The sequence below is a fragment of the Euleptes europaea genome, chromosome 5 (assembly GCF_029931775.1).
Source record: "Euleptes europaea isolate rEulEur1 chromosome 5, rEulEur1.hap1, whole genome shotgun sequence".
Classification (NCBI taxonomy): domain Eukaryota; kingdom Metazoa; phylum Chordata; class Lepidosauria; order Squamata; family Sphaerodactylidae; genus Euleptes; species Euleptes europaea.
This window is the reverse complement of record NC_079316.1, coordinates 71,519,686-71,641,581: the sequence shown is the minus strand read 5'-3', so window position 1 is coordinate 71,641,581 and position 121,896 is coordinate 71,519,686. Positions and strand designations below refer to the sequence as shown.

Here is a 121,896-nt window from a genome sequence, read left to right as displayed (position 1 = left end):
GACCACATCTGGCACCGACATCTGCGAAGCCAAGGTGGATGGTCTGGGAGAAGGCTGACATCGATGCCGGGATTCCCGGGCAGAAGGCGAACGTATGCCATACTCAGGAGCAGGATACGGCGGGCAACACGACCCGCGTTAATGGTGGTGGTGTGCCCATGGACCATACGGGGCAGGAACGGGGGCATCTCCCGCAGCAAGCCCCAACTCAGGCAACGGAACCTCCAGCGCCTCGTCCTCCAATGACAAAAAGCAAGTGTCGACCCTCCGAGGAGAGCGCGCAGCGCCCGGATCCGACGACCGGCGTTGAGGAGACCTCGGAGTCGCCCGCTTCTCCGAAGCCTTCTCCTTAGCGGGACCCGGTTCGGTCATAGGGATGGAAACCACCGAAGTAGCCTTGGGTCTGGAAGGTTGGGTGGATTTATCCAGGGCCTTAAGCGTTTTTCCCCCAGAGGGAGGCCTTCAGCCGAGAGGCCCGCTCTTGCCTGGCCTTGGTAGTAAACAGGCTACAGGCCTTACACGTAGATGGAATATGGCCCTCACCAAGACAAAACAGGCAATCATGCTCATCGCTCTGAGCCATCTTGGAGCCGCACGCACGACACTTTTTGAAGAGAGCCATATCAATTTTAGAAATTTTTGCCTCATCGAGTTTTGAAGAAAACTCACAAAGCTCAATTTCACGTCCTAACTCCATGGCGGCAGAGAAAGAACTGAGGGAAAAGCTCTGCCCCTCCCCCTCGTCACGTGTCCCTTTGGGCAGGAAGAGCCGTTGGGCTCGGAGACCCGAAGCGAGGGGGGCTGAGCGCTCTTAAAGAGCTATACCTCGCTAAAAGTTTGCTAGAAGATCTCTGCGGCTGGCCTGCGCAAGCGCAGTTCCCATGTGTGCCTGCACAGAAGCCATGACGATGAACAGGTATTTCCCTCTCTTAAGCTATGTTACAGTGTTTAGAATCAAAATGAGAACAGAACAGAGAATCTTAATATTGCTGTTAGCACACACGCTGCATTGATTTACAACACTGTCTTAACTGCTTTTCTCACAGGTTAAGCTGAGCAGGGAGGACAAAATATAGGTAGTGGAAAAAACACAAATGGTCTTTCACAGGAAATGAACCTGTCCCATCTACCTGTAAAGGACAGAAGTCAGCAGCCACCAACACATCCACTGATGGAAACTGACTGCATTACTGGTTATGTTTGGATGTTCACTTGTTTCCCACACTACAGCAATAGTACCTTGAGGGTCTCTCTCTTTTTAGAAAAACAGCAATGACACAAACCTTCTCACATTAGTTTAGTGGTGTTTCATGCTGTTTTGTCTTCCATGTACCAAGGAAGAGGACAGCAATAAAAGTCGGGACTCAAGAATACACGTCACTGTGATATTACAATCTGTTAATGTTATGACTGGATCTTACTAGAAGAATGAGGTTCCCATTGTGGAAAAGCCTCACAGGATGCAGCTTTGTGGTTACAAGTTTCTTATAACTGTGTAAACTGCCACAGAAATTATAGTTAACAGGAAAATCTATTATACTTTATACAGGTAAAAGCAGGGACTGGATAAGGTCTTGATACATCACATTGATTCAGGGATGATACAGTAACAATACTCAGTGTTTTCATTCACTATTTAGGCCTGCAGTTATTGCAGAAGGTTCAGCCATGCAAATATACCTGGTGTATATGTTAAGTGTCATCAAGTCGCTTCTGACTCATGGCAACCCAATGAATCAATGTCCTCCAAAACGTCCTCTCTTTAACAGTCTTGTTCAGGTCTTGCAAACTGAGGACTGTGGCTTCCTTTATAAGGTCAATACATCTCTTGTTGAGTCTTCCTCTTTTCCTGCTGCCTTCAACTTTTCCCAGCAAATATACCTACAATGCTGTATTTTATTCATTGAGTTGGCATGAATCAAAAGATGATTTGAGAACTGTTGATTTGTTAGCTTGAAGCCACACACTTATTATCAGGCCCCGTTGGACTATGTACAGACATTGTTATCGCTAAAAATTTAACTTTGTAAAAGATGCATACCAAATTACACAATGGTATATTGCTTGCACACAGGAAAGAATGAAATAGGCAAGGTGATTACCAATGAATGTTCAGTGGAAAGTGTTACAATCTTCTGGCTTTTACCCTCAAATGTATTTGCACACTTGGGTTCTGAAGGAGGAACACGACACACCACTAACCAAATGCTAATATATATATTTTAATAACTCTTCAAAATACAACTTTGTTTATTCACAGTTTCAGTTCTGGAAAAGGTAGTGGCAAGATAAAAAGGAGGCCGTTTTTTGTTCTAGGATAATGTCTGAATTAAGTGTTACGCTGAAGTGAAAAGGCACATTTGGAGGAATATAATTGGTACTATAATGGTTTGCATATATAAAATAGAATTGCTTGATGGTTTTCATTAATACTACTGGTAGATGCCTTCAGTGGAGGATTTGCTTTACAAACTGTTTACAAAAGCAGCAAAATGAAGCCTTAACAGATTTAGTGTTAACAAAACCACTCTATGAAACACTAAAACCAACTGTACATTTTTTACACCTATATTAAGTGTTTAACACTTTAAATATAAAAACTTCTGTTTTTCCAGCTGTGCCATTTAAATATGCAATATAAATTAAAAACAGCGTATAGAACAAAATCATAAATCCCTTCTGGAGCAAGGCACTGATTCAACTTCTGCGACGTAGCACTGTTCAGTTTTAGGTCACTGAATACCCAGATTTTTGCCTTCACTGCCCTGGGTTAACTGTTCCAGTAAGTTCAAAATGACTTCTATTCTTTCTAGCAGAGTCAGGTTTTTGTTAGCCACTGATCGCAAGAGAAGTGAGTAAACGTACTTATTGGCCTTGAGAACGTCTTCCTCTTCAATGTTACCTCTGGGGAGGGGGAAAAAAAAGATTAACAGGACCTCTGCAAATTACTCCAGGCATTTTACACCACCCCTTGTCAGTCAGGTCCAACAGTTCTACTCCTTTACCAATCGCTACTTGAAAATGTTTTTAAAAATGGAGGAAATAAAGGGGAAATGAAGCTGAACACCAATCCTCCTTTACATTGCAGCAGAACCCAAAAATAACTGACTTTATGGTAGGAGGTTGCTTGGCTTGCAATTTTTCAAAATTTTGTGATTGGTCCCAGTACTCCACAGAATTCACTTTCAGAATGGCCTCGGCCCTCCATAGCAGCCGTTTCGTGGGTGGTGCTCATTCCTTTTCTCAAAATTCTAAAAGTGCTCACCAGCTCAATAAGATTGGGACCCCTGCCATAACCAGTGCAAATGTGGGCCAGCTTCTCTGCATCTATGCCAATACATTTTGGTAGCATCTTACATTTGTCACAAAAGTAATTTGCCAGAGGGACTCACTATGTAGAACTGTCTCCCTTTTGCTAAGTGAGGAGTCTTGCTTCATTGAAGGAAAGCTTGCTTACTTAGATCCTAAATCTCCAACTCCATATTTTATTAATTTGCATTCATAGCAATTACATGAAAAATTAAATATAAATATAAATTTTCTATCTGATATGTATTTATTGCAGATTAAGAATGAAGCTTCACTACATATAGAACTACACTTGTAGAGTTTATGGATAAGTGCTTTGTTGTCTTCTATGTAAGCTAGAAAAGACTCAGAAAAAAATTCAATATTTTCCATGAGGAAGACTGCCATACTACGACAACCAGATTAACCCATAGAATTACACATACACACACCATAAGAAAACATGCCAAGCAAGCATTAGATTTATGGTGTCCACTGACCAACACAGAACAGTTGGCAGTTTTTTTCAGCAGTACAAGAAATATTCCAAGAAAGCAAGCAGCAATTAAATTTTTAACATTTGGTAAAGTGACCTGACAGCTTCATTTATTACCCATACTAACTTGTCAATCAAGATGTACTAATGAATTTAAATAAGAATATCCAGGAGGAGGCATTTAGAGTTTTAAAACTGTTTTTGTAGCCAGATTCCACTTGGGTGTTATATAGAGAGAAATACTATTTTGTTCATTTTAAGCTATGGTTTATTCATTGCTGTTCTACTGAAGGAATGCAACATTATAATAAATACTAGCTAAGACTGTATTCTGATAGCCAAGCGCCCTACTTAAATCTGAGATGAGATAAAGTAATGTAACAAACTCATCCCCATAAGATTGCTCCCTTGTTCAGGGTTCTCAGTTAAAATCTATGAAGCCATCTGTGCTACTGAATCCTATGCTCTAGTAGTGGTGCAAACATAATTCAGGGTCTGACAACCCTTGTTACCCATCTCTGCATCTTTGACCTTTCTGTACAGAATGGCCAAGCGACGGCATCGGGAGCTCCCAGGGGAGCTGGAAGTCAGCTTTGCAATGTTAAATTACATTTTCTATGCCGACAAGTACTATCTTCTCTACAGCTTTCATGTTCTTTCTACTTTTCAAAATCTCTTGCCCTACTATGTTCGTGCCTCTTTTAACAAACTGTCTCCAACCTATAGTCAATTCATACATGCGGCAGTCAAGTTACTTGAATGACCCACAGCAGACATCATTTTAGAATCCTGCTCCAGCCAGTTATATTCCAACGGAGAATTGTTAGTTTGCTGATTATTACATGTCTTATTTTACTGTCCAAAATATGCCACAGCCAGGGAGAAATTTCTCGCAAAGTGGCTACTAAAGTACTCAGCTACCTCAGACATTCACAAACTAAAGTTACTTTTAAGTGGCTGTAGCAACAATTGCACAGTTGATGTGTTTATATTTAGTTTTGCTGTTATTTCTATTTCTTAAATACTTTCGATGTATGCCTAATGGGCTATTAAACCTTAATAAAGTAGAAGTACAATTTTAGAATCATCTCACCTACTTTGCTTTTAAAGCAGGCCAGCCCACACAGGCTGCCAACCACCAAATGCTGAGTAATGGGAGTGATAGGAAATGAAGTGATGGAATAACCAGCCCCCTACACTGGGTTAACTTAGCCCCAAAGCCTTTTGAAATTAAAACAAAGCAGTACCTGGCAACCCCAGCCTTATGGTATCAAGTCACAATTTGCGTAAACTTACACAAAACCACCACTGGCGACCATGTACAGAGAGTCAGTCCTATCCCCCATCATTAGCAAGACTGAAACTACTACGGTGACGCTGCTGGCACATAAAAGCACAGTGCAAAGGCATCGCAGTCATTTGAGCAGCGGCCCGAGTTTCAAGCTGAAGGAAGAACCCCGGCGCAATCTGTCAGCGGCCTCTGTGGCAGCAGGTGGAGCTAAGCAGGGGCATGCCAAATATACGATCCCGCTATAGCACCAGTTACAACGACGTGCTTACAACAGCTTTATGCTTTCAATTTGAAATGTTTTAAAAAGCTGCAAAGTACATACAGAGTCTTTAAAGACAATTGTGTGTGTGCTACGTGCTGTTAAGTCGCTTCCAACTTATGGAAACCCTGTGAATTAATGTTCTCCAAAATGTCCTATCATTAATAGGCTTGCTCAGGTCTTGCAGACTGAGGGCCATGGCTTCCTTTATAGCGTCAATCAGGGTGGATAAAAATCAATGATTAAAAAAAAAAATCAGATTTTTTTCTTTTGCAGTGGTGAAGTGCTTAAGAGACTCTAATCTGGGGAACTGGGTTTGATTCCCCACTCCTCCACATGAACGGTGGACTCTAACCTGGTGAACTGGGTTGGTTTCCCCACTCCTACACATGAAGCCTGCTGGGTGACCTTGGGTTAGTCACAGTTCTCTCTGAGCTCTCTCAGCCCCACCTACTTCACAAGGTGTCTGTTGTGAGGAGAGGAAGGGAAGGAGATTGTAAGCCAGTCTGAGACTCCTTGGGGTATAAAAACCAACTCTTCGTCTTCTTGATTCAAATCAGATGTTTTTGCTTTAAATTGAATTTTTAAAAATAAAATGCTTTTTGAGGAAAAATCTAAAGATCGTTTTCTATTTAAGAGATGCTATCGTCCAAAGATTATTCATCATGAAATAAGAATTAGTTTTTAATTATCTAGCATATTTATGCAATGTTTAATTTTTTTGGTAAATGAATTCCATTAATCCATTCACAGTTTCATGCTCTTCCAGAGGGTTTCTATAAGATTATTTTGGGCACTTTTTCTATCTAGAAGATATTATCACAGATGCTTGGTTTTGCAGTTCTCAAAACTGTGAATTTGTCTTTGCAGAGATAATATGCCCCTTCTTCACAGCAAAAATGTTACAAAATAAACAGAGAAAAAGGTCTTAATCCCATTGTTCCTTTGCAAATCTAGGTACACAGAATCAACCCCTTACCCCTTAAGTGCTAAACTGCAAGAAGTTCAATGAATTGAAGATTGTTCAGAGTGGAATAGATCTGCACAAGGAGCTAGGTGTGAGGAGGGAGGGGCAAGCAATAAAAATGAAAGTGAAACCTTTTGAGCAGAACACCCCACAAATCTTGGAATCCTTGTGGGTATAGCCTGAGGTTTATATTTTTCTCTCCCTGAAGAAGAAAAACTATAATGGCAGGAGCAATAAAAGAGTGTAGAAAACCATGACTCAAATTTAGTCTTACTGAGTAGTAATTTAAATCGTGATTTAAATCAAATCCACTTTGGCGTCAATCCATCTCATGTTGGTAGTGATTAAAACAGAAGAATAGGAATTGTAAGTAAATATTCTGGTAAGTAAATATTCTGGCATGCGATTCTCAGCTTCTCTAAGCCTGTATTATATACACTACTACAGCACTGTAACAGCTAGTGGTGCTAATGGATTAGCAAGAAATTAGTTAGAAAGAAGCTAAATTTTGGTACTCTGTATTTATATTGCCACCTTGTGGAGAATTAAAAATCTAGTGCAACAACTAAAGACAAAACTGGAAGCACTGCAACTTCTCTGCTGCTATTCCATCCTGCTATTCTGTATTACTCCCCCCTTAAGCTGTTCAGCAGGAGGGCTAGTAGTTGCTAGACTTCCAAACATACATCAGCGCAGGCATCCAAAGCCTGAAGGTGACTATTCTCCTTGCACAGTACATGACTGGCATTCCGAGTTTCTCTTTCCCCCTCAAATTTTCTAACACGGAAGCCCAAATCCAGCAGATCTTTTGGCTCTTCCATTTAGACGCATTAGCCTAACAAAATCCAAATGCTGAAGGATGTGCCAGATGTGTCACGCTGGATCTAGTATTCCAGCTCTAACAAAGAACAGCACTCACAGCAACAATATGTACTGTTTCCAACCTTCCCTCCAATGAGGTTGCCATTAAGTACAGGGGAACAGAGCCTGCTTGCGCACACTGACATACACCCGACACCTTTCTTGCAGCAACCTCAGTCTTAATCTGAATGCTCCATATCTCAGCAGAACCTGTGATATCATCATTTGCGTGCATATGCATAAACATATGAAGGAGACCTTTTTCCTTCATTCTCTCAGCAGGATCTGAGTAAGTATGCCAATGATCATGGTAACAAGCAAGATAAAAAAACTTGTTTTTCAGAAGGTTGGAGACCTTTTTATGAGTTTTGGTAGAAAGAGCTGCATTTGACTGTCAATTTGTTTAATTGCACAACTCTCCTGTAGTTTTGTAAGGTAGTGATTTTGATATTAATTTCAAGATCATAAACAATAGCATTTTGGTGGCGGTTATATGTTCTTTGTGAAATGTGTATGTACACTTAGGATTAAATGAATAAACATAAACATGTATTCATAGTAATTTAAATGAATGATGTATGGTCCACTTCTGCATTTTAAGTAAATACAAATAAGTGATGCAAACCTATATATAAGGGAGGCTGGGCAGCAAAATGAAAGAATATCTTTCTAGAGAAACCCACCAATATGCGAGCACTTACGTGGGGTAATCATGCCACAAAAAAAGACTACACTATGAACTGACACTTACCCCATTTTCTTTTTTGTTGATGTAAGCAGCTTAATGGACTGGAGGAGGAGAAAGGACAATCGAGACTCAAATATACTAAGGAGCTTTGATACTTCTTCCTTGTTAAGGCTAACAAAAGAATTTTCAGTTGATACTTTCTCAGCATTGCTTTTGCCATCTTCAAGTCCCTGAAAACAGGACATTTGTGAAAATGGTTACTAAATCTAGATAGAATATCACAAATTAATACATAATGAACACTGGTTTCAGAACAAAAATGTAATTTCATAAAACAAAATAATCTATAATTAGGGTTGCTAGTTCCAGGTTGGGAAATACATGGAGATTTTTGGGGCGGAGCCTGAGGAGGGCAGGGTTTGGGGAGGGGAGGGACTTCAATGCCATAGAGTCTAATTGCCAAAGCAGCCATTTTTCTGCAGGTGAACTGATCTCTATCAGCTGGTGATCAGTTGTAATAGCCGGAGATCTCCAGCTAGTACTGGGAGGTTCGCAACCCTAGCTATAGTGGAGTTACCAACTATACAAATACCAATTTGACATTTCTTTCTGAACACACAGTAGCCAGATGTCAGCAACCATGCAACACTGCAGAACCATGCTTTCTAATTACCTGCTCACATTCACCAATCAGTTCCTTTCTCATTAAATGAAAAACAGAATGGGTCTGTATCATTATATCCAAGGCCCCGTGCAAAGTCTTCAACTTTCCACTACTACTATTCTGACCTAAAATTAGGATCAGAAAGAAACGAGCGTTAAAACACGTCATACTTACTATCACCCTGTCCAAAAATAGAGAATTTAAAAAACCAGGAATTTTCTTTTTAACATAAAATAGATGCAAGCTTTCACCAAAGCAACAGCAAATTTCGATGTATCCTAGGCAATCACTGATCAGTGTTTGCTTGGTTTCCCCCCCTCCCAAAGAACTTGGATCATAGTTATTCTTGTCATAGCAACTGTCCCACTTACTTGCCATCTGAAATTCTGCAAATGCTACTCTTTCCAGCTGTACACGCAACAACTCACACGGTGCATCCTTCAGGAGCTGGAAAAACTTCACAGATTTACCATAATGAAGGTCAACCAGTAGTCTGTGTTGTTTCCGCTGATGTTCATCGCCAACCTTTAAGGGAGAAAAATCCTTTTTGTTGTTGTTTTGAAGTTCATTCAGAAGAATTCAAAAGCATAACCCCACACTGTCCTGTGCTCGCTACAGAGTTGCTTAAATGTTTACCGAAAATAGGTGCTCAAAATAAAGCATATGGTACGGGACTTTCTTTATGACTGTTTGAAAGGCGAATTCTTTAACAGATTGCTATTAAATATGTGCAGGCTCCCACTGGAGTGGTCCCATCATCCTGGCAGCGTGCTGTGAAATTACATTTTCTTCTTATCCAAATTCACAGTTCAAGGAAAAGCTCTCCCCCTACAGCATTTTTCAGACAGTCATTTTAACCATGCAACGAACACAAAAGTTTGGATGCAAACAGCAGGGCATTAATGGAAGGGATCTTCGTCAAAAGCCCACTGCAGCTCCCTGTGCTTCCCAATCACCTGGAGAAGGACCTTCGGATTGAAGAGCAAAGGATCTACAGCGAAAGGTAGGGACTGATGGCCCTCACACCCTTCCAAGCACTTGCGCAAAGAAAGCAAGATTTTATGCAATGGAGAAAGGAGACCCTACTGATTTTTCCCTTCCCACTGTGCCACACATTCCCTAACTCTCAGGAGAAACTTTGAGGAACCAGATGGGATCCCGGCAGGAAGAGAAGATCAGCAATGATCGTTTCTGCAAACTCCCTTTGTGGCTTTGGACCCAAGCTAAAGTTTTCATTCACTCGTTGCTCAGGATCCAGATTATCCTTCAAGACAGAGCTTCTGTTACTAGGGTAACACATGGTACCAACACTGAAACTGCAGCATTCTTTCACTAGAAAATGACATGTTTCCTGCACACCCCTGGTTGTTATTATCAACTGTGAAAGCAACACTGGCCCCTGCTCCATACTGAATGTGGCTTCACTCAGCACAAGCAACAATTCTCACACTCATTCCACAGCCCTGCAGTTTTGCAAACCATTCCAGCATTCTCTGTGGCTCTGTACACTTCCAATATACCACTTGCTATTGTGTTCTTTTAGCACTCAAGGGGGGGGGGGAAGACAACTACCTTACCCTGAGCAACCCTTTTTTCAGGTACCCTTCCTTGATTCTTCAAAAAAATTCTTTGCAAGCTGTGCCCTCCCCAGAAAATCCAAAATCGCTACATACAAAAAGGGGATTTTTAAAAAGCAGAATAGTCCCCTCCGGAGATGTGGGGTAGAGAATTTTCTGGTGCTTCATTTTTTATGCTGAAACTTTTTCATTTCTATACATTCACTATTTCATAAAGTGAATGATGAATAGATGCCCCTGCCAATACAGTATTAGGTAGGGGCCGTGGCTCAGTGGTAGAGCAACTGCTTGGCATGCAGTGGGTCCCAGGTTCAATCCCTGGCATGTCCAGTTAAAGGGACTAGGCAAGTAGGTGATGTGAAAGATCTCTGCCTGAGACCCTGGAGAGCTGCTGCCAGTCTGAGTAGACAATGCTGACTTTGATGGACCAAGGGTCTGATTCAGTATAAGGCAGCATGGCTGTTTCAGCCTTTACAATGTTTTCCAGGTGATTTTGCTTAGGAACCATGATAGAAAGGCACAAAGTGTCTCTAAGGACATACCTGGTTTCTCAAACAGCTGTGATACATGGAAGCCAGCCTGTGGTGAATAGTAGCCGCCCGGTACTGGCAAAGGGGTTGTCGTGCAGACACGGTATCCACATCACAGTATTTCAAAGATTTCATCATTGACTCGCGAACTTCCTTTTCTATCTAAAACACAACACACCAAGAACAACCTGTCAAAATTATAATATCAAAACCAATTGATTTCAGAAATAATCTCCTTACTTCTGCAGTCAAGTTAATCAAACCTGGAAGAGGTCAACTAAAGTCATCATGCCTGGCTTACAATGGCAAAACAAGTAATCATATCATGCCTGTCCCTTTAAAGTTTCCATTTTTAGACAGTACCAGAACGATATTTATGCATGAGTGGCTTAATAAAACTTCAGGCTTCAATCAGGCCTTTTGTGACATTTTAATACTAATACTAATAATTTTACTAGAAATAATAATAATTTTAATATTACTAGTAATACTAATAATTTTACTAGAAATCCCAAAATAAAAATTGGTTACCTGCTCCTGAGCCTTTCTGGATAATGGAGCATAGTCTTGCAACAGAGTTGCCATAGTAAAATACGTAGTAGACAGTTCCCAGTTGACAGAATCCCAGACGGCTGAATGGACTTCTCTTTTTCCCAGTGATCTTAAGGCCTTCAGATAATAGTCAACAGCCTAAAAATATGATCAGTGCACAGCAAAGAAGTTATTAAAAGTGAATATTACTATTACAAACCTAAGTGGTTCAATGCCAATTGTTGGTTTTGAACAATGGTCATTGTAAAAAGCCAAACAGCACACTCCCCATTATTGAACTGTTGTCTGTTAACCTCTCTTAAAAGCAAGTTTAAGGAAACATCTGTACGGCTCGCCTATGATGTGTGTTTAAGTTAGCCACTGAACTCAAATGCCTACAAACTTAAGACCCAAAGACATGGTCTTTCTAGAATTTCACATGAAGAACTAAACAAGCACCACTGCAAGCAGTACATGTCCACTAACCATTGTCTCAAACTCATAATGTTCCACCATTTCCATTTGCTTTTGGCCAGGGTACACTACTAAAGCTACACTGGTCACTCCAGTTGATTATCTTCATCAAGAGATCACAGGAGCAGCAAGATAGTTTGTTCTCCTAGATCCCTCATTACCTTTAGACACCATCAACTATGGTATCTTTCTGGAGTTACTAGCTAAGATAGGAGGTGGAGGAACCATGCTACTGCAATTCGACTCCTACCTCATCATAGGAGTTGATCCTTGAGAGACTTTCATTCTCCTAGATGGGAGCTCACCCTTGGGGGGGCCTCCCCCCATCCAAGGATATACCTTCTCCCAAGTGGTTTTTAAACATTTATATGAAGTCACTTGGAGAGAGTGGAGATTTTGAGCAGCTTTGTCTTTATACCTCTTGTATGAGGTAAGTAATGGACTGGATCAAGACGAATGAACTGAACATCCCGGCAAAATGGAGTCCCCCTCACAGTGAGTAATCAACTGGAACGTCAGTTGCACCTGTTCCTGGTTCAGTCAGATCAAGCCACAGTGATCCATGCCATTGTCACATCTAGATTAGACTATTACAATGAGCTCGACTTGGGGCTACCTACCCCTGAAGAACATTTGGAAGTTGCAACTAGTGCAGAATGCTGCAGTGATTTTGTCAGTTTCAGGTGATTTCCCATACATATCACTTCCTACAACTGAAGGGCTTAGCTTTAAGCATGTGCACTGATAACCTCCAGATTGAGCTACTATTCTGTCATCTATAGAGAGCTGTCCTTGAAGATGGTTTGGAAGATACAATTGGTTCAAAATGTAGCAGCCAGGCTCATTTCTAGTGTTGGTACAACAGTTTTTTTTTGGGGGGGGGGGGTTGGTTGTACTGGGCCAATTTGCTTTAAGGCTAAAGTACAGTGCTCCAATTATCTTTAATGCCCCTTATGCCATTAGTCCAGTATATTTAAAGGCAGTATCTTTCCCTTGTATCTCCTCCCACTCCCTGAAATCTTCAGGGGACAGTGTGGTAGTTCCAACTAATATTAGGGCGGGGGCACTTGACAGCATGCATTCTGAGACATGTTCCTAGGCTTTGGAAACCGTTGCCCACTGCCAGCTATAAGATTCAGGATCTCATAGGGGGTTAAAAACAAACATAACATTGAAGACATTTTGCTTCTTGAGCAACGGATTCCATTGTTCAAACGCCTGTCAAATGTATAAAATATATAAAATAATCATGGAATCATAGAGTTGGAAGGGACCACCAGGGTCATCTAGTCCAACCCCCTTCCCAATGCAGGAAACTAACAACTACCTCTTCCCCCAACATCCCCAGTGACCCCAACCCTCCCCCCACCATGCAGGATCCCACAATCAAAGCACTTGCCAGATGGCCATCCAGCCTCTGTTTAAAGGAGCTGGGTATGTTTAGCCTGGAGAGGAAAAGACTGAGAGGGGATATGATAACCATGTTCAAGTACTTGAAGGGCTGTCATATAGAGGAGGGTGCCGAGTTGTTTTCTGTTGCTCAAGAAGGTCGGACCAGAACCAACGGGTTGAAATTAAATCAAAAGAGTTTCCGTCTAGACATTAGGAAGAATTTTCTAACAGTTAGAGCGATTCCTCAGTGGAACAGGCTTCCTCGGGAGGTGGTAAGCTCTCCTTCCCTGGAGGTTTTTAAGAAGAGGTTAGGTGGCCATCTGTCAGCAATGCTGATTCTGTGACCTTAGGCAGATGATGAGAGGGAGGGCATCTTTGCCATCTTCTGGTCACTAGGGGTGTAGAGGGGGGAGGTAGTTGAGAATTTCCTGCATTGTACAGGGGGTTGGACTTGATGGCCCTGGTGGTCCCTTCCAACTCTATGATTCTAAAGATCTTCAATGACGGAGACTCCACCACCCTCCGAGGCAGTGCATTCCACCATCGAACCGCCCTCACCGTCAGGAAGTTCTTCCTAATGTTTAGGTTGAATCGCTTTTCTATTAGTTTAAATCCATTACTCCGTGTCTTCGTCTCTGGAGCAACAGAGAACAAGCTAGTTCCCTCATCAACATGACATCCCTTCAAATATTTAAACATGGCTATCATGTCTCCCCTCAACCTTCTCTTCTCCAAACTAAACAAACCCAACTCCCTAAGTCTCTCCTCATAGCGCATGGATTCCAGACCTTTGACCATTCTGGTCGCCCTCCTCAGGACAAGCTCCAACTTGTCAACAACCTTCTTAAATTGTGGAGCCCAAAACTGGACACAGTATTCCAAGTGAGGTCTGACCAATGCAGAATACAGTGGTAGTATTACGTCCCTTGATCTAGACACAATACTCCTATTGATGCAGCCCAGAATTGCACTGGCCTTCTTAGCCATCATATCACATTGTTGACTCATGTTCAGTTTGTGGTCCACTAAGACTCCCAGATCTTTTTCACATGTACTGTTGTGAAGCCAGCTCTCTCCCATCCTGTACCTGTGCCTTATGTTGTTTCTGCCTAGGTGAAGAAGCTTACACTTCTCCCTACCGAAATCCATTTTATTACTTAAATTACCAAGCTCTCCAGTCTATCAAGGGCATTCTGAACTCTGACCCTACCCTCTGGGGTATTAACTACCCCTCCTAACTTGGTGTCATCTGCAAATTTGATTAGCATGCTCTCTATCCCATCATCCAAGTCATTTATAAAAATATTAAATAGTACTGGTCCCAGGACAGACCCCTGTGGCACCCCACTGGTCACTCCTCTGAAATAAATACACCTGAAACCACCTGGTTGGCTCCTCCTATATTTTCCTATAGCTGTCCCTGATGCTAAGGCTGCAGTCCAAAGAACATTCACTTCACTGAACTCTGAGGCTGAATTTGTTCAGATGCTCTTTCTAACAGTCCATTTGCTCCAGCTGACCACTTTCATGAACATTTACCGTATTTTTCACTCCGTAACACGCACTTTTTTCCTCCTGAAAAGTGCGGGGAAATGTCTGTGCGTGTTATGGAGCGAATGTGCGCACAGAGCCGGCTGGGCGCGCTGGAATGACGCGAGCCGGCTCTGTGTGCCCCGTTCCAGCCGCCCAGCCGGCTCTGTGCGCTCCCAGCTGGGAGGCGGGCGGGACGCACAGAGCCGGCTGGGCACACTGGAACAGCGAGCCGGCTTTTGTGGGCGGGGCGCACAGAGCCAGCTCGCGTCGTTCCAGCGCGAGCCGGCTTTCCCCGCCCCGATGGCCAGCTGGGGGGGGGGGCGTGTTATGGTCAGGTGCGTGCTATGGAGCGAAAAATACGGTACTCAAGCAAACTGTGTAACATCAAGGATACAAAGTCCCCGCAGTGCTTTATGTGAGTCTCTGTAGGGATGTGGAAATCCCTGCTCATAAAAGCCACTTGGACTTCTGTGAGTGTCCTTCTCTATTAATACACTGCTTCCACAATCAGACTGCTTGTGTAAACAGTTATCTGTTCATATAAGGCACCACACAACCACCTGAACTGGCTTTTTACTTCTGATGTAATGATATTTAGGGTCAGGTAAGGAATTATCCATCCCTATTCTAGTAAAGAACAGATGCTAAAAAAAATGTAACTGCTACTTTTAAAACAAAATTTTGCAAGTCTGAAAAAAAATCATAGTCTAAATTTGAGACAGAACCCCATAATATATATTTTAAAAAAATTCAACATATAACCCGTCCAAATAATTGTGTACCTCTTTCCTATGCTTAGGTAGAAATTATTACACAGGCCTATTCTATCCAGGAAAAGTTTACCTTGTAATAATAAAAGTTCATAATAAAAGTTTACCTTGTTATAATAAAGGGCCTCTTCAGGGGAAAATTCTCTTTTAAAATCTCCCCCAGAAGCACAATGGGCATGAGCACAAATCCGCATCAATCTTCCCATGTTACATAAAAGAAGAGCAGCATTGGTAGCATCATCAATGGATTCAAAGTTTTGAATCCCTTTCTCAAAACAAGAGAAGCTTTTCTTCCACAGCTGCTGTTCGGCTGAAGATACCGTTTTGCTCTCTAGAATAGAATGGAAGGAATGAGAGGCCAGTTTCATTCAAGGCTGGAGCATATTTTTGTTCTACCTTTTCTGCAGGGTCTGTCCAACATGCTGCGAGAATGCTGCTAGCCACACTTCCGATACAAATGGGGAAGACGTGAACAAAACTCAGATCTCAGTTTTCTAAATTGTTGTGATGGAAGAGGCATCGAATCCTTGCCTTGCATTCTAATATTCATGCTCGACAACAAATGCCAAACCCCACTAAAGGCCAGTGGAGAGTAGCGAAGCCTGTTACTTGACCAAGACTGTGTAAGGCTGCACCTTCCTTCCCCCAGCTTCTCCACTCTCAAGTGTAAATTCCTTTGCCACAGTAAACTGCTATATAAGCAATGCCATTAATTGTAGTAGGTACTAATCAGGGCTCCATTTTTAACCAGGATTTGAAATCAGCCTGGCATTCAAGAGAACTACCATGGAAGGCAAATGAAATCCCCCCCCCAGCTTATCTTCAGTCTCTTCATCACCACCAGTGTGGTGTAGTAGTTAAGAGCAGTGGTTTGGAGCAGTGGACTCTTATTCGGAGAGCCGGGTTTGATTCCCCACTCCTCCACATGAGCGGCGGATGCTAACCTGGTGAACTGGGTTCGTTTCCCCCTCCTCCACATGAAGCCAGCTGGGTGACCTTGGGCTAGTCACAGTTCTATTAAGAGCAGTCAGCCCCACCTACCTCACAGGGTATCTGTTGTGGGAGGGGAATGTGCTTGTAAGCCGGTTTGATTCTGCCTTAAGTAGTAGTCGGTTTTTATATGCCGACTCTTCTTCATTCAGTGATGGAACATTCATAAGAACATAAGAAAAGCCATGCTGGATCAGTCCAAGGCCCATCAACTCCAGCAGTCTGTTCACACAGTGACCATCCAGGTGCCTCTAGGAAGCCCACCAACAAGACGACTGCAGCAGCATTAACCTGCCTATATTACATAGCACCTAATATATTAGGCATTCTCTATTCTTTACAATGCAAATACCATCTGCAGTATGTTTACTTAATCCGGCATGTGCTACATGCATATTGCAATGTTTGTGTTATCTTTTCTGATAATTAAACTCCCATATTTAAAACGAATTCAGTGCTGATTTTTAAAAAAACATAAATACTTACCTACTCTTTCAGTCTGTAAAGCAGCAGCTTGGTTCATGTAAAATACTCCAATTTCATTTCGAACATTACCGGTCCTCTTCATTACCTGTATATATTGTTCTGGATTGTGTTGTTTTAAGTTACTAAAAAGCAAGATTTCATTAGCTGCCTCATAACATTTGCAGCTAATTGAAAGTTGGCATTCCACATCTGTTGACAAGTCAGTAGCCCAAGAAAATACTAGAAAATAAAGTTAAGACACCACATTATTCATGAGTTGTGGCCAAACTGCAAAAAAAGAAGGGTATCAGAAGCAGTTTGACAATGACTACTGAAGCCATTTCCTATTTTTCTACAAGCTTGGGGGAATTCCCAGGTACGCCGATATGAAACGTCAAAAAAGACCACCACACTTGGGATTAGAAAACCCTCAAAATCAAGTCTGCTTCTTTAAGAACAGCAAACTACTAAGATCTCAGAAGACTACACTTGGCAGCCATTTGGGGGTTGCTAGGCCAGCAGCAATTCATTTGGCAGGCTTGAAATGCCACATTACAGGGAATACAACAGTGCCAATGAGGAAGGGCAGAAAGGCCTACTCCACAAGAAGAGTCCTTAGGATCCAACACATCAAGCCATCCAAATAAATAAAAAGATATCTGTAAAAAGTAAAAAGAAATCTGTAAAAAGTAAGTATCACATGAGGCCCATATGAATGATTACAGTGCAACAGCTATTTGTCTTTTTTATTTGCTGTATTTAGACAAGGGAAAAACTTCTGTTTCAAGAATGTCACATTCTTCCAGGCACTGAACTGCATTTGTTGCTCAGACAATCCAATTCCCTCCCCAACTAAATGGATCATTTTGATTTGGACTGCTGCCTGGAATGTTGTTATGCAGGTGTCACAGTTACCTATCAGAAAGTGTCAACTAACAGTGAGACAGAACTCTCCCTGTCAACCATGACATATTGCGACTCTCAACACCAGTACTCAGCTTGCAAGAAGGGACTTGCCCAGTGTTCAAGTAGCTACCCATCTATAGAACAATTCTGCCAATAAGGCTTAAGCTAAAAATGCAGCTAAGAATGAAAACAGGTTTCTATGAACTATTATACTTCAACTCTTACTTAAGTCCCTCTTCACAGGTTCAGCATGACACATTTTTTGCACATATGACAATTCCCCCTGTCTACCCTTCATTTGTTACAGGCAGATGGGATCGTGCCATTTCTGGAACTTGCAAGAGTATCTTCCCCCTCCCTACACAAGAAATCAGCAAGGGGATGCTCAAACCAACTTTATAGGTATCACACTATCTTCTGCCCCAAGACCATTATCGTACCTTGACAACTGGATTCTCTATGAAGGCTATGCAGTATTTCCTGATCTTCTTTTGTTTGATAGTTGTACTCTTCAAGATAGGCAACTCTGTTGTTTGCGTTCTGAGCCAGCATGAGTTGGATATCACCACAAAGACTTAAACACTGGCAAAGAAACAGGAGTACTTCAGAAAGCAGGTTCGTGCTGAGGCAGCAATATGTATCTAGTTAGGGGAAAGTAAGAAAGGAAACTAGTGAACAGGGAGAGCCGCAATGCCATTTCGCCACACAAAGAAAAGATGTTTTCACATAGTATCTTCTCAAATATCAAAGAATCATGCTTTTATCTCTGACTCTAAGCCCAACTTCAAACTTGTTGACTTGGGTTCCAAGAAAGCTGAAACCTTCAGTATTAACTGCATATACAGCAACATCTAGATTCTAGGCCTAAACTACTCTCAAGCCCACACCCCTTTGTACTATGCATTACCAAGCATATATATTTACAGTCTCCTTAATGGCTCTCTCAAGATGCTAAGAATGCACAGGGACTGTATTGGTAGTTTGCGTGGATGACAGGATTTAAAGGACACAAGAACCAACAAGAAATTATGGTACACAAACACGGTTAATGCCACGCAGTGAATACTGTCGTGCTGATTAAACTTTCTACTGTTAGTAGAGTTCTACTGTTAGGACAGAGTTCTACTGTTAGTAGAGAACATTTAATTTGAAAAACATGGTCAGTTTTTTTTTAAAAAAGGCATCCTTCAATATTACTTTTTTTATATCCTACCCATGCTTGTCAAACTGGTTGGTCTTTAAAATGAGACACATCATTCATACCGCTCGTCATTAATGGGCCAACCCTCAAAAGCTTTCTAGTTACTTATTAAATCTGTTTGCAATGCAATTTTGCTGTACAAAACTGAACAGATGTAATCTAATCCAGAACCCTGCTCAAAGGAAGAAAACACTCCCTGGTCAAAACAACATTTAAACACCCCCTCCCATCTCAACTAAAGTGGAGATGACAACAGATTCAACCCTATACGTCTAGAACCAAATTTTAAAAAAATTCCAACAACTTACCATGACACTGCAGAGCTAGTTTTATGTACCGTAATGCTCGCCCATATTTTTGTAGACTCACAGCAGCATCAGAGAGAACACAGTAAGCTTTTGATGATTTCAAAATCAGTTGAAGTTTCATTTTGTGCTGCCATGAACCTGGAATCATTCCTGACTGACTAGCACGTTTAACTTCCCGAAATAACCCCACTGTAATTAAAACAAAACAGTTCATTATTACCTTTGTAGTTAAATTTAGCCCACAGTAAAATTTTCCTGCAATAATCTGAATTTATGAAACAGTTTTACATGAAGGACTGCCAGCTAGTGTACACGTCTTACCAATGCAAATAAAATAATATATATATATATATATATATATAGAGAGAGAGAGAGAGAGAGAGAGAGAGAGAGATAGATATATAGATAGATATATAGATATATATATAGATATATATGTTTTTTAAAAAATGAATACAGCTTTCTTGGTTCCTCCCTCTCATGGCACACCAAAAGACCCCCTGCAATCCTGCTTCTGAGGGAGAGTAGACCCCCCCCCCAAGAACAAGACTTCTGGGGCATTCAACACTGCTGTGGGAGGGGGAGCTCAGAAAATTGTATACCAAAAGAAAAATCCTTGATTCCATGGAAAAACGCCAATTGATCCGAGCCTACGTGTCCAAGATTGGTTTTATGTCTCAGTATGTTTGAACTTATAATTACTGAAAGACTAAAATAAATGTTGCTTTTAAGTGAAAAGAATGATTTGCCAATAAATTATTTAGAGGATCAAAACAATGTATCAGTAGCCTTAACTGAAAGGTTCATTTGCACAACAGTTTAACTTACTTTTGTCTAAAAACAAAGCCATCTGTTTCTCAAGGCATTCAGGACCAACACTTGTTGATTCATCCTCATACTTTAATGGAATAGGGGTACTGGGATCAGCTGCAGGAAGATCACTTTCCTTCTTGATGCTACTGTCAACTGATTTTAAGCCCTGTAGAAAAAGCTTCTCAATCACTATTTGTACTTTGAAGCAGATATAAATACAGTGTGCTGATTTGCTGCAAAGCTACACCCAGCGTACAAAAAGATTCATTTCATAGACCTACCTCAAGAACGTAGCTGAGTACCAGTCTGCATCGTTCTTCAGTGTCATGACAAACAGGAAATGCACAGCTAGGCTAAACAGAAAAGATAAAATGCAGTCCCAGTGAATCAATGGCATTCAACAGAAACTCTTTTTAATGGTTTCCAATGAGACCACACTATCCTTATGCATTCCCTAAAATATGCCTAAGGGTGATAAAGGCTTATACCTTCAACATTATCAGGGTATGACTGAAAGCATTTAAAAATGCACAATTCTGCACCACAAGTAGTTTTATGCCAACCCGCTGCATTTCACATGGTTTGAAACCTAATCTCTCCCAGAATGCCAAACCTGAAGAACAGTCTTCCACAGGGGTTCCCAACATGGTGCCCATGGGTGCCATGGTGCCCGCTGACACCTTTTCTGGTGCCCACCAAGTGTTTTTAGGAAGTGGGTGGGGCTAAGTAGGGCTTTTGCCCAGCAAGGCTTCTGATTTCACAAAACTCTGTGGCCAGAGAGCTTCAATAATTATTTATCTAAAACATTTCTAGGCTGGCCTTTCTACCCAATTCAGAGTCTCCAAGGGCACAAACATTTAAAACTTCTCAAACATTAAAAAGCATTTAAAATACAAATTATATATATATTTAACACAATTAAATAAAACCTAATATAACCACAAAAAATACAAACACATACAAACAAATAGGGCGAAGCACTAATAGGAGTTAGTGAAGCAGCGCCAAACAAAACAAAACAAGTCTTCACCCACTGATGGAAGACAACAGAGGGAAACTGACGGATCTCCCTTAGGAGGGAGTTCCAAAGTTTTGGTGCCACAATCAAGGCCCTTTCTCAAGTTACCACCTGTTCCAGGTAGCTGTGTCAGCCCAAGAAAAATCTGAACACAGAATTTAATAACTTATCAGCCAAACCAAAATGACACAAACAATTGTGCGATCTCTCAAATTCTCCAAAACAACACAAACAATTGTGCGATCTCTCACATGATCTGAAGCCTGTTTGGAGCAGACAAATGGCCTCAAGCACCATCTCCCCTTCTATATTTTGTTAAAGAGCCACTGTTAATTACCTGTTTGTGTCATCTTTGTTACTCTTAAAATATATTACTTGGATTTTGTTACATGATATTGAATTGTATTTTCTTCTATTTTTCTTTCTGTATAGTTTTTAATATTTGTTCCAGAATTTATAATACTGTAATTTTGTTTACGTAGGAGAAGTTTCTATTCTTTAAAGTTTTCATCCTGCCCTTCCTCCAAATAACTTAGGGGTAGGGTACATCATTCTCTCCTCCTCAGTTTTATCCTCATAAGAGCCTTGTGAGGAAGGTTATGTTGAGAGGGAATTCTTGTAACTGCATATTATGAGTCCAAACTCCTGTTGCAGAAAAATGGAAGACACATTTTCCTTCATGCTCAATATCTTGGTGCTGGGGGATTTCTCACTAAAGGCTGTCATCATTTAGACAAGCCACCACGTTACTATAAAAAACTGCTCCCACTCTGCTGAGCCAATACCACACATACTGGGTCATCTTACACGTATTTGATGAGTAGATTTGTATTTTTCAGGTACAGACAATTCCCCAACAGATTTGATTACGGCAACTGCCTTGTTGTCATCAGGAGGATCTGAGCTGGTGCTGTAGGATCCGTTTTCATCACTATCAGGCATTTCTTCTTCTTCTTCACTGTAGCTTTCATCAGAATTACCATTCAAGGGGAACTCGCCAGCCTCATCTTTTTTAGGCTCATCCAGCTGGAATAGTTCTGAGAGCATGTAATTTGCTGAAGCAATAATCTTAGCAGAAAAGAAAGAAAAGGTGAATTCAAGTCAGCTCCTGACAATGGAGATCGCTTTTTAATGAAGCTGAAAGCCCAGCATTTAAAGTGTTAACAAACTTGATCTGTCGTTCCCACATTATCTGACAGATGTCATTATAATACTGTAATAACTGTATTAGGAGAGAATTCTTACCTGTGGATGTCTACCCTTGTCCAATAACTTCACACAATTAAGGAGTAATGTTCTGATAGTACCGTAATGTTTCCTGTTTTGGTTTTTCTTCAGCATCATATTGCAAGCAACTCTAAGAAACAGAGCAATCTTTCGTATAACCAGTACAACATTGGTTGAAACAGCATTATGTTTTTCATAGATGGAAAACTGACTCTCTCTCTCTGATTACTGGAATAGGACTAATCCCTATGAAAAAGGCAAGAAGATCAATCTGCTAAGGCTTTCTCAAAGGACTGCATGGCTAAAGGGTGCCATTGGAACTGACCAATATCATTGGGTATTGCATTAAGAAAAGAATAGAAAATAAAAGGATGCAATACGCTTTTCACAATACCACTTTTAAAGGCCTTTTCTTCGTATTTTATTATTTCAAGGCAACATTTAATAGTTAAATCTATTTTTTTATTTCAAATGTGTTAATGTCTAAATAAACATGAAAATGTAAATACTGATGTCAAGTAAATCTTGATTTGATTATGAAGAGGCTCTTTTCTTATATGTAGTTGTGACAATCTGATGTCTGCTAATTAAAGTAACAGTTTAATTGGATGTACCTGACAGTGTAAAATTTCATCTTTGAATGGGAATCAAAGAAGTGTTGCTTATAGTTCTGGAGTGCAATTTCATAGGAGTATCATCTCCTAAGGTCCATGACTCCACTGAGTTTTTTCTAAGCTGCAGTATCTTATAATGGCATTTCCCAGCCTTCTATGTCAAACCACTCTCAGGTTTGAATTTAAATGAGAACCAGTATTAAAAGATTTATATCACATCCGTATCAACATGAACAGCTACTGAGCTGAGAGTTTTTAAACCACATACAAGATCACTTGCAGCACAATCCTACACAGAATTATTCATTTAAGTCCACTGAAATCAGTGACCTTAGACTGGCGTAAGCGCATAGGATTGCACTGGGAGGAATACATTTAGGCTAAAAATTCTCAGCTTTAAGCTATCTGAATGGAGAACAGAAACAGCAGCTGACCGCTTACTGTAGGAAAACGTATTTAGTAGAAAAATGAAAGAAAAAAATTAGTTCCCATATTTTGTAACCCCTTTGAGGTCAGCTATACACATAAGGATTACATGTCCCACCTCTACCATTAATGTAGTTTTTTTCCTAGAACAAAAATCACAAAAAAAAAAATCACAAAATCACACAAGGTTGGAAGAGACCAGAAGGGCCATCCAGTCCAACCCCCTGCCATGCAGGATCCCACAATCAAAGAACTCTTGACAGATGGCCATCCAACCTCTGCTTAAAGACCCCCAAAGACGGAGACTCCACACCCCCACCCCGAGGCAGGGCATTCCACCGTCGAACCGCCCTCACTGTCAGAAAGTTCTTCCTAATGTTTACGTGGATTGCTTTTCTCTTAGTTTAAATCCATTACTCCGTATCCTAGTCTCTGAAGCAACAGAGAACAAGCTAGTTCCCTCATTAACATGGCATCCCTTCAAATATTTAAACATGGCTATCATGTCACCCCTTAATCTTCTCTTCTCCAGACTAAACAAACCCAACTCCTTAAGTCTCTCCTCATAAGGTATAGATTCCAGACCTCAAGATTCTCTCAACACAAACGAGTCAGAACTGCCCCGACAGGCCATAGAACGAAGTGCCAGGAACCACCACTAGGTCCCGTTCTGCACAATATTGTGTCCTGCTACACTGGAAAAAAGGTTACGTGGTAGCTATTAGGCTTCACTTTAGCATAACTACAATGACACTGACAGCTGCTACCATTTACCATCCCAAAATACAGCAAGAGGAGAAAGAGCCTTGAATTACTTATCGTGAAGGCTCCTTCTGCCCTGAGGTATGGAGGGCGTCTTCAGCTCGGGTTATTTCCTTTCTCCTTGTCAGGGAAGGCAGGAACAAAAACTCTATGGTTTTACTGTCTCCCGGGGAAAATGACCCCCCTCCTTCCTCACAGCTCCAATTGTTTTAGAGCTTAAGTAGGAAAGACAGGAGAGCCTTTGGCAGAGAGACATTTGTAAGAAACAATAACAAGCTAGCTCTTAGGAACTGAGCTTTCTTTGTACTAAACTTAGTTTGAATAACAGAGAAAACTCCCCTGTGAAAGGGGAGAGACAACCCCCCTGTAAAATCTGAACCTTGGGGAAAAAACTGATCCAGAGTGACTGAATTGGGTCGAAGACCCACTGTCCGTTCCCTGTTTTTTCTGTTTTTGTTTTTGTGTGTGAAGGTACCATCGGGAGGGTAAGACGCCTTCTGTACCTCAGAGCAGAAGGAGCCTTCACGGTAAGTAATTCAAGGCTCTTTCTCTCTCTGAGGGAGGAGGGTGTCTTCAGCTTGGGACGTACCAGAGCTACCTGAAGACTAGGGTGGGATCGATTAGGTTTCCTGCACCGTCTGTAGGACACTTCTACCGAAGTTGGTTGAATCTGCGGCCAGCAGATCCACCCTGTAGTGTCTTGTAAATGTAGAAACTGACGACCATGTCGCCGCGTTGCATATCTGTTCTACGGATACTCTGCGGTTGAAGGCCGCTGAGGTGGCCGCGCTCCTAACGGAGTGAGCCGTGATGTTGCCTGGAACAGGTAGACCTGTTGCCTTGTAGGCATGGGCAATACAGCGTTTGATTGTGGCGCTGATAGCCACCCTAGACATAGCTTTTCCCTTATTAGGAGCCATCAGGGTAATGAGTAATGAGTCGGAGACCCTAAGATGTTGAGTGCGCCCGAGATAAATTCTAATGCCTCTTTTAACGTCTAGGGAGTGCCACTCCTTCTCTGTAGGAGCAGTAGGCCTAGGGACGAAGGTGGGAAGGACGATCTCCTGCTCCCAGTGAAAACAAGTGTTGACTTTCAGGAGAAATGGGGGGTTGGTATGGAGGATCACCCTATTCTTATGGAATACGCATAAGTCGGGTCTAGCCGATAGGGCGCCCAATTCTGACATCCTTCTAGCGGAAGTTATGGCTGTTAAAAATATTGTCTTCATGAGAAGCCATTTTAAGTCGACCTCGCAAAGGGGCTCAAATGGTGGCTTGGTAAGGCCCCTGAGGACTGTCCTGAGGTTCCAGGTAGGAAAGTGATGCACCACTGCCGGGGAGGTGGATGCGACTCCCCGGAGGAAAGCCTTAATGTGCGGGTGCTTACTTAAGGCAAAACCGGACACCTGTGGAACCAGGGTGGCGATGGCTACCAATTGACGCCGCATAGTAGCTGTCTTGAGACCCAATTTTCTTCCTCCCTGTAGAAAGGAAAGGATGTCCACCACCCTGGGTTTAAGTGGGTTTACCGCAGAGCGGGCACACCAAGATGCGAAGGCCTTCCAGGTAACTCCATAGATGCGAAGAGTAGATGGTCGTCTGGACGCCAGGATGGTGCTGACGATGTCCAAATTGTACCCGAGGTTTAGTAGCCTTCGCCTTTCAATGGCCATACGGTCAATCGATACCATCCCAGGTCCAGGTGACAAATGGGGCCCTGGAGGAGTAGATCGTGTCGGTCCGGCAGGAGCCAATGTGGGCTGAAGGACATCTCTCTCAGTGCTGGGTACCATGGATACCTTGGCCAGTCTGGAGCCACTACAGGACCGTCGCCCTGAGGAGGTGAATGCGCCTGAGTAATTAGAGGCAAGGGAGGGAAGGCATACAGGAGGCCCTGAGGCCATGGTGGTATCAGGGCATCTATCTCCTCCGCCCCCGGTTGTTGGTACCTCGAAAAGAACCTCAGAAGTTGATTGTTTGAGGAGGTCGCAAATAGGTCCACCAACAGGTTGCCGAACGTGAGGCAGATCTGTTCGAATACTGATGGATTGAGGGACCACTCGGTCTCATCTAGGTGTCTGCAGCTCAACCAGTCTGCTTGGACGTTCAGTACTCCCTGTATGTGCTCGGCCGTTATTGAGGCGAGATGGGCCTCCGCCCAGTTGAGGACTAGAGAAGCCTGCTTGTGTAGATTGGAAGACCGTGAGCAGCCCTGTTTGTTGATGTGAGCCTTGGTGGCCACATTGTCCATCCTGATCAGCAGGTGACAGTTGGTAAGCTGTGAGGCGAAGTGCATGAGGGCCTTCAGGACGGCCGCGATCTCCAGGAAGTTGATGCTTTTTCCTCTCTCTTTTGGACCCCACGTTCATTGAGCCTGTTGGTTCTTGAACATGGCTCCCCAACCCGTTAGGCTCGTGTCCGTGAATAACTGGACCGGTGGATCGTGGAGGAATACGAGGCCCTTTGAGAGATTGCGTGGGTTGATCCACCATTTTAGGCTTATGCGCAGAGGTGCAGACAGGAGTAGAGACTTGTTCTTTTTTCGAATGATGTCCTGTTGGTGAGGGAGAAGGAATCACTGGAGTGTCCGTGCGTGAAATCGCACCCATGGAACCGTTGGGATGCAGGTGACCATGTGACCCTGCAGCTTGACCAGGGTCATGAGTCGAGAGGTGGATGCAGTTGCGTTCTTGTTGGTCATGTTGGCTATGGATGAGACTTTCTCCAGAGGGAGAATGAGGGAACAGGAGAGGGTGTCTACGATCACCCCCAGATGGGCGAGCCTCTGGGATGGTGTGAGGTGGCTCTTTTCCCAGTTGATCAGAAATCCGTGCGATTGAAGGAGATTGATCACTAGTTGTGTGTGGGTCAGACTGAGTTCTCTTCATGGTGCGCATATAGGAATGTCGTCCAGGTACGGGTGTACCTGGACTCCCTGTTGTCGAGCGGCTGCAATGAGGGTCACTAAGATCTTGGTAAATACCCTGGGGCAGAAGTCAGGACGAAGGTAGAGCTCTGAATTGATAGTGTCTGTTCTGGACCATGAATCTCAGGAAGCGTCGGTGACTGGGGTGGATCAAGACGTGTAAGTAGGCCTCGGTGAGGTCCACTGATGTCAGAAACGCTCGTGGTCTCAGAGCCTCGGAGACCGACCTGAGCATTTCCCTCCTGAACCGTCTGTATATGATGTATTTGTTGACGAACTGGAGGTCCAGGATGGATCTCCGGTCCCCGTTTCGTTTGGGAACCGTGAAGAACACGGAGTAGACCCCGGAGAAGTGTTGTGAGGTTTCTAAGGGTTCGATGGCCTGAATGTCCAGCAAATGCTGGACAGCTGCTTCCGTGCGTATAAGCTTGTCTCCGCTGAGGGAGCATGGTTGTGCAATGACTTTGTCGGATGGGGTGTGGTGGAACTCTAAGAGGTATCCTTGGGTGACTACCTGCATCACCCATCAGTCCTCTTTGAATGCTTCCCACCTGGTCATAAACTGGCACAGGCGGCCCCCCACTGGGAATGCTTTGATGTCACTGCTTGGTCTGGCGTGAGCCGCCACCTCACCTGTCGGGGTTGGCCTGAGAGAAGCGTGAGCCTCTAAAGGCCCTACCTCCCCGCCTGTAGGAGCCCCTATTCGAATTCCATGAGCCTCTCCTCTGGTCACTCCGAAATATCTGGAGGGTGTGGGAGGAACGAAAGGAATGAGACGACAAGCCTTTTTGGTCTCTACGAAAGCTCTTAGGGAGGGCCTTTTTCTTGTCGCGTGTCTGTATGAGGATGGTATCTAATTGATCCCCAAAACGTTTGCCACCCTGGTATGGCAAACCCATGAGATCTGTCTTAGAGTGTGTGTCGGCCTGCCAGGGACGGAGCCATAGGGCTCGTCTGGCAGCCATCTGCGTGGCCATGGCGCGAGCAGAAAAGGACAGGCTATCTAGAGTGGAATCCACTAGGAATGTTACTGCTTTGAGACTCTGGAGTCGCCCTCGAGGGCCTTTCTATTGTCCTCCGGAATGAGTTGTTGAAGTTTGTGGGCCCACACAATTGCGGCCCTGGACATCAGTGCGGAAGTTATGGATGCCCCAGCTGCCGAGGCGGATGCCTCAAAGGCCCTCTTTAGCGCCAGCTCGGCCTTTCTATCCAAGGGGTCCCTGATGGAACCCACACCATCTCTGGCGACTAAATCAAAGGAATGTAAGGGGCCTCCACCACTGGGATTTGCAGTAGCTGGGTGGTAGGCTTGGCCAGATTGTAAAACTTCTTGGACACAGCAGAGGCCTGTTTACTTGCCAGGGGCTTTTCCCATTCTGACATGATTATGGAAGTAAAGTAATCAGGAACTGGGATAGTCCTGGTTGGTATAGAGTGCCTATGAAAAAATTCCTTGGAGCCCTTAAGGTTCTCTGTTTCAGTGGTTTGGGTTTCAGACAGGTCTAGGGCTGCTAAGGATTTGGCTAGAAGGGAGGGAAAGTCCTCCTGCGAGAACAGCCTAAGCTGCTTCTCCTCCACGGTGGGGAGGTCCTCTTCAGATGAAAACTCACCCTCCTCATGTGCCCCCTCAGAGTCGGAGGAGTCAGGGGACAAGGTAGCCTGAGAGTGTCTGGGAGATGAGGCAACCTGAGGGGACTTTGCGTGACCTGAATGCTTCTCCCGTATGTGGGATTCCCCATGATAGTGGCTGGAGCCCCCCAGGGGATCTTGAGAGGTGGACAGGTTGTGCACTGAATGAGCCGGTGAGGCCTGCATGGCCAGTAGGCCCTCCAAAAGCACGCTTCTAAATAAATCAGTAAGCTCTGAACGCAGAGCTGATAGCCCCCCTTCGGCCGAAGCCAACGCGCACGGCTGTACGTTACCGCCCGGGTTCATAGCAGGCGAGGTCGTCTGTCCTCCGGGGGTAGATGGTTGAAGGGCTGCATGTCCTCCAGGAGGGGGAAGGAATTGCGGAGGCGCTGTTAAAGAGGGGCTAGGAGCCATGCCACAATGCCCTGGCGTCCGGCTAGGAGCCGCACCGCTTGTATCAGAGCCTGAGGAAGGAAGCGAGAGGAAGCGCCACGCCAGGAGCCGCGCCGCGAGGAGCCGTTCCGGTGGGTCCCGGCGCCCGGCCATGCTGAGAGAAGGGACCACCCCGCTGGGTCCCAGCGCCCGGTTAGAAGCCGCGCCGATCTTAACCCTCTCGGCTACCGAGGTGATGGGGGCGGTTGTGGCCGTCCGGCTAGAAGCCGTGCCATGCTTGCGGGAGCTCCTGGCTTTTTTAGATGTTCCCTTATCCTTAGAAGGTGCAGTCTTGCGCTTGACTGGTTTGACCAGTGACTGACCGGGGCTATGGGCTTGGAGGCTGCTAGAAGCCGCTTCCCAGCTTGGACCAGCGTCCGTAAGGAGGCCCGGGTCCAAATCCGTAGGCGAAATAAACTCGTCGCCTGTTGATTCCGCCATGTTTTTTAGGCGGGAATCAAGAAAAACTGCCTGGCAATAGCCAAGGCATGGGAGCCAACAAAGGGATAAGGGAAAACGACAGAAACACCTATTAACTCCACTAATATACTACGCTAACAGTAATCTAAGTCTAAACATAGAAAAATTCTAAATTTCTTAGCTGAAAAATCAATTAGCAACAGAACGCTGCAGAAGCTGCTTCCCTGGTCAAAGGCAGGAAAAGAACTGGAGCTGTGAGGAAGGAGGGGGGTCATTTTCCCCGGGAGACAGTAAAATTTTGTTCCTGCCTTCCCTGACAAGGAGAAAGGAAATAACCTAAGCTGAAGACACCCTCCTCCCTCAGAGCGAGAAATCTCCTTGCACCAGAACTGTAAGCCCTGCACCCAAACCCAGGGTCCATCACTGCTTAATTGTAATGTATAGGTCTGAACTGGCATTCTCATGTTAACCACTGCTGGACCATCTCCTTCTCCTACATACTGAACTCAGTAGGTCACACTTACTTATAAAGAAGAATTGCCACAGGCATGGTGAAAGGGTTCTGGTATTTATCTTCTGTTTCTTCACAGAGAGTGGTGAGGTCATATAGCTTTACTATGTCACTTCCACTTGCTGGGGGAAAAAGAAGTTATTCTATCAGTCTAACAAAACGATAGGTCCTAAACATCCTACATAAGACCACTAGCATTTTTGGATACATCAGCATGATCAGACAGGAAGAAAGCAGAGGGGCGTGGGTAGGCCCAGTACTCCAGGCTTTCCAAGTCCCTCCTCCTACTATGACACCCTTTGCCTGGAGAAAAAAAATCTGGAGGTGTGAGGAAGCAATGAACGTGAATGAATCATGCCTTCTTCCCAACCTGGCCCATCCATTTTCACCCATTCATGCTCGTCCTGCACAAGCTGGGCCACCTGATTTGCTGTCCTGAGACTAGTGGAGCAGGGGCCAAGGCAGCAGCAGACTGCAGAGGAGGCTGCCACTACATGCTGAGCCAAGTGTGGAGGAAGGATGGCCTATGCATTGCCAGGTGCCCCAACTGTCAGAAGCCACTGGAGGGAGGAGATGCAGCATAAGAACATAAGAAAAGCCATGCTGGATCAGACAAAGGCCCACCAAGTCCAGCAGTCTGTTCACACAGTGGCCAGCCAGGTGCCTCTAGGAAGCCCACAAACAAGACGACTGCGGCAGCATTGTCCTGCCTGTGTTCCATAGCACCTAATATAACAGGCATGCTCCTCTGATACTAGAGAGAGTATGCATCATGACTAGTATTCCTTTTTTACTAGTAGCCATGGATAGCCCTATCCTCTATGAACATGTCCACTCCCCTCTTAAAGCCTTCCAAGCTGGCAGCCATCACCACATTCTGGGGCAGGGAGTTCCACAATTTAACTATGCAGCATCCTCCTTCCCTGTGCACTGTCTGCAATCCACAGGCCCAGCCCATTCACCTAATGATGACCCCTTTGCATGGAGACACTTACCCTTGAATAGCCAATATGTATGCCCTTCTTTGGTGCAGTTAGACTTCAAAAAAGATAAAATGTTTTGAGCAATATCTTTTATTACTTTTGTAGAGAAATTAGAGTTTTCCAAATTGGGTATATCTTCTGTCTTAATCATTTCATATTTCTGCAACAATAAGAAAAATCCAGCTTTGCTAAAATGAAGACCTATGCACTGCCATAGGTGCCTTTTACACATCAAAGTATATTGCTACCTGATGCACTTAAGATTTTTATTACTAATATGTATACTAAGTACTAAGTATTTGTAGCATTGCAGAGTATGGATGTTTTTAATTGTATGAACACATATAGCAATGTTCAGTTTCTATACAGTAACACAGGGTCCCAAGAGAGATGCCATTAGGGTGCTAAGGAATTCTTTAAGACCCTGACTTGCCCATTATTACAAATCATTGTATTTCAGTAACCAAGTACAAAAAAGTGATCAGAATTACGAGTCAAAAGCTTACCTGGACAATTCCATTGACATGGAAACACATTACAAGTTCTGGCACATTGCAGATCAAGTTGTCCAGCCAATAGTCAATGCCTGTCAGCACATTAATGGGCTTATTATTATCCCTACAACAAAAAATATTTCCAATATTATTTTGATTATAGGAATAGAACTTTTTAAGACACAAAGAACCCCCCCTTGTTCCCCCAATTAAGCCTCAATTTTACAGAATGGACAAGTTATATAAACCGGTAGGCTGAAAGCTAAGAAGGATAGACATATGGAGGCTGGAAAGATCTACAACAGGTAGAAAACCCATGGTTTTTGAGTATGAGCTGCTTTCCACAATACAGATTCCAGGAAATTATAGAAAGGACTTAAAAGTGTGAACAAAAACCACTTAGCATGCATGGAAGGAAAATCTAAGGCTACATTTCAACAACTGGCATATTAGGAGAAAGAACTGTCTCCAGGTGAGGTGTGTTAAGGTCCAAGAAGAGAGAGAGTCAGACTGTACAGTACTGGCTTTACCAGCTTGGAGAAACAATAAATACTGTGCATACCTACATATTGCTCTATACACCATTCTTCTCTTTCATAGCACCTTTTCTAAATAGCTAGAAATTCACCTGAGACGCAAGCTCACAGCAGGGTATCTTCCTCCTCCAAATATAGGCATATTTGATCCAACCAACATGTGAATATCTTCAAATGTCCACAGGATGTTCCGAACGAAGTCGTTTTTAAGACCCTTTACATTTGAAAGAGATTTGACACATTTGTAAATCATGCATCTCTTTAAAAAGAAGAGTGCGACACAGCCGGCAGATATGAAAGAAAGCAAAAGGCAAGAAAAGCAAATAAAGTTTGACGCATGAAAACTATGCTACACATTCACAGAGGCCACAAAGCAATTGATAGAATTGATTTCCCCCCCACCTCGGAGCCGCACTATAGATCAGATTGAGTAAGGGGATTAAACTTCTTGGCTTGGTTGCCACATAAAACCATACCTGACTGCTTTCCCCGTCACTGAACAAAGTAGCTAGGTTTTGTTCTTTGGGGGCTGAGGCCACATGCCCCACTACATATGAAGGTTCAAGAGGCACACTTCCCTGTGAAAAGCACAAGGATATTAAAAAGCGATTCTACTGCAGACATTAAATGCCAGTTTAAATAAACTACATACTCTGCAAATCTGAACAGTAATCACTTGTGCATTGAACACATATACCTCTGCAAGCTTTTTTCGAGATGTGCATTATTTTTTTCCTTAACCCACCACTATTTACAAACATTACAATTGCAAAATAAGGTCTTTCAAGTCTTCTGCAACTACAGAATCCAGAAGCACCCGAATTCTGAAAATAGTTTCCTGTTAAATTCTGTAAGGTTAGCAATTTGATTATTTAGGAGATTTTATTTTGTACTGCTTATCCTAAAAAGGACGGGTATCACAAGCAGTGGCAGCACACTCATCCCTTTACCAGCTTCAGAACTTCAGCTTGGCAATACTGTATCTGTGGAACAACAGGAATTAAAGTATACAGCAATTCATCCTTGCGATTTCTTTATGCTATCTACAAGTTACCTAGAACTAGTAAATACCAATTTTCATGTAGGTTCACAGCTAAACTCTAAAATCATCTAATTTCTGAACAAAGACTTTTTTTCCCCCGTAATGAAGTTGGTCTGTCCAGAGAAGAATACAGGTTGAGTATCCCTTATCCGGACACACGATATTTGGACTGATCTGGAAAACAGAACTTTTGAGCGGGCACGTAGGCGTTACTCACAGGCCCACTGATGGTTCAATGTACACAAAATTATTTAAAATATTGTCTAAAATTACATTCAGGCTATGTGTATAAAGTATATATAAAACATAAATGAATTTTGTGTTTAGATTTGGGTTCCATCCCCAAGATATCTCATTATGTATATGCAACAATTCCAAAATATTCCCAAATATGGAAAGATCCAAAATACAGACCATTTCCCCCAGCAGTCTGGGTAAGGAATACTCAACCTTTATTATGTAAATCCCAACTACAAATACAGCAGCTAAGCAGTTTTTAGTTTCAGCAAACTAGTGGAATATTGTATGAAAAGAAAAACACATTTAACAGCATTATGCATTCTTCAAGTAACCCCTTGCAGTTATAAAGGAAGTCTCTACTTTCACTTAGCTAACTTCTCATTCTCACTACAGTGTACCTGGTCTCTTAGACTGAGCAGTAGACAATATAACAGGGGGGTAGAGCTCTCTTAGCAGGCATTTATTTAGTTTTGGTGATATATGGAAAACACATGTGATGCACTTTCTATTCAGAGTTCATATAAACTACCAGAAACAAAGAAAAGGAGGTAACAAGAACTGACAAATTAATGGTTTGGACAGACCTGAAAACAACCAGGGGGCAATGAGCTACAACAGCTTTGTTAAATAGGGGCTTGGCAAGGAACATAAAGGAAAAGACACCCATTAGCCTGCGAATTAATTCCAGAAGGCACAAAAAAAACGGGAAATTCAGAGATACTGTAGAGCTTTAAGTCCAAAGTTAAACAAGATTGGAGTAGAAAAATCACTTCAGACTTAAGGAAAGAGGTTAAATAGATCAGTGATGAAACAGAAAGGTTTGCCAGAACTATGATCTTGTATAACCAGGTCTGTTTAGAACAAGACATCAAGATGTGTCCTGAATATTTCAAAGAACTTCCTTCTTCTCTTAAGAGTCCATGTTTTGCTTGCCTTCTGTTATAATTTTGTTTTCTATGTGAACAGAAGGTAATTCATCATTCAGGAGTTATGCAGATTCAAAATGTTTTGAAATACTTTAGAACCAAATCATAAATTAAACATCAGTATTGAGAATTATATCAGCACTGCCCTGTCAAAATATCGGCTGCTGATGAAAAACTAAAACAATAGTGCATCTATTCAAACAAAACCTAAGTATATTTCATGAAAATCTCCACATTGCAGATGGGGAGAGATGTGAAAAATCATGCCATATCTAAGGTTACCTTGTTTGTGGCAAAGGAGAATTATTGACCAAGAACCCCACATTTCATTTCATTTTCTTAGTCACTTCGCTCTACCATATCAAGCAATTCAGCGCTTTCCTCTTTCTAGCACGTCACCACATTTGTTAGCACATTAAGTAAAATGTTGACCACATTAACCTGATCAGAAGCACCAGCATCTTCAGACAATGAGGAAGGCATTTCAAAGGGGGCCGGCCAAGAAACTCTTCCAGCGTCATCCGCTTCATCTTCAGCTGTCTCTTCTTCAGGCTGTTCTTCAGGGTTAGGAACAGGCTGAGCAGCTCCATCACCATTAATGCTGACAAAGTAGACACCGAAATTTTAGTCAGAATCCTTCCCCAAATCCTACAATTTAATGTGCTGAATATTAGCTCTTTCTTAACTACTGAACTGGTTAACAGCTGCAACTCTCTTCAGAACTTATTTTCCAACACACGCTACAATTCCCAGAAGCAGACTCCTGGTATGTATACTCGAGAGCAGAGCTTTTAGCCCCCCCAAAAGCCTTGTCACCGGGACTCTTGCAATATTCGCCTTAAAGTCCGATTATTGTACAACTAGGTTAATCCACTGGTGATCTTTCAGTTGCTGATTCAGACATCACATTTAACCATGGTTAAGAAAAGATGTACATGAGCCTAGTTTGTTAACAGGTTTGTGCATAGGCCTCCCTCCTCTTTCTTATACCAAGTATCCCCACCTAGAGTCACAGTTAAACATGAATTCTAGTTACCCATGATCTACAAAAACATATGTCACAGGTAACCAGAGTTAATGTTTTACTGCAATTCTTGGCATGAAAAAAGGGAAGCAAATGTACGCAAGATTTGGTACACAAAAGTCGTCTTGTTTGCGGCTTCCCAGAGGCACCTGGTTGGCCACTGTGTGAACAGACTGCTGGACTTGTTGGGCCTTGGTCTGATCCAGAAGGGCCTTTCTTATGTTCTTAAGATCAGCAGCAAGTCAGGTTTCTACACCTTTCCGTAACTACAGTTACATGTGACGTCACAAAGCAGTCAGAAAGAAGTCAATATGTTTATCTGTGATTACTTTCTCTCCCATTCAATATCACACAAGTAGTATCCAGAACAGAAAGCTAAATCCTTGCACTCTAATGCCATCAGTTCTATGGTTTTATGATTAATTATACAGGTCCTCCTTGACCCAGTAATCTTCAAGAACAAAAACAGGCTATACACATACATGACGGTGCGATCATTTCCCCCCTGCATAAAATCACTACCATCATCTTGGAGCACAGTGACTACCTGCTTCAGAGGTAACAGGGGAAGGAGGGAAAGAACATTATCTCCAGGGCTTATGAACAGATGATCAGCGCTGTTGAAAAGCAACAATCACATGCTCAATGGGATGTACACCGTGTTGGAACACCCAGATGCTTCCCATACACACCTTTCTGCTTATACAGGATCCAATACTGCCCCCAATATATTTGTGCTTTCTTCCATATTTACCTTTCCACTCATTAAGATCCAGCAGTGAAACTGTTTTAGTTATTACATCTGTTCGAACACATGAAACTGCCTTTTACTGAATCAGACCACTGGTCCATCAAAATCAGTACTGTCTATTCAGACCGGCAGCGACTCTCCAGGGTCTCAGGCAGAGGTTTTTCACATTACCTACTTGACTAGTCCCTTTAACTGGAGATGCCAGGGATTGAACCTGAGACCTACATGCCAAGCAGATGATCTACCGCTGAGCCACGGCCTCTCCCCAAACAACAAACAACACAGCTAATCAGCCTGCCTCTTCTGCTGCAAAGCACAACATGAGGTTAAGCCAAACTTTCCAGCCCCAGTAGTCATCCCTTAGGAGAATAACAATAATGTAACAAAAATAAATCATCTTATAATGCCAGCATTTCTAAAGTACTTATGTTGAGTATTGTGCTCAGGATCCAAAGCACTGCTTATCAAATTGTTGTTGTTTTTATCTCCCTACAAAAAACATACTGCCACTGAAGATCAGGGGGGTTCCCTCTTTGGAACAGCAGTTCATGACACACAAAGAGGGTGTATTTGTGTAAGCACACAGGCACATGGAGCTTCTCTGCATTAATGCCAATATTGAAGAGTGTCAAATTCCAGAAGGATTGCCATGTCAGTCATTTATATCCCCCTTACAGTGAAGGTGGGTGGATCCTGAGGCACTTTAAAGGTTTTAAACCATGTTTTCTCCCTTTGGGTGCAGATTTATGTATTTCTCAAAGATAAAGTAGAAGACTGACTAATATTACTTCAATGTAATAGACTAGAACTTACGTAAAAATCACAAAATACCTGTAATACAGAAATTTGGAAAGTATAGCTTTCTGGTACCAGTGTTCTTTGCTTTTCTTCTTTCTTTGCCATTTCTGATCTATTAGTCTCTGGTAGAATTCTTTTAACCATGTCCAATCTCCAGTCTGTATTATAAATAAGCATGCAATTAATATTATAAGAATGAAGTGCTTTAGTTTAAGATACTAAATGACCTGGACTGCACATGAAGTCATTTTATACCTGTTTCAACTGTTACACTTTTATAACTTGAACACTTAACACAATAAATTGTTTTAATATGTAATCAAACACACTCCTGACAACAACTATAGCTTACATTCTATCTTAAGCAAACTGTTCATAAACCAAATTAAAACAATGAATGCTATTTAACAGAATATCTAGCCAAGATGTACCTAGCACAGTTATTGTAGCAAACCTCCTCAGCAAAACATGTCATGTGTCTCAAAACTAATGTCCTTGAGAATAAAGACCACACACATGGAACAAAAATACCCCATGACCAAAAGACATTATTTCAACAAATTTATCACCTGTGATGACCTCATAAAGAGTTCTTGAATATCTAGGTCATCCAATAAAAGCGTTCTCCCAATCCGATGTACAGCCATACTGACATGTGATTTGCTGTAAGGAATCTTAAGCAGCTTTTTAATGTTCTGTAGAGTGAGAAAGAGAGCAAGACCTTTCAGTCTGTTTTAGAAGCTTAAGTGTGATTTCAACACAAATGTTCAACGTGGGTCAAACTGAATTGTAATTCTAAACAGGAGTCACTTTTAAGAGGACCAACATTTTGATTTGAGTATCCCAACAGTCCCAGACCACTGTTCTAACCATTTCATCATATGATGTTAAAGTATGGTGAAAGAAGCTCTGTGATGCTTTGCAGCAATGTCTGAATTTACAAAAACCATGGTTTGTAATCAACAAACAAATCAGAACCAGAAAACATGATCAACTGGTTCTTGTAGGATATCCGGGCTGTGTGACCATAGTCTTGGTATTTTCTTTCCTGACGTTTCGCCAGCAGCTGTGGCAGGCATCTTCAGGGGAGTAACACTGAAGGACAGTGTCTCTCAGTGTTACTCCTCTGAAGATGCCTGCCACAACTGCTGGCGAAACGTCAAGAAAGAAATACCAAGACCACGGTCACACAGCCCAGATAACCTACAAGAACCGATGAACTCTGACCGTGAAAGCCTTCAACAATATTATGATCAACTGGGTTTGCAAGTCAGATCTGATTTCTGTCTGAACCGACAAACTGAAATTATGGCACCAGAAGCTACTGAACCTAGAGTGCTAAGCAAACAAAAAATGACAGCACACAAACACACTAAACGATAGTTTGCCTGATCCAAATTTCAGAAATACACAAACAACTTAAAACCTATTATTACAGTATGATGCCCATTCATACCCTTGAGCAATATGTAAAAACTTTTGCTGTATAGAATTTACTGTATCAAACCCTGTGCATTGTTTTAGATTTTGCTTATCTGTTCAACTAGATAGAAAACACTCCAATGTTCTTTAAAGTACAATATAATACCTAAATATTATCTCACAGAAATATATGGCAAACACATTTATTGAGCATGGCTGCTTTCACAGGTAAAACTGACTAATAAAAATAAAATACAGTTCTCAAATTCATTTCATCATGGCTGTTCAGCAAGAAGCCTTCTTAAAATAAGATCAATGAAATAAAACAGATCAAAACTAATTACAATCAGTTATACCTTGCATTATTTTAGTGCAAAATATACATACCTCAGAATCAGATACGACATCCACATCATTTCCAATTGAGTCAATAAAATCATACGCCATACCAAAACTATTAAAAAGCACAAGTTATTTTAAGTACAACGTTCAAACAACAGTCTAGTATTTTGTTGTATGTTTTAAATATTATTAACCAATAACAGAATTCAGTAACAAGTCAAATCACCTCAACTACTCCCCCATTACATGCCAGGAAATAATAATTGAGATCAGGGCCTTTCAAGACACAGTGTTTTACCATGTTCCAATTATGCCCATTCTATATATCTACCCATAGCAAATTTTCCACATGCATTTTACCTCAGGACGTTATATGTGTAAGATTTAAAATCTTCATGAATGATTATATGGCCCTACAAATCAGCTAAATGTAAGTTTTAATGATAAACCTAAAATGTTTAAAACTAGTACAAGAATCTGATGCTTTCAGAAGGGAAAATTATTACAAAAATGTTAGAAATATGTTAAGTCCTGTGACAACCCTACCATGTTTCCATAAAATCTATTATTTCATTATCTGCCTTATATCAAATATGGATACTTTTCCTATGAGTTCACACACCCTCCCCTTCTGAAACTAAGCAACTGCAAGTGGAATGAAAACATATTCTTCCTCCATTTATCCATCTCTAATTCTCTCTTCTACTTTATGTCAAATTTCAGACTGTAAACTCCTCAGGCAGGAACTTCTGCTCTCCCCTTCTGAACCATGAACACTGATAGTAGTACATAAACAATATCAGTGGGATAAACAAGATTCATAATATATACCTGGAAAATGGTTTGCTTTTCTTGCTGTTGCCAAGAATAGTTGCCCCTGCTGGTCCCAACTTGGCACTTTCACGTAACCAGTTCGCAGGGGGCAGTTTCAGGTCAGTCTTCTCTTGGAGACGGGCAAATGCAGCTTGTGGTGGAGCAGATGAATATTTTACTACAGCACTGCTCTTTACTTCACTGCCTCCAAGAAATAGGATAGATCCCTAGTTCGCATAAAACAATGAAGAGTTTAATTAGTTATGTAGCTCTAATTCAATCACTCCTCATCACAGGTATCATTATACACTGCCTGAACCATAATTTCCATTCAAGTAAGAAGCCAGAAATACAGTACACTGTAACTATACCAATGTAATTTTAACACCTCAAAACTAAGTATCACCAGCTTCTTCCCAGGAGAGTACAACCAAGACATAGTACAATATGGTCTACAAGGCAGATCTCAACATCCAAGTCATTGATAACCAATTGACATTTCATAAATCTAGTACCTTCACTTGATAACCAAAGTGCACAGAACTGTGGAACAGGAACCCAGTTAGTCAAGCACATACAAACTACTGCCATGCAGACAAGGTCTTCGTTATGAATTTGCTGGGGAATTCAATCATACATCTAGTTTCAGAGGATAGTTGTGCTGGTCTGCAGTAGAACAGTTAGAGTCAAGTCCAGTAGAGCTAAGAAGCCAACAAGATTTTCAGGGGATAAGCTTTTGAGAATCAAAACTTTGACTATAGAAAGTGTATACCCTGAAAATCTTGTTGGGTCTCCATGGTGCTACTGGACTTGAATCTAACTGATCAGAAATCTACTACCAAAAGCTGAGGCCAGACTTGAAAGCTGCTACTTGTCAACAAAGATAGACACAATACATCAGATGTTCTCTATAAGAAAGCACTAATTACAGGTAGTTCGTCATCGCCTGCCTCTGTACAGCCATCCTAGTCTTCCTTGGTCTGCCATCCAAACACTAACCAGGATAGACCCTGCTTAGTTTCCAAGAGCTGATGAGATCAGGCTAGCTGGGGCTATCCATGTCAGGACCATGCATCGAGTAACTATACACAATATGCTTAACTGGCCAAAAGGAAATAGGGAAAAAAACATTTGTAACCATTTGGGTAGGTTTTCTGATGCACCCTTATTTATGGCCATGACAACAGTGAATGCAGATGCGTCCTCAAGATTATTTTGTAGCATCCAAACACATCTCTATCACTGTGGAAAAGGAAAAATAACAGCTACCAATGCATATATGAATATATTTTAAGGCATGGGTTCTCAACAAGGGTGGAATTCCCCCTGGGGGGGGGGGAGATTTACAGTTCCAGAGGGGGAATTGGGACCACTATTCAGCAAAGTGTGATATCCTGTAGATTATGTACAATCTGTAAAATTGTAGTTTGTTTTTAATTTAATCTGTGACATTCAATAAAGTTTATGACTATCTTGGGAAGGGGGGAATTATATTCTGAACAATGGTGAAAGGGGGGAAATGGAGCAAAAAAGGTTGAGAACCACTGCTTTAGGGAGTCTCCCTGTGTTGCACTAGGGGTATGGCAGAAGGAAGAGCAGAGACCTAAAAACAACCGTAGCATGCACGTGTGTATCCCTGTGAACACTGCTGTGACCACCTGATGCCAGTCATTGTATAGTGTCCCTTCCCCTCCTGTGCAGCTGGCCACAGTAAACTGGAAAAGAAGAAACATGGAGAGGACAAGAGTAAGAAAGGGGAAATTCGATAACACCACGGGGTTTACTCTCACCGTGGTGCAATTGGCCCCAGTGGCGGACTGGGTCTAAAAATATTGGTTGCCAGGAGACAAAGGGTTGCCAGGAGACCCACAACTATAAGGCTACCATCCAATTTAAATTTTTAACATATTGTCTAATGTTTAAGGGGGCCTTGATTTAATAATGTTGGGTATGACAAGAACAGGTTAATTAAAATAATATTGGGATTAGTTCCGTTAGCGAAAGTTTATACAATTTAATTTTAGATGGAAGAGGGAGAGGGGGAAGTCATTTGACTGCTAAACTAGAAATATTACTTGTGGTTTTTTTCCAATTATTATTACTATTATATTAGTCAAAAAGAGCAAGAGTCCAGTAGCACCTTAAAGACTAACAAAAATATTTTCTGGTAGGGTATGAGCTTCCGTGAGCCACAGCTCACTTCTTCTAAGGTGCTACTGGACTCTTGCCCTTTTTGACTACTGCAAACAGACTAACACGGCTACCCACTGTGAATTGCTATTATATTGTTTCTGTTGATATATCAAATGAAGAAAAATAAAAATTATTATAAAAAATGTTTAAGGGGGCCCACCTGCCAAGCTGACACAATGGCCAGTCCGCGACTGACCGGCCCTTTCCTCCAACTTCCCCACCGGCTACTGACAGCATCCGATATTGCACGAAGAGCCAGGCTGTCGCTCGACGCTTCCGTCGCGTTCCCACGTTACCCGAGTCTCTTCCGCGCAGGCTGTGTCGTGCCAGCACCCCGCACGCACCACCCGGCCCTTGACTGAGAGGCCCGGAAAAGGGTCAGAAAAGTGGGTGCAAAACTTCGTAGCCGCGGACGAAGTACCTGCTTAGGCTCCTCCCGTTCTCCCGTCAGCGAGGCCGGGCCGGGCTCCGGCGTCAGCGGGCCGCCCCCCGCAGCGCCGCTCGGTTCGGCCTCGGCGCCCCGAAAGTCCCCCATCGCCCTCCCTCGACTCTCGGCGACAACCGGAAGTAACGAACTCCGCCTGAGAGGAGGCGACCGGAAAGAGCCCGAAGCGGAGGCACGCGGGCAGGCCCCGCCCCCCCTGACTGTCGTCACTGGTTCGCTTTGGGCCTGCGTCTCTTGCCTCGCAGCGCCGGCGAGATCGCGCGAACGCTGCGGTGCTCTCGCGAGACCGGATTGGAACGGCGGAGGGCGGCAGGAGCGGAGTGTAGGGGCGGAGCCAAAATTAGGTTTCTCCCCGGATTGGCTGGGTTATGAAGCTAGAGCCCTGGGGCGGTGGGAGGCGTCACACCCGTCGCTTCAGACTATTGTGACCCCAGAGATCTCCCGGTAATGATTGGCTTCCAGACTGCCAGGGAAGGAAATTCTGCCTAGCTACAAGCCTGCTCTGTGCACTGGGTCACTGGGCTAAGAGTGTCAGAGTGAACGATCAACAAGGATAGGAGAAATTGGATAAAACTGCAACTGTCCTGAGCCGCCTTTCTGTCTGTAATACAATCAGATATGCATAACTTGATGTATCGGCATAACTTGAATTTGGATAAATATCTCTTGCCCAGTATAATCGGGACTGAGAGATTTCTGCCCATTAGGGCAGCATTAGAGTCCCATTAGAGCACTGGTTCCCAACCAGGGGTCCGCGAGAACTAAATTAAGGTCCACGAAACAAAGTTATAAACCCATAATAAATTAATATTTTCAATTAAAAGTTCTCTATTATAAAAATGTATATTCAAATATTATTCTAAGTTTAATGTTTAACAGTTATGATTAAAGTTTATTTTCAAATTCTCTGAATTTTTATTTTGAACCTTGGGGTCCCTGCACCGAACAAAAAAGTCCTAGTGGTCCCTGGTCAAAAAAAGGTTGGGAACCACTGCATTAGAGTCAGCAGCTGCAAATAAACTGTTTTCTTGATAAAGATCTTGGGTCTCCCTCTCCCCCGCGAACCCGTTTTACTGCAACACTGTTAAGTGGTGGAGTCTACCTTGGATTACTCCCGTACGTTTTATAAAAGTGCAACTAGAAAAGCATGTACAGTGAGGGAGAAACTCTACCCCTTTCTCTCTGCTTGCTGTGCTGGTTTGCTATTTGCAGGGAGCTTAACATAGAGCAGGCCAAAGTCAGTCAATCTTTATTGGGGGTGGGGGAGAGTAAAAAAACGCTATTATAAATTTAATTAATCTCACCATACGTCGTTCCTTTCAATACATTTTAAGAGTTTAAGGTTAGAATCTGAGTACATTATGCATGGGACATTATCACAGCCTGTATTTACATTGCAGAGAACAGAAACTTAGCAACAGATAGGATAGTTCTTTGATCAACCCTTGCCAATAAGATACTGAGAATGTTCTTTTTTTATCAGCCAGCATAGTATAGTGGTAAAACGTGCCAGACTACAGTCTGGGAAACCCAGGTTCAAATCCTCACTTTGCCATAGAAGCTTGCTGGGTGACCTTGGGCCAGTCACACATACTCTCAGCCTAACCTACCTCACAGGGTTGTGAGGATAAAATGGAGTCGAAAATGATGTAAGCAGCTTTTGGTCCCCACTGGGGAGAAAAGCAGGATATAAATAAAGTAAATAAATAGAGGTTCCAATATATCCAAGCATGCCTGAACATAAAATCTGCAATGGAAAAACACATGAACCAATGTTTCAATCAGGTTAGCAGACCAAGGACAAAACCTACAATTTGATGGAATGTTTTTGTATCGTCCTTCAGGTGTGCAGATGGTAGCATGTTAAATCTAGCCACCATAAATGCCTATGGCCATACCACCCTGAACAGCTAGATCTGACAGGGCCTTCAGGCTGAAGGCTGCGCTGTGGGAATGGGTGCTGATCTCCACATCCCCCCTCATGGGGATCAGAGACACCATGTCAGCCATCTTCAACCCAGTTGATTCCGCCTGTTCTGATCTTGGAACCACATTACTCTGTTCCATCTACTCCAGTATTGGAACCAACTCCATCTACTTCTTTGGTTCTGGCAACTTCAGGTTCAAAACGTAATTCCTTGTTGACTCCAACGCATACTGCCTCTGAACCACCTGCAAAAAAGCAGAAGCAGAAGGTAAAGCATAGGGAGAAGTCTAAAGACAACAAGAAGCTTAAGAAGGCCCCCACTTTGTCAGTTCCTGCATCAGATCTGGAGGTTATCCTGGTCCCTCTGAAGACGACTTCCCTTCATTTGGAGTCTCCAGAGAGGTCATTCTCAGAGACCACGCAGGAACTTCCACTGTGCAGGGTGCTAGAAGCTCAGCCTGCATGTTCAGAACAGAGAGCGGTCTCTTGACCTCAACCAGTCCAGGTGAAATCCCTTCTGTCGCTAGCACACGTCCAGGACTGAATTGAATTCTGTCAGCTGAAGCAGCTTGACCTCTCCAGTCAACCTCAAAAACCATCATCGGAACAGAGAGCTCAATTTTTTCCAACTGCTTTTTTACATAGACATCAGCATCAGTATATGTGGAACTGAAGGAGGAGGAGATGGTAGTATCCATCTACAGTTCTGAAGGACAGTCTGAAACACCACCTGATGAGAAGGTTGGGGATCCAAATTGTTTCTTCTAGCGAAGACCTACATCTCTACAAAGGACAAATTATGAGAATGGCCAAGGCCTTAGACATTGATGTGGCCACCACAGACAACAGGTACAAGGATAAGATGTTGAGCAGGCTGTACCCTGACTTTCCTGGAATTATGGCCTTCCCTATTTTGGAAGGGTTATCAGACCTGACTACACCCATTTGGAGGAAGCCACCCTCCACACCAGCTACCTCTTGTAGGGTGGAAAACCTCTACAAAATCAAACAATAGTCTTGCGAATTCCTGACGACTCATCCTCCCCTGACAAGGAGAGTCATTATCTGGATGGGATAGGAAGAAAGATATATTCTTCAACTGCCCTAAAATTTCAGAATGGCCAACTACCAAACCATCATGGGTGGTTATCACTTTTTCTCCTCATTCGGAAGCCCTTCCTGAAGACACAATGACATTGGTGCAGTTGACCCAGTCGGAAGCCATTAGACTTTCCAAACAGATCGGTACTGGCAGACATGCTGCTAATGTGTCAGCTAAGGCACTGGCATCCTCCTGAGCGCAGGAAGGCCCTGCTGGCTTCTCCCAGGCTGCAGAGAAGGCGTGGGGGGGGGCGGCGGGGGCAGCCGCGGGGCCTGCCTGAGTGCAGGAAGGCCCCGCTGGCCTCTCCCAGGCTGCAGAGAAGGCGCGGGGGGGGGGGCGCGGCAGGGGGGGCGGCGGGGCCTGCCTGAGCGCAGGAAGGCCCTGCTGGCGTCTCCCAGCCGCAGAGAAGGCGCGGGGGGGGGGGCGGCAGCGGGGGGGGGCGGCAGCGGGGGGGGGCGGCAGGGCCTGCCTGAGCACAGGAAGGCCCCGCTGGCCTCTCCCAGGCCACAGAGAAGGCGTGCGGGATGGCGGCGGCGGCGGTAAGTTCCCCCTCTCTCCCCCCTCCCCCCTCCCCTCGCCTACCGTATTGACCCGCGTATAAGCCGAGTTGGCTTTTTTCAGCCCTTTTTTTGGGCTGAAAAACTCGGCTTATACGCGAGTATATACGGTATCTGTTTTGAATCTTTCACCCTGCAGCTTCAGCAGATAACCCAAAGTTCTAGTATTAAGAGAGAGGAAGAAAAGCTTCTCCCTGTTGACTCTCTCCATACCATGCATAATTTTATAGACCTCTATCATGTCTCCCCTTAACTGCCTTCTTTCTAAGCTAAATAGCCCTAATCGTTTTAACCGCTCCTCATAGGGCAGTTGCTCTAGCCCCCTGATCATTTTGGTTGGTCTTTTCTGCACCTTCTCAAGCTCTGCAATATCCCTTTTTAGGTTTGGTGACCAGAAGTGTACAAAGTATTCCAAGTGTGGTCTCACCATAGTGCAGCTAACCACCATCAATAAAATACATTCCAGTTTACAATAAAAATACACCAAAAAATATTTTAAAACACTGTAAATAAACACAATAAAATACAATGTAAAACTCTATAAGGCCAGGAGCCTGGCAGCCACCCATCGTAGTTGGGAGAAAGGAGTGGGGGGAAAGGCAAAAGAGAAAGTACTTGCAAAGACAGTGCCGTGGCAAGCCAGTCCCAGATTGTAAATGGCGATGGAACATAACCACCGCTGCCCTCAGGCAGAATGCCCACAGGCAGAGCGTTCCACCAGGCAGGGGCCACAGCCAGGAAGGTAGGATCAGCCCCTTTACTTCCATCCCTGGCATCAGGCCTGGCTGTTTCAAGGCAGTAATCACCTGCCAATCACAAGTCCTACTAGCAAATGACCATGCCCATTTTCCTGGAACATAGGGAGTGTGCCATATTGGGGGAACAGTGCTCAGAGGAGCCACATGTGGCTTCTAAGCTATCATGTGAGTATCAATGACAGATACTATCTCAGGTTTAAGGTCTGCGTGTAGGTTATACATTACCTACACTGAATAAAGCCCACTGATTTAGGAAACACGGAGTGCAAACCATGAAGCTAGCTTCAGTTATCATCAGTCCAGGTTAGCATTAAGTTGTCCTCTAGCAGTTTGCTCCCAATGGTTAATTCAAGCTTCAATGAATGAAAGACAAGAATAAACTGTCAGCATTTTAACTGACAGGTAGCAGATGTTCAAGCTGTTTCAGCCTCCTTGGATTATGAGGAAGTAATTCTGGAAGCTCTGTGGTAAGGTTTGATTCATTCCTGTCTGGTGGAAGCTTTAGGATTGAACCTAGGATCTTCTCTATGTGAAGGAGATGCTCTATCAGTGAGCCAAAGCCTCACACAGGGTATATTCCCGCCTCACTTTTCTGCTTTTGTGAATTAGGCCTCAGAAGTCAGAGTCTACATGCTAAAATTATCACAGAATGTCTACCAGTGGGTCAGTTCTGCAACATCCTCTTTACACAAATGAATCCATTAACCAATTAGAAAACATATGTGCTGCCTCTCCAGAGAACCTGCTCAAAGTAGCTTACGAATTAAAACAAGATACAATCGTAAAACAGCATAAAATCGTTAAACTTAGCAAACTATTAAAAGCCCAGCCAGAGTATAAAAAGAGTATTACATATTTAGCAACCTAAAATGATTTTCATAAAATAGCCCTCAGGCTAGTAGCAGACTGTAAAAACAGTTTTAAAAGTTCAGCCGCTTAATTAAAGCCTGGATGAAAAGAAATGTTTTGGCCTGGTAGTGAGTGTGCTAAGCTTCCTGCACAAGCTAAAGTCAAATTTATTTACCCAGGCTTTCTGTTGATCTTTTAAAAATATGTGATTCTATTACGGTATGTTGGTTTTTCTAAATTATTTATTATTTTAATTATCTGTAAGTGCCTCTCTGCTTTTGGTGGAAAGATCAGGTTTTTGGGGTTTTTTTGCTGTCAAGTCACAGCTGACATATGGCAACTCCATAGGGTTTTCAAGGCAGGAAACTATTCAGCAGTGGTTTGCCATTGCCTGCCTCTACATAGCACCCCTGGTCTTCCTTGGTCATCTCCTGGATATCATAAATAGGCAGTCTCCACTTTAGTTGGGGGAATTAACTGAGGAGCAGAGCTAGCAAGAGGGGGTGGGTAATTGGGATCTATCATCTATGTATACCAAGATAAATCTGGGGGGAAACTGTCAAAGAGCAAGCAGTTGTACAATTTAAAAGGGTTTTATTAAAGAATAAAATAATAAAGAATATATTGGTTCTTGTAGGTTATCCGGGCTGTGTAACCGTGGTCTTGGAATTTTCTTTCCTGACGTTTCGCCAGCAACTGTGGCAGGCATCTTCAGAGGAGTAACACTGAAGGACAGTGTCTCTCAGTGTCAAGGGTGTAGAAAGAGTAATATATAGTCAGAAAGGGGTTGGGTTTGAGCTGAGTATTGTCCTGCAAAAGTATTGTCCTGTAAGTATCAAGATAATGTGCTAATGAGGGTATGGTATGTTAATATGGAACCATTGTATCCTGAAGTGATCTGTTAATGTGTGTAATCCAAAACTAATCTGTATGGCTATTGTTGAATGTTGTCTTTGTCTGGAGGTTTTTCAGGGCAGGAAGCCAAGCCTTATTCATTCTTAAACTCTCCTCTTTTCTGTTAAAGTTGTGCTGATGTTTGTGAATTTCAATGGCTTCTCTGTGCAATCTGACAAAATAGTTGGTAGAATTGTCCAGTCTTTCAGTGTCTTGGAATAAGACCCTGTGTCCTGTTTGTGTCAGTCCATGTTCAGCCACTGCTGATTTCTCAGGTTGGCCAAGTCTGCAGTATCTTTCATGTTCTTTTATCCTTGTTTGTATGCTGCGTTTTGTGGTCCCGATGTAAACTTCTCCACAGCTGCAAGGTATACGATATACTCCTGCAGAGGTGAGGGGGTCTCTTTTGTCTTTTGCTGATCGTAGCATTTGTTGTATTTTCTTGGTGGGTTTAAACACTGTTTGTAGGTTATGTTTTTTCAAAAGTTTCTCCATCCTATCAGTGACTCCTTTAATAAATGGCAAGAATACCTTTCCTATGGGAGACTGTTTTTCTTGAGTTTTCTGATTTTTGTTTGGTTCAATGGCCCTTCTGATTTCATTCTTGGAGTAGCCGTTTGCTAGCAGTGCGTGATTTAGATGGTTAGTTTCTTCCTTGAGAAACTGTGGTTCACAGATCCGTCTTGCACGGTCCATTAATGTTTTGATTATTCCTCTTTTCTGTCGGGGGTGGTGGTTGGAGTTTTTGTGTAAGTAGCGATCTGTGTGAGTTGGTTTCCGGTAGACCTTGTGACCTAACTGAAGGTTTGATTTACGGATGACAAGGGTATCAAGAAATGGGAGTTTACCCTCAATTTCCTTTTCCATGGTAAACTGAATGTTTGGATGGATATTATTAAGATGGTTTAGAAAGTCCATTAATTTTTCTTCACCATGGCTCCAAATGGTAAATGTATCATCTACGAACCTGAACCAGACTGTAGGTTTGTAAGGTGCTGATTCTAATGCTGTCTTTTCAAAATATTCCATGTAAAAGTTTGCTATTACTGGACTGAGTGGACTTCCCATAGCTACTCCATCAATCTGTTCATAAAATTCTTGATCCCATAGGAAATAACTTGTTGTCAAACAATGGTGAAATAAGGCTGTTATATCTTCTGGAAAAATCTGGTTAATCAATGAGATTGTGTCTTTAACTGGAACCTTGGTAAAGAGGGATACAACATCAAAACTGATTAATATATCCTTTGGATTGAGTCTTAACGGACTGATTTTGTTGATGAAGTGAGTTGAATCTTTGATGTAAGAAGTGGTTTTTCCAATGTGGTCCTGTAGGAGGGTGGTCAAATATTTAGCTAATTCATATGTTGGGGAACCAATGGCACTCACGATGGGTCGGAGTGGAACGGAATCCTTATGAATTTTAGGTAGTCCAGCAACTGTGGCAGGCATCTTCAGAGTAGTAACACTGAAGGACAGTGTCTCTCAGTGTCAAGGGTGTAGAAAGAGTAATATATAGTCAGAAAGGGGTTGGGTTTGAGCTGAGTATTGTCCTGCAAAAGTATTGTCCTGTAAGTATCAAGATAATGTGCTAATGAGGGTATGGTATGTTAATATGGAACCATTGTATCCTGAAGTGATCTGTTAATGTGTGTAATCCAAAACTAATCTGTATGGCTATTGTTGAATGTTGTCTTTGTCTGGAGGTTTTTCAGGGCAGGAAGCCAAGCCTTATTCATTCTTAAACTCTCCTCTTTTCTGTTAAAGTTGTGCTGATGTTTGTGAATTTCAATGGCTTCTCTGTGCAATCTGACAAAATAGTTGGTAGAATTGTCCAGTCTTTCAGTGTCTTGGAATAAGACCCTGTGTCCTGTTTGTGTCAGTCCATGTTCAGCCACTGCTGATTTCTCAGGTTGGCCAAGTCTGCAGTATCTTTCATGTTCTTTTATCCTTGTTTGTATGCTGCGTTTTGTGGTCCCGATGTAAACTTCTCCACAGCTGCAAGGTATACGATATACTCCTGCAGAGTTGCTGGCGAAACGTCAGGAAAGAAAATTCCAAGACCACGGTTACACAGCCCGGATAACCTACAAGAACCAATGAACTCTGACCGTGAAAGCCTTCGACAATATTTTGAACGCCTCTACGGGGAGGAAATATTTCAACAGACCCGGAGATTGGAAACACTTCGGAACAAGAAAGCACATCTACTTTGTTCTTTAACTTTTCTACTGCGATGCAGAGACACTGGAACCATTCCATCTTTTCTCACAAGTAAAAGAATCTTTAAAACTTCACGAGTTAACCGCATTTATGACCATCTAGAACGGGCTCTCTTACGAGAGAGAATTCACACTACCCGCAGAGAACTTGCTGCCACAGACAAGGAGTTGTTTTCCTTACATATCAATACTAGCCACAAAATGAGAAGCCATGATTGGGACAAGATTGATAATCTCACCTACAGAAAAATGGAACAGGGGTTAACCAGCCATACTTCCAGACAGAAGCAAAAGTTTAACAAATTACAGGAAAGAAGACAGAACAGTCCAAAACTTGACAACAAACGGATTATCTTCAATCTGACAGACCGACAACTCTCACCTGAAGAAACTTCCATCTTAGCTAAGGGAGGAAACTTTGCAGTCACTCCCACCCAAATTCCAGTGGAAGACATCATTGCAAATGTAGAATCTGCCATTCGTAATCTACCTGAAGAAGATGCTGAGGAAATAAGAGGAGAGACAGCAAGAATTCTACGAAAAGCAAAGCCCCCTGCTAGCAATATAACACGCAAGGAGAGAAACGCCATCAAGACCCTCAATGCAGATCCAGAAATCATTATTCTACCAGCTGACAAAGGCAATGCCACAGTGATCATGAAAACAGAAGAATACAAAAAGAAGATTGAGGAACTTCTGGACCCTGCCACATACAAAAAACTAAAACGAGATCCAACTTGCAAAATTACCAGGAAAACTAGCATTCTGATCAAGAATTCCACTCTTCATCCCGACACACACAGAAAACTATGCAAGACTGAAGCACAACCACCACGATTATATGGACTACCTAAAATTCATAAGGATTCCGTTCCACTCCGACCCATCGTGAGTGCCATTGGTTCCCCAACATATGAATTAGCTAAATATTTGACCACCCTCCTACAGGACCACATTGGAAAAACCACTTCTTACATCAAAGATTCAACTCACTTCATCAACAAAATCAGTCCGTTAAGACTCAATCCAAAGGATATATTAATCAGTTTTGATGTTGTATCCCTCTTTACCAAGGTTCCAGTTAAAGACACAATCTCATTGATTAACCAGATTTTTCCAGAAGATATAACAGCCTTATTTCACCATTGTTTGACAACAAGTTATTTCCTATGGGATCAAGAATTTTATGAACAGATTGATGGAGTAGCTATGGGAAGTCCACTCAGTCCAGTAATAGCAAACTTTTACATGGAATATTTTGAAAAGACAGCATTAGAATCAGCACCTTACAAACCTACAGTCTGGTTCAGGTTCGTAGATGATACATTTACCATTTGGAGCCATGGTGAAGAAAAATTAATGGACTTTCTAAACCATCTTAATAATATCCATCCAAACATTCAGTTTACCATGGAAAAGGAAATTGAGGGTAAACTCCCATTTCTTGATACCCTTGTCATCCGTAAATCAAACCTTCAGTTAGGTCACAAGGTCTACCGGAAACCAACTCACACAGATCGCTACTTACACAAAAACTCCAACCACCACCCCCGACAGAAAAGAGGAATAATCAAAACATTAATGGACCGTGCAAGACGGATCTGTGAACCACAGTTTCTCAAGGAAGAAACTAACCATCTAAATCACGCACTGCTAGCAAACGGCTACTCCAAGAATGAAATCAGAAGGGCCATTGAACCAAACAAAAATCAGAAAACTCAAGAAAAACAGTCTCCCATAGGAAAGGTATTCTTGCCATTTATTAAAGGAGTCACTGATAGGATGGAGAAACTTTTGAAAAAACATAACCTACAAACAGTGTTTAAACCCACCAAGAAAATACAACAAATGCTACGATCAGCAAAAGACAAAAGAGACCCCCTCACCTCTGCAGGAGTATATCGTATACCTTGCAGCTGTGGAGAAGTTTACATCGGGACCACAAAACGCAGCATACAAACAAGGATAAAAGAACATGAAAGATACTGCAGACTTGGCCAACCTGAGAAATCAGCAGTGGCTGAACATGGACTGACACAAACAGGACACAGGGTCTTATTCCAAGACACTGAAAGACTGGACAATTCTACCAACTATTTTGTCAGATTGCACAGAGAAGCCATTGAAATTCACAAACATCAGCACAACTTTAACAGAAAAGAGGAGAGTTTAAGAATGAATAAGGCTTGGCTTCCTGCCCTGAAAAACCTCCAGACAAAGACAACATTCAACAATAGCCATACAGATTAGTTTTGGATTACACACATTAACAGATCACTTCAGGATACAATGGTTCCATATTAACATACCATACCCTCATTAGCACATTATCTTGATACTTACAGGACAATACTTTTGCAGGACAATACTCAGCTCAAACCCAACCCCTTTCTGACTATATATTACTCTTTCTACACCCTTGACACTGAGAGACACTGTCCTTCAGTGTTACTCCTCTGAAGATGCCTGCCACAGTTGCTGGCGAAACGTCAGGAAAGAAAATTCCAAGACCACGGTTACACAGCCCGGATAACCTACAAGAACCAATGAACTCTGACTGTGAAAGCCTTCGACAATAAAGAATATACCTTTCACACATAAATCATGCAAGAGCTAAGAGAGAAAGGGTGGAAAGTTGGATAGAGTTCAGGGATGAGCAATATGTACCGCTCCAGAAGAGACGTCCAGAAAAAGCAGTGCTGATGAGGGAAATAGCCAGGGTTTCCGGGAGTGAAGAAAAGCAGCCCAAATACAAGTGGGGTGCACGCACAGATCCAAGAAACACACACTCTATGAATGGCCAAAGGACCAATATTTATACCCCAAAATGGGTCCTGAGGCAGTGTGGCAGGAAAGCCAGAGACATTATTGCTTTTCTGGGGTCTAAACAAAGATTGGAGAGACTTGATGAGTTGTCAGGATCCAAGAGAATGCCTGGGCTATTCTCCTGAATACTGACTGCCCAGGATGGGTGCAACTAGGGTAATTAATGGTCGGCTCGGAGCGCTGATTAATCCTGAAGGGAGGACCTCATCATGGAATAAAGTGGCACCTATGCCAGTGCGGGGGCAAACACGCTGGCACCAGGAAGCCACACCACTGTGCAGGGCTCCATCACCAGCACTGCTACGTAGGCAGTGAAATCCCAGAAGCAGGAGCCTGTGCCAGCGTGTGTGTGTGGTGGGGCTTCCCAGGAGCAGAGCTGCCTTTAGGCAGCTTCCTAAGCCCTTTGGACCCGGGAACACCCCCTCGAGCTGTGGCGTGGCTACACCACCTTTTTTGGTGGCATAGCTTCACTATTTTCAATGGGGGCATTATCCCTTTTTTAATGTTTAAACATCCTTTTATTTTCTTTGCGGCAGCTGGGAAGCTTCTGTGGAGGCAGTGTGGCTGCGCTGCTCCTGCTGCTGCCAAACTGCCCCCTCCTTTCAGCAATGGGCTGTATATCACCTTAGGGTGACACAATAAAGACTAGCCAGCCCCATTATCTAGCCAGGCAAACCTCTCAGATGTGGGAAAAGTACAGCTGTCAACTGCCTTCCTGCCTTCCTGCCCAGGCTTGACAAGATGGATCCCAACATTTTTTGAAAGGCATCAATTTTGTGCGGAGCAGTGTCTTGCTCTTATGCCAGTCTTTGGTCCTTGTACCATCCATGGCACCCCTTAGCGGGAGGAAGGGTCCAGCAACTTACATCCCATCCAAATACTAACCCTGGCTGACCCTGTTTAACTTCTGAGATCTGAAGAGATTGGGATAGCCTGGGCTGTCCAGGTCAGGGTAAGGTCAGGATAGAAAAGATTAAAATTAAAAATAAGCAATAGTTGTAAATAAAACCATGTAGATCAGGTTAGTCTCACAAAAACTTCCTACATTAGCACATTTTATATTAGCATCAACAAAGTGGTAGCATCTCTCTCATTTGAGTTTTGCAAAATAATATTACAGTGTTATTTTAGTTTATTACTTCTGCACATTCTCTTGCTAGTAATGTTGTCAAAGTAAGTTTCCAAAGATGCTGTGGAGTACTGCAGTCGTCAATTCAGAATGGCAGGCTAATTTAGTAAATAAGGGGCACATTTCATATACTAATGAAAGAATATTGTATTTTGACTTTAACTTCAAAACTGTATGCAGTATATGAAATGTAATTTCATGAAGAGCACATTGAAAATATCATCCTGTCAAAACCTGTGATAGAAAGATGTATATTTTATGGAACAGCTTTAAATATATATGGGCTTCCTGAGAGAAAATTGAAAAAAGATTGGTAAAGGTTTACATTTGTTTGAAGATCCAGCGTGTTGAAATAGCTAGTGCTAGATGTGAACATGGAAAACTGAGGTTCAAGTTGGTGCTCAGCTATGGAGTTCATTGGATGAGCTTGGGTATCACTTTTTCTCAGCAATCCAAATACCTCATTCCAATGATATCCCAGTGACATATGGGTGGGCGGGCGGAGAAATTGCTCAAAGAAATTTTACTCTGCTGGAATAACTTTAAAGTTGAAAACTCACACCAAATTGTGACTCCTCTTCGAAATGGAAGACCCTTCGTCAAATTGATTTCTGAAAAATTGGCTTTTATTTACTGAACGCTGGAATGTAAAATGTTTGTGATGCTGTATGGCTTTATATTTTTTTTATCTCATTTGGAAAAACAATCAAAATGTTACATTCCTTTAAAGGCCTATTATATATTGAGGGCTTACATGCGTGAAGGGGCTTATAAAGGGATGGCTGGTTTTCTTTAGCCAGTTAGTTGAGTTCTCTCAACTAAAACAATTTTTTTTTCCTGCTGACCTTCACATGGTTACTGCTTCACTTCTACAAGGGTAGGAACACGTTTACTTTCTAATCCTCCGCCGGGCCGAAACGGATATCCCCGGCTACTCCTTTAGAGTCAATGTGAAGCTTCTAAAAGCAAGCAAAGGCGTTCCTTCTAAAACAGGCCGAAAATGCACGGGAGGTTAGCCTTGGATGTGCCACCCTCTAGATGCACATTTTCCCCATGTGAATTCTCAAAACTTTGCATGGGGGTTATTTTTGAGTTTTGAGAATTTTGCTGGGGAAAATGTGCATTTAGAGAGCGGCAAAACCTCCCATGCGTTTTCGCCCGTTTCCCCCGCCTTTTCGTTATGTGCAGCGAGACGTCCTTAGGGCGACTTTGCAGCTGGCTCTTGGGTTCCGGAGCTCGGCGTCGAAGGAAGGATCTAGCAAAGCAGTGACCATGGCAACCAGAGCTGCCCCAGCTTCAACAGGAGGCCAGGCAGGCTGCCGAGTGGAGGAGCCTTCTCCTTTCTGGCTTCTTGGTGGAGTTCAGCCAGCACTGCAGGGGTGGTAGCCAGCTAGTAACCATGCCTAAGGGGAGGCGCGCCAACCCTAGCACCGCACGGGATGGTGTCTGGGTAAGGCGGTAGCGGTAGAGGAGCTGAGAGTTCATGGTAGTGGAAGCGTTGTCCTTCTGCGACACACCACATGCTCAATCCTGCTACTCCAAATCAATCCAGAAGAATATCCCCCTCCCCATCTTGTTTCTCCACTCAAAAGCGGCTGGGTTTATAACTAAGGTTTCCAACTTCCAGGCAATAGCTGAGATCTCCCGCTATTACAACTGATCTCCAGCCGAGATCAGTTCACCTGGAGAAAATGGCCTCTTTGGCAATTGAACTCTATGGCATTAAAGTCCCTCCCCTCCCCAAACTCCGCCCTCCCCAAACTCCACCCTCCCCTCCCCAAACTCCGCCCTCCACCCCAAAAACTTCCCACCGGTGGCAAAGAGGGGCCTGGCAACCCTACCTATATATAACTGCGCACCGAGCCCTAGATTGAAATCACTGCTGCACACATAAACATGAAAGGGAGGAAATCCTCCCTTTCATTGTTCTTATTGTAAGTATGATACAGCCATGAAAGGGGGGTTGTGCTAAATAATCGGGATGAAGTCATCCTAAATATGCGCTTTTAGAGACAGGTAGTTCAAACAGCAGATTGCTTATCGGCAGTGGGCCAGGGTCTGTAGCCATTTGATTCGGAAAACTAATTGGATTGGGGGGAGGGTGTCTGGTCTGGGTATATTTTCAAAATGCACAGTAAATACCACTCAGCATCCTTTCATAATATTCAGACTCATGAACGACTGGAACACCACCCACCACACCACCCGCCATCTTTTCAGGGAGTCCTTATTGATAGATTTTCATTTGCAACTGTAAATGATTATGGATAGGCAATCAAGAGACTATAGTTGCTTTAGATTTAGTAAAATACAGTGTGATGATTTGTTATAGGGTTATCTACTACAGTACTAATGTCAAACTAATGCAGATAAAAATGTTAATACTAGCCCATATCACACACAACCATTTCCTCTGGGGACAATGTTGTACTATGATTGTCTGGAAAGATTGTAATAGTAGATCAGAGGTACTGTCGGTATATAGAAATTCAGCAGCCACTCATTCAGAATATTTAGCAAACCTCCCATGTTGACTGTTTACATTATTAAATCCTTCATTAGCTTTATTAACAAGGTGCTTAAGTTGCATATACAAAGCGGTACTTTCCTCTGGGTGTATTTCCAGCATCTCCCCTCCCCACAGTTACAGGCTGTTCTTAATCTTTTCGTTCTTTTATACGGCCTAGTTGGTTTGCTTTTCCATTTTTTCCATTTGCCAAGAAAATGCCTCATTACCTTTGTTTCTACCAGCAATAACACAATGGACAGTAGCAGTAACTGCTATTGTCGTGACATTCTAGACTGCAGTGCACACAGATTTAGCATAAATACTTTGGTTCAGTTTGCAACTAGTAAAATCCTGATCCTGTAACATGCTGAGCATGGTCAAGCACTATCACACACACACACCCCGCCGGTCAGGGTCTTTCTAGGAAGCTATGAACACCGCATTAACATTGAAGAATTTATAAAGGCTGCTCCCACATTAATTTCTCCTGGACTATTTTCAGAATTTACCCTGCCAATTTGAACATGTTTGCTGTGTACTGTGGCATTGCTTGTGAACTCTGCCTTTTTTCATCCACTTAATTATTTTACCTGCATAGCTCATAAGCTTTGAAAGCAGGAATTATTTTCTGTTCTGCATTTGATATAGCATGGGGGAGGGGGAATCCCATCTTTCTCTACTCTGAATATTATGAAAGGATGCTGAGTGGTGTATAATCTGCATTTAAAAAATGCACCCTGAATAGAAAATGTTTGTTTCTTTTGCTTGTGAAATGAAACAGTTGTGAGAGCCGGATTCTAAATGGAGCCTCTAGGTGTTGCTGTAATACAAGTAATAAAAACAGCTCCTATCTATTAAATGTTGAGTTTTGCTTTTTAAAAATTTATCTTTATAATAACCTTTTTCATAGTTTCAGCACACTAAACTGCTGCCGATATATCCCGAATCTCTCACTGCCAGTGAGCAAAAACAGATACTAAATTTAGAAACCGTTCGTCAGATTGAAAACCGGTTGCCACTGATGTATAAACTTCGAGAGAAGGTAAGTTAATATTCATGCATGTCAAATTTTACTTTAATTAAATGATCCATTTGTAATTGTTTAACTTCTTGCTAGTGTGGTACAATGGGACCAAACTAGGTGAGGTGTTGAGAGTTCCATAAATAGGTCTTCCAATCTATTTTTACTGGTAAATATCAGATGCTGGACACCCTGATATGGACTGAGGCTTTGGTATACTGGAGGAGGATTTACTGTGTCTTTCTTAAAAAGACTGTTCAGAATCCTATTTAGGTCTGTTTGATGGAGTTTATTCCCAGGAAAGTGCTGTCAGGATTACACTGTTAATCCTTCTCCTTGGCCATTTCTTGACCTTAAATTGTTCGTGGACCTGCTATTTGCCCTACTAGGAGATATACACAGGTCACTTGGTTGTTGCCTGCATGGTTCTCCCAATGGGTAAATAGTTCCAGGGCAGTTTGAGGTTGGGCAAATTCATGGGAGTGTGTTGGAAATGGTTAATAAGTTTAGGCTTAGTAAGAAGTTGCTCTCAAGGTCAATCAACTGTGGTTTAATTGACTACTATCATCGTGTGGTATTTGTTGGGCCCACAGTAATTAAAATCCAATTTTAGCAATAGTTGAGGGGTGGAGTATGAAGTTAAATTTTGGGAGGAGGGGGGCTGCACCTCTTTTTGCATATCATCTTATTGTTTTGGTCACTGATGAAAAAAAGGCTATACAATCATTGATCAATTATAGCCTGACCTGTCTAACTGATTTGACATGGATTTATTTTCTGTTGTTTCCACTACTGAGATGTTTCTGTATGTGAGCTTGCTCCTCTGATGATGGAGTAAAACCAGGACATCTGAAAGAGCAAGGTGACATTCAGTGGTATGTGATGTCATTAAAACACCATGTGTGAGAGTTTGCTTTACTTCAGCAATTTTTGAATAACTGCAAGAGAAAGCTTTATTTCTGTTTAAAAGAAAGTGGCGGATGACTGTGGGCAGCAGCTGACTGTCTCTAATCTCTCCCTATGAGGGAGCAATCTAGCTGTGAGATTAATTAACTTGCTTAGAGGTAGCCCTACACTATTTCCTTGGTTGTATCTCATTGTTTTGTTGCAGTCCCAGAAAAGTTTCAAATATAGCTAAATTGTTAAGTAGTTCAGTTTCTGTGAATTCAGTACATAAATAATGGGAGGAGAATCTAATAAACTATGGGTGCCGAAAAGAGCCTTAGGCTTGTGTTTCTCAAACAGCAGCCCACAATGCTTTTAAAACTGAGGAGGTTTCCAAAAGTTACTTGGGATATGGTAAGGTGATTTGCAGTTCAAAAGTCAATAATCTCACTGGACACGGCCTTATACTTTTTCCTCATAATGCACAGGCCCTCTTTGAGCTCTAGAACAGCCTGGACCACTTCCAGCTTTTGAGGTCCCTAGTAATAATTCTTTTTTTAAAAAAAGACAACCCATAACAAAATAAGGTATAACATTAATATTTATAAACTTTTAAACTCTTTCAAATGGCAGTCTATATCAGTTAACAAAAATGGTAGTTTACCAAGTTATGTCTTACTTGCTTTAATTTGAAGCTCTAAGTAGAGAAAACGTGCCACATTTCAACCCGATAGGGTTGTGCATAAAAACCATCACAAATGTTTTAATTCTTTTTTTTTATTTTTCTGCAACCCTGGGGTAGGGTTGCCAGGTCCCTTTTCACCACTGGTGGGAGGTTTTTGGGGCGGAGTCCGAGGAGGGCGGGGTTTGGAGAGGGGAGGGACTTCAATGCCATAGAGTCCAATTGCCAAAGCAGCCGTTTTCTCCAGGGGAACTGATCTCTATCGGCTGGAGATCAGTTGTAATAGCAGGACATCTCCAGTTAGTACCTAGAGGCTGGCAACCCTACCCTGGGGGGGGTGCCACAGGTCTGGAGAGAAATACCCATGTCTGTACCTAGATGCATTCCCAGGGTTTTTTGATCAGCAGAAAGGGCCAGGTTCAAAGTTAGATATATGATAGAATGTCCGGGAGCTCAGAGATCAAGACTTGTCCCTAATATTTATTTTCACGTCCATCTTGTCAGGAGTAAGCTTGAGTTTATTAGTCTGCATACACTTCAAAACTGCCTCCGGGCATCGGTTCAGGGTTTTTACACCCTCTCTGAGATCATCTGGAAGTGAGAGATAGAGCTGAATGTCATCCTCGTATTGGTGACAACTTGTCTCAGATCTCCAGATATCCTCATCCAGCAGTTTCATGTAGATGTAAAAAAAAAAAAAAAAAAAACATAGGGAACAAGATAGATCCTTGTGGAACCCCACAGACCAGAAGCCAAGAGGCCAACAGTTCCCCAGCACCATCTTCTGAAACCTGCCCTCCAGGTGGGACCAGAACCACCACAGAACGGTGCCTCCCAGTTCCAGCCCAGAAAGTCAGTTTTGTAAGGCACCATGACCTATGGTATTGGAAGCCTCTGAGAGGTCCAGGAGAATCAACAGAGTTACACTGCCTCTGTCCATCTCCTGGCCAAGGTAATCCACTGGTGTAGGTCATCCACCAGGACTCCCACATTGCTGATTCTCATTGCCTCAGCCCTAATAATAAATTATACCAACTTTTCTCATGTCTTCCACATTTCTTGTATTTTATTATTATATTTTACTAGCACAATAAGTAAAGCAAAGGCAATATGTAAATGATTCTATGGATTAAAACTAAATTGATGGACAGCTGTAGGTACTTGCTCTCCAATCTACTGTAATAATCCTGTAATTCTCAGCTATCATTAAAAAAAGGACTAATTTTCTAGATGTAATTGTTTTGGAGAAAAGCCTGTTTTTCATCTGAAATAAAAGATGCCATATGAAATGGTCCCCAGATTAATTTTAAATCTCACTATTTCTAGATATATAATGATTTTAATATTATACCACAGTGATAATTTGAGTACAATATTGTCAGGTTAGTCTTCTCAGTTGACATTTCAGATTCTAACAGTTTTCTAACTTAATCTGGAATCCTTCCCCCCCCCCACAAATATACATTAAGCCTGATTCACATTGCAGACCTAAACAGAGCTACACTTTTCTATGTCCATTGAAGTGAATGAGCTTAGAAGGATGTAACTTTATTTCACTGTCAAGTTCAAAAATATATAACATCTTGAGAAAGTTCAGTTGGCATTTGTATTTATACATTCACTGTGGATCTATGTTGTTCATATTAAAGATCAGAGAGGTTCTAATGGTGGGGTTTTACAATTCTTGAACAAGCTGAAATAGTTTAAATCAACATTGTTTACCTGAAGAATTGTTCATGTTAGCTTTGTTCTCATCTGTGAGCAAACATGTTCATAGTTGAATCATAATAAAAGATAGTGTCAGATTTGAATATACTAGTCACTCACTGAATTGTCATGTGCAGCCTGATCTTATGGTCCGCATTATTTTATTTATTTATTGTAGTTCATTTACACTCCACCTTTCTCCCCAGTATGGACCCATCATTATACATCATTATACTCTATGTTGTCCTCACAACAACCCTATGAAGCTGAGAGAGTGTGACTGGCCCATGGTCACCCAATGAGCTTCCATGGCATGAGTGGGAATTCAAACCTGGGTCTTCCAGTTACTAGTCTGACACTCCTAACCACTATACCTCACAGGATCTCCACACAATTTGGCTACTACAGCATGGGTGCGCTGACATCATACTAGCATAATGTCCAAGCAAAACAATACTATGAGAATTAAGCGATAATGTAGCATCATTAAAAGCCACTTTCATAGCATTCCTTGCAACAATGCCACTATGTACATACTAACTGCACATTAATTGAAAATGTATTAGACATGCGCATAGGTGATATCAAGGTACACACATCAGACAAGGGGAGCTTTGACTCTTGGAAGCTTATACCTCAAAAATCTTGTTGGTCTCCAAGATGCTACGGGATTCGAATTTGACAGTTCTCCAAGTCCACACAGACACACAACATACAACTAGGCAGCCAGGAAGAGTGGGATAGCCTTTTACTTAGTACATCTCTGGAATAGTGGGAAGGGGGGCACCAACGGATTACTGTAGTCGCAGGATTTCTTGCAGGCAGGACTTTGAATACAGTTGCAGCTCAGATGCTGAAGTGATTAGCTTACATATCTCAATCTTGTCGGGGGGGGGATACGAGCAAAAGAAGAAACACTTTTTCATCATAGAAGTCAGCCATTTCCATAGTCTAGTGGTAACCAAAGCCTTTATGTTTGAAGGGCTTGAATTCTTCTTTCAAACAGTGCCCACATGACACTGTTTCTGGGACCATTCTAGGTCCAATCAAACCAGACTTATGCAGGGAGTTCCAGACTGAAGTTTGATGTGTAGGGATACAATGTTTTTACAATGCTTTTCTATGGAGGAGGGAGCCGAACCCTTCGGGACCCCATAAAATTAGACCCCCTGACCCAATCTTCACCAAACTTAGGGGTTTGTGCAAGGAGACTCCCTTGAAGCTACACTGAAAATTTGGGAACTCTACCTCCAAAAATGCCTCTACAGGAGCTTTGAAAAATATCACCATAGACTAAAATGGGGCTAATTTTTTTCAGTAAACCCAGAAATAAAGCCGAATACCCCTTTACCGATATGGGTATTCACCTTTTCCTGGATTCACCGAGAAAAATCGGGCCCAATAAACCCAAACCCGAAATGTACCGATTTTGTTTTGTTTTGCACAACCCTACTCAGTAGTAGTGGTATACTGCTTATGTAGTGGTAATGACAGCATTGCATAGTGCAATGGTAACCAGTATAAATCCATTATGCTGGTGTCAAGTTTTGTTCTCCCAGTATGAGGAATTTAGTAGCAATCCTGTCACCACACAGTGGGTACAATTACTGTTATGATCATGCTGCTTCATTGAGAAAAATTGCAAAGTAGCCTTGGCCTGTCAGATCATGGAAAATTTCCAAGGGAGCCTTGGGACTGGACAAATTATTCATTCTGGTTCATTCTAAATTTAGGTTTTTAATATCTCAAAACTGAGGAGTTTGCAGCAGGACCACTTGGCTCTTTTCTCCACTGTAATTCTATTGTTATAAATTAAAGCTTTTGTATTATAAGCATCCTGTTCTTAATAGGATTATTCTACTACTAAATATCTGCATGGGGGGCGGGGAGAGAAGATTTGGTTTTTACTTCAACCATAGAAAATCTTTTCCAGATTGGGTTTCCTGGGTTTTGCTTAGCTTGAGTGACTAGAAATTGGCAACTAAAAGTAATAAAATTAAACATGCGTACATATACTTGTTAAACTTGTTAAATATGTAATGTGAAATTTTATATAATATATCGCATCTTCTTAGTGGGTGGCACTGAGCTCATAAATCTCAAGTTGACTCAATTATAAGCTTCTTTTTGAAGTCCAACTTTTATTAGCTGTGGATTCAATAGTGAGTCACTTAAGGAACTTTTGATATTTGTCCAAAAAAATTATGCCCATATGCACAAGGATTTCTCTAATCTGAAAGTTCATGTAATTGTGTAGATTATTCAGAAAATTGAAATGTTCTAAGGAGTGTGAAATAAAATGTAGATAGAATCTATTTTGTACCAATATAATAATACAAATTCACATGTGGCATATGAGGATGTTTGTATGAGTGCAAAACTAGATTCTTTTGAAGATGAAAGCTATTGTTCTATTAGCCATGCACAGGAAATATCATCTTTTATTCACTTATCTTTCTAGAAACCAGTGAACACGTTTCCATTTTCAGTCCATGACAATAGAGATTGCTTACTGAATGTAGGAGGGCACTTAGATTCTGTAAGTATTGTTCTAAGTATTTTTTTTTTAATAAACTGGTTCTTGTTAGAGCCTTCTATAAAAATATTTTGGGTTGGATCCAGCTATTATTTCTGCTGATGGAAGGAGTTTCTGTCAGCAGAATAGGTTTTTCTTGTCTTCTTCACCCCTCTGTAGCCAAAAATACTCCCTGAAATGCTGCTCGTCTGTACAGGAGGCCACATAGGAACAGTATAAGGAGTGAGCCAGAGATCTGAAGCGGAAGGGGGAATTGGTTTTTGCTCTTCTCTGAGACCCCTTATATGTAGCACTCTGTAGTGTTCTGGAGTGACATGTGTTATGGTGCCTCCTTTACTTCTTTCATGTTTCCTGCTTATTTTCACTGCCACCAAAGGCTCTTGCCTTAGAATTCTTAGTTGGACCCAAAGGACAGGATGGCTTAGTTACATTTGGTGGAATGACAGAACGGTCTTAAACATAAATAGAGTGTATTTAGAAGTAAAACAGCGCAACAATTTTTGTATAGTTCATAAGCGTCACGGTTTCAGGTCAGTATATAAGCGTATTGGTTTCAGACAGGTACAATTCTTGTTTCTCTAACGTTCCTTAAATAGATCAAGACACAAAGGCTTATTTTCTCCCTTGCCACCTAGGCAACGTCCACAAATCTTAATTTCCTAAGGTTACTTAGGCTAATACTTTCCACATAGAACGTAGATGTCTCTCACACTCTGTAGCCAGCGCCTCACTCAGTATCCTCTCCCTGACACACACTGAGCAAAACTCTCCCACACAAAGCTTCTCAGAACAAACCAGTTAACTCGGCCCCTAGGGTATAGCTATCATCCAACCATAGCAACTTCAATCACCCATTCAGCCCACCTTTTTCTTACTGTAGAGGTCTACATTTTAACCCACAGCAACACACGCATAAAAACCTGACATTAAAAAACAGGAATAAAACGCTCACACAATATTTACATATCAAAACACCACACCCCTCTGCCATTAGTAGACATCTATTGCAGGATCCAACCCACTTTATCTCTTGATATTGGAAAAGAAAAGAATACAAAACTCACAACAAATGGATCTGAGTTACTGCAGCATCTGATTTGAATAGTTTAAGTCTCTGAATTTGTTCCTTTTAAATGATATAAACAAATTGTCACATATCTCTGCCCTGGTTTCTGTTTCTTGTGATGGCAGAATGTGAAGGAATCTTAAGCTTTTGTATATACAGATTATTTAACATTCAGTAGTGTCAACTGTTTGCAGAGCTTCAAACAATTTATTTGCTTAATTTTTTTTATTTAAATAGCTTATATCTTGCAATCTGCAAGCTCTTAGTGGAGAATTTAAAAGCACCAGAAATCTGTGCAACATCAGAATAATGGTAATAATTACTGGCTTTTAAGAAGTCTATAGCTATCCAGACTAACATACATCTAGAAGACAGAATTGTTATCTGATATGTATTGTACAGGTGATAAGATGACCATAATATGTATTACAGTAGAAGCTGGTACATGTTTAAAAATGTAGGATTGGGTTTAAAGATACTGTTCCAGTGGCATAATGGTGCCTATACTATATTAGCACGACAGCATTGTGTTGGTGGATTAGGGAGATGATCTTTTTTTTTGCAGATTACCCGTTTTGGCCGACCCCCAGGAATAGAATTTCAGGATGTCCCTATGGGCTATGGCAGGAGGGGGAAGGCAGCAAAGTCCCATTCCACCAGGTTTGCTGTGCTTATGGTAATTTGGATCCAACCGTTGTTTTGTTATTTCATTAGTGACATAATGGATTCCAAATTTCTCTTAGCTCCCTGATGTGTGTTTCTGCGATTGTGCATTCTTCTGCTGCAGGTAGATTAGAAAGTGGAATACTTGCTTCTTCTGCTTATAGGATAAGAATAAAATCTTCAAAAATAGATAGGCGATCACCAATATGATCTCCCAACGTTTTCTGCAGGCCCAGTAACATAGTAAAAAAAAAAAGTTATCTACCTTAAACAATAGATTCTTCCTGAAATATATTTTTTTCATTTCTTTTTAGGGGCTAGGACGAAAAAAATTTAAACGTGAGACATGTCAACACTATGGCCAGAACTTCTCCTTTTTGGCCCACGAACCCATTTTGAGCAGTACTAGCTGTCGTACCGTGTATCAAACATCGTTTGTTCCATACCCAAACATTGAACAGCCCTTTCCAGGGCGATTTCCCAAAAGCCACGTAGAGAGATCCAAAGCTTTAAATCCTGCTTCTAAGAATGATTGCACATGGCTTTCAGAATACTATACTGGTCGTAAAAAATTAATTCCTGATGATCCTGTTACAAGTACTCTCCCTGATCCTAAGGAACTACGTGATGCACAGTTGATGGAATAAATGTTCATATAAAATGGATACTGAAGCACATTCCAGTTTGAATTTGCAATAAGCTTTTTAAGTTTAGCAGATTCTACCTTGATCATTGTACCTTTTTTCCTGGAATAGAAATGACTTTAAGAACCTAAGCTGCATTACAGCAACAGGAGTTGAACAAGAATAATCACATTTATACAACCAATTTTTTTTTACAATGGACCAATGTACTTGGAAAGGACCAATGTACTTGGAAATGTACAAAGGACCAATGTACAAAGGACCAATGTACTTGGAAAAGAGGAAAGGCATTTTATGTTCGCATAAATATAAAATTGCTTGCATTTTTCCTACCTCTGGACAAGCCCCAAGATTTCCCACTGTACATATAGAGCCCTGGAGTAAGTGGAACTATTGCACACTTGCATTTGATATAGACTATGCCTCTGTCAGAACAAGATATGTTGGGGAAGATAGTATTTTCATCTTTAAAGCTAGCTCTAGGCTTGGAAGATGTGGAAAACATGTCAGTGACTGTCACCCTATCTGTGCTCTTATATATCATATCCAGCCCTTCGTTTAAGGTCCTCAGAGTGGCATCCATGGTTATTGCCTCCCTCATTTTATTGTCATCATCAATCCTGTGAGGATAAGATTTCTCCAGGGCCACCTAGTTCTGTGGGTATTTGAGCCCATGTATCTTCAGTCCTAGTCTATCTGTGCAGTTCTAAACATGTCTACTTAGAAGCAAGCCTCACTGAGTTCAATGGGACTTAATCCCTATAAAGTTTACGTAGGATTGCAGCCTATGTTGCACTGGCTCTTAGTCCTTCCCTATTCTGGCCACCTGTGAAGTTATCAAATGTATGGAACATACATTTTACATATTACACGTGTTTATTACATTGTTCCCAGATGTTTCAACTGAAATCGACCAATTGACATGTTACCTCATCTTTCACCATCAAATCACCTTTATATTATGGGCATGCCCTTTGTTCTGGAACTCTAGATCAGGGGTGTCGAACTCATTTTTTCCGAGGGCCGAATATTACATAAATGTCATTTGGCCGGGCCGGCCATGCCTCGCCAGTCCAGATCAAGAGTGAGGGGTGATGGCTGGCTCGTGGGCCAGATAAGAGCTCTCAAGGGGCCGGATCCAGCCCGCGGGCCATATGTTTGACACCCCTGCTCTAAATGTCTTAATGCAGAGCATCTCAGCTTTCTAACATTTTATATACCATATTGCCAAAGTGTTCTTTTGTGTGTGTGTGTCTGTGTGTGTGACAGTTTTGGGCCAGTAACTGTACATAGAGTCTTCTGGATTGTTATCAGTACTTCCTGACTGCAGCTGGCTGACACCCACCCACAAAGCTCCATTAATGGTCAGTGTGTTCTAAACTACAGTAGGGAAATCATTGCTTTCTGATAACCGGTTGCCAGTGTTGTGTTCTTGTACAAAAAAAAAAAAAAAAATTCCAGCTCGGCACATCTGGCTCAAAGATGCAGCTATTTTAATTAGGGGTTTTTATCTTCTAAGCTTTTTAATGGCCTGCTTCTGTTTTATGGATAGATTCTGTGCTCCTTATGTCTATCTAATGGCCTTTTTTTAATACTGTAGTTTTTAATTGTAAGCCACCTAGTGCAGGGCTCGGAGCAAGTGGTATAGAAATATTCTAAATAAATAAATAGCCCCATGCACACATGTTGATGCCTTCAGCTAAAAATCTTAAGACTAGGTTGTATCAATGGCCATAAAAGGTCAAGGTCAACCTCCCAGATATTAGCTGTTCACCACCAGTGCCCTGTGAATGTGCATTACGATATTAACAAATCAACACAATGGAAAACCATTTCAATTTGTCATAATTTATAATGAAAATAAATTTTAAAATTTAACAAAAGCCATTAATAAAGCTGATAGGAAGAAAGTAGATTCCTTTGAAATGTGGTGTTGGAGGAGAGTGTTACGGATACTGTGGATTGCCAAAAAAACCAAAATCAGTGGGTTATAATCAAGCTTGAACTGACCCTAGAAGCTAAAATGACTAAACTGGCTATCATACTTTGGTCACATTATGAGAAGACAAGAGTCACTGTAAAAGACAATCATGCTAGGAAAAGATGAAGGCAGCAGGAAAAGAGGAAGACCGAACAGGAGATGGATTGACTCTATAAAGGGAGCCACAGCCCTCAATTTGCAAGAACTGACCAAGGCTGTTAAGGATAGGACGTTTTGGAGGACATTGATTCATAGGGTCGCCATGAGTCAGAAGGGGCATTGACAACACTTAACACACACACACACACATTAATATTTGGTAATATTCCTTGCTATTGCTGGCACTGGCTTTCTGGTTTGGAGTCCATGGAGCAAAAACAGTGGGGAGGAGGAATAAAAGAGATAATTTAATGGCATGAAGGCGCCTTCCCCCCAGCTTCACTTGGTGTGGTGTCAGGGATAGGGTGCTGCTGTGGCCAGCCACGTGGGGGATCAGCGTAGTGTAACAAATGGAAAACACCTCTTCCTCCCCACCTTCCTTGGTCTCTTGGATGTATGGTGTAGTGGCTAAGAGTGATGGCTTGGAGTGGTGGACTGTGATTTGGAGTACCTGGTTCAATTCCCCGGTCCTCCACATGAGCGGCGGAGGCTAATCTGGTGAACTGGGTGGGTTTCCCCACTCCTACACATGAAGCCAGCTGGGTGACCTTGGGCTAGTCACACTCTCTCAGCCTCACCTCACAGGGTGTCTGGTGTGAGGAGAGGAAGGGAAGGTGATTGTAAGCTGGTTTGGTTCTTTCTTAAGTGGTAGAGAAAGTCGGCATATAAAAATCAACTCTTCTTTTTCTTCTCTTTCTGATTTGTCCAAGGCAGGAAACCTTGGTGCACCCTGGAAAATATTGTCCCAGGGTACCTGCATTAGTAATGCTAGGCCGCCCAGGATGACAAGGAGCATCCAAGAAACATCAAAAGTGCCAGAAGAAATGGCAGGTGGGGGTGGAGAGAGATTCTGTGTTTTGTCAAGTTTGTGTTGGTCAGCTTCCTAGTCTGTCCAGGCTACGTCAGCAGCAGCAGTCCTGTTTCTGTGTAGAGGGGGTGGGTGGGAATAGAAACAAAGCAAGCAGGATTAATAAAAAAAAGAACAAAAACAAATAATGTTTCACAATAAAAACAAACTGGAAAAAAACCTGTATGCTCCTTGTAGATACATTATTCCGGCATTACATGATAACCTACGATCAGGATCCTAATCAACTTACTGTGTTTTCATTGTTTTGTAAGGAGGGATCAAAAGCAACTGTAAATAAGGACACTATTTCACTTCTCAGTCCATTAAAAAAATCCTATCAGTACTGGGTAGAGATGCCACGTCAAAATAAGTTATTGTGCAAGATTTCAAAAATAGTTTTGTGCAGCTTATCAGCAAATGCTGAAATAATGATGATGATGATTTTATTTGAAAAAGGCCCCCCTGTTGAGATGCTTGGGGTGCCGCTACACAACATTTTGAAATGCAAAACAATTAACGACATCATTAAGCAGTAGCAAAGCCAAGAGCATGGCATCATTAAAAGAAAGTGATTTCTTGTTGCAAGGCAGGGAGAAGCAGCCTGTCTGTTGCGGAATCAAAATTTCCATAGCATTAGCCAACAATTTCATCCCCAAGCAGGTTCCAAACCAAAGTGCACGCCAATCATATAATATGTGAAGTACCCCATGCTGTTTGGCACACTCAAGAGGGCAATCTTGGTCCTCCTACAGAAGGAAGAAATGCATTCTTACTACATTTGTAATGTTTATCTGGGGTCTAATGTTACAAGTGAATGTAGTGAAGTCTACTTTGTTTATGCTTTTTACAAGCAAGGAAAGATTCTACAGTTAACTCTATCCAGCACTCTGCAATCTCGACTTTACTTATTAATGTTTCCCCATTCTGGTATATTTTAAAAAATTTGGATCCCCATTTTCCCCATGTGAACAGCTGGTAATTAATCAGATGAAAATTTGTGCTTTGAAAAGTAACCTGAGTTTGGACTTGTGGAAACTGCAAGCTCCCCCTCCTGAATTTACAGAGAAGAAGACCACAGATATTAATATAGAATATGAAGCACATACCCTGATTTCTAAAAAAGAATATACCACTGACAAGTTGAGAACATGTCACCATCACTGCTGATATAGTTCATAATAAAGCTCAGTAAAGCCTAATGATCCCCATGTGTTTCTGCTAAGAGAAGTGAAATTTTGTTACAACTCAAGACTATTCTGTAGTTTCTTCCCTATGACCCAAAAGTAATGGCTTTATAGCTATGTCCACCAACCCAAAAGACAGTTACAGCCCATTCCTGAGGTGTCAGCAGCCGGGGATGGTGGGGAGGAGGCACCGCCGCAGCGCCTCCTAACCTGTTTCCTCGCCGAAAGCTCAAAGAAAACCTTTTAAAGGCTTTTTGGTTTTTTAAATGGGGCTTTTTGCCCCATTGAAAAGAACGAGGCTGTGCCTGCTAAAAAGCAGGTGCAGCAACGCTGTTCGTCCTGGTGGCATACCCGGGGCGAAAGGGGACAGGAGGCTGCCTACAGGCAGCCACGCCCCCTGGAACGCCCACAGAACGCTGGCACGGGCCTTTACGCTGGCTGGACGCCAGCAGAATGCCCGTCCTGGTGTCCCTGGGCAGCGCTGCCACGGCAGCACCAGGAGACCGGCATCCGGGCCTTCCCGCCAACGTCTGGGCCGCTCTGCACAGTGTAAGTGGGATGGCCGCCGCCAGCCATCCACTTATGTGGGCGCAGCCCCTTTTTCGCCTCCTGAGCACTTTCGGACAAAGAGCTCAGGAATGCGCTGTTAGGTAACTAGCGAACATACATTTTCTTTTCAATCGTAGAACATTGATCTAAAAAAGTAGGTGCCTCTAGACTTATGCAGAATGCCTTTTCCCCGTCACAATAATCTCTCACATGTTTTGGAATCTGAGAGAAGACTTCCCAGACCAAGGAGTATGTCTTCAAGGCAGGTTGGATGTGTGTGGTTTAAAAAAAAAAAAAAAAATCTTAAACTGCCACAGTTTATTCTCCAGAATCTCTCACGTATGTGTAATTTATTTTAAATATCTGTACCATGTCATTAGGACAAAGTCTGTATAAAATGTGCAGGCAAAAAAGCTTTTTCTGATGAAAACGTCTAGTCCATTTCCTTAAAGTGCTTTACTATGGGAATAATGTGCTGATCCATTATAGAAATGCAATAACTTCCAAAGCAGTTACATTTTGCCATTTCCTCCCCTGTAGATTTTTTGCAATATGTTTCTAGAAATACTTTATGTGCTCTAACACAAAACAATATCTACAGCAGTAATAATAAATTAGATGCAGTGGGAATTCAAGCTTGTTGCCGTGTCCAAGGTGATATAGTGGAAATCATTCATAATGAAGAAGAGAGTAATTGTTATGCAGCATTTTTGTATTAAGCATGGCCCCAAATTATCCTGAGTATACAACAGAATGTTCTTGGGGCTCTCATACAGCCAATGTCTAATAAAATGCATGTGAATATCCCCCTATTTGCATAACTGAAGTGTCTATAAATATAAACCTTCCCTATTTTAAACTGTACCAAATCTCAATCCACTCTGAGTATGTCCTAGCTTCATCATTAATCAAAAAATACCCAAATCAATAAACATGCAAAATCAATCTCCTTGTGATTCCAGTATGCAAATATGTTACATATTGATGGATTTTTCCAGAATTTAAAATTGTTGTGTTCCCTTTCTCCCAGGAGTCACTGTGCCTTTTAATATTAATATTTGATGCACCTCTGCACAAACAGTCTAAATACAAGATCAAACACAACTAGTTTAAAACTATTTGTCAGTTGCTGCCTTGGGTCTTTTTTATGTTAACCTGGGTGACATACTATGCATGCCCTATAAGTAGTAAAACAATAAAATCTCAATCCTGTAAGTGAAAGTAGACATCCAAGCCATTTCTAACCTGTTTTATGGTTAACAATACTCAAAGGAATTGCATGGCTAGCTCTGCACCTGACTTTTAGAATTTCTAGCATAGCAGTTGGTGGACATGGGGCTTCTAATCCTTCTCTTAAGGTATATTGTCTGAAGAAGTGGTTCACTGATCTCACTAAGGGAAAGGACTGTCAGTTCCGACTTCAGGCAGCATATCAGAAATGGGGAATGAGATGTGCTAGATCTATCACACTACTGAAACATCTATATTCAGTGTAATTCTAGACCAAGTTACTTTTGAGCTCCATGGAAACAAAGGAGGCATATTTGCAAACAAATGGATTCAGGATTGGGTTGCCAACCCCCTAAGGAAGTTATGCATATCTTTATTGAGCTGCTGAGACAGCCCATGAAGACAGGCTTTGTAAACATGCTTTCACGATGAAGGCAGTATCACAGGAGTGCATATATTTGGGACTAGAGTTCCATGGACTCTAGTTCAAATGCTTCCATATAACTGGTTTGATAATTAGGGTGTTTCATAATTCCTATTGCCATATAATTTCTTTCAGTGACTTGGTCATGGAATAACATTGATACCCCCCACACGCATAAAACAGAGACTGGAAAGAACTGCCTATGGAATACCACACCTAGGGTTTCTTACCTTCCTTTCACTGCACCCCGTCCCCTCCCAAAGGTGCTGCTGAAGTTTGGGGGACTCTGAAACCAGATATGATGAGGCGCAAGCAGGTGCAGCCAGAAGGAAAAATTAACGGCATCTCCAGTTAAAGGGACTAGGCGAGTAGGTGATGTGAAAGTCCTCTGCCTGAGACCCCGGAGAGCCGCTGCCAGTCTGAGTAGACAATACTGACTTTGATGGACCGAGGGTCTGATTCAGTATAAGGCAGCTTCATGTGTTCAACAGCTCCCACCCCACACAGGTACAGAAGCACTTTCCACTAATATACGAAAATCCAGCCCATGTTGGATCCCAGCCAATTTCTTTAAACTTATTCAGATGATTTCTAGTGATTCCTTTTGAAAGCATAAGGGAATGTAAACTTGCTCCTTGTTTTTTCCCTCCTATTGCACAGTGTGATTTGTTTTTAAATAAGTGCAATGCTGAAGTCATTTAAAAAATTTAAGTCCTTTCCCCCCAATACTGTTTCCAGCATTTGCATGTGAATATGAGATACCCTGCTGTTTGATTAAACTACAAGCTTTTTTAAAGCCTATAAGAATCCAGATTCATGTGCTGTAGAGTCCTTTCCACTTGTATCACAAAGGTTGTTGTAGGAAAAAATGATAATATTCTTGGAAGTACATGACTAATGAGAATATATATAGCACTTCTGAGACAGCTCAAATGTATAATTATTGTGCGGATTTCACAGACACATAAATATAATGATCTTTGGGTAAGTAAATTGCTAGCTACCAATGAAATAAATATGGTCCCTTCAGAATTTGAAATTATTTGGTACTGTAGGTGGTGGGAAATGATTCACCTTAGCTGTTATCTCTGCAACAGTAATATAGAAATATATCTGCCAGGGCTGGAGCATTTACATTGTTCTTCATATCCTGTGGAGTTTGTCAGAAGATCTCTGGTCCCTGCTGATTTCCAACCCCTTATTTTGATAAGCCACAGCACAGCGTGAGTCAACAATGGGTTGGAGCAGCTAATATTGTTTACTGAAGTAGGCATTCTGCCCATAATATTTTTTCCAAGAAACGCTCATGTATTCAAAGGTCAGGTGGATGCTGAATTGTCTGATTAACATGATCTCATCTTTCTAAGAGTAACATGGCATACCCGCCTTGGGATAAAATTACACTGTTTTTGTTAGCCAAAAACAAGCGAAATAGCACAACTCTGTAATATACAAATCACAATAATCTATGCTTCCTGGTCAAATAAATCTTGTCCTGAGTGTGAAGTGCTTTTTAAAAAGCTTATCAGAGTTTTCACTAATCACATTGAACTACTGAAAAAAAAAGTATTCCGCTCCTGTTCACTCTGATGCCCAGCAGGATGCAAATGGTACAAAGTAGTTCTGCTGGCAGGATTTCCTAAGGCAACATCATATGCACTGGCCTCCTAAATTGCAACTGGCACTATACAAAAACCTGGTAGTAAGTCATAAAACCAGGGTCCAATAAGCATTTTCTTCAGGGCCAGGTAGAGACCTGTAACACAGTGCCTCCCATATGCACACGCACAGCCCTATTCTGTACATATAGGGTGCTTTCACATATACTGAATAATGCACTTTCAATCCACTTTCAATGCGCTTTAAAGATCGTTTGCAAGTGGATTTTGCCATTTCACACTGTAAAATCCAGCTGCAAAGTCCATTGAACGTGGATTGAAAGTGCATTATTCCGGATGTGTGAAAATGCCCATGGTCTCATGAGTCATGAAAAAATAACTTATTCCTGAAACAATACAAATAGACTACCGTATATTCCCATGTATAAGCCGACCCGCGTATAAGCCGAGGTGCCTAATTTCTCCCCAAAAATGGGGAAAAAATAGGCACCCGCGTATAAGCCGAGGGTCGGCTTATAACCCCCCCCCCCGCAGGCTTACCTGACAGGGCTCTCCAGCGGCGAGGGTCCGGCGGCGGCGCGGCCCGGGGGGGCCTGGGCAGCCTTCCTGCGGCTGCAGGAGGCTGCCCCAGGCCGCTCCCGGCGGGAGGAAGCGGCGGCGAGGCCCAGGGGGACACGGAGCAGCCTTCCTGCGGCTGCAGGAGGTTGCCCAAGGCCCCTCCCACCCGGGAAAAAGGGCGGGGGGGCCGGGGGGGCCGGGGCAGCCTTCCTGCGGCTGCAGGAGGCTGCCCAAGGCCCCTCCCGCCCGGGAAAAATGGCAGGGGGGGCAGGGCAGCCTTCCTGCGGCTGCAGGAGGCTTCCCATGGCCCCTCCCGGCCAGGAAAAATGGCGGCGGGGGCTGGGAAGGGCCGAGGCAGCCTTTCTGCAGCTGCAGGAGGCTGCCCAAGGCCCCTCCCGCCCGGGAAAAATGGCGGGGGGGGCGGGGGGGCAGCCTTCCTGCGGCTGCAGGAGGTTGCCCAAGGCCCCTCCCGCCCGGGAAAAATGGCGGGGGGGCGGGGGGGCCGGGGGGGCCGGGGCAGCCTTCCTGCGGCTGCAGGAGGCTGCCCAAGGCCCCTCCCGCCCGGGAAAAATGGCAGGGGGGGCCGGGCAGCCTTCCTGCGGCTGCAGGAGGCTTTCCACGGCCCCTCCCGGCCAGGAAAAATGACGGCGGGGGCTGGGAAGAGCCGGGGCAGCCTTCCTGCAGCTGCAGGAGGCTGCCCAAGGCCCCTCCCGCCCGGGAAAAATGGCGGGGGGGGGCGGGGGGGCAGCCTTCCTGCGGCTGCAGGAGGCTGCCCAAGGCCCCTCCCGCCCGGGAAAAATGGCGGGGGGGGGCGGGGGGGGCAGCCTTCCTGCGGCTGCAGGAGGTTGCCCAAGGCCCCTCCCATCCGGGAAAAATGGCGGGGGGGCGGGGGGGCCGGGGGGGCCGGGGCAGCCTTCCTGCGGCTGCAGGAGGCTGCCCAAGGCCCCTCCCGCCCGGGAAAAATGGCAGGGGGGGCCGGGGCAGCCTTCCTGCGGCTGCAGGAGGCTTTCCACGGCCCCTCCCGGCCAGGAAAAATGACGGCGGGGGCTGGGAAGAGCCGGGGCAGCCTTCCTGCAGCTGCAGGAGGCTGCCCAAGGCCCCTCCCGCCCGGGAAAAATGGCGGGGGGGCGGGGGGGCAGCCTTCCTGCGGCTGCAGGAGGCTGCCCAAGGCCCCTCCCGCCCGGGAAAAATGGCAGGGGGGGGGCAGGGCAGCCTTCCTGCGGCTGCAGGAGGCTTCCCATGGCCCCTCCCGGCCAGGAAAAATGGCGGCGGGGGCTGGGAAGGGCCGGGGCAGCCTTTCTGCAGCTGCAGGAGGCTGCCCAAGGCCCCTCCCGCCCGGGAAAAATGGCGGGGGGCGGGGGGCGGGGCAGCCTTCCTGCGGCTGCAGGAGGCTGTCCAAGGCCCCTCCCGCCCGGGAAAAATGGCGGCGGGGGCCGGGGGGCCGGGGCAGCCTTCCTGCAGCTGCAGGAAGCTTCCCATGGCCCCTCCCGGCCAGGAAAAATGGCGGCGGGGGCCGGGAAGGGCCGGGGCAGCCTTCCTGCGGCTGCAGGAGGCTGCCCAAGGCCCCTCCCGCCCTGGAAAAATGGCGGCTGGGGCCAGGGGGGGCCGGGGCAGCCTTCCTGCGGCTGCGGCGATGGCAGTAAGTTTCCCCCTCCCTCCTCCCTCCTCCCTCCCTCCCCCCGTATTGACCCGCGTATAAGCTGAGGCCGGCTTTTTCAGCCCATTTTTCGGGCTGAAAAACTCGGCTTATACGCGAGTATATACGGTATATCATGGTGATGGGGTTGCAGCCCAGGCCTTTGGATCTTATTTTCCCCTCCCCATGCGTAGACTCTACCTGTAGGATGTACCAATATTATTCAAGATGACCAGTTGGCAGGACAAAGAGGGAAAGTCATTCTAACAGTCCTTGCATTCAATACTTGGTCACTGAGGCTAGGAAAGAGGACTGCTAGTTGTCACGGAACTCCTGCCATCCCTGCTTTAGCAAAGTAGTTGTCTGAAGCCAGTACTGTTTGTACTCCATGGAAAATCCCTCTGAATGACCAGTAGCAAGATGTAAATCTTTCTGCTAAAGCTCTAAGCAACATGGCCTGACTTAGACCCATCAATCCTTCCTCCATACTGACTGCTGTTACAATTCCTTTAACATTTGTCTCTGAGTAGGACCTGCTCCAGAAGGCCATGTAGACAATGTAGTAAAGATTGTGCCAGATTATATACAGACTATTATTGTCAGAAAGGAAGCCACAGCCCTCAGTTTGCAAGATCTGAGCATTGATTCATAGGGTCGCCATGAGTCAGAAGCAACTTGACAGCACTTAACACACACACATTATTGTCACGGAGCCCAGTTCTGTTCAGTCCCTGAGGTCTGAGAACACTTGTTGTAAAACTGAGGAGGCATTTGAGGGGAGGGCGAGAAATCAGAGTATGGGCATGGGTGGACAAACCCAAAGCAAAACTATGCAGAAGAATGGCTTTCAATTTGGGATCAAGGCAGACTTTAAATTCATGCCAAAACTGCATCCTGAAAACGCAAGGAAATGCGGCGAGAGCAGAGTGACTACTGAAGGTCCGAAAAATCATGCATAATTCCAATGAAGTGCCGAAGTAGTCCAGGAGTGATTGGGATGCAAACTACCTGTATAAAAGGCCATTATCAGTTATTTCTTTCTAACTATCTCCTCCTAGTTTCCATGTATGAATATACCTGTCATCCCTTTCCTCCCACTCATTGTTTAAGATGGGATAGTGCCAGTCATGTCATCATATGATCAGGCTTGGAAAGATTAGACTGATGTTGATGAATGTTGATGAATAATGATTTCAGTGTTTACAGTGCAAACTGATAATTAATGTAATATTTCTTGACAACAATATCAATTTGAAGATAGGAAAAGCAACAAATGCTGCATAAAGCATATGTTCATATGATTGATAAGAGAATACACACAATTTAAAAATGGTTGGTGCAAGGAAATTTCACATTTGGGGCTTGTTAAAAAAACCTTTATTTCAGATGCTGGGCTGTAACATTTTTGATTCCTACAGTTCAATCATAGGGGGGGGGGATGCACTCCAAATGGACTCTTATCTGTCTATAAGGATTCCATGCCATGCTCAACAGAGGTGAGTGGTCAGGAGAAGGTACCTGATTTTCCATTGCTCTTTGTTGTGCTATAAAATCAAACCAAGAAAGTTGAAAGTCACAAACCCTGAGCCAAATCTAGTCATGAGCAACAAGCTGTACACAGCAACTGGTGGTACCTGATGAACACATGAAACTGCCTTATACTAGCCCCATTCATAAGTTACAGTGGACACACATACAATCCATGTACAGTGTACACTTGCTTGTTCTCTTTCTCTGTGTTGAGTAATTCTCATGTTACAGACAACCCATGCACAGCTGAATGTGTGATACCAACCCCATTTTTATCCAGGTACTGGTCCCTGGTTTCATTTGTGAAGCGAATGCACACTGGCTCTTTCTTACAAACAGCTGCACAGGCAGAATGTATGTCCATTCACTATAATGTGAACAGGGCTCCTGAGTCAGACCATTGGCCCACCAGGGTCAGCGTTGTCAACTCTGACTGGCAGCAGCTCTCTAGGATCTCAGGTTGAAGTTCTTCACCATCATCGACTACCTTTAACTGGATATGTCAGGGATTGAACCTGGGACCTTTTGTATTCACAGCTGCTGTTCTACTACTGAGCCATGGCACCCAAAGTGCACCTCTAGCCCCATAAATAGACGCAGCCAGCCAGCTAAATGGAATCCACATTCAAAGCACAACAGTTACATGTGCAGAAGACTTCTGTGTGTGAACCTCCTTTGCTGGAGTGGGAGGAGAATCTAGGCAAGCCTTTAAACATCTGATTTTTTGCACTATTTTGGAATTAATTGACCCAGTGTTATGCTATGTTACTGCATAGCTACCTTCATTCCCACATTTCTGAAAACGTATTTTTAATTTAAATCTGAAAAGGTTACTTCTTGCAACTTGCCTGTATATAACTGTAAGAGAAGACAGGATTATAACCTAAGGAGATATGTTTAGTATAAATAGCCGTATTACCTGTCACAATTAGCTCAAAGCATTTGATTCTGTGTAATTTTCTTTAATTTTGTACAACATTTGGTACTGAGTCCCAGCCCACATTAGACCTCTGCTTCCATATAAATCAAAATTTAAGACAGGAACACTATTTTAAATTAAAATAGAAACACTATTATGTCCTCTTTTCATTAATCGTCGTGCTTGGTTTACAAAAAGAAAAGAAAAGGAAAAGGAAAAGAAAAGCAATTCATGATCATCAGGTAAGTACACATGTACTTATGCCTTCACCAAATCACATGATAAGTACCTAAGTATCTAATATCCTTATTTTCCCAAGTCCACCATCTCCAAACCACACTGTAAAAATAAAAAAGAAGGGGCCAATAAGCCCAGCATTGGTGTTATTCCTAGTAAGTGAAGCATTGTAGGAACAGGATAACCTGAAATGATTCATCCTCAGCTCTCTTTCACAAACATTTTCATTATCTTCTATAGCCACATTTTGTGGCTCAGCCGAGATCAGGTTTGCCAAACCCTTAATGCAATCTGCGTAGCAATCCACGCAGTTCTAGCTATTCACGCTTTCTGGTATTCACTGAAAGGCTCAATATTTGGTAAATAGCCTAGCAACGGATAAACTGCTGTCGACGCACAGGCAGTGGCCCAAACCAAGTTAATATAATTGTCCATAATGTATTAATTACCCCACATCCTTAAAGTATATGCAGCAGATCTCTCGCTGGAGCACCGGAGCTCCAACAACAAAGTATACCGTAATCCCAGGTTTGTCTAAATTCATTAGGGCAGGATAAGCTCTGAAATCAATTTTCCGTTAAATTATTGGAAGCCTCACATCAAATGCCGCATGAGAAATGTGACTCAATAAGATCTTCCATGGACTAGGAGTAATGGTGGTACCCAGTTCCCACAAGCACTCAAGACTCCACCACTTTGCTCAGTCACCCCTGTTGAATGTTCACTGGACATGCCAACCTAAGTGCCACCATGACAGAAATAATCAACAAATAGAACAAATAGGCCTAATTTGGGCGTCTGTCTTGCAAAAGTATTGTCATTCAATTTAACACTAAGTACGATGTCTTATTTACTTACTTACTTATTTACTTTATACCATTTCTCCCCAATGAGGACCCAAAGCAGCTTATATAGTTCTCTCTCCTCCACTTTGTGGAACCTTTGTGAGAGTTCACAACAACCCTGTGAAGTGGGTTAGGCAGAGTGTGTGTGACTGGCCCCAGATCAACCAGCCAGTTTCCATGGCAGAATGGTGATATGAATCTGGACCTTCCAGATCCTAGTCCACTATGACACCCTAACCACTGACAATTCAATAAACAAGTCCACAGTGCTAAGCACATTTATGCATGAGTAAGCCCTATAAAGGAAGCCACGGCCCTCAATTTGCAAGATCTGAGCAAGGCTGTTAAGGATAGGGCACTTTGGAGGACATTGATTCATAGGGTTGCCATGAGTCAGAAGCGACTTGACAGCACTTAACATACACACAAGCCCTACTTAAAGCTATAAGACATATTTATAAGTAAACATATCCAGACTGAGCTGCAAAATATTTAATACTTTCAGCTCTTACCACTTTAAAAAGTCCTGTCATTCATATATATAACCATATTGTTCCATATGGATGTACCGAAAGGTTTATTGGGTCTGTCTTTAGCACTGTAAACATCTACAGCCAGCCTCTCAAGCTACAGTCATAGCAGGTGTCCTGAAGAGAACTGAAAAAGAGGCAACTCAGTATTGGAAGTAAGTTATAGATCTACAAGAAACCTATTAAAATGCACACAGTATATGTTCCAAAGAAACGTCTTCCAAGGACCAGTGGAATTCCAAGGAGAAAAAATGAACACACGGTAGGAAGGCCACATTCTAGAATGCGAGCTGCAATTCAGAAGAGAAACCCCCTTATGTCTGCTGTTTCTAGTCCAGAGAAATATTCTGAATAATCTATCATGCTTACAAAAGAACATCACTGGTATAAAAAGTGGCAAGCCATGAAGAATAGAGATTAAGCAGGATAATACATTCCACTTAGTAATGTTAAGCCCTCCCCCAGCTCAAGTGATAAATTCAAAGACAACCATTTTACTGAATCTAAAATAATAATAATAATAAAAATTCTTGGCAATTATATCACCCCAGATAGTTCAGACCACAGACTGGATGGTCCCCGAAACTTCTACAACTAAACATTTCTTTTCAATCACTGTAGTTGTCAGGGAAAAAAAAGAACACTTCACAAAAGTAGGGCTCTGTAACAACGAACATTTTAGATAGTCTCTCTGTGATTCTACTATGCCTATCATTTCGGTTCACCATTAATTTAGAATTAGTTTTTATGCTTCGCTGGGCAATTTGCAAGGTAATTTTCTTTTTTGTTTTCCTGGCTAGTGTGATCCACAGGCTCCTTAAATGAGAGCATTTCCATTTGATCTCAGTGGAACTAAGTATAAAAACAATGGTTTGTGGGTTTTAAAGCATAGCCAATGTCATAGAAACAATTCACGTGATCTTCTGGCTCTTGTGTGTTGGATAGGGCATAAACTTCAGGTTTCACACCACTCCAAACCTTCCAAACATGGGTTGACTGATGGCATACAATATTATGATTTGCTCTAATCAAGAATGATTTAGATCTGTGTTTTTCTGAATTCCCACTTTCAGGGAATACTTTTCACACTGGCTGGTCAGCTATAGAATGCCAGACCATCAGCCTGCATCTGGCAAAGAATTCTGGGGCATGTTGTAAAGTACACTCTCAATTTACAACATGGGTCTTTTATGCATGGGAATTTAACCTTGGGATCGACGCTTTCTTTACTCACACTTTTCTGATCTGAATTCTCAAAATCCTATGCATGGTGATTGTTTGCCCCAAAGAAATTCCTGGCGTATCAGGAGTACTGCAGAATCACCAGCAGAAATCCGGAAGCATCTGAGTCCCTGCCCCTTGAAAACACTGCTTTGTAATTGGCTGTAGTGTTCATTGTTAGAAAAACATCATCACCACCACCACCCCGTCAGCTCCCCTCTGCCCCCAGCGCCTGGCCATTTTACAACCCAAGTGCCACCAGGGAAAAAAAGCCAGTGCTGCAGCCCAGGGCTCAGCTACCCATCCCCTGCATCACGGAGCTCACAGGGAAGAGAAAGTTAAGCTAAGCTCTGGGTGGCAGCCTGCCAATTGGCTTCCCCTCCCCTGTTATCGGAGATTGTGGGGAAGCACCATGCTCAGTTACCCTTCCCCTGTGATCAACCGGGACTGGAGAGGGTGGCCAGAGAAGTAAGCAGCCACATGGCTGCTTACCTCTGCTGTATCAATGACTTCCCAGGGCTTCGTGGTGGGGATGGCTGAAGGCTGGCTGGAGGAGGAGTGGGAGGAGTGTTAGATTCTTAAGGGCTTACTGCTACCATTCAGAGGGATCGGATCGTTGATCATGGTCTATTGAAAATAAAGCTTGAGTCACACACACGCACAAAAGACACAAGACGTTTGTCTTAGTAATAAATGATCTTTACTCTAAACTCAGGGTAAGGGAAATTCACTGGGAGCAAAAAGAAATAAACTTTCTACATTCTAAGTTCCCTAACCTTGCCAGAAGCCTCTGGCATTTGCTAAGCTTACTCTCGAGTAGGCATTCTTAAACAGCAAGAAAGCCTCTCCATCCTAGCAGGCTGGCATCCAAAAGGGTAACTAACTGTACTGCTTTCACTTCCAAACAAAGGATATCGAAAGTAGTTAAACATGCAAATTGTTGTGTACGTGATAAGCAGGCACGATTGCAATGGTCACCATACTGACCACTTGGTTAATTACAATATTAACCCTTAACTGTCTGACATGTAGCAAAGCTCGCTATCTAATACCCAACAAGGAGGAAACACAAGAATGGGGGCGTGAGTAAAGAGACCTGCACTTTGGCTTATGCACAGTAATGGCAATGATTTGACCTGGGTTGATCTTGGAGAAGAACTAAGAATTGAGTTAAAAGAGCATCGGGAAGAGCCAGAGAGAGTGTGGGGTGGGCATGAGGTCAACTCTGAGGGATGAAAAATTCATACACAACTCCAAGGAACAACCGAGTCAGTCCAGGGGCGAACGTGAGTCAAAGTACACATGCATCAAAGACCACGATATCCTGGAATTTGGCTCCATTATAGTTTTACATGAATAATAAGCTTCCAAGGAACCCCAAGATTCCCTAGAATCTGTTTGAAATCCAGTGATTTAGATGACCTAATAAGCAAAAGCATGTGGTAAATCACACTGAAAAATAGTAAGCCAGAAGAAGAGTGGTTGAGTGAATCAACCCTAAGAACAGCTATGACAAGTTAAATGGGTAGCAGAACACAGGGATTTCTGTAATTTGGAGTTAATATATTTGGGCTAATTTACAGAACCTCAACAGTTGCGTTTCTTTACTAGCCCAGGAGACACCCAGCCTGTGATGAGTCAGTCAGGAGCACAAACTTCAATTCTGGCTCTCATTGCTCAGCCACATTAGAAACATTTGCTATGGTGATGCACAAAATAAAAGGGGGAAGGTTGTGTCCATAGCAGACTATTCAGATGATTCATTTGCCTTGTGCATAATGTATTCTGACTGGAAAAAGCATCAGCCAAATTATCAGCTCTTACTTTCTCCAAGCACTAGGGTATAATATTGAGTTGACAACAGTTGTAGGGGCTGAGGGGGAAGATAATTTGATCCAAACAGAATGACCACAGTGGTGAAATGTATTTTTTTAAAAAACCAAGAAGAAATATAGTCTAAATTTTTAAGTAATCCAAAAATTCATTTCTATCTACAAAGAGCTGGCACCTAGGCTCAGATAAGCCTTTTGATCCTGACTTCAAGTAGCAAGTTGTCATATCTCAGCTGTCCTGGCATTTGGTTTAGGAACAGATGGAGAATACTATCCATAATAATCTGCTTGGCCCAGAAGCAGAAACAATATCTACTGGAATCCTAAGTGGCTTGCTGGCTGAGTTCAGTAGTACAGGATTATTATTAGCATTGCTTCCTGTAGCACCACTGCCTAGTTTAGGATAATTTATTCCGCCCTGTTAGACTTCAAAGAAATATCCAGATCTATAAACCGAACATTCTGTACCATTGCTTTAACAATAAAAATAAGAATCTTTCGTTTAAATGTAACTCTAACACTTTTTTTTAGGTTCATAAGGCTTTGATTTTATATTTGAAGAACATGGGGGGGGGGGATTCTGACATGACAAAAACATAGGATTTAATTTGGCATTTTAACTTAGGCTTCCTGTTTTACATTAAGTTTAGGATGTTTGTTCAGATTCCTATCTATTTAAACTGCCATGACATAATGGCCAGCACAAAAGCCTCCTGGACCTTTCTCCCTCAGAGGTCCTCAAACTTTTTGAGCTTGTGGGCACCTTTACAATTTAGACACAGGGTGGTGGGCACAACCACGAAATGGCTGCCACAGAAGGTAGAGCCACACACACAGATAGGGTTGCCAGGTCTCTCTTTGCCACCGGTGGGAGGTTTTTGGGTTGGAGCCTGAGGAGGCCGGGGTTTGAGGAGGGAGGGACTTCAATGCCATAGAGTCCAATTGCCAAAGCGGCCATTTTCTCCAGGTGAACTGATCTCTGTCGGCTGGAGTTGTAATAGCAGGAGAACTCCAGCTAGTACCTGGAGGTTGAGGAAATAAATAGTACTAGGCTCTTGCAATGCAAACAAACTATTAATAGAAGTTTGTTTGCATTGCAAGAGCCTAGTACTATTTATTTCCTCAGCTTAGCATTTGGTACTTATGCCTGTTTCTCCAGTTTAGTACCTGGAGGTTGGCAACCCTACACATAGAGGAAGCTCAGGTGCTGGGGAGAAGAGTGTAATTTTAAAAATACCACTGGGAAAGAGGAGGGAGCGAGAATAAAACCAGCACTGATGGCAACTGCCACTGAAACAACGTTATTTTAATTTGCCTAACCAATCAACTCTTCAGGGACCAATCAGACGTCCTGCGGGGCAAGTGGCCCAACTGGCCCCACCCACTTTCCGAAAACACTCGGTAGGCACCACTTTGGGGATCCGGTTCTACTTACTTTACAAAGTCTCCAAAGCAGCCTTTTTTGATTGTTTGATTTTTTGGTTGGCCCTAGCCTGAACCTGAGGGTCTGGCTCTAACCAAATGCGTCCATTTCTGCAGCTGCCAGCTATTTCTCAAACTAAATTATCAGGTTGTGTACACCCAGTTCAGATCAGGGCTGCTGTGAATGGAAGAGAGTTTAAGCTCACCCGCCCCACTGTCCCCTGACTTGAAATGGCACAGTGAGTTGCTGTTTCCCCCACTGGGGAAACTTGGTCTACAGACAGGGGTATACAAATAGGGTTGCCAGGTGCCCGCTTGTGGCGGGCAAACCCCCGGTAAAGTGCCCCTCTGCCCGTCAACCAGCTGAGGGTCGGCGGGCAATGGTGCACGTGCAGGCCCGAGTGCCAGCCGGGAAGCCTCTCCTCTCTCTCCCCGGAGCGAGTGGGCCACCCACTGCAGACCCACGCGCCAGCGGGAACCTTCCCTCGCCTGCCCTCCCCAGGGCGAGCGAGCTGCCTGCTGCAGTCCTGCAAGCCAGGAGGCACTTCCGGTTTACAACCGGAAGGGCCATGTCAGCGCGTCCGCGCGCATGCACAACAGAAACCTCCTGTTGAAGGTAAGTGGGGACCTGGCAACCCTATATACAAACCGTACAGTGCTAGTTCAGCTTTAGGTGTGAGGAAGAAGTCATTCTCATTGCTCATAGAAATCTTTGTTTCTATACAGTTCTAGTTATGAAAGTCTTTTTGTCAGGCGGGCTGAAGGCCTAGTCATTGCATGCACAGACTGCGCATATATTGATCATGACTGTGGTATAAGGATGCTAGGCCTCCAGCTGGCAACGTGCTTTGCCTGCCACTGCTCCAAGTGGTGTAGGGAGAATTTTTTAAAAAAACCTGTTGGCAATGTGTGTGCTGTGACATCACTTCCAGGGAAAGCTATAGAGTTTCCAGTGATTCCTAGAGCTACCTGCCCTCACTTCCAGGTTTCCCCCAGAAGTGACATCACAGCACACACAATACTGTGTGCCCCCATGTGTCCATCTACCAAGCTCCCACTAGTTGCCAAGCACAGCATGGCAACCGTTCTGTGGTGCCACAGCCTCCCATGACCCTGCCTTCACACGAGGGCTGCCAGGCCTCCTGATGTGGTGGGAGACCTCCCACCAGGAACCTTTGTTGCCCACCACTGCTCTCAGCAGTGGAAGGAGAGGAAAACATTTATGCCGGTGTCATTGGTGTCATGTGTGATATAACATGATATCACAGCGCTCTAGGAATCACCATAACCTCTAGAGCGATATGACATCACTTTTGGTGTTTTCCTGGCTGTGATGCTTATGCTCCCCCATGTCCCTGCCCCCTGGCTATCAACCATTTATCCTTTTTTTGTGTGTAGCTGCAAAATTGGCTTCTTGCACATGAGCATTGGGCTTAGAACAATTTAAATTATATGTAGCCAATACTCGCAAAACCTCTGTGAACTGCTTCTCCTTACTGTCTGAAGAAATCATGCAAGTTAATTAATTTGAATATGCTCCCGGTTGTTAATGGACCAGCTCCTGTTCAAATAAGAATTGGTTATGCTATGTATTCATTGCTAATGGGTAAACTGGGTGAAAATTGCTACTTTGATTTGAGAAGTGGAGACAATTTTGTAATATCAATATGCAGCAAAATGGAAAGTCCACAGTGCAAAAGTGATTATTCTTGCTATATAATTAGGACTTAAGTTTTAAGACTTAAGGGTCATAAAAAAGATATATCTTCTTTATTCTTCCAAGTCTTATTCACCAGATAGTCTAATTATTTCTTAAGCACAATGGCAAACCATGTTAGAAATCTTATTGCACATTTAATGAAATTAAACTTCCCAAAGACAGTTTCAGATTTCCTTTTAAACCAGAAAGGGCAAACCAATTTTTAAAACAAAGGAAATCAGTCAAGTCATTTTCATTCTACCAGCAAACCCTAATATTAAGATGGGTGATCTTTTATAGTCGCTGATCTGATTCATATCTTATGACTCAGCTGGCATATGCAAATAACTTAGATGCAAGCAATCTACTTACGGGAACAGTGGGACACCTAAGAAGCTTATTCATGGATACTTCCATATATGCAAGAAACAACATCTGTGAACAGGGATTTCTGCATCACTAGTATGCCCAGTTGCAGAGGGTACCAGTGTATCTTTCTTGAACAAGCACCTCAGATGTAAGACTATTCACATGAGTAGACCACAACATAGCAGCTTTTTGAACATATCAGAGCCAATTCATAAAGCCCATGTAGAACTGGATCATTGTTCTGGAAACTTTGACTGAATACCAATACTTCATAGTCCATTGGTATTTTATCCTATTGGTTTGAAAGAGATTACCTTATCTGCGACTTGACGGCACTTTATACACACACATATGCAGATGCATGCAATATTAAACCTTTGCCCTGCTCCATATTTAGCTTGGTGGGGAGGCTGCTTAAGTCAGAGGGCTTTTTGTTATATAAATGTACCCTTTACATGACAAATCTAGATGAAACTCATTTACAGCCCATTCCTGAGCCTTTGGTGGCCAGGGACAGCATGGCTGAGGCACCGCTGCGGCACCTCCAAAGCCATTCCCCGGCCGCCGAAAGGCTTTTAAAAGCCTTTTGTTGGCTTTTTATTTTTAAATGGGGCATTCTGCTCCATTTATAACAGCGAGGCTGCGCCAGCAAAGCTGGCACAGCAACACTGTTCTCGACAATGGCGTAACTGGCCGAAAGGGGACAGGAAGCTGCCTACTGGCAGCTCTGCCCCAGGAATGCACCCCAGGATGCCAGCACAGGGCTTTGCATTGGAGGGATGCCAACAAAAGGCCCAGCCAGCGTCCCTGGACGGTGCTGCTCCTGCAGTGCCGAGAGACTGGCATCTGGGTCCCCCCGCTGGCATCCGTGCCAACCTGGCGGCTGGCAGCCATACCACTTACACCGATGCAGCCCCTTCCTGGCCTCCAAAGGACTTTCATCCTTTGAGGTCAGGAATGGGCTGTGAGCCTTTTACCACTAGGAGAGCTGAGTGTAAACATCAATATTTGCAGATGGGTAGCCATGTAAGTCTGTTGAAGCAAAACAAAATTCCAGTGGCACCATAAACACTAATAACATTTGTTTCAGTATGAGCTTTTGTGAGTACACATGAACACATGAAGCTGTCTTATACTGAATCAGACTGTTGGTCCATCAAGGTCAGTATTTTCTCCTCAGACTTGCAGTAGCTCTCCAGGGTCTCAGGCAGAGGTCTTTCACATCATCTACTGCCTGGTCCTTTTAACTGGAGTTGCTGGGGATTGCACTTGGAACCTTCTCTATGCCAAGAAGATGCTCTACCACAGAGCCATGGCTCCTCAATCTTCAGATATGTGAAGAGGAAATAGTTTTGGGAATTCTTATATGGAAAGGCACACCGATGTCTTTGTGCAGGTAGCTACTTGTCACCATCAAATCCCCTTCAGATGCCCCATCTGATAACATGGAGGTAAACAATTACATGTTCTTCTCACACTAATGTTGGCAAAGCATATTCAAAGGCATTCAGTGGAAATAAATTTACACATTTTAATAAGAGATCACACATAGAGAACCTCAAGGTGATAATGGGAAACAAGGATTCTTCTTAGTCATTTTATTAATTTATTGATAAAAGCAAGGATGACTGGGCTTCTGTTGGAAAGGCAGCATTTCTCGTGATTTGACAATGCAGCATATGGATTTGTATAATATGCAACAGTAAAAATAATTTATTTCCTTCAACATACTGACCATTTCTCTGTTCAAAATAACTCCGGAACGGTGGGTTTCCCATGTGGATAAATGCTCCTCTGCTCCTTGTGTGTGTGTGTTAAGTGCCGTCAAGTCGCTTCCGACTCATGGCGACCCTATGAATGAAAGTCCTCCAAAATGTCCTATCTTTGACAGCCCTGCTCAGATCCTGCAAATTGAAGGCCGTGGCTTCCTTTATTGAGTCAATCCATCTCTTGTTGGGTCTTCCTCTTTTCCTGCTGCCCTCAACTTTTCCTAGCATGACTGTCTTTTTCAGTGACTCTTGTCGTCTCATGACGTGACCAAAATACGATAGCCTCAGTTTAGTCATTTTAGCTTCTAGGGTCAGTTCAGGCTTGATTTGATCTATAACCCACTGATTTGTTTTTTTGGCAGTCCGCAGTATCTGTAACACTCTCCTCCAACACCACATTTCAAAGGAATCTATTTTCTTGCTATCAGCTTTCTTCACTGTCCAGCTTTCACACCCATACATACCGTGTTTCCCCGAAAATAAGACACTGTCTTATATTTATTTTTCCTCAAGAAGACACACTATGGCTTATTTTCAGGGGTCTTATTCCGAGGGAATCAGAACTGTCCTCCCTCTCGGCTCCCGTTCTCCCCTTACCACCCCCTTCCGGTCCCACCCCCAGAGGCCCAGGCACGCTGGTTGCCGGGCCTTTGAAGTGGCCGCGGGAGACTGCATCTGCTCAGCTGGGCTCCTCCTGTCTTCCCCGCCCCCAGAGGCCCGGGCAAGCTGGTTGCAGAGCCTTTGAAGCGGCTGTGGGAGACCGCCTCTGCTGAGCTGGGCTCCTCCTGGTCTTTTCCGCCCCAGCCCCGGGCGCGCTGGTTGCCGGGCCTTTGAAGCAGCCGCGGGAGACTGCATCTGCTCAGCTGGGCTCCTCCTGGTCTTCTCCACACCAGCCCCGGGGTGCCTTATTTTCGGGGTATGGCTTATATTAAGCTAATGCTTAGAAATGCTGCTACGGCTTATTTTATGGGTATGTCTTATTTTCGGGAAAACACGGTAGTAATAGGGAATACGATGGCATGAATTAATCTAGTCTTGGTGGCCAGTGACACATCCTTACACTTCAAAATATTTTCTGGCTCCTTCATGGCTGCCCTTCCCAGTCTCAATCTCCTTCTGATTTCTTGGCTGCAGTCTCCCTTTTGGTTGATGGTGGAGCCAAGGAATAGAAAGTCTTGAACAATTTCAATTTCCTCATTGTCAACCTTAAAGTCGTGTAATTCTCCTGTAGTCATTACTTTTGTTTTCTTGATGTTCAGCTGTAGTCCAGCTTTAGCACTTTCTCTTTTAACTTTTAGCAGTAGTCGTTTCAAATCTTCACTATTTTCTGCCAATAATGTAGTGTCATCAGCATATCTCAAATTATTAATGCTCCTCCCTCCAATTTTCACCCCACCTTCATCTAAATCTAAACCTGCTTTCCTAATTATATGTCCTGCATATAGATTGAAGAGATAGGGAGATAAAATACATCCTTGTCTGACACCTTTGCCAATTGGAAACCATTCCTCTGCTCCTAGAGTCCTTTTATGCAGGGATGTTTCCCTGTAATCACCCCCGCTGACTGCTTCGGGGCTTCCTTTTGATTATGTATGCCTTTTCCGACCATCAGAGGTCGCCTCACTCTCCCCACACCTATTGCCCGAATTTCCCTGATTCTGGCTAAAACAGCATCTGGGAAACACGAGCAAAACACATGGGGACAGCGAGGCAACCTCTGACGGGCAGAAAAGACATGCATAATCAAAAGGAAGCCCGGAAGCCGTCAGCAGGGGTGACCACGGGGAAACGTCCCTGCATAAAAGCTCACAGTCTTCTGAGGCTCCTTTTCATTTTCAAGTCAGAATAATATTACATGCGACTACCTATAAAATTTAGCTTGGTTCGTTGGCTCTTTAAAGACATTGTGGGAGTTAATTAGTTTTTCTGTGAGAGCCATGGCTTGTCAGATGAAAAGTTCAACAATGTGGCCTAAGAACTGCAATAAAGAGTCCTCATAATATATCATATAGAAATTGTCGATATTCAGGTGTCTCATTTCAACGCACACAATCTTTAGTAAAGCTGGGAAGGATGGCAGAATTGCCCCTTTCCTGCATGTTCATATTTTGTCTTCATCTTCCCACACCGAGGAAAGCAAAATTCTTTCCACAGAACTTATTTTTTCTGGAGACTGTTCTCTCAGCAGCCTCATATGGCCACATCTCTCATTAGGAGGAAAGGTTCCTTTCATGCATATGGATTCTATAAGAGTCACATACAGCTGTGCACTCCCAGAGCAGAGCAACCACAATATCACTGTTCAAAACCAATTACACATAGTTCCAGCGTTTGCGAAGGGGAATCATTTTAGTAGTAATATTTCCCAGACTTCCCCAGTAGGTGGGGCTGTTGTAAACTTTTGGCTGGCACTAGAGAGAGAAGGGAAGAGCGGCTGATACCCATCTGTGTTTAATGTTGTTATATCTCTTGTTTATATCAGGATTCTTTTAAAAAGTATTTTATTTCAGAGAATTAGTAAAAAAAATCATAGCAAGTTATTTCTGCTTATATCTTTTCTTTGGAAACATGGGCGCAAGGGTAGGTTCAGCTTGTGACCTTTTTGCAAGTTGCAACCATCATGGCTCAATATTCAACACAACGTTCATCTGAATCCAAACTTTTGATTTTGGAAAGAAAAAAAAGAAGACTGCTCATGCAGAATTATGCAATGCATTACCGTACTTTCCTCCTCCTTCCCTACCCACCACTTCCACATCTGATTGTTTAAAGGCACATGATTAAAAGTAATGAATAAATGTTTCACATTTTGAAATGAGACTTATGAGTAAAGCATCTCTGTCCACTATGCCAGCATCATGTATTGTTGATTGCTGAACAGGGGTGAAAATAAGCTGGCGAGGGATGGTACAGAGAACCAGCCAGGAAATAACTGACATAGTAACCCCACTGTTATCTTTAACCCCCCCTCCCCCTGAGAGTAACACTACTGGTAAGAAATTTCAGTTATTTTTTATCACTGCAGCTCAACTCTCTGGAACTGTAAAAATGTACACACGTAAATTCACACTGCTTCATAAGAATTGTTTCTCCCTGCCCCACGTCTGCAAAAATTTTATTTTCCAAACTCTTTGGCTACGAAAATGATGCCTTGGGGCACATTGAAAAGTAAAAGGAAATGCAGCCAAACTATCCTGATCAGGATAAATTTGTGCATGCACATCTTGCAAGCAAGTTATCCACTGTAGGTTATTTAAACAAGCCAACTGACCGCCCAGGCACAAGAAAATGGCTTCCAGCTGCAATGCATAAGCGACAACTGTCCCTGAAACTTTCCCTTGCCCTTTACAGCACTGATTGGCTATGCATATGACCATAAAATAGGAGAAAAGAGAATTACTACAATATTAATCTCCTGTAGGTACACTTTACTATAAATAGGCCAATTCAATATGTGTGCTTTTCATAGTCAAGTGTCCTTTAGTCAACAGGGATCTTGTTAATACCATTTTGTACTTACATGCGACATTTTCCTGAAAATCTCCATTGTATATAGATTTGATGGTAACCATTATAGAGGGCACCCAGGATGAAATGAAAACTCACGGAGAGCAAAACACTTCCTATAAACTAAAGTCTCACTGCAGTTTTTCCAGTTAGTACTTTTACTATCCACGATGCATTTCTTCCTGATATTGCAGAGATCTCTGTGAAGGTTATCTCAAACTTAATGATAATAAACGAGTCAGAAAATAACCCAAACAAAGTGAATCTTTAGAAACCTGGCTGGATCTTCAGAGCTAACAAGTACAGACAGAAAGTGTTGTCTAACCCTTTCAACCAAAAGCAACCCATAATATGTATTATCCCAGGTGATCCTTCAGAAACAAACCTCATTTCAAACTGGGCATCAATCTGAACCATGAAAATGACAGAGAATATAACATACTCAGAATGGGATTTTCTAGAGTGTAAATTGTGTGGCCGACCTTTCCTTTTATTGAAAGTCAGTGAGGGCAACAGGGGTAACAAAGAATGGTTTGCAGAAATACAAACCTTTGGTTCAGGTTAACCAGGAACAAGAGGTAGGTACCTTCACACAGCTAAAAACTGAAGAGAGAGTTGTCAAGATGACAATCTGATGGTGGAAGCCTTTGTGCAAGTACCTGAAAAAAATTGGAGGAAACATACCACTGCTGTAGGTCTTCCTTTCCACTTAATGTATTGCCACAACACTGTTTGTTGAGGTTAAAATCTCTTTTTTTTTACTCCTGTCACACTTGAGAGGATGATATTTGCTCTAGTCACCACACCTGGCAAGAGAGCTAATGGCTGACAATGGATGACCATGACCTATGTAGCTGGTGCTTGTAAACTCACCATGGGATGCCTACAGTTGTGTAAGAGCTGATTACCTGTAGCATCCAAATTTGTCTCAGTATGCTTCCATGCACCTGACCTAGGGTTGCCAGGTCCCTCTTTGCCATCAGTGGGAGGTTTTTGGGGTGGAGACTGAGGAGGGAGAGGTTTGGAGAGGGGAAGGACTTCAATGCCATAGAGCCCAATTGCCTAACCTGACCTGACTCCCTATGAGGTTGCAGTTACCTCACACTGAATTTACATGTACCAACCACAGGGAAAATGGTTGTTTGCCTGCAGCCAATGCCTGCTAGTCATTAGAGTACACTAGGAATGGTCATTGCAACTATAATCAAGTTACAGTCCTGTGCCTCTTCCGTACTAAGTTGCTTTAGCTCCTGCTTCCTGAGAATAATATTGTCCATTATGATGGAAGGAGAGACATAAAAGCCCTTACGCAGAATGATTGTTGGTTCTCATTGTAACTGAGCCAAAGACACTTGTTCAACATAGCTTTTTTGCTCAGGTTGTATGCGCCCTTCCTTCTTAATCATTAGATTAATGAACAAAGGCCATCCTCACTTCGACATGAAACTCCCACAGCCATGATTTCCTGTGTTACTTTGCTTTGGTAGGTGCAAAGCAAGACCCTATGAATCCGTACAATCTTATCTCCAACATTTGACAGTGTGGAATTGAGCTTCAGCAAAAGATGTGTGTGTGTGTGTGTGTGTGTGCGTGTGTGTGTGCGCACACACACACGCAGGGGGGGATCCTCAGTGTTAACTCACTATGTATGTGGATCATAAACTATGCTATGCATCACTGTGTGGGAAAATTCCTGACTGAGGCCTATAGCTGATCATATTACAGCCCGGAGCATGAGATTTGGTGCCTCTTATTGTCTGGCTTTGAATGGCACTAAACATAGTAAATCACAAAAAAAGTCAACTCTTTTATGTTCTTTCTTGTGGCATTATTTCTCTTTAAGCTTCTGTAGGAGGCTGTAATAGAGACAGCTTGATTAGATAAATGGAGGCCACGATACTTTGGTAGAGTTGAACACTACAGAGCATAGTCAATTTCCAATATATATTTAGAAATATTCCCTTACAATGAAATGTAGAATACAGATACTTTCTCTGACAGAAAATCACATTGCCCTTTATATTTTGAGCATCAATGTAAATGGCATAGCATAACAGCTTACCAACCTATAAATCAGCATATGCATAGTTTGAATCTGCCACGAATGCACTAGATAGCTGGGTGCAAACTGTTTTCAAAGCTTCAGCATCCCACCTCTTCTGCAAGATGAAGATAATAGTGACCTGCCTTACAAAGCTGTTCTCAAGATTGCAACATTATAATTAGGGTTTCCAGCTCTGGGTTGGGAAATACCTGGAGATTTTTGGGGCTGGGCCTGAGGAGGGCAGGGTTTGGGGAGGGGAGGGGAGGAACTTCAAGTCCAATTGCCAAAGTGGCCATTTTCTCCAGGTGAACTGATCTCTACTGGCTGCAGATAAGTTGTAATAGAAGATCTCCAGCTAGTACCTGGAGGTTGGCAACCCTAATTATAATGTATGTGAAGTGGCTTTCAGCCAATGGTTTGGGACCATTGGGTTATGGGGCCCCATCTGCTGTTCCACGAGCTGGTATACTTCTGCCATTTATTGTTACTTTTTGGAATGATCTGCTGCTGAAGTCCATGCATATAGACCAAAAGCAACACCAAAAGCTTGTCTTTCCACACACACACACCCCGACAGCAGGACAGGCAGCAGGACAGCCAATATTCCTACATCACTGGTTGTTGTAAGGATGTTTGTTATTTATCTAGATAATCTCACACTTTAGAATAAAATAATCCCAAACATTCCCACCTATGATTCTTGGAAGAAAGGTAGAATATAAAAAGTAAATAAAATGAAAGGAAATAGAGCTTACATGAACTTTTGAATAATTGTTCAAATGGTTCTTATCACCAAGTTTATAGCCAGAGTTTCCTGTAGCAACTAATGAATGAATGCTGGTGGGATCATTTTTTGTATTACTGATTCTTGTACAAGGAGCTGCATGACTGAAAATAGTCCCTGAAAATGTTCTAGTTTACTGATCTACTGTACTGTTCATAAAGCAGACAATATGGCCTAACAGTTAAGAGACATCCTTCAGCTCAGTCTTGATTTTAACAATCTGTTGATTGATTGATTTTAGAAAAAATATACTAAAATATATTAAAACAGCAAGATGTAACCAGCAATAAAAGGATATGCAAGCAACATACAATACTACAAAACTACAATAAAATTAATAAGATTTGAAAAAAGTCATAGAAATATCTATTAGGCTCAAGCACAGACACCAATATCTTATCCATGTCAGCCAAAAGCCAAACAGAAAAGGAAATGTCTTATCTCCTTTGAAGGGACAAAGAGGAAGGAGTTTTCTGCACCTTTTTCACAAGTTAATTCCAGCGTTGGTGCTACAACAGAGAAGGCCTGGGCCACTGATGTTACCTGGTGTCAAGATGGTACTTTCAGCAATATTTTCTGCCCTGATCTTAGCTGACTTATGCGTTCATATAGGGTCCTTCAGTTATACAGATTCCAGGCAATGAAGGGTTTCAAAGTTCAAGCCAGCACATAGAATCCAGCAATCAAAACAACAGGAACTAAACAAGTTTCATATGAACACACCATCCATCCCTTGACAAGTGGCAGGCAGCTGCATTCTTCACCAGTTGACTCTCCAAGTTGTCTTCAGTGACAGCCTCACATGGAGACCATTGCATTCGCCATGTCTGGAAGTCTTGCATGTTGCAGTGAGCCAGCATGGTGTAGTGGTTAAGAGTGGTGGTTTGGAGCAGTTGACTCTAATCTGGAGTACCGGATTTTATTCCACACTCCTCCACATGAGCGGCGGAGGCTAATCTGGTGAATTGGATTTGTTTCCCCACTCCTACACAAGAAGCCAGCTGGGTGACCTTGGGCTAGTCACAGTTCTATTAAGAGCTCTCTCAGCCCCACCTACCTCACAGGGTGTCTGTTGTGGGGTGGGAAAGGGATGATGATTGTAAACCAGTTTGATTCTTCCTTAAGTGGTAGAGAAAGTCGGCATATAAAAACCAACTCCTCTTCTTCTTTTAACTTGATGTATTTTAATTAATGTTTTTAATCGTATATGTTTATATTTTGTAAGCTTCCTTGGGAATTGTGGGAAAAGTGATATATAAATACAAGTGGGAACCTGCAAGGATGTGCGGGAGGCATCTCATTTCCCCCTCCTCTATTATATCCTCTCTCCCTTTCCCAAATGTCTGCATAGCCTATCCCCTTTTCCTGCTTCCTTCTGTCCTTATTGTTGCCAGGTCCAAGTTGTGAAATTCCTGGAGATTTAGGGGTGAAGACTTGGGAGGCGAAGTTTGGGGAGGGAAGCAATCTCAGCAGGGTATAATCCTATAAAGTCCACCCTCCCAAGCAGCCATTTTCTCCAGGGAAACTGATCTCTGTCATCTGGAGATCAGCTGTAATTCCAGGTGATCTCCAGCCCCCACCTGGAGGTTGGGAACCCTAGTTCACCTGGAGGAAAAGGCTGCTTTTGAAGGTGGAGTCTATGGCATCGTACCCTTCTGCGGTCCCTCCCTTCCTCAAACCCCATCCTCCCCAGGCTCCATCCCTCAAATCTCCAAGTATTTCCTAAGCTGGAGTTGGTAACCCTCTCTCTTTCCCATCCAACAGCCAACCTACCGTTATCTGCCCCTCTGTCTTCTGCTTGCCTTCTTTCTCTCCCCCCCCCCCCCGCAGCAGCCTCTACCTAAGAAAAATGTGGCCCGGGTTTGTAGTGCCAGCCAATAGGCTAGGCCCACTTGCATGGTAGGGAACCCTCAAGGACTTGTGGGGTGGTCCCTCACTTTCCCCTGTACCCCCTCCCCACAGTATTTCCTCTTTCCTTCCCCCTGGCAAGACTCTGTATCCTCTCCCCCTCCCCTGCCTCATTCTCTCCTTCTCAGCTATTCACCAACCTACCTTTTATCTACCTCCTATCTTCGGCTGTATTTATTTATTTACTTCATATATATCCCACCTTTCTCCACAGTGGGGACCAAAGCAGTTTATATTATTCTCCTGTCCTCATTTTTTAAAGAATAGAACAGCAGCAGGGGAGGGATGGAACTTATTCCCCTTGCCTCACCTGCCATTTCCTTTGCCAAACTGTCTTCCTAAGCAGCTTTTCCCCATGAGGTTTCAAATGAGTATTTTTCATCTAACATGTGCTCTTCAGTTCTATCTAGAAACCAGGTTAACGGGCCAATTTCTTATTTTATTAGTGCTGAAATACCCTTGAACCCTCTGCATGCAATGCATGAGTTCTGTCACTAAATCACTTCCCCTCTCAGCAAGTTCCTATCACAAGAGACTAGAGTCCAGCAAGTGTTTTCACCCAGCTACTGTACTGATAGATACCGAGAGACAGGAATGCTATCTTTATACTCCTCCTGACAACTGAAGTTATTACAACTGCAAGCCCCAAGATTTTCCTTGAGACCCGATGGTGTAAATTCATTCTTTCACCTGCAACAACCAACACTTAATAATACCTTGCCTTGTTAACTTGAGGCTTAATTACTACTATTAAGCAACAACTTTCCACCACTTATTATCCTCCAGCACAATATGTATGTGAAAGGTTCTGTGGTGGGATGAAATAGCAAACACATTCTGTGGCGATCCAAGCAGGTGTTTTGACGAATGAACTGTTAAGTGACTTCAGGGCAGTTGGATTCTTGGCGTACCTTCTTTCTTCTTTCATAGAAGAGAATAGCTCTGATGCCTATCAGGGAACTGGATTCTTGAAATTACAGAGGAAACAGAAGGGAAAGCCAAATCAAGCATTGTAGCTCATAATAAAAACATTAAAAAGCGAAGAGTTACAAAAAGTGTTACGTAACTCTAAGCAAGAACAATCGTATTTTGGAAATATTAACTTGTAGGAATAGGGATGATAGTTCAGCTTGTTGTTCTCTTCCCGGTACAGACTGCAACATTCGACCAGTACTGTTATATGTTATATACTTAAGTGCCATCAAGTTGCAACTGACTTATAGAAACCCCAGCAAAGGGCTTTCAAGCAAAGGTGGTTTACCATTGTCTTCCTCTGCAGAGCCTTCCTTGGTGGTTTCCCATCTATGTACCAACCCTGCTCAGCTTCTAAAATCGGTTGAGATCAGGCTATTCTATGCCACCTTCCCTCCACCAATGTATTACCTTTAATCAAAATGACATAAAAGTAACATGTCCGATAGCTATCTAGAAGAAGAAGAAGAGTTGGTTTTTATATGCTGACTTTCTCTACCACTTAAGGAAGACTCAAACTGCTTACAATCACCTTCCCTTCCCCTCCCCACAACAGACTCCCTGTGAGGTGGGTGGGGCTGAGAGAATGTGACTTGCCCAAGTTCACCCATCTGGCTTCATGTGTAGGAGTGGGAAAACAAATCCAGTTCACCAGATTAGTGTCCGCCACTCATGTGGAGGAGTGGGGAATCAAACCCGGTTCTCCAGATCAGACTCCACCGCTCCAAACCACCGCTCTTAACCACCACATCACACTGGCTCCCACATCTAGCTCTCGTCTTCATTATATTGGTGTAAGCCTACAGAATATGGCCATACATTTATCATTAGCGTAAACAGGACTGAAATTTTCCTAAAGGAAAATATAAAATATTTCTAAACATAAAGATTTGCAAAGGCAGCCAGCACGGATTCTGCCAATCAGTTTCACATGGTAACTGATGCTGTGAAGCTACAAACCCAAAAGATATGAGTTGTACTGGGTTCCATGGTGTGATATGATCTAGCTGTACATTTGTAATGCATCAAAACATGGAAACGACTTATAACTTTATCAAAAAAAGTTCCTTTCTTGTAGTTCAATGCAAATTGAATATACCCCACTCCCTATTTGTGAATCCACAAGCAGCTACAGCTATAGAAAATACTGATTTCTTAGGGCAACGGCCCTGACATCATAAAGGGGTCACTGTAAAAAAAAATACCCTGTGAGTTCTAGGAGAATAATACGATGACACATGATAGAATAAATTCTTGCAGTGTCAGTGAGTAAGGGATGGGATTGCTTATTTTGTTTCTTTTTATGGTCTCTTGATTTCACAGCCACAGGCACATAGGATGCTAGGATACTAGAAAATCTTGGCCAGTCAGCATTGATACAAACAATAAGTACTGTAGATAAATTACATCATAGTTTCACCAGAATTGGCTTGAGAGTCAAAGCTCAACAAGTATTTTTCATAGGGGGTTACCGCACTTTGTATTCCCAGCGATGTATTAAGAGTTTGAAAACGTTATAAAAAATACTGTTCGCACTTTGTTTGGCCCCTTTAGCTGTGAAGACGTCTTCCAACCATTTTTTAGCCGTGGCATCCAAAACCCCTTTTAAAGCGATGTTTTTTATAACATTTTCAAACTCTTAATACACCGCTGGGAATACATAATGCGGTAACCCCCATAGATGAGTGGGGGGATAGGTTAAGTAGATTAATGATATGGTTTTGTCATCTATGGGGGCCTCCCGACCCCTCCCTTATGATACTGAAATGTATGGGGGGCTCTGGTCGCTTGCAGGCCCTGCAGCGACACCCATGTTTTCTACGAGCCCCATCTGTTATTTTAATTGTTACATTATTTATTGTTATTATTATGTAGTTTTGTTGGGATTTTATTGTGTTTTATACTGTTTTATTGCATTTATTACATGTTGTGGGCTGCCCTGAGCCCGGCTTTGGCCAGGGAGTGAGAGCGGGATAAAAAAACGAACTAAATAAATAAATAACCTGGATAGCCCAGGCTAGCGAGATCTTGTCAGATCTTGAATCCTAAGCAGGGTCGGCCCTGGTTAGTAGTTGAATGGGAGACCACCAAGTCAGTCTAGGGGTAACTATGCAGAGGCAGGCAATGGCAAATCAGCTCTGAACGTCTCTTGCCGTGAAAAGCACCCACGGGGTCACCATAAGTCGGCTGTGACAGCACTTCCCACCACGGCCAGGTTAAGTAAAATTTTACAAGTCAAAGGCTCTTGCAGTATATATCCTGTCAAAGTTAGCACCTTCCAATATTGTACTAGGAATGCTAACTGTGCTCCCTAACGGATATAAAACTTTTTTACATTTCTTGAATGTTAACAAACGTAAAGCATATTAGCAAGTCATTTCCTCCTCCATTTGGGGAAGAGCAAACTAAAAAAGAAGCAGGTCCACAGTCAGTTCTGTTGTTTCCTCAAATGTCTAGGAGGGAGAAACACAAGAAAGCGACAGCCCATTTACACAGTGGAACAGCAGTGACCTTTAGCGCCATCATTTACCCTGCAACCACTGAAAAAATGCAAATCTAGGATAGTGGTGATGGTTCCAAGGTCACTGCTCTTCAGTGGTTGTAGTGGTGGTCAGTTTTCCATCACATGTCCAAAGCCACAAACATAGAAGGAGTGAAAGCTGCCATGAATGAGTTCATGTCTCATTTGTCTACCAGCCCAGTTCTTCTTTGGGTGGCCCACCTCAAAACATAGAGTGTTAATCAGCATGCACTGTGGCCAATTTCCCCATGCCCAATTTATCATCTCTGCTTCCGCAGTGCTTACATTTCCTAAGCAGCAGCAATTAAAACCCACGGTTGTACATAGCCTGTTTAATGTGCACAGATAATTTTTATCTAGAATCCAGCTGCATATAATGCTTCCCACTTGTAAATTAAGCATCCTAGAATGCAGATTAATGATACAGCAGGACCAATTTTGTCCTTGTATCTTTCCGAACTATTCTAAAAAGAAAATTACTTGTATGTTTTCTTTTTGAAGTACAACCTTAACATAGCATTGCCTGTGTTTGAATCTTCTACAGAATCTATTACTAATACAGGATGTTATTTGACACAATGGGCACTTTCACACATGCCAAATAATGCACTTCCAATCCACTTTAACGATCATTTGCAAGTGGGTCTTGCTGTTTCACACAGTAAAATCCAGCTGCAAAGTACATTAAAAGTGGATTGAAAGTGCATTATTCAGCATGTGTGAAAGTGCCCATAATGTATAGTGCAGTCTGCAATGAGAACAGCTAACTATGGAATTTGTTTGTTTTTGTGGTTTCTACTGCCCTCCTCAGGCTCCACCCCCCTAAACCTCCCACTGATGCTGAAGAGGGACCTGGCAACCCTAAGCATAAATGGCCATAAGATAGAGCATGTGGCCTGCTTTAAGCATTTAGGGGTCGTTTTGCAAGCCTCTGACTCAAGGAAAGCCAACTGTGACTATGTACCTGATGCTGTACAAAAATCTGCCTATAATATAATTAATTTTAATGTACTAAGCTTCCCCTTAGCCCTGACCTGGTTGGCCCAGGCTAGCCTGATCTCATCAGATCTCAGAAGTTAAGCAGGGTCAGCCCTGGTTAGTATTTGGATGGGAGACCACCAAGGAATACCAGGGTTGCTGTGCAGAGGAAGGCACTGGCAAACCACCTCTGTTAGTCTCTTGCCATGAAAACCTCAACAAAGGGGTTGCCATAAGTCGGCTGTGACTTGACGGCACTTTACACTCACACACAAGCTTTCCTTAACTTATTTCCCAGCTGCCCTTAACTTATTAAATTTGTTGGGCAGGTCCATAGAGAATATATTGCCTTTTTAGACATCATTGTTTACATTAGAAGAGATCAAACTCTAGACGTTTGCCCCATAAGAAGGACACCGATAGGAATGCACCATTGCATTATAGATCTTTCCATCCAAAACACCTAAAGGACAACTTACCATATGGGCAGTTTCTCCGATTGAAAAGAAACTCCTCCTCCCCTAATGACTATGCACAATCGGCATTGGCATTAACTAGACCTTTAAATTCCGGGGATATCCAGTTACAACTATTGAAAAAGTGAGGAGAAGGGCAGATGATTTAGATAGATCTGCTTTATTTAAGGATAAAAGTAAGCCCCACAGTGAGATTCTCACTTCGTTCTTACAACACACCTTTCTAGCCATGGGTATAAAAAAGATCATTTTTAAACATTGGCACTCAGTGAGCTCCATACCTGGGTGCTTTCAGGCTAAATCATTGGCTCAACTTCTATACAGAACAATGACTGGGCCATCACCTTCCTGTTTTATTCCTCTGGTGTGGGTACAATTGAAATTTCTGAGAGTAGCCCTTCAACTACCCCGGTGTATCAAATGCAAATTTGCATTTGGAGATGGGCATGGTTAACGTCAAAGGCTAGGGTGGGCCATGACTCCATTAACCTTTGGCTAAAGTTAAATTTCAGTCCTCAAGGCTTAACTCCCTTGATTCTTCGGGACAGTTATCAATCTATGGGGTTAAAGGCAGTCAAGACTAAGCTGGCGAGCTTGGGGTTCTCCCCTCATTCTGTCGTGGAAATGGGATATGAGCAGGCAAAACAAGGTTTAAAACAAAAGGTGTTGGATAATGAGCGGCAGGCAGACTTACAGCCCATTCCTGGGGGGATGGGATGGCTGAGCTGTTGACTGGAGGCAGAGCAGTTACACCCCCTCCAAAGGAGGATCCCCCCCCCCCGAAGCCAAATCCTTGCCCTTACCATGGAACTGCTCCATAGTGTTCCACGGGGCTATACCATCTAAAAAGGTGGCGTAACTGCAGGTAAGAGCAAAGGGGGCATTCCTGGCCTGAAGGGGCTTAGGAAGTCACCTAAAGACGCCTCCACCCCTGGAACGCACCTGAGACGACAGAGGTGCACCGTCAGGATGCCGTCAGGAGGCTGTATCGGTGTCCCAGGGCCATGCTGCCATTGCAGCACAGGGAGGCCAGTGTGTGCAGCCCAATGCTGGCGCCTGTGCCACTCCAGGCAGTGCACGTGGCCTGGACACTGGTGCAGGCCCTTGCCCACCTCCTAAATAATTTCAGCCTCCCAGCTCAGGAATGAGCTGTTAGAGGGATCACCAGCTTTCCTGGTCTTCTGAAACTTCCAGATATCTAGTTTCCCTGGCTGCTTATCTCGCCTATTTGGAGATTTTTAGTCATAGGAAAGCTTCCTCCATTGCTCGGTGTCAAGCACTCCCTTCTGCAGTTTTGGATGGGCAATAAAAAAAAAAGGTTGCAAAGGCAGACAGGCTGTGTCCCTGTGGTTTAGGGGAGACTGAAATTATGGAATATGTTTTACTTTGTTGCCCTTTATATCAAGAAGTTTGTCCTACGTTTAGTCTTCCCTTGCTTAGTAGGTATCCCGGTCAATCAGATTCAGTTTATGCTGATATGTTACTTATCGATGAAAAACCACTGGTTTCGGCATGTACTGTGAAGTTCTGTTCAGCAGTTTGTAAAATTCACCAATCGCTGACAGTTTAAACTTTTAGTCATATATTACAGAATTTTTTAGTAACCTTATTTATTATTTTACTTAAGTTGTATTTCCCTTAAATTACAAGTTAATTTATGTGTGGAAGTTAATTTAAATCACACACACACACACACACACACACATGCCTGTAATATAATTTTAGGCATTTAGAGGGGATATATATTAATTATATATTATATAATTATAGGGGATATATATGATTTTATATATCCCCTCTTTACTTTATATATATATATATATATATATATATATATATATATATATATATATATATATATATATATATATATATATATCCCCTTTTTTCCTGTTTTGAATTTTGCTGTGAACTGTGCTAGTCGATGACCATATTAATAAAGACTGATAAATAGTAATGCAGCAGACTCTAAATTGAACCAGGAGCCGGACAGTTTATAAGAACGACATGTTTCCCTTTTTAAAACTTTAGCTGGCTGGGATGCTTAGGAAAATTTATTCTGTCAATGACTGTGAATAAGAGTCCCAAATGCAAGAATGGAGGGCAACCCACAGCAGATCTGAAGCTCAGTACGATTCTAAAAAAGATGTATACTCAGCAGATATATATGGTAATATTTGTTATATACCCCATGTGTACGTCTGATCCAGATACAGGGATGCCAGATTCTCGGCTACTTCTAGATTCTTAATATATCTCACTCTGACTCACAATAAACCAATTTAATAATTAGTAATTTCATCATGGGAATAGCTTCTGCAAAATCTCTTATGAATAAAACTGTAACACAGAGAGCAATAACACAGATATTCTAAAAAGATTCCTTTAAGGAACTCGATCATTAGTTGGCTATTTAAAAACATTAAAACATTTGAATCCATATGTGTACATTTAAATTAATGTTCTTGCTCATTTAAATGTGAGGTTGAATGTGTACATCCCTTTAGATGATTCCTCCAAATATAAAATGATGGCAGACTTTGTAGCACTATCAAAAGACATTTAATGTTCAGTTTGAGTAGAAAAGAGAATGACTAATTTAGGTTTTTAATCAGTTAATCAGTTATCTTTCATAATGAAGCTTACTTTTTTTTTTACAGTGAAGCTTATTTTCTGAACTAGGGGGGAGACCTATTTTTCTTTTATACTTAGTATACACTTGATTACTACAAATGAGCTTTCACTAAATTCTAAATGGGCTCTTAAAATCAGTACCAGAAAAGAAGGCCTTGTGGAACAATAATAATATTCTCTGGATGTAGGCAGTGAAATGACAGCAGATTTCACAAAGAGAAATAGAACAAACATGAGACATGGTTCTGCCAGCAGAGAATACCCAGTCTAACAGTTGATAGAGGAGCTTAGTCAACAGACCTAGCAGAGTAATCTGTACATAATGGAGACTGTGTTCAACAGGCATATGGGAGAAAAGTACCATCAACGACAATAGAAACATTGTTGAGAAAATAAAAGGTATGTGTATGGAGAAGAAACTGGATTGGCTGGGAATGCTCAATCAAGTCATACCAGGAAAAAAAACACCCCTAAGAAATCAGAGTCCAAAGAACTTCTTCATTTGGTCTGAAGATGTGAGGTACCCATTAATCCATTCCACCTGGCCATTTCTGTAATGAAAGCAATGAAGTCCAAATTAAAAAATGCATCTTTGCCAAATTGCCAGAACGACCTCTTCAAATGCTCCCATACATTTTTTGTCTCTGTGCCTTAGGAATGGAATATGAATGGGGGGGGGGGGGGGAATTCTGCAATTTCTTTTGGCATTTTGTTTCTGACTCTATCCTTTGATCTCCTCAGCACTGTAGTTCAGAAAATCTGTAGAAATATCACTAAATCAAGTAACTTTGTTATATTTTACTTCAGCCATTTGTCAGCATATGCCATAAAACTTTTAGCTTTCTCTCTTGATCTTTATCAGAGAGTGCTGTTTCTCTTTGATGTCTTCATCCTTATTTGACATTTGGGGTCTGGTATCCTATTTAATTATATAACTCTCTCCTGCTATTTTAGTTGAAAAGTTCACTCTAACATGTTTCCTTCCACATCCCTGAATTCGGCACTCCATGCTCTAGTACAGCAAGAGACCTTTACCGGTTTAGCTCCCTCATAGGTACATATTTTCCTCCACTGTCTAGGGGGTCTTTTGTACATATATAAGAAACAAATCTCATGAAGCAACTTCTGGGCATTTAGCCTGCATCCCAAAGACCACCCCCCCCCCGGGTAAGCTTGATTTACCTCACCACCACATACATGGTTGAAATTTGTGCTATAGGCTATTATTACAATATGATACCGAAACAGAGCAAGTTAAAGACTGTATGATAAAATGAATGCAAAACTCTGGAGAAAGTATACACATGAGTAAATGGGAGAATCTTTGGACTAAAGAAATAAAATTCACCAAATATCAAGTATTAAGAGAAAACTGGTATAAAATATTTTTTAGATGGTACATCACTCCTAAAGATACAACAAAAGCCAACAAAGATTATAATGGGAAATGCTGGAAATGTGATAATACAGATGCAACATTTAATAATATGTGGTGGACATGTCACAAAGCAAGGAAGTTTTGGATAATGATACACGATGAAATGCATTTTTTTTAAAAAAATTAAGTTTGTGATGGACTCAAAATGTATGTTATTAAATATTTTACCAAGCAATATTTAAAAAACACATATATGGTTATGGCAGCAAGAGTGGTATATGCAGCAAAATGGAAAGCAGAGAAATACCCAGATTTTCATGAATGGATTAACAAATTAACAGAATACACAACTATGGCAAAATTGACATATTTTATACATAATAGGCCAATCACAGATTTTCAGGAAAAATGGAATTATAAAAAAATTATATAGCAGCGACACAGGAAAAGCAGATCAGTCCTACTCGAGCGTAGGAGAAGTGCTAGATTGCAAGCACAATGAAGAGCATTGCCAGCTGACAACAGTGAGGATAATGAGTCTCCTCTGGCAAGGAGTGCTGAGTCAGAGGAACCAGCAACAGCTGGTTCCTCCTAGGGTTATTTAAGCATGGGCTTGCATCCAGATGGGCATGGAAGCAACATGTGCCACTACCTTGTGACTGTACTGTGGAACTCTGTTTACCCATGACTCTGGACTGACTCCTGACTATTCTCTTGGACTGTGTTTGTACCTTGAAAGTAAACTCTGTGTGCCTATGACTTTGGACTGACTCCTGACTACTCTCTTGGACTGCATTTGTACTACTTAGAATGGAACTCTACAGTCAAACTGGCTTTGATTTTGGACCACTCTTGACCCTGCTTCCCTGCCTCTGGCCCTGGGACACGACAGTAGCCATTCTCCAAGAGACTTCATTTACAGGTATTTGTGCTACCTAAGATCCTTTATCCAGGGATTCAACATGGGACAGTTTGTATCCAAAGCATATTTTTCCCAACAGAGCTATGGCCCCTTTCCCCTCTTAAAAGGGGCCAATTCTTAGAAGCTTAACAAAAGTTGTTTGCAGTGTCAGGAGAAGAGAAGTGGCTCCTTGTGTATGTGTCTTTGCATCTCTTTCATTTTTCATACTTTGAGAGGTTTATCCTTCTCCAAATGTATGTTTATCTGCAACTCCAGATTTCAAGTCCTTGGGTCTTGCCGTTGTACATGGCACTATGTCATCAGTGTAAATAGTATTTTCTTATGAAAGGTGATCAACTCATAACTTCAGCAAGTAGAGGAAATTTTAAATTTATTTACAAAACTTATATATTGCCTTTCTGCCTTCATAATGGCCACCAAGGCAGCTAAAAATTAAAATATTAAAATCACATTTTAAAACCATTTGAAACCAACACCCTGTACAAATACACACACATCATTAAAACATTAAAAACAGAGCTAACCGCCCATTCCTGAGTTTGGGGGCTGAATGGGCTTTGGCGGTGCCGTGACCCCTACGCCGGTGTCTGTGCCACTTGCACCATGTAAACTGGCATGGATGCCAGCATAGTGCCACTTGTGCCAGCCCCCCTGGACTGCCACAACAGAACAGCCCTCAGATGCCTGCTGGAGCAAGTCCTCACACAGGCATCCTGGGAAGCATTCCTGGGGCATTTTGGGGGCAGAGCTGCTGGTAGGCAGCTTCCTAACCCCTTTCTGCCTGGGAACACCCCCTTAAGCAGCAGCAGTGCTGCGCCAGCTTTTTGTTGTTGCAGCATCGTTGTTTTCAATAGGGCTTCCCCCCCTTTTCTTATTTTTATTTTTTAAAACACCTTCTTTCCCCCCTGCTGCAGTGGCCAAACCTCTTTGGAGCCAAGCGCCACCGACCCCACCTGCTGCAGCTCTCAAGAATGAGCTGTAAAATACAGGCACCAAAACAACAATTAAGACGTTGTTTGGGAAGGAGGAAGTCAATTTTCGATGGATTTGAAAAACAGCACATGCATAAAGAACAAAAATCAGTCCCTATATGCAGCAAAGAATTCCAGAAAAACCATGAAGCCCCCTACAGGTCTTAAAGATGAAGCCATTTTCACCATAAGCAACTGTATTGACAGGGCTGCAAATAACGTTTGTTACCACAGCCTCTGTCAAGCTAACGGCCACACTGGTTGTGATGGCATCCTTATGTCCAACATGGGAACACCACCCAGCCTAAAATGGGTGATTTAAAAATACCACAAGGGCCCAATCTGGATTGGGCCTGTAGCATGTTGGGATGAGGAAATCTTGTTTCCCTCCCCCCACCCCTGGTATCTTTTCAAGTGCTGAAATGGCTGCAGGGCATGGTGGCCATTTGGCACTTGAAAAGGTGTATGTGTGTGGGGGAAACGAGAGCACCCCGTCATGCCATACAGCGGCCCCAATAAGGTTCAGGCCCTCACATCAATCTTAAATCACCCATTTCAAGTTTTAAAATGGTTCTGGCAACCCATGTTGGACTCAAGGATGCCATCGCGTCTCATTTGGCCTGAGTACCAGAAGAAAGCTGGAAATGCTTGATACCAAGCATAACCAAAATGGTATAATAAGGCATTGTGGTATAAGAGCAGGGAGGTATGTCTTCTGTATTTGAGGGAAAGTATGATTTAATAAATGACAAAAGTCTTCAAGAAGACTATCTGCTAAAGATGTATGGTACCTTAAAAATGACAGATGTGGTGAAAGCTTCCATAGACAAAAGCCCATGCGATCAGATTCATGAAATGTTATCTTCAGCTGGCAGATATATGCACATTATTACAGAAAGAAAAATATATAAACAGTGATGCCAAATGGTGATGAAGCAAGTAGTATAGTCAGTCATTTCTGTGGAAAGCTCAAATGAACACATGATAAGCATGAAGACCACTCACAACAGCAGTTAACTGATGTTAATATAATATTTCTTGCTTTATTAAAAGAATTGAACAACTGTATAGTCAGGGGATACCATTTCCCCTAGTCTAATGAAATCAGATGTATTGGTAAATTCAAGTTCATCAGGTTCACACAGGTGTCTTCCTTGGAAGCTAATTTTGTGATAAATGGTGGTTGGCATCAAAGTGTCCTGGAAAACTGAATTGTTCTCCCACTGGTTTCTGCATGCTGTTATAATTGGTGTCAATTTCTTTGCCCCATTATTGTTCGATGGGGACAGTTATCTGGTAAAGAACATCCATAGCCAATATAAGCTGCCTTGAACCAAGAGGGAAGGCAGGGTATAAACATTTTAATAATAATATAAATAATCAATAACATACGCTGAAGAACTTGAATTAACAGATGCGACAAGAACAGTCGGTCAACAGCAAAGCTCTTTGCACACCACAGTGCTTTATAGAAGGATGTAGATGCACAACACAGAGATGACATATTCAAGATTTCCATGAGGGTAGACAAGGCTGCGGAAGAAGCATTCACTGACTAGAAAGACATGAGAATTCCCATAATTTAGCTTTTGTTCTGTGCAAGATATTCAACGTTGATAGATGGCTTCGTCAAGAAGCTTTGTTCCAGAGGCACACTCTTGAGGGAGCTGCTCGGGCTCCATGCTTACTGAAGTCATTCTTTAAACATCTCATTATGGGAGAGGAAAGAATGAGACCACTAAAAGGAAGATTAAATCATTATCTCAGGATGTATTGTATGCAGTTACTAATGGAAGAGTGAAACCTGAAAAACATCTTCAGCTTGAGATGGCCATAACATGATTGGAAGTAGAAAGGACATCAAAGTGCTAAATGGACTAGGTCATTGTGTCAGCTATAGGGCAACTGAAGAATTGGAGAGATAACTGATATTTTCATCAGCAGTGTTGTGAGTAACTCTTGAAGGAATGAGATGATCACTTTCATCAGCAGTGTTGTGGGTAACTCCTGAAGGAATGAGATGATCACTTTATCCACTGGTGCGGCTTTTGACAACTATAACCAGTTTGTTGAATTTCTAAGAGGAAAAGAAATACATTGCATAGTATTGATAGGCCAGATGCTAGAGGAGGATTGCAACCAAAAGGCCTCCTCGAGGCTTTGGGGAAGTTCATCAAAAAAATCTAGAAGGCCCGTATGCTCAAAGAATTTGGAATACTTGGCTACAGGATCACTCAAAGGATTTATTTCAGGGGAACATTTCAACCAAGGCAAATCTACCCTGCCCTGTGACAAATTTAAGTCAGCTGTCATGAAAATTGTGTATACTGAAATTCATATTTTATAGGCCATGACAATTTCTGCACAAAATGCCACATTTCCGCCACACACATTATGAAATAAACTAAACATACTTCTGGCCTACTTTAGTGTGCCCTCTAGGCTAAATGCCCAGGGTGGCTTCAGAATAATTTTCTATGGGTTACAATGGCTGAATATATCTATATATAGGTATGTGTGTGTGTATGTGTGTATATATATATATACCTTATCACATATGCAAAGCCATCTCAAATTGTTGGACTTCAAGCAGAAGCATTACCAGGGTCACTATACCTTCATTATCAGTAGGGTAATGGAAAGGGAAGGTGATTGTAAGCTAGCTTGATTCTCCCTTAAGTGGTAGAGAAAGTTGGCATATAAAAACCAACTCTTCTTCTTCTTTCTCCCAGTGGGGACCTAAAGGGACTTTCATTTTATCCTCACAATAACCCTGTGAGGTAGGTTATGCTGAGAGTATGTGACTGGCCCAAGGTCACCCAGTGAACTTCCATGGCAGAGTGGGGAATTGAACTCAAACTGGTGAAAGGTGAATACCACAAGGGAAAGGCAGGGTGTATATATTTAAAACCAAATAAATTTGATTTGTGCAGGAAATAGTCAATCACTGTAGGTCTTTGAGTACAGGCAATGCATTTCCCTCATAATATGTGCTGTCTTTAGGCTGCATTTGCAACATCTGGACAGTCTCCAAAAGCAGCCCCACATATAGCATATTGCAGTAATCAAATCTAGATGGAATCACTGCATGGATAATAATGGCCATATGCTACAAATATATGCCATTTTGTTGCATATGGGGTGACTGACTGCATACTTCGAATTCCAAATGGCATATTTATAAAAAATGCAAGGTTTTATTGTTTGGTTGTTTGCCAGGACCATAAAGTAAATATACTGCTTGTAAGACATCTTATTCACAAAACTGCATTATGTATAATGCTATATTTTTTTTCATTATTACCCCTATTTTATGCATAGCCGAGTGGGTAAATATGTGTGCCCTTTGTCCAATTAAAAGAAAATGCATGATGCCTCTATAAAGAGCATGAACTCAACTTCCGAATAGAAAGTTGTGACAGGGGTGACTAAGGGAGGGTTACGTTTCTTTGTTAATCCAATTCCTTTTTATTTCCATCGAGACAAATTGTTAAGAGCTTCTCATGCTTGAAAATGTCCATCTGTAGACATCTCTGCAAAGGATGAAGTTTGCAGAGAAGCAGCCAAAGACGGAGAGAGACATTGCTAGATGAGATTGAGAGAGACCGCTTGTTTCCAGTGGAAATAAAAAGCTGTTCCTTCCCAGTCTGTGAAAATCAAGATTGCGCCTATGACCGCCAGAAGCCAGGAATTTTAAAAATTAAGTATTTAATACCGTTTAGAAATTCTTTTCACTGTTACTGAGGGGGAGGCAGAAGCCCCAACACAATGAACTTTTTTTTAATTTTACAAAATTCTGAAGGAAAAAAGCAGCATCTGTCGGGGGGGAGCAAGACAAAGGAACTTAATTTGTGCTATAGTAGATGGGCGGGGGTGGGGGGTAGGGAGGGAGAAGCATGATGTAGCTATAATGAGAAACTGCAAGATTGACGTGAAAAAGATGGGACAGGCAGGAGAGTATAAATAGTAGCAGCAGCTTGTTTGTAACTTTCATTTTTAGGTGGGGATGATTGACACGTGGATGGGCTGGATGAAGGTAACCTCCCTGATCTTTAACTTGTGGGTCACATGGAAAAAAACTTTGAGAAAATACTCTCAACATGTCGATGTCAGCATGAGTGACAGCTGCATGTGAGGTGAATTGCATTTACTTGCTTTTTTACATGCATCGCTTCACAGAAATGATGGCTGCCATTTGAACAAAAAGACATCCTTCTCGGCCGGGGTCAGGAAGCTGACAGTGCCCACCCATTAATAGAAAACACTGTCATTTAAAATAAAATGCTGTGAGGAGAATTTAAAAAAAAATTCTGTTAGCCAACAGAGGATACTCTCCGTTTATGAACGTGAATTACTGTATACTCTTTCTGTATTAATGTACAGCGCAGCGTGTGGTGCAATTTTCATCTGTAACAATATCTATAGAATGCCATATGGTTGGCAGCATGTTGTACACATGTCAGGACTCTTCTGTTTCCTAGCTATCTACATCTTATTTGCTTCTGTCTAATTATCTTGTTTGGAGCGGGGGAAGGGGAGAAAGCTAGTGAGAATATTCAGATCAACAGCAACGTATTTCACCCAAAGACTTAATTTTAGAATCCCCCCTTCCTGGAAAATTAAAGAGTAGCTCCCTGAAATTCTGACCGGATTATTTAATAACTGCCACTTTCTGCCAGGAGTCCGCAATCCAAAAAATATCACACATGTCCCCCGTTTTCCGCAGCTTTACGCTCTGTAATTTCGCTGAGAAACATTTGCTTGCTATCACGTCGGCCAGATATCTCAGGAGGGGTATCTGTGGTTTTGCATGCCCAGCAGAAAAGGTAAGTGTTGACCCAAAACAATAGGAGCCTAAAGAACACTTGGTGACAATTACCACATTTTTCAGTCTATTACTCAAATCATTTTACTGCTAAGCTCAGCAGCCCAGGTAGACGTTTGTGCCCAAAATATGTGTTTATGCCCATTTATATCTCAGTTTGTCACCTGGACTGAAGGCAACCTACACATGTATCTACAATTACCAAATGTTTGCAGTTAATATTTTAAACAGCCCCTGCCAAATTGCCCACAAGCCCATTGTTCTCTCATCAATGACCAGGCCGCACCAAGCCTATGGGAATAAGCCATTTCTCCACTTAACATAATAGTTCAACATGGCTTTGCGTTCCTTCTCACTCATAGAGCGGAATGGATCAGCAGGAGACACACATATAAAGCAAGGGGATAGATATGACACGGGTGTCTCCAATATACCTCATAACCGTCAGAATATCACAGGAGGATTGTTCAATTTATTTTATGCATCAAAAGGGAAAATATGCATTATTGGGGGGGACCCTTTCTTTTTTTCTTTATTTATTTATAGTCTTTCTTGCTGAGACTCAAGACAGATTACAAAATGTAAACACAATGCAATAAAAATAATACACGCCGTGCAATAAAATATTTCCAATGTGTGAAATGTTTCCACAAAAAATATTGGCTTTGAGTTGACATCAGATGACAATTAATTGTGCTGGATGAGTCACATACAAAAACAACTATGCAATGCGTCAGTAACACAAATGAATGAATTAGCATTAAGATTTTTCATTTGGAGAAGGGCAGCAATGGTAACTTTCCCAAAATGTTCTTATTCAGTGACTGCTTCCTTGAGACAACGACACATTCTTCAGTTATCAAATGAGAAAGACACTAACTGGTCTTATAATTTGATGGGCATAACATTTGTTTCTCTAAACATACAGAATTCTTCTTTCAAATCTTTCCTTGAACAAATTTAATTTTCACATCAGCGGTGTTTGCAGCTCCAAAAGGGGTTTAGTGCAGCCAGGCAGAAACAGAAAAGTGCCAAATGCAGCAAAGATGATACAATACAAACCAAAGGAGTGACTTCTCGTTTTTATTTCAAACCAGTACAACGTTTGTTCTCCTGCATCTATTTGCTTTTACTTCTTGCATACTATAGTTGGTACTGTGGATCACAAGAGAAAGAATAATGAAGAATAAATTCTAAGCTACTTTCTTATTTACTTTCAGAATTTAATGACTCCTGTGAAAATTAAGAAGTCTGTTCTGGCTATGTGTTTATCTATTTCATAGCCCATGTTGCTTTTCAGTAGTAGTATGCTAGACATGGAGTGGCCAACTCATGACTCTTGTGTGGACTTCAAACCCCATCGTACTATGTTGCTGCTGAAAGTGAACAGAAGTAGAACAAAATGGTCACTAATATGCCAGCAACCCCTTCATGCAGAGGAACAGAGCAATAGTATTGCAAAGCAATGAAAAAGGGGACCTTAGTATTGGCCTAGTAAGGAGAGCTGTTCCAGAAAAAATATGGATTGGCTGTCCAGAGTAAACACAAGGCTAACAGAAGAGTGCAGAACCTTATCAATTTTAAATTACCTTTTATGAACAAACACATAAGAAAAGTACAAGATTAGATAGGAACAAGTGGGAGACCAGCAAGGACTTGTGGAGGTAGGGATGTGGAAGGCATCTGATTTTCCCCTTCCCCCACAATTTCCTCTTTCCCTTCCCTGAAAGCCCCCATAATTGTTATCCTTTTCCTGTTTCCTTCCCACTCACCAAGCAACCTTCCTTTATCTGCCCCCCCCCTTTCTTCAGCTTTCTCTCATTTCCTCCCTTGGCAGCCTCTTTGGGAAAACTCTGTGTGGTTCTAGCTTCAGACTCAGGCTCTCCCAAGCTGCTTTGTGCTGGTCGCCAGGCTGGGCACAGTTACATGGTGAAAAACCCACAAGGACTTGCAGGGGGCACCTCAGTTTGTGCTGAATTCCCTCCCCACACTATGTTTTCTTTTCTTCCTACTGGTGACTCCCCACATCCTCATCTTTACATACTTCCTGCTCTTCTTCCCACCTACATTTTATCTCCTCCCATCTTCACGTATATTTATTATTTATTTGCTTCATTTATATTCAGTTTTCTCCACAGTGGGGTCCCAAAGCAGCTTACACCATTCTCCTCCATTTTATTCTCATAACAATCCTGTGAGGTAGGTTAGGCTGACAGTCTGCAGTCAGTGACCTTCCATGACAGAGTGGGAATTTGAAGCTCAATCTCTCAGATCCTAATCTGAAACTCTAACTACTACACCACTCCAGCTTTCATGCAATGGCTGCTGTTAAACAGTAGTGAGCAGCCAGGCCTAGGTGAGTCATGGAGGTTGCATGGTACCACGTCACCTGGTAGTTTTTCTGCAAACCTGAGGTGTTTTTCAGTTTTGTAGTAAGCTCTGTCTTGTCTGTTCATGTCTTCAATCTCCAGATTTAATTATCCACAGATGGCAATTAGATACATTGATGGGCCAGAGGAGAGAAAAAGAATACAGAGAGTAGAATAGCAGGATAGTAGTAGTAGCAGGAAGGCAGAGTAGGATGCAGCAGATATGGTGGTCAATGCTTAGGGCATAAAACTTTCTCCAGGTGAAAGTGGCAGATGGAGGAGGAGAAGAGTTGGTTTTTATATGCCAACTTCCTCTACCACTTAAGGGAGAATCAATCTGGCTTACAATCACCTTCCCTTCCCCTCCCCACAACAGACACCCTGTGAGGTAGGTGAGGCTGAGAGAGCGTGACTAGCCCAAGGTCACCCAGCTGGCTTCGTGTGCAGGAGTAGGGAAACAAATCCAGTCCACCAGATTAGTGTCCGCCACTCATGTGGAGGAGTGGGGAATCAAACCCATTTCTCCAGATCAGACTCCACCGCTCCAAACCACCGTTCTTAACCACTACACCATGCTGGCTCTCCTGGACCCTGCACAGAAGCAGTTACGACACTTTACTATCCAGTGGGAGAATGTATTGGGGGGGGGGGAGATGGAAGAGAACAGAATTTGGTAGCGAGGCGTAGGTCAGCCTTTCTTCAGAGGAGGTAACTCCAATGCACCATTCCAACAGAGGGATCAGCTAAAGTGGAAGAAAACTATGAGGCCAATGTTCTGGTCTCTATCTTCATCAGCCTATAGCCCAGGTCTGACAAATACTCCATGAGAAAGAATACAAAACATATAATTTTTGGACTACACTGCCATCTCCCTGGAGGACCATAGATAGTATTCATCCACACTCCTCTTTTACTTCTACAGCTGCCAACCGGCGGTCCAGATGGCATCAGAGAATGGGATCTGGTGTGTACACGACCAGTGGTTGCGAGCCTTTGGGCAAGAGAATGTTATACTTGGACCTAGTAATTATACTTGGACCTAGAAATGGGACAAATCGCAATGTACAATGTCACCACATAACAAGTATCCAGTATCCCACAATTTAAGGTTATAGGAAGGGGATTCTACGGTGTTATTTCCAAGCAGTGCTTCATCTCATTCCTTATTCCTTTGAACACATCAAAGATTCTTGTGATTAGCCTGCAGTACACATGGTACATTCCTCACAGAGCTAACGTCCCCAGAGTGGTGCACTTATGCACATGGGAGATTGCATGTTTGGATGCACCTCCATGTTATGATCACCCTGCAGGTGCAAAGCTCACCAGGGATAAACTAGAGACCTCCTTTTTGATGCATCTAAGGAGGCTCCAACTTTTGGTAAAATCAAACATATACTGGAATGCCCCCCCCCACACACACACACACAGCTGAAGTGTCACATTTCCATGAAATACCACATGTGCTGTTTGAATGTGTGGGTTGTCCTAAGAATGGCGTTAAGTCAGCAGTGAGCCGGCTCAGAATTCTGAGAATTCTAGTCGGACTCAGGTACTACCAGTTACTACAGTAACTTACAATGCAGCCCTAAGCAAAGTTACACCCTTCTCAGCCCATTGACTTTAACAGACTTATAAGGGTGTAACTCTATTTGGGATTGCACTGTCAGTGAGGCAGGCGTACCTTCTGTGTCAGGAAAACCAACCAACCTGATCTCTAAACATAAAAGTATTTAAAACTGAAAGTGGGTTACGAAGGGTGGAAGTTTCTCATGTGACTTATGCTGTTATATATTCCAAAACATCCAGAACTGGTTGCTTACGTATACAGGAGAATCCATTTGGTCAAATAAATGTCTTTCAATATCCTTAAGGCATCCAAGGCATTCTATTATTTTTTATCCTTTTTTATGTTCTGTGTTTAATGTATGTAAATTTTATCTCTGAGGCTCCGCTAGTGTCTTGAGGTGTAGAGAGGCATGTGGAGTTCGGTCCTTGTGTTAGCTGTCCATGAAAAAACATGGCGCTTGCAGTGTTATAAAGGATGCCAATATGAAGCCATCATTACTGGCTCCTTTTGCCCTTGCGAGATACTGACCAGCTTGTCCGTGGGCACCATGCCATCCAAATAGATGCGGCAGGCTGCAGCCAGCCAAGAGACCATGTATGGGCATTAGTGTGTTTGTTAAACAAATGATTCCCAGTCTGGCAGATTGGAACAGCTGTCAATCATCAGCTCCTAATTTTGTGCTTCCATGGATATGCTAATCCAGATCTGGGTGAGGTTGCTTTTCAAAGCTTTTCATGTCATGTGTGTGTTTTTTTAAAGAAAAAAACCCAACCAAAATTGTTATTATAAATTTAATTGTTTTATGTCTACCCTCTAAACAACGGAAGCACTAAAAAAAAAAAAAAATCAAAGTCCACTCTAAATGTTTTTTTGCCAGGAGTACAAATGCAAAATTATTCAAACTCAGCAAAGGAGGAAGGTTTGGAACATCTTGGTGACAGCTGCACTGGCTCTGTTCTGAGCTTCTGTTCCTTCTGTGTTGCAGGCCAGCAGCCTGGATGTGGCTGGGGGCACAAGCCTTTCATGCAGACCAAAGGGCAAACGCCAAAGGGTTCTTGGCCCTTCACTCTTAGCTCATGGCTCACAGCCTGTGACCCTGAGTGAGCTGGCCCAGTGGATCCAGGAACAACTCAGGAGTAGGAGCTGACTTTTTTCTTTGTTTAAATTATATTTTTCTCTTTCTAAGCCTCTTTGAGATCCTGCTGGAGATACAAGTAGGATACAAATACTTAGGTATACATACATAATATATAAAATATATACATATAATATATAATACATAAAATAAAATATTTAAAATAAATAAAATATATACAATATATAAAAATATATAAATATATAATATATAAAATCTTAACACTCCCACACTGACTGCTAGAAACTGAGAGACAAAGTTTGGAAGCCAGAACAGAATTTCTTCTCTGAAATGCACTATCCAAAGCAGGCATTGAAAAATTAGCTTTTATTGTTCTATTTTTTTTTTATTTTTTTACAATTTGTTTTAATACAAATGAAGCTACCAGCTGGTGGACAGATAAAAGACAACAAACAGAAAGACAAAATTGGGGCCAATTCTGACCAGTCATCCTTGGATCTTATCATTCACCTTAAATAGGGTTGCCAATCTCCAGGTGGTGCCTGGAGATCTCCTGCTATTACAACTGGTCTCCAGCTGGTCTCAGTTCACCTGGAGAAAATGGCCGCTTTGGTAATTGGACTCTATGGCATTGAAGTCCCTCCCCTCTCGAAATCCCACCTTCCTCAGGCTCCGCCCCCAAATCTCCAGGTATTTCCCAAATCATAGCTGGCAACCCGACTCATCTAGTATGCATCTGCAAATAACTTTATAATACCACATTCTCTTTACTTTTTTTCTCTACAGGAACATTGTTGCCTTTCCCAGATGGAATATGGTTCACTGTTGCAGCTGAGCTTCAGTATATGAAGACAATTTAGAACAGTAAGAATCCATTTTGTCTTTCTTTTGAAGCTTGCTTGTATATTTGGTGTCACTTTGTTGCTCAGTTAAGGGTGGAAATGGCTACTCATTGCATCCTATTTGGGAATGTTGTAAATTATTGAACTTGTCTGTGCAACCATGTTCTGGAGAATGAATATCCTTGTTTGGAAATCATAAGATATGAAATATTAATTCTACATGCTATGCTTCTTTTCTTCATCCCTATGGGAGATTATTACCACTGGCTTTGAAAGCTTGCATTGAAACAAGTGTACTTGTTAAGACTCAAACTAAACGGGACTGAGGAAGACTTGAAACGATCGTATCCCTGTTTATCTTCTCTACTTTTGAAGACTTCCAAGCTGTATTGACTGTGACTGTTACTCTTTTGTAGACACTCACCTTTGGACTGATTGTTACTCTCTTGTAGACACTAACCTTGGATTGATAGTTACTATATATTATGTGATGTTTGCTTATGCTTATTACACGTTTTGAGTATTTGGCTATAGTGATATGTTCTGTACTTATTTTCTGACCTTAGGTACTAGTACAGAGGTGTTAATCTTTGCTTACTTAACTGCCAGATAGTAGCAGGAGATCTCCTGCTAATTCAACTGATCTCCAGCCGACAGAGATCAGATCACCTGGAGAAAAATGGCCACTTTGGCAATTGAACTCTATGGCATTGAAGTCCCTCCCCTCCCCAAACCCTGCCCTCTTCAGGCTCCGCCCCCAAAGTCTCCCGCTGGTTGAGAAGAGGGATTTGGCAACCCTACCTGTCAGTGACATTTCTAGACTCTGGAATGATCCCACCTATCAAGGCTAGCCACTGGTTCCCTCTGACTTGGAAGGACTAAGACAAACTAATAGGGCTCCAGTGCAAGATTTGAAGGAAAAACAGATATGAGAATTTAGCAGAATAATCAGATAAAGTTTTATTTAGTGAAATATAAACACACACTTAAACAGTCAGAATGATATCAAGTGCACCAAATACCAAAATGCCCACAGGATATACCAGATATTCCTATGCACTCTTGTTCCATGTGCCTTCATCCTGTGCGCATCCTCCAACAGAGGTTCATCTACCTTTTTTGGTATACATTAGGGTTGCCAGGTCCCTCTTTGCCACCAGCGTGAGGTTTTTGGGGTGGAGCCTGAGGAGGGCGTGTTTTAGGGAGGGGAGGGACTTCAATGCCATAGAGTCCAATTGCCAAAGCAGCCATTTTCTCCAGGTGAACCGATCTCTATCGGCTGGAGATCAGTTGTAATAGCAGATCTCCAGCTAGTACCTGGAGGTTGGCAACCCTAGTAAACACAGACAAGGGTAGGCCAGACGTTTCTTAATTATGCCAGGATAAGTGTGCTTGTCATGGACTGAAGAGAAGTAGAGACTGAGGCGATAAAATGGAGGCAACATGGTCATGGCAACACTTATACTACTCTCCAGATGATGGAATAATCTTAGATATTCTGTACACCGCAACAGCTTACTGAATTGCTTGCAGAAGGGCCTTGCAGACAGGTGACAGGTACAGACCAAGTGTTTGTTTGTACCTTGAGAAGGAGAAGGTCAGAGTACATTAAAGAAGACTTCAGTTATTTATATTCATGTGAAATTCTAGTTTTTCAAGTGTTACTGGCAAAATTCAGAAAATAGCCACTCCTTGTAAGCTCCTGACCCTTCGAACCAGAAATCACCACAGAGTCGTATAGAATCCAAGCAGATGGCTTTTACTGGTCAAAAAGGCAATACAGTGCATACAGGGAACTATGGCAGCTATGAGAGTCTTACTAGCCGAACGATAATATAAGGCAGTAAATGGCGGGAGATTATACAACATCAGCATACACAGACAGAGTCAACTTTCCCAGGAGCAGTATTCCCAGGCCTTGGTATGTGTGGTCGGCCTTGAGGCTAGACAGTACAGTACCGACACAGAAACAATACTGAAACCGAGATAGCAGCCTGACATCCTGCTCCCCTTAAGGCCCCCTCCCAGTCTGCAAGGGGGATGGTCTGTCCGGGTAGGCAGTGTGAAAGGCATCGATTAGTTTGGGGGCGGAGACATCTCGTGCGTGAACCCACTCGTCGTAGGCAGGGGGGAAGTGTTTCCAACGGACCAAATACTGTAGGTTGCCATGGTGAACACGGGAGTCAAGGATTTTGGAGACTTCGAAGTGCTCTTCCCCCCCCACCATAATGGGCTGTTCGGGGGGCGGATCGGGATGCCATTGTGGAGAGGCCGTATGGGGCTTCAGGAGGCTAATGTGGAAAACGGGATGCACACGCCTCAGAGTTTTTGGGAGAGCTAATTCCACCGTGACAGGATTTATGACCCGTGTGATCGGGAAAGGGCCAATGAATTTAGCATTGAGTTTAAGGCACGGACGGGTGGAACGTAGGTTTTTGGTGGAAAGATAGACCAATTTACCCACTCGCAGTTCGCCCCCGGGGGAACGATGTTTATCAGCTTGTGCTTTGTATTTGCGCTTGGCTCGGTCGAGATTGCTAACGAGCCAAGGCCAAGTGGTACGGAGGGTGTGTGCCCAGGAAGCAACGTCAGGATCTCCCTCCCCCTCCACATTATTTTTGGGCGTAACAGGACCGAAATCCTGTCCATATACTGCATAGAATGGGCTAAAACCTGTAGATTGATGTACAGCATTATTGTAGGCATATTCTGCAAAAGGTAACAGTTCTACCCAGTTATCTTGGTGGTAGTTTACATAACAGCGTAAATAACATTCAAGGACAGCATTTACACGTTCAGTTTGACCATCGGTTTGAGGATGGTATGCAGTAGACAATCCTTGTTCAACCCCCACCAACTTGAGGAATGCTTTCCAAAACTTGGAAACAAAGCCACTGCCGCGGTCACAGATTATTTTGCGCGGAAACGAATGTAATTTGAAGATATGTGTAACGAAGAGGCGGGCCATTTTTTGAGCAGAGGGGATCCCTGCGCATGGAACTAAATGGATTTGCTTGGAAAACAAATCAGTAACAACCCATAACACAGTTTTTCCCCCGCTGAGAGGGAGATCAGTCATAAAGTCCATAGCAATCACTTCCCATGGTCTGGTGGGTGTTTCTAGAGGTTGCAGTAGCCCCGGGGGTTTGCCTTGTGATCGCTTCACTGTGGCGCAAACAGGGCAGCTGCGAATAAAAGAGTCAACGTCGGAACGCATTCCCCCCCACCAAAATTGTCTGCGCAATAAGTGGAGAGTTTTTAGGAATCCAAAGTGTCCAGCTGTTTTTACTCCATGAGCTAAGTGTAAGACGTCTTTTCGAAGTGCCTTGGGTACATACAATTTAGAGTCTTTGTACCATGAGCCTCCTTGTTCTATTACCCCAGGGGGTAGGGTGTGAGTGGAGCGTTCAGAGAGGCAGTGGTTCCGAAGGGTATTTAAAAAGGATTCGGAGATGGGAACCTTGGCGGGAACCCCCCCCCGGCTATAGTAGTCTTAGGACCAGCTATGGGGGTAGTGCTTACGTGCGGTGGTGCGCAGATTGTAGGCGGTAGGGCAGCCGGTGGGGTTGGAGGAGTGGAAT

General features: G+C 42.6%; 2 protein-coding genes across 2 annotated transcripts; one reads left to right on the top strand and one right to left on the bottom strand.

Annotated features, from left to right (window-relative positions):
- Positions 1–2,721: 2,721 nt before the first annotated feature.
- Positions 2,722–39,484, bottom strand: EDRF1 (erythroid differentiation regulatory factor 1). Its single transcript, XM_056849916.1, has 23 exons — positions 39,359–39,484; positions 38,573–38,639; positions 37,333–37,458; positions 36,836–36,921; positions 34,632–34,791; positions 32,075–32,196; positions 31,459–31,570; positions 30,965–31,112; positions 29,983–30,091; positions 22,268–22,379; positions 21,830–22,090; positions 20,286–20,357; positions 20,020–20,170; positions 19,192–19,380; positions 18,123–18,323; positions 16,798–17,016; positions 15,429–15,652; positions 11,153–11,311; positions 10,634–10,783; positions 8,886–9,039; positions 8,524–8,639; positions 7,914–8,080; positions 2,722–2,904 (listed from the first exon to the last, which is right to left on the bottom strand). The coding sequence occupies exons 2-23, from the start codon at positions 38,630–38,632 to the stop codon at positions 2,733–2,735; spliced, it is 3,270 nt and encodes a 1,089-aa protein (XP_056705894.1). The 5' UTR covers positions 38,633–38,639; positions 39,359–39,484; the 3' UTR covers positions 2,722–2,732.
- A 16,157-nt stretch (positions 39,485–55,641) lies between these two features.
- Positions 55,642–118,333, top strand: TEX36 (testis expressed 36). Its single transcript, XM_056850478.1, has 7 exons — positions 55,642–55,692; positions 57,662–57,793; positions 63,508–63,585; positions 65,626–65,908; positions 70,449–70,678; positions 117,363–117,513; positions 118,260–118,333. Exons 1-7 carry the CDS (start codon positions 55,642–55,644, stop codon positions 118,331–118,333), a joined length of 999 nt encoding a protein of 332 aa, XP_056706456.1.
- The last annotated feature ends 3,563 nt before the right edge of the window (positions 118,334–121,896 follow it).

Bases quoted from the DNA above. Each gene is read 5' to 3' on its own strand.
- EDRF1 (XM_056849916.1), bottom strand. From the start codon at position 38,632: ATGGCGTATGATTTTATTGACTCAATTGGAAATGATGTGGATGTCGTA. The intron at 22,380-29,982 runs GTAAGTGTGACC...TCTGTTTCTTAG, and splicing joins GTGGCAATTCTTCTTTATAA to AGTTGCTTGCAATATGATGC. The intron at 8,081-8,523 runs GTAATTAGAAAG...TCCTGTTTTCAG, and splicing joins TGATTGGTGAATGTGAGCAG to GGACTTGAAGATGGCAAAAG.
- TEX36 (XM_056850478.1), top strand. From the start codon at position 55,642: ATGCCTAAGGGGAGGCGCGCCAACCCTAGCACCGCACGGGATGGTGTC. The intron at 63,586-65,625 runs GTAAGTATTGTT...ATTTCTTTTTAG, and splicing joins TAGGAGGGCACTTAGATTCT to GGGCTAGGACGAAAAAAATT. The intron at 117,514-118,259 runs GTAGGAGCTGAC...TTTTCTCTACAG, and splicing joins GATCCAGGAACAACTCAGGA to GAACATTGTTGCCTTTCCCA.